The sequence below is a fragment of the Bos javanicus genome, chromosome 6, assembly GCF_032452875.1.
Source record: "Bos javanicus breed banteng chromosome 6, ARS-OSU_banteng_1.0, whole genome shotgun sequence".
NCBI classification, from domain to species: domain Eukaryota; kingdom Metazoa; phylum Chordata; class Mammalia; order Artiodactyla; family Bovidae; genus Bos; species Bos javanicus.
Window position 1 is genome coordinate 5519346 of NC_083873.1, and position 144179 is coordinate 5663524.

At 38.8% G+C, this 144179-nt stretch overlaps 2 protein-coding genes and 2 pseudogenes across 2 annotated transcripts in view; all 4 read left to right on the plus strand.

Moving 5' to 3' along the window:
* Positions 1–41868: 41868 nt before the first annotated feature.
* On the plus strand, positions 41869–70571 carry LOC133250029 (protein LTV1 homolog; annotated as a pseudogene).
* A 2383-nt stretch (positions 70572–72954) lies between these two features.
* LOC133250053 (protein LTV1 homolog) lies at positions 72955–73643 on the plus strand (annotated as a pseudogene).
* A 27084-nt stretch (positions 73644–100727) lies between these two features.
* MAD2L1 (mitotic arrest deficient 2 like 1) lies at positions 100728–107493 on the plus strand. The gene is given in 6 exon segments (XM_061419292.1): positions 100728–100946; positions 101712–101858; positions 104890–104992; positions 104994–105008; positions 106454–106557; positions 107251–107493. Coding segments are annotated over 6 exon segments (615 nt in total). The 5' UTR covers positions 100728–100873; the 3' UTR covers positions 107424–107493.
* Positions 107494–132723: 25230 nt separating this feature from the next.
* LOC133250030 (uncharacterized) overlaps positions 132724–144179 on the plus strand; it is a 123384-nt gene continuing 111928 nt past the window's right edge. The window contains exons 1-2 of the mRNA XM_061421203.1: positions 132724–132792; positions 142964–143030. The gene's annotated coding sequence lies outside the window, so the exon portion shown is untranslated. The remainder of the gene's footprint in view (positions 132793–142963; positions 143031–144179) is intronic.

Genomic DNA, 144179 nt, shown 5'->3' on the forward strand with positions numbered 1-144179 from the left:
TAACTATGAGCACATTGTCTCTTTGCTTAGTGAGTGAACGGATCATTGCCTAAATCTTAAATAAGGCAAGAACAAAAATACAAGTGCTCTTATTTTGTGTACAAAGAAATCAAGGCTATGATAGAAGGTGTACAGTTTAACAACTCAGTGATGAGATGCAATTTAATTTCTGGGCCCTTAGTCTAGTGAGCTACTACCATCCCCTACATCAGGGTATCTTCACAGCAAACTAGGAACAGTTACAGGATCGTAAAGGCAATTTCATGAAACTACCAGGAAATGACTATTCAGTTACAAGTGGTTTCCCAGGGTTAGAACCCATCCTGTGAGTGCATCTGGGCTCAGTTGCTTAGTCGTGTCTGACTCTTTGTGACCCCATGGATTGTAGCTCGCCAGGCTTCTCTGTCCATGGAATTCTCCAGGCAAGAGCACTGGAGTGGGTTGCCATTTTGTACTGCAGGGGATCTTTCCAACCCAGAGATCGAACCCGCATTTCCTATATCTCCTGCATTGGCAGGGAAATTCTTTATCACTAAGCCATCTTAGAAGCCCTAAAATCCATCCCATTCAAGTGTAACTTTTCTTTATCTAATTTTGATGATAATAATGATTATGTTTATTGAATCCTTGCCATATGCTAAGTAAGTTTTAAGCATTTACATGATTTAATTATCACAACATCTCATTTATTCTGTATTTTTTATCCCCATCTTATGGATGTGGAAAACAAAACATCTAAATTCTACAATCTACCCATACCAAAACTGGGGTAAGTGACAAAATAAATTATATTACACACTTTTAAATTAAGCCCAATGTTATGATTGATTGTTGTTAACAGACTATTTTCACCATAGGAGCTGCCGTGGCCAAGTGCTTGCCCCTCACATACACGGTACTCATTTGCACTTTCCGCCAGAGAACCCTACTGGATGACAGTGACAAGGACCTCTGCTCTCAGTTCCTTGCCTTGAGCACACCTAAGCCTCCGAGCCTCTCTGCGACTGAAATGGGAAAAATAGAGCATTGCCTCTCTTAATTAGTCCCATATTTATGAGAGAAAAAAAAAGAAAAAAGAGGAAGGATTTTGTGAACTATAAAAGGTCATACAAATGTAAATGGTACTATTAAACGCGATTTTCACCACACTGTCTGCAGTTAAGCAAGGACTTTATCGTGAACCTGGTACAGAGGAGAATAGCTTCCCTGAGGCCCAGGGTCACTTCAGGGGCCTCTGATTGCTCTAAGGGATGGATCTCGGCTGGACCCAAGATCTGCCTCCCTGCCAGCACCTGTTCCACCACGCCATACTGCCTTTCTGCATGTGGAGTTTTGCTGGTTTCACGTCCACATGATTCAAACCTTCACTTTTGAAACAGAAAAAGAGCCTGAAATGTTATGATCTAACTTATTGGCCTATGTTTTGGATGCATAACTAAATAAAAATGAGAAACTGCACCATCAACTTTTAAGTGTTGTTTATCCATTAAACAAAAGCCCCACCAACCACAGCTGTGCAAGTCTTCACATGTTACTGTGATGATCAATTTCAGACCTGTCTATGAAGTGGAAATAGATTTGAAGCTTCATGTTAATTTGAACATTTCCTTCTCTACCGAGACTATCAACAAGGCCACCAGTTGGCATCCTTTTGATTTAGCATTTAAAATAGCTCCTGATAATAGTAAAAGACCCTGCCATTTTCTTTACAGGGGTAGTTTCAATAGTTTCCATTCCAACTGCAGTCATTTACACATTGTGTACCTACCACAGAGCAGCGAATCACCTGCACAGCCTGATCTGATAGATGGACAAACAGATGTATGGGCCTTGGATATGTCCTTGGGACTCCTGAGTCTGGGTTTCCTTTCTGGAAAACAAAGACAAGCACAGTATGTACAATTAGATTAATCACATAAATATGTTCACATTTTTCATTCTCACACACACAGATATAACATTTAAACGTTTTTCACTTAATCAATAAGAAACAAAACAATATGTTTGTTAAATATGTTTTGTCACACTGAGAATCCTAGATTTCTATTCCCTTTTTAGCATATCATGTGATAACCATTTTTCTTTCTATAGTTAGAATCTTGCTCTAGTTGCACCGTTGCCTTTCTGTGGCATTTGGGTTCCATTCTAAAACATTATTAAAAAGGTAACAACCTAGGGGTGGTGGGATGGGGTGGGAGAGGAGAGGGGGCCCAGGAGAGAGGGGACATATGTATACCTGTGGCTGATTCATATTGATGTGTGTGTGTGGCAGAAGTCAACATGATATTGTAGAACAATTGCCCTCCAATAAAAAAAAAGAAGAATTTTAAGTTTTTTTTTTTTTTTTTTTTTTAAGAGGATTCCCTAGTGGCTCAGATTGTAAAGAATCTGCCCACAATGCAAGAGACCTAAGTTCGATCCTTAGGTCGGGAAGATCCCCTGTAGGAGGGCATGGCAACCCATTCCAGTATTCTTGCCTGGAGAATTCCATGGACAGAGGAGCCTGGTGGGCTACAGTCCATGGGATTCCAAAGAGTCAGACACGGTTGAGCAACTAATACTTTAAAGAATATACTGTTTGACCTGAATTGAAGGCAAATTCAGGCATTAATAAACTTCTCAATAAAATATTATTTCAGTTAACTTAATAGCTCTATGACCATATAAATGAATCTTGAAAATTCAGTGAGATGTACCATAGATACCTAAAAGATAATATCTATGGTGCAGCTTAATGACTTAAAATAATAAGATATAGTAACAGCAGAGAGGGTGACACATTCAATTTCCACATTCACCACTGAAGTGATGGAAACACTGTAGCTGAGAGGCTGGTGGCAGGTCCTGAATTCCAGACCCTGCTCTTCACTAACTGCAGAGCCACGTTTGCTGTCTTTGGACCCCTCTGGATCTGAGCAGTTCCACTTTAAAGTTGACATCGTGGCCTCCTCCTCTTGTAAACCTGTTGTGAGCCTATTAAACATCAGAGGATCTACTATGCAAATAAGATATGCCAGGGAATACGAAGGTATCTTTCCTATCCTCAGAGAGTTACTGCCAAACATAATGCAGAACAGATTTAAGCAGTTAAGCAGAGAGACCCTGGCAGTGAAAAAGCTTAGCTCTTGTATGAGTCAGCTACGGCTGCCAAAACAAACTACCACCCACTGGGTAGCTTAAACAGAGTTTTATTATCTGGGTCCTGGAGACTAGAAGTCCAAGACCAGGTGCCATCAGGGTGGTTTCTGGTGCGAGCTCTCTTGCTGGTTTGTAGACCGCCACCTTCCTGCTGCATCCACATGTGGGCTTTCCTCTGTGTGTACAAAGAGGGAGCACTCTGGTGTCCCTTCCTCTTCCTCTAAGAGCATAGTTATGAGAGATTAGGGCCCCATGCTTCCGACGTCATTTAACTTTTATTACCTCATGGAAGGCCCCAAGTCCAAATACCATCACACTGGGGACTAAGGCGTCAATATATGAATTGGGGGGAGTGGACACAATTCAGCCCATGACATCTCTCTTTTAGGTCCACCATGTAGAGCTCAATGATTCAGACCAAACTATTTAACTTCAGGTTCTTGTTTTCCTTACAGAGAAAATAATAACCATGCATTCTTCAAGAAGAGCTTATGAGGATTGAATAAAGATGACAACATACAATGTTAATTATAAAATGCTAAAGAAACACCATTCACTAATATTATAAAAGTGGGGGGGGCGGTCCCAAGATGGTGGAGGAATAGGACATGGAGACCACTTTCTCCCCCACAAATTCATCAAAAGATCATTTGAATGCTGAGCAACTTCCACAAAACAAATTCTGAACTCTGGCGGAGGACATAAGGCACCCACAGAGGCAGCCCATTCTCTTCGAAAGGAGGTAGGACAAAATATAAAAGACAAAAGGAGAGACACAAGAGTTAGGGAAGGAGACCCATCCTGGGGAGGGAGTCGTGAAGGAGGAGAAGTTTCCAAAGAGTAGGAAACCCTCTCATAGGCGGGTCTGTGGGGAGTTTTGGAATCTCAGAGGGCAACATAACCAGAAGAGGGCAGGGTGGGAACACAGAATATGTGCCTAACCTCAACTGCCAGCAGAGAAGTAGGCCAGATGCTTGCTCGAGTCCACCACCAGGGAGTTGGGGGCTGGGCAGGGAGGCATGGGCTGCATAATCAGTGCTTAGGGTAAGGACAGGGACTGAATGCCCAGAGGACAATCTGAGGGAGCTAACATGAGACAGCAACCCAAACTTGGATTGCCAAAGAGAGAAAAAAGAAAGAGAACTTTCTCGAGAAAGGCTCTAACGCGCAGCCTGGACTGCTCACAGAACAAAGGATTGAGCGAATACCAAAGGACAGCTAGCTGGCTGCATGTAGGCCCCTCCCCACCCCACCGCCAGAGGCAGAGAGGCAGGCGTGTGACAGCCAGGGCCAGAAGGCAAGGTGCTGCTGCACTCTCAGCCCCAGAGAGCGGCATCTTCCACCAAACTGCGAGCAGGCTCCCAGTTGCTAACCACGTCTTCCTGGGATCCTGGATGGTTGACATCTGCCAGAAGGGTCACAGCCTGAGATCAGCTCCCCAGAGGAGACACACAGCACACCACAGATGGTACTCTCATGGCGCACCCGGGGAACTGAGTGTCTGGGACCAGGGAGGTGATTAAGATGCACGGCTCACCTGGGACAGGGCACTCGCAAAGCACTGGTCGCCTGAGCTGCTCAGACCTGGGAAGGGCACAAAACGCATGCCCAACTGAGTCTGTGTGCTTGTGAAGTACCTGAGAACCTGAGCAGCTTAGAACTGGGAAGTGCATAAAACACACACCCAACCAGGCCTGTGCCCTTGCTGAGTACCCAAGAACCTGAGCAGCTTAGGCCTGGGAAGTGTACAAAATGCAGGGCCCACTTTGGACAGGGCCCAAAATGGCAACCCACTCCAGTGTTCTTGCCTGGAGAATCCCAGGAACGGGAAGCCTGGTGGGCTGCTGTCTATGGGTCGCACAGAGTCGGACATGACTGAAGCGACTTAGCAGCAGCAGCACCTACAAAGCACCCGGGAGTCTGAGCACTGTAGACCCGGGAAGCACACACCACCCTGAGCTGGGGAAAGCTCCGTGTGGTCCATACATTACGAGTAGTCCCCATGCACACCAGCAATATTTGTTTGCAGTGTCCCTCCCCACAACACAACTGAACAACTGAGCCTAAACAAGCCTGACACCTTTGCCTCCTTGTGTCAGGGCAGAAATTAGACACTGAAGAGACTTGCAAAAAGAGGCCAAAATAAACAAAGAGGGAACCGCTCTGGAAGTGACAGGTGCAACAGGTTAAAACCCTGTAGTTAACAATGACTAAGAATTGGAGGGGGCCTATAGACCTTGAGAACAAGTACAAGCTGAAAGAAGGAACTATCTGAAACTGAATTGACCCCACACTGCCCACAACAGCTCCAGAGAAATTCCTAGATACAGTTTTACCATTATCACTTTTTTTTTTTTAATTTAAATTCTTTATTACTCCTTTAATTTTCATGTTTATAACCTACTATTACTTTGCAAAAAAGACTCCATTTTTAAAGCAAACTTCAAATATATAAACTTTTATAATTTTTATGATTGATTTTGTTTTGTATTTTTAATATTTTTTGAGAGTCTGACCTCTATTCTAGATTTTTAATCTTTGCTTTTTGATACTTGTTATCAATTTTGTACCTTTAAGAATCTAACCTTCAGTATCACTTGCGATGTGAATACTGGCTTGACTGCTCTCTCTCCTTTTGACTGTCCTTTTTCTCCCCCAGGTCACCCTTATCTACTCCCTCCGGCTTCTCTTATCTATTTAATTCTGTGAATCTCTCTGGGTATTCCGGGCTGTGGAGAACACTTAGGGAACTGATTACTGGCTAGATTGCTGTCTATCCTTTTGACTCCCCCTCTTCTCCTCCTGGTCACCTCTATCTCCCTCCTCCCTCTTCTTGTCTCCATGTGACCCTGTGAACCTCTCTGCATGTCCCTCACTGTGGAGAATTGTATCACCATTAACCTAGATGTTTTATCATCTGTGCTGTATGGATGGAGAAGTCTTGAGGCTACTATAAGTAAAAGACTGAAAGCCAGAGACAGGAGGCTTAACTCCAAAACTTGAGAACATCAGAGAACTCCTGATAGACAAGAGCTCACCCAAAAGCCTCCATACCTACATTGAAACCAAACTACACCCAAGAGCCAACAAGTTCCAGAGCAAGACATAACATGCTAATTCTCCAGCAACATAGCCCTGAATATACATTAAAAGACAGGCTGCCCAAAGCCATGCCAAACCCATAGACACCCCAAAACTCAATACTGGACACACTTCATTGCACTTCAGAGAGAGAGATCCAGCTTCACCTGCCAGAACACAGATGCAAGCTCCCCTTACCAGGAAACCCTGACAAGCCACTAGTCCAAGCCCATCAACAGGGAGCAGGCTCCACAATAAAGAGAAACCACAAACTTCCAGCCTACAGAAAAGGCACTCCAAACACAGCAATCTAAACAAAATGAAAAGGCAGAGAAATATTCAGCAGGTAAAGGAACATGATAAATGCCCACCAAACCAAACAAAAGAAGAGGAGACGGGGAGTCTACCTGAAATATAATTCAGAATAATGATAGTCAAGATGATCCAAAATCGTGAAAACAAAATGGAGTTACAGATAGAGACAAAGATTGAGGAGATGCAAGAAAAGTTTAACAAGGACCTAGAAGAAATAAAGAAGAGTAAATCAATAGTGAATAATGCAATAAATGAGATCAAAAGCACTCTGGAGGGAACCAACAGTAGAATAACTGAGGCAGAAGATAGGGTAATTGAGGTGGAAGATAGAATGGTGCAAATAAATGAAGCAGAGAGGAAAAAAGAAAAAAGAATTAAAAGAAATGAGGACAACCTCAGGGACTTCTGGAACAATGTTAAATGCCCCAACATTCGAATCATAGAGTCCGAGAAGAAGAAGACAAAAACAAAGGGCATGAGAAAATATTTGAGGAAATAATAGTTGAACACTTCCCTAAAATGGGGAAGGAAATAGCCACCCAAGTCCAAGAAACCCAGAGAGTCCCAAACAGAATAAACACAAGGCAAAGCACTCCAAGACACATATTAATGAAACTAATGAAAATCAAACATAAAGAGCAAATATTGAAATCAGCAAGGGAAAAGAAACAACGCATAAGGGGATTCCCATAAGGATAACAGCCGATCTTTCAATAGAAACTCTTCAGGCTAGAAAGGAATGGCAGGACATACTTAAAGTGATGAAAGAGAAAAACCTACAACCCAGATTACTGTACCCAGCAAGGATCTCATTCAAATATGAAGGAGAAATCAAAAGCCGTACAGACAAGCAAAAGCTGAAAGAATTCAGCACCATCAAACCAGCTCTTCAACAAATGCTAAAGGATCTTCTCTAGACAGGAAACACAGAAAAGGTTTATAAACTCGAACCCAAAACAACAAAGTAAATGGCAATGGGATCACCCTTATCAATAATTACCTAAAATGGAAATGGGTTGAATGCCCCAACCAAAAGACAAAGACTGGCTGAATGGATGAAAAAACAAGACTCCTTTTTATGCTGTCTACAAGAGACCCACCTCAAAACAAGGGACACATACAGACTGAGACTGAAAGGCTGGAAAAAGATATTTCATGCAAATGGAGACCAAAAGAAAGCAGGAGTAGCAATTCATATCAGATAAAACAGACTTTGAAATAAAGGCCTTGGAAAGAGACAAAGAAGGACACTACATAATGATCAAAGGATCAATCCAAGAAGAAGATGTAACATTTATAAATATATATGTACCCAACATAGGAGCACTGCAATACATAAGGCAAACACTAACAAGTGTGAAAGGGGAAATTAACAGTAACACAATAATAATGAGAGACTTTGACACCTCACTTACACCTATGGATAGATCAACCAAACAGAAAATTAGCAAGGAAACACAAATTTCAAATGATACAATGGACCAGTTAGACCTAATTGATATCTATAGGATATTTCACCCCAAAACAATGAATTTCACCTTTTTCTCGAGTGCACACAGAAAATTCTCCAGGATAGACCACATCCTGGGCCATAAATCTAGCCTTGGTAAATTCAAAAAAATTGAAATAATTTCAAGCATCTTTTCTGATCACAATGCAGTAAGATTAGATGTCAACTACAGGGGAAAAAATACTATTAAAAATATAAACTTATGGAGGCTAAACAACACGCTTCTGAATAACCAACAAATCACAGAAGAAATAAAAAATAAATCAAAATATGAATAGAAACAAATGAAAATGAAAATACAACAACCCAAAACCTATGGGATTCAGTAAAAGTGCTAAGGGGACGGCTCATAGGCATACAAGCTTATCTCAAGAAACAAGAGAAAAATCAAATAAATAACCTAACTTTACACCTAAAGCAACTAGAAAAAGAAGAAATGAAGAACCCCTGGGTTAGTAGAAGGAAAGAAATCTTAAAAAATTAGAGCAGAAATAAATGAAGGGGGAAAAAAACAGACTATAGCAAAAATCAACAAAACTAAAAGCTGGTTCTTTGAGCAGCTTTAATAAAATAGACAAGCCATTTGCCAGACTCATCAAGAAAAAAAAAAGGGAGAAGAATCAAATTAACAAAATTAGAAATGAAAATGGAGAAATCACAACAGATAACACAGAAATACAAATGATCATAAGAAACTACTATCAGCAAATATATGCCAATAAAATGGACAACTTGGAAGAAATGGACAAATTCTTAGAAAAGTATAACCTTCCAAAACTGAATCAGGAAGAAATAGAAAATCTTAACAGACCCATCACAAGCATGGAAAGCTAAACTAATCAGAAATCTTCCAACAAACAAAAACCCAGGACCAGATGGCTTCATAGGTGAAATTCTGCCAAAAATTTACAGAAGAGCTAACTCCTATCCTATACAAACTCTTCCAGAAAATTTTGAGGAAGGTAAACTGCCAAACTCATTCTATGAGGCCACCATCACCATAACACCAAAACCAGATAAAGATGCCACAAAAAAAGAAAACTACAGGCCAATATCACTGATGAACATAGATGCAAAAATACTCAACAAAATTCTAACAAACAGAATCCAACAACATATTAAAAAGAAAATATCAAGTGCGCTTTATCCCAGGGATGCAAGGATTCTTCATTATTAACGAATCAATCAATGTGATACACCACAGTAACAAATTGAAAGATAAAAACCATATGATTATCTCAATAGATACAGAGAAAGACTTTGACAAATTCCAATACCCATTTATGATAAAATTCTCAGAAAACACGCATAGGAGGAATATACCTGAACATAATAAAAGCCATATATGATAAACCCACAGCAAACATTAACTTCAAGCAAAAAATTGAGAGCATTTCCCCTAAAATAAGGAACAAGACAAGGGTGCCCATCTCACCACTACTATTCAACATAGTTTTGGAAGTTTTAGCCACAGCAATCAGACAAGAAAAAGAGATAAAAGATTTCCAGATTGGAAAAGAAGTAAAACTCTCACTGTTTGCAGATGACATGATCCTCTATATAGAAAACCCTAAAGATACCACCAGAAAATTGCTAGAGCTAATCAATGAATATAGTAAAGTTTCAGGATATAAAATTAATACACATAAATCCCTTGCATTCCTGTACACTAACAATGAGAAAACAGAAAGAGAAATTAAGAAAACAATTCCATTCACCATTGAGGCAAAAAGAATAAAATACTTACGAATAAATCTAGCTAAAAAAACAAAAGACCTATATATAGAAAACTGTAAAACATGAAGAAAGAAATCAAAGATAACATAAATAAATGGAGAAATATACCATGTTCATGGATGAGAAGAATCAATATAGTGAAAATAAGTATATACTCAAACCATTCCATAAATTCAGTGCAGTCCCTATTAAGCTTTTTCGTATTCACCTAGAGCCAGACATCCTGGAATGCGAAGTCAAGTGGGCCTTGCTGCTGCTGCTGCTAAGTCGCTTCAGTCATGTCCGACTCTGTGCGGCCCCATAGACAGCACCCCACTAGGCTCCCCCGTCCCTGGGATTCTCCAGGCAAGAACACTGGAGTGGGTTGCCATTTCCTTCTTCAATGCATGAAAGTGAAAAGTGAAAGTGAAGTCGTGTCCAACTCTTAGCGATCCCATGGACTGCAGCCCACCAGGCTCCTCCGTCCATGGGATTTTCCAGGCAAGAGTACTGGAGTGGGGTGCCATTGCCTTCTCCTACACGTGGGCCTTAGGAAGCATCATTACAAACAAAGCTAGTGGAGGTGATGATACAAGTGGGGCTTAGGAAGCATCATTACAAACAAAGCTAGTGGAGGTGATGGAATTCCAGTTGAGGTATTTCAAATCCTAAAAGACGAAGCTGTGAAAGTGCTGCACTCAATATGCCAGCAAATTTGGAAAACTCAGCAGTGGCCACAGGACTGGAAAAGGTCAGTTTTCATTCCAATCCCAAAGAAAGGCAATGCCAAAGACTGCTCAAACTACTGCACAATTGCACTCATCTCACACGCTGGTAAAGTAATGCTCAAAATTCTCCAAGCCAGGCTTCAGCCATATGTGAACCGTGAACTTCCAGATGTTCAAGCTAGTTTTAGAAAAGACAGAGGAACCAGAGATCAAATTGCCAACATCCACTGGATCATTGAAAAAGCAAGAGAGTTCCAGAAAAATATCTATTTCTGCTTTATTGACTATGCCAAAGCCTTTGACTATGTGGATCACAATAAACTGTGGAAAATTCTTCAAGAGATGGGAATACCAGACCACCTGACCTGCCTCTTGAGAAATCTGTATGCAAGTCAGGAAGCAACAGTTAGAACTGGACATGGAACAACACATTGGTTCCAAATAGGAAAAGTACATCAAGGCTGTATATTGTCACCCTGCTTATTTAACTTCTATGTAGAGGGCATCATGAGAAACGCTGGGATGGATGAAGCGCAAGCTGGAATCCAGATTGCTGGGAGAAATATCAATAACCTCAGATATGCAGATGACACCACCCTTACAGCAGAAAGTGAAAAAGAACTAAAGAACCTCTTGATGAAAGTGAAAGAGGAGAATGAAAAAGTTGGCTTAAAGCTCAACATTCAGAAAACTAAGATCATGGCATCTGGTCCCATTACTTCATGGCAAATAGATGGGGAAACAATGGAAACAGTGGCTGACTTTATTTTGGGGGGCTCCAAAATCACTGCAGATGGTGACTTCAGCCATGAAATTAAAAGATGCTTACTCCTTGGAAGGAAAGTTATGACTAACCTAGACAGCATATTAAAAAGCAGAGATATTACTTTGTCAACAAAAGTCCATCTAGTCAAGGCTATGGTTTTTCCAGTAGTCATGTATGGATGTTTGAGTTGGAATATAAAGAAAGCTGAGCAGCAAAGAATTGATGCTTTTGAACTGTGGTGTTGGAGAAGACTCTTGAGAGTCCCTTGGACTACAAGGAGATCCAACCAGTCCATACTAAAGGAGATCAGTCCTGAGTGTTCATTGGAAGGTCTGATATTGAAGGTGAAACTCCAATACTTTAGCCACCTGTTGTGAAGAGCTGACTTATTTGAAAAGACCCTCATACCGGGAAAGATTGAGTGCAGGAGGAGAAGGGGATGACAGAGGATGAGATAGTTGGATGACATCACTGACTCAATGGACATGAGTTTCGGTGGACTCCGGGAGTTGGTGATGGACAGGGAGGCCTGGCGTGCTACAGTACATGGAGTCACAGAGTCAGACACAACTGAGTGACTGAACTGAACTGAACTGAACTGAACTATCAAGTTACCAATGGTATTTTTCACAGAAGTAGAACAAATAATTTCACAATTTGTATGGCAACACAAAAACCTTAAATAGCCAAAGCAATCTTGAGAAAAAAGAAGAGAACTGGAGGAATCAACCTGCCTGACTTCAAACTATACTTCAAAGCTACTGTCATCAAGATAGCATGGCACTGGCAGAAAGACAGAAATATGGAACAAAATAGAAAGCCCAGAGATAAATCCACGCACCAGTGGACACCTTATCTTTGACAAAAGAGGCAAAAATATTCAATGGAGAAAAGACAATCTGTTTAACAAGTGGTTTTGGGAAAACTGGTCAACCACCTGTAAAAGAATGAAACTAGAACACTTTATAACACAACACACAGAAATAAACTCAAAATGGATTAAAGATCTAAATGTAAGACCAGAAACTATAAAACTCCTAGAGGAAAACATAGGCAAAAACAGTCTCTGACATAAACTACAGCAAGATCCTCTATGACCCACCTCCTAGAGTAATGGAAATAAAAGCAAAAACAAACAAATGGGACCTAATTAAACTTAAAAGCTTTTGCACAATGAAAGAAACTATAAGCAAGGTGAAAAGACAACCTTCAGATTGGGAGAAAATAATAGCAAACAAAGCAACTGACAAAGAATCAATCTCCAAAGTATACAAGCAGATCATGTAGCTCAATACCAGAAAAATAAACAACCCAATCAAAAAGTGAGCCATATATTGGAAATAAAAGCAAAAATAAACAAATGGGACCTAATTAACCTTAAAAGCTTCTGCACATCAAAGGAAACTATTAGCAAGGTGAAAAGACAGCCTTCAGAATGGGAGAAAATAATTGCAAATGAAGCAACTGACAAACAACTAATCTCAAAAATATACAAGCAACTCCTACAGCTCAACTCCAGAAAAATAAATGACCCAATCAAAAAATGGGCCAAAGAACTAAATAGACATTTCTCCAAAGAAGACATACAGATGGCTGACAAACACATGAAAAGATGCTCAACATCACTCATTATCAGAGAAATGCAAATCAAAACCACTATGAGGTACCATTTCACACCAGTCAGAATGGCTGTGATCCAAAAGTCTACAAATAATAAATGCTGGAGAGGGTGTGGAGAAAAGGGAACCCTCTTACACTGTTGGTGGGAATGCAAACTAGTACAGCCACTATGGAGAACAGTGTGGAGATTCCTTAAAAAACTGGAACAGAACTGCCTTATGATCCCGCAATCCCACTGCTGGGCATACACACTGAGGAAACCAGAAGGGAAAGAGACACGTGTACCCCAATGTTCATCGCAGCACTGTTTATAATAGCCAGGACGTGGAAGCAACCTAGATGTCCATCAGCAGACGAATGGATAAGAAAGCAGTGGTACATATACACAATGGAGTATTACTCAGCCATTAAAAAGAATACATTTGAATCAGTTCTAATGAGGTGTATGAAACTGGAGCCTATTATACAGAGTGAAGTAAGCCAGAAGGAAAAACATAAATACAGTATACTAACGCATATATATGGAATTTAGAAAGATGGTAACAATAACCTGGTGTACGAGACAGCAAAAGAGACACTGATGTATAGAACAGTCTTAAGGACTCTGTGGGAGAGGGAGAGGGTGGGAAGATTTGGGAGAGTGACATTGAAACATGTAGAATATCATGTAAGAAACGAGTTGCCAGTCCAGGTTCGATGTGCGATACTGGATGCTTGGGGCTGGTGCACTGGGACGACCCAGAGGGATGGTGTGGGGAGGGAGGAGGGAGGAGGGTTCAGGATGGGGAACACATGTATGCCTGTGGCGGATTCATTTTGATATTTGGCAAAACTAATACAATTATGTAAAGTTTAAAAATAAAATAAAATAAAAAAAAAGTGAGCCAAAGAACTAAACAGAGATTTCTCCAAAGAAGACATACAGATGGCTAACAAACACATGAAAAGATGCTCAACATCACTCATTATCAGAGAAATGCAACTCAAAACCACAATGAGGTACCATCACACAGCATTCAGAATGGCTGCTATCAGAAAGTCTACAAACAATAAATGCTGGAGAGGGTGTGGAGAAAGGGGAAACCCTCTTACACTGTTGGTGGGAATGCAAACTAGTACAGCCACTATGGAGAACAGTGTGGAGATTCCTTAAAAAATGGAAAAAAACCTGCCAGATGACCCAGCAGTCCTAATGCTGGGCATACATACCAAGGAAACCTGCATTGAAAGAGACTCATATACCCCAATGTTCATCACAGCAGTGTTTACAATAGCCAGGACATGGAAGCAACCCAGATGTCCACTGGCAGACAAATGGATAAGAAAGTCGTAAGAGACACAGATTTGATTCCTGGGTTGGGAAGATCCCTGGAGGAGGGCATGGCAATGCACTCCAGTGTTCTTGTCTGGAGAATCCCATGGACAGAGGAGCCTGGTGGGCTATAGTCTATGGGGTCGCAAAGAGTCAGACAGGACTGAAGCAACTTAGCACAGCATGAATAGATAATTGGAGGTGAATCAGGAAAATTGTTCAGAGCTCTGGACAAAGCAATTGAAATACTGTTAGCAGCATTGTCTATATTCAAGACAATTTTATATGGTGTAAGTCATTCTTGAGATCGCTATAAAAGAATATTCAGGAGAAACATGTCTGGACCACACAGAAAAAGCAAACTAATGATAAAATCAAAAAGCAAAACAATATGTTTGGTAAAGTGAAGTGGGTTAAAAAAAAAAAAGTTTGAGAACACAATACAGTGTAGTTGTGTGGGAAATTTTATCCGTGAAGAAATCCTGCAAACCCTGACATTTCCAATCGTAGCACTCTCACAAAGTGTTTTTAAGTATGCAGTAGTGGGTAAAGGCAGTAATATGAAAACATGCATTTTTTTTAAATCTTTGTTTCTATAGAGTTTAACCAACTAAAGAAATCAACTGCATTCTAAAATATAAGGTAAAATTGACTAAAACTCCCATCAGGAAGACCAAAGTGTTGTCAGAAAAAGAAAAGAAAAAAACAATAATAATAATCTTTCTCCAAGTAAAACCTCAGCAAAACTGTGAACAGGCTCTGTGATCCCATTTAAAAAATAAGGACTGACAACAGACTTCTGTTTGCCAACCAGGTAGAAAATGACATCACCTTACAAAATAACCTCCGTACCCATGGCTGGATTTCCAAATACCTATTACATTCTTAGGTTGACGTCTTCGTGGCTAAAAGAATCCTTAATTTTATACTCTTTTCTGCAGGCAAAAGGGTTCTACATATTTTGTTTAAAGGTTTGGTTCCCTTTGGTTCTTTAAACAGTATACAGGCCCCAAACCCATGAAACTCACAAATCGAGCTTCAGCATTCACGTTCTAAAGAAGCTGCCTTTCTACAAAGTGGCCTTGTGATGTCCGTCTGTCTGGGTTCCGTGCAGGTTCAATTGCTTCATTGAAAGCATAATAAAACTATGGAGAATGGAACTTGGTGACCTTGTTTCACAGTTTTCCAAAGCACAAGAAAAGAATCGAGGGCATTGAAAAGTGAGTCCCAACTTTTATGGTTTTTCTTTGCCCCAGACCTCAGACAACAGCATTGTCACGAAGCAGTAGTCTTCCTAAAGGAGAGCCTGGGTATTGATATGCAAATACAGGCTACAAACATCCCATTTGGCTCCAGCATTCCTTGTCTAGCACTGTCACACAAACAGTTTTTGAATCTGAGCAGTTTATTCAGGACCATAAACATGTGTTTCACCCTGTGAGCAAATTCTGTTTGCTCACACAGCTCGGAAGCAGTGAAATACAAGGTAGGCTATAAACAGCCCCACTGGATAAGATGTGCCTTGAAGCAAAGACACTTTTAAAATGAATCCAGTTTTTACTTACTGCCCAAGATTTTTATGCAAATGTAGCATACCCTAGATAGTAAGTTTTTAAAATTATTTACATTATTTAAGATAGGTCCTCTGTATTGAAAAATCTTAGTTGCTTTTAAAAAAAGAGAGACATGTAAAACAATTTTAGTTCACGTGACTAAACATTGTTAAAGTCATAAACGCGTTACTATTGCTTAACAGATCAAGTAGTGAAATGAAGAAAAATAATTTTTAAGACATCTAAGAGGGAGATGGAATGGGGATGGAACTTACTCTGGGAAACAATGTGAATCAACTTCTACAATAGCTTGAAAAAACATTCCAACCACCAGAATTCTACTTACCTCACAAAATTTGTACCAGCTCTACCCACATTCCCCGGTGCTATTTCCAGCTCCTCCCAACCACCCTTCTTCTTTCTATAACTGCCCCTCCAAGGTAGCTGCTGACATGCAGCAGACACACGGGATTCGCCCCATTTCACACACACAGGGCAGTGTGAGGCACAGTACGGTAAAGTCCTCTTTCTTCATGAGCTCCGTCTTGATTCTTTAAAGCACTGAACCCATGATTATGTGTCTATTTTCATGACAAATCAAAGCTGAAAAAAGTTAGAAAAACTCAAGATTCCAAAGAAAAGCATAAAGCATACATGTCTGTATGGATGAGGCCAAAAGGGCACAGAACCATGCTGCACTGTTCCGAGTAAATTCTTTTTTGGGTGACTGCGAGACAATGAGCACATGTAGATCTGTAACTGCACACCGCGTAGATGACTGTATCGACTCGCAGTCTATGTGGCTTTAATTTTCAGTATCAGAGTATACGGTTCTTACACAGAGAACCTCATTCTTGGTTTCCCTTCCCTTGGTTCTCTCCATACTTAGGATGAGGACACCAGACATGGATGAGGAAATGGATGAGTACTGAGTCACAGTGGGTGAGGAGAAGGAGGGCTTTCTCAGAGATCCAGGGGAGTCACAACAGGCAACACTGTTCCTTTGTTTGAACTCCGTTATTAAATTATGCAATTTAAAAATTAAAACTCGGTCATTTTCACACATGCGCTTTAGATGTTAATCCTTAACAATTACATATTTCATCAAATGCATTCTAGAACCATAAAATTTCTCTAAACAAATAGCTTTTCAGAGTCTTTCTTAAATCTCTTAAGTAGGGTGATATATTGAAGATCTATTTAATGACAAATTAATGTTATGTGTTTCAAATCATTAATTTGATCAAATTAGCTAAAGTGAGAAAAGTTACTATAACATGTTAAAACAATATGTTATCATAACTCACAAAAATATTAAGAAATCCTACTTTTTAATATGACTTGTGAATTTTAATCAGTTAATAAAATCCATTAAGTTTGGATAAAGCATAAGCTTTCAAATAAAGGAAACGGTGAATCTAAATTAGTTAAGTTGTAAATAGTTAACATCTAAGATAGTCTAGTATCTTATATTAAAAAAGAAAGGCAGTAAGGGGTTTAAAAAAAAATCAAAGAAAAACAAAAGACATTTCAAGAACTTGTGAGTAAACATTTGTTCATTTTTAATTTTAAAAGGAAATAAAAATTGTTAATCAGTCCATTGGGAAAAAGAACATAACAAAATTCAGGAAGGAGGATGTTATGATTATGAATCGAAGCTTTCAATGCCAAGAAAGCTTTGAACAACCTTAACTTTAGTTGCAAACAGTCAGTGAGCTGCCAACTGCAATGGAGGCAGAGGACAGCTTAGGAAAAGGAGAAACGCAATCATCTTTATTCCTCTTTTGATTGTTTTTATAATCTTTTCAGGGAAAACACATCTAAAAAAGGCATCTTGGAACTCATCCTGACTTTAGAGGAAGCTTTTTTGCTGAAATAATCTCCCAGTTTGTGTTACTTTTTTCTATGTAGTCTTTACTTTCCTAGAATAACTGCAAAGAACTACAAACTGAAAATTTGAAGACATTTTTAGAAAGATAAACATGTCGTTTTATTTTGCATTTAACTGAAGATCTGAATAATTGTGTAATATTCTCTTGGAATTTAATGACATCTGCTTACTTTTAAATGTGGGCTCTTTCTAAATTTAGCCACATGAGTTTTATTTGAGGCACTGGTGGCATCTGCTGGACACAAATAAAATTACAGACTCATAACTGCTGTTCTGCATAAAGTCTTAACAACTATAGACTTTGTTCTTAAAAATGTAATCTTTGTAAAAACACTCATTATTCTTTTTAATGTACCCGAAAAATATTTATCTTCAGACCTATGTTTCAGTTTGTCATTCTGGGACAGATTATAATGAAAAGTCATCTTGGAATATTTGCCATCACAAATATTTGCCATTTGTTTTAAAGTTATAAAACATTCAACATTCAACAAAGCATGCATTGAGTTTTCTAGGAACACAAGATGTAAAGGACTCAGGGACTGGCCTTCAGGACACCTGTACTCTCATGGGTTGATAGGTTGAAATAAATAAATATAATACAATTAAAATGATGTCACAGAATAATTCCATCATTCTTGTGAAAACCAATGCAGATTACCTACTCAAAAACAGCATAGAGCATACTGGTTATGGGACTTTAGACAACTGACCAATTTTGCAAGTGGGAAATGTAAGACTAAAACTGTAATATCTTATTAAAATAATATTGCTGGTTGGTGCCAAACCTGAAACCAGAACCCAGATCATCTAGTGATGTTTTCATGGTTTCCTCTTTCTACACAATCATTTCTTACTGGTTATTTTACAGATAACAAAGGAAAGGTAAAAATACTAATAAAAGTGAACGCATGTAACAGGCAATGAAGACAATATCCAAAAGAAAACGTGATACACAAAATGGAAAATTATGCAACCATAACAAGCAGAAATCTTGCCATTTTTAACAACACTGATGGATCCTGAAGCCATTAACTAAGTCAGACCTAGAATGATAAATACTTACATGTAGAATCTTAAATAGAAAAACAAAGATACAAAGAACAGGCTGATGACTGCCAGAGGCAGGGACTGGGAGGAGAGCAGATGAATGAAAGTGGTTAAAAGGTGCGAACTTCTAGTTGTAAAATAAAGAAGTCCTGTGGATGTAATGTAGACCATGATGAATGTAGTTAATAATACTGTATTTTGAAACTTGTTAGGAGAGTAAACGGTAAAAATTCTTATCACAAGAAAACATGTACAACTATGTGTGGTGATGGATGCTAACTAGATTAATTGTGGTGATCATTTCATAATATACAGGTATACTGAATCATTAAGTTGTACACCTGAAGCTAATATAATGCTATATGCACATTATATCTCAATAAAGTAATGATAACATCCAAAGAATAAAAAGCAATGAGAAAAAGTATTTCAAAATCTTCTCACATTTTTCAGTCATGCATTTATGTTTGTTGCAACTGACTTAATAATGTATGCCCTTTCCACTAGATTATAAGCTTACATAGCAGAGTCTGGTATGAATGCCTGGCGAATGCACAGTAGGCCTGTGATGAATGCAGACTGGTGCATATAAAAAGAATGAATAAAAAATTGATAGGGTAATAAAGGTTGGAATTTGATCTTATTTTATTCACATATACACTGGAATCCCTAAAGAAAGAAAAAGGAATTAAAGTTGCTCAGTCGTGTCCGACTCTTAGCAACCCCATGGACTGTAGCCTACCAGGCTTCTCAGTCAATGGAATTTTCCAGGCAAGAATACTGGAGTGGGTGGCCATTTCCTGCTCGAGGGGATCTTCCCAACTCAGGGATGGAATCTGCATCTCCTGCATGGGCAGGTGGGTTCTTTACCACTGAGCCACCTAGGAAACCCACACTTGGGTATAGTGGATACATAACTGCACTGTCTGGGTGCTTTTTTCATATTCATACCAGCTAATATTTCTTGCAGTACAAACATATGTTGCAACAAAATTACAAATGACTAGATGCCATGGACCTTGGGAACATTTAATCACACTAAGTTAGATCATTTAAGGTTTTGAACACCATGATAAGTATGCTTCTCTGCATGTTGTATAAAGTCAATTAAGACTTTGAATATTAAAAAGTACAGATATCTGTTGAGATGCAGTCTAAGGAATAGTGTAGTGAATCACAGCTCAGAAGTAGTGGCCTGATTATGCCATCAGTTAACTAGCATCATCATCATAAAACAGACACATTCTGGGTGTTGTTTTTTTCATGCCTCATGTTTTTAATAAGGACTACTTTGTACATAAAGGCATATGGTGAGTATACAGTGCTGTTCAATAATAGATGCTTATGTTGAGGCTTGGGGCTGGTGCACTGGGACGACCCAGAGGGAGGGTAGGGGAGGGAGGAGGGTTCAGGATGGGGAACGCGGGTATACCTGTGGCGGATTCATTTCGATATTTGGCAAAACTAATACAATATTGTAAAGTTTAAAAATAAAATAAAATTTAAAAAAAATGTTAATTCACATAAAAAAAAATAAAGTGCTGTTCAATAATAGATGCTTATGTTGATGCTGACAATGGCAGTGACGACTCAAAAACCCAACAGTTACTATGATTTTATGAAGACATAGTATTTATTCTTCTTCTACTCATATATGTTATTCTAGAGTCTGAGAAAATAGTGGTAAGTAAATGGACAAGACCTCAAACTAACAGAATCATGTTTTTAATAAAAAATATTTTGGTTTACACTGGGAATCTATTTATTCCCAGATATATTTGCATTAAGAAATACAAGCCCATATAAGTTATATGGAGACCATATTAGATGATATTTTCTTGATTTTTTGGTGATTTTTGTAAAAAGTTTAACAAAAGAAGATAATTCCAAAATGGTAGAAGTTACAGAAGTTTGCAATTTGTTGATGGGTATGTTCCAAAAGATACAGTATATAGTCTGAATTTTATCTAGACAGAAATCACTAAAGAATTCATTAAAAATAAACAAAACCAAATAAAGTTGGTAATTTAATCAGGTTTTGTGGTTTATTTTCCTAAAATTGACTCAAATATGTTAAAAGATAATTCCCTTTAGAGGATTTCCTAGATTTGCATTCTATCCTATAATGAAAAGAGATAAGGATATTGTGTACACAAACATAAACAAAAATTCTGCTTATACATAAATACATATGCTGTATATACATGTCTTTGAATAGAGGGACTTCTTTAGGTGAAATATATCATAGACTTTTGAAAATGTCTTTAAAATTTTTCTTTCCCATAATGAAACACACTAGAAAAAGGGATCATTTTACAAGAGTGTTTTATTGTTGCCATATTTCATCGTATTTGAAGAGAAGCAAAAAGTTAATCTTACGGCGACGCCAGACTCTGATAAGCAATGCTACTTGGTTTTCCCAGCAGATGTAGCTATAGATAACGAGACTGCCACTATTCAACTGAATAAAGCAGGTCTATTGACAGTGAGATGGATAACAAAGATATTAAAGCCTTTTGCCAAGTATACATACTCACACACAGAGCTAGTTCACAAAGGCGTATAAACTTAAGTCATTTGAGAATGATTTAGTAACAATCAGCTACTTTGCAAAATACGAAGGAAAAGCTCACACATAGACTTCGGGAAAATTATCCAAGTCCTGTTTACATTTGAGCAAGTATCTTCAGCTATATTTATATGAAAAAAAATAAGCTGATTTAGAAAGACTCTATGAATTCCAAAGTTTCTCTTTGAAAACTCAGCATTTATTGAAACTATTTTCTTTCATGGTTTTCACCTCTTCAAATATAAGAAATTACATACAAGGAATTAACAGATCAAAATTAAATTCTTCAAGGTGAAAACTGACTTCATTGAAGATAGAAAATACATAGTTTGAAAGTAATATTTGAAAATTTCAAAAACTTAGTCATTTCTGACCTTCATTGGGAAAATGAAGTTAAATATACTGGATTGTCCATTTAATAGAGAATTTACCCCTTAACCACAGAGGAGAAACTGTCCAAAGCAGATGAAACAATCAGTCGTAATTGTGAACAGCTGCACACCTACAGAAACTAAGGAAAAATCCTTATAGAAAAAGGAGAAAGAAGCATTTGTTCTTTTTAAAGCCAAATGATTTCCCACGAGGAACAAAACTTACAATAATTGGTCAAAAACTCTATTGGCCAAGAGAAAACTCAAGAATAAGAAAAAATACATATGACGGGAAAAATTCAGTTAGGCAGAGCTTAAATCTAATCTGTCAGATGAGAAGGAGCTTCTTACACCCCAATGTTAAAAGAAGAGCATGTGCCAAAGGTCTGAGAGGACCATCAAGTCCTCTACTGGATTACCAGATCATCGGTAATCTGATAAAAAGAGCACTCAGTTGCAGTGACTGAGGGATCGAGTATCTAAGTGTATCCTCTGGGGATCAAATGTCGCTTCCATGGGATCAAATTCATAGAATGTTCCCTCCATCGATTTGTTGTACTTTTTCAATAATTTCACTACAAATGCCATATGCAATGTATCCTTGTGTGTCTAATTTGGCAGACTCACTCTGGAACAGAACGTAAAGATTTACTATGCCTTCTTTTGTTAATGCCATGGAGAAGGAAATGGTAACCCACTCCAGTATTCTCGCCTAGAGAATTCCAATGGACAAAGGAGCCTGGGAGGCTACAGACCATGGGGTCATAACGAGTTGGACACGACTGAAGCACGACTTAGCACTTTTGTTAATGCCATTGGATTACACATGTTCAAAAATGGAAGTCAGTACAAATGACACTGAAGACGAGTTTGGCCATTTATGCAACCTGATTCAGCTTCAGCCTTTCTTTCTCTCCTGCATCCTCTAGTCAGATGTTGAATATGAGTTGCAGGGGGCAGTTTGTGCAAGGGAAGTATGGACATTGCGAAGAATACTGATCATTAAGATCATTCTCCATCAGCAATGAGAAATGTCTATACCAAGCACTAAATATTTCCCACCCCACATCCTGAAAGCTGAATAATCCAGCCCCCAACTGGGCCAACTTCTGAAGATCCTATATCACAGCAAAATTATTTTTGTTTCTTTTATAAGGAAGTTGCTTTCTCTTGCCTTCATTGCTATTGAGTGAGTATTTGCTGTTGTTCAGTCACTCAGCCATGCCTGTTTGCAGCCTCGTGGACTGCATGCAGCACACCAGGCTTCCCTGTCCTTCACTATCTCTCAGAGTTTGCTCTGATGCATGCCCACTGAGTCACTGATGCCATCTAACCATTTCATCCTCTCCTTTTGCTTTCAATCTGTCCCAGCATTAGGGTGTAATACCATTGTTCAAATGGCAGCTTAACAGAATTACAACTCAGGTAATATTTTACAAATGTAGAATTTTTAAGCTTCAGTCTTAAGAGTAAATTGCTTCTGTTTCAAATTTCTTTTGCCTATCTTTTAAAATAATCTTGTAAATTTTTTGTTTCACTGATGTTAAGTGAATATGCAGTTGCTTCCATTGAAACTTGGTAGAATTATAATTCTTAAGATATTACTTTATAAATATAGATTATTTAAATGTGACTCATGCACAAACTGTTAACATTTTATTCTAGTTCTAGACAGCATACATATAGCATTTTGGTTTTCATTTTTAACAAGTCCCCTATAACCTGAACTATAGAACAATGGAATATGTGAGAATTAAGGGTTATGTCTGCATTCCAGGGACTGTATTTACTCTACTTATAAAACAAAATAAGGGAGCTTGATATCTGTATGACCAAATTTTAATTCATTTTAAAAAGTAACTATTAATTGTCCTCACTATCATATGTGGGCTTCCCAGTGGCTCAGTGGTAAAGAATCTGCCTGTCAATGCAGGAGACGTGGGTTCAATCCCAGGGTTGGGAAGATCTCCTGGAGAAAGAAATGGCAACCCACTCCAGTATTCTTGCCTGGGAAATCCTGTGGACAGAGAAGCCTGGCAGGCTTCAGTCTATGGGGTCACAAAGAGTCAGACAGGACTTAGCGACTAAAAAACAACAACAATTATATGTAATCCTCTGTTCTGCCCTGTAGAGTATGTATATATTATGGCCAGTCTATGCCCTTAGGGAGTTTACAACAAAAAGTAACCATTTAAAATTTTCTAGTTAAAATTAAAGTTTAAATTTTATATCCTTACCTCCAAGAGCACACATGCAGCTTCCACTCCTCCGTACGAAATGGCATCCATTTGTCCTTCTCAGCAGGGAGCAGCAGTGCAGATCAGCACCTGTGAATACAGTAGGCTACAAACATTGCACATTGATTGGTGATAGGGTATGAACCTATTACACATTCACACAGCACTTGTGTAAAATTTAGTCACAAGTACTTTATGATAACTAAGCATTCTCCGGAGGTAAATAATATTACTACCTCTTGTTTAAATATGGGTAAACTGAGTGACAGGGAGAATAAGTAACTTGTCCAAGGACACACAGCTCTCGGTGACACAGCTAGGGTTCGAATCCAGGTTACGTGAGATCGTGAGTCCACCTATCTAAACACCGTACCATTCTGCCTTGGATGAGCAGCAGCAGCATCCAATGATCGAAGCTAGTCCCAGCAAATACTGTTGTGAGTGCCACAGCCATTAAAATTTTACATTCTCCCAGTCTAAATTCTTTTTGATCTAGGTCATTTCTTTGACTCTCTGAGACTCTAACATTTCACCAATTGTTTATACATTGACACAGAGATTTGCCAACAATAGTAGTTTAATAATTGAAAAGTAGCTATATGAAATGTTTTATCTAATGTGGATGGAGTCATTTATACAATGTCCTTTTCCCTGGAAGAAACATCCATTTTCTGCCACATCTTTAGAGGTATGATCAAATGGTTTGCTTTTCTAATAAAATCATTCCTCAGAAGTAATTTCTGACTTTCCAAAAATGAGCTAAATACTCAAGGAAAATAAGGTCTCTGAGAAAGAATTTACCCTAAAAGAAAAATAATGTATAACAAACATTCTAGGACAACAGTAAGTAATAAATCTAAGAAAAATTTGCACTGTCCTCACCATAAAATGCTAAAGCTATCACTGGGAAATTATCAAAAGCTTTTACCCCTCAAAGGGATAATGCTGCCTACTTGGAACTGAGCAGAGGGCCCTGGACTGCTGTAAAAACTCTTTAATATTCATAATTTTAAGTAGTTCAACCCTGTCTGGGACAAATATTCAGATGACAAAGGGCTCCTGTCTTTCCCCTTGTTGCTGAGGTTCTCAATCTCTTTTTTATGACAAAGACTTGTTAGTCCATAAAATCAAATAATTTTGGCAACTGTTATATAATTCTGTCAGCACTTGAAGTTAGACTTGAAGGTGGTCAGGAAGGAAGGCTCTAGCCAGCCTCAAGATCGGAGGTATTGTTCTTGGGGGGAACTGGAAAGAGAACAGATGAAGTTCTCTCATCCACTGTTAAGTATCCTATGGGGCCAGAAGCTGAATCAGTCACCGGTTTCTTTTGGAAATGTAGTTGAATTAGCCCCTATTCTCAGAAAGAAAAAAAAAAGGTGCAATAAGATAGCCAGATTACATAGTGATGCACTAAAGATTAAAAATGGTGTCAATAATAACCACATGCGACAAAAGGTAACACCTTTGTTGATTTTGGTTTGAAAAGAAAGCCAATTAAAATAAAAATGTCAGAAGTCAATGAATACAAGTTTCACCACTAAAATATTTAATAATACAGCTATTCCAGAAGGTAGAATAAACGTATTTAGTTTAAAAAAAAATGAAAATAAAGTGTAGATTCCAAAGGTATTTTTCATTGAAATAATTTAGAAAGTAAAAAACAAAACTTATTTTTTTATTCCTGTTTACTAAGATATATATCTAACATCACAAAAAAAGCTGGCCATAACCTTGTAAAATCATCTACAAGCCTTTAGACTAAAGGCAGATCTTGAGAGATAAATAGATAGATAGATAGACAGGTAGATGATAGATAGGGATAGTCTACTCTAAGAGGAAAAGTGAAAGTGAAGTCGCTCAGTCATGTCTGACCCTCAGAGACCCCATGGACTGCAGCCCACCAGGCTCCTCTAGGGATAGTCTATTCTAAGAGGAAAAGTGAAAGTGAAAGTCGCTCAGTGTCTGACTCTTTGTGACCCCATGGACTATACAGTCCATGAAATTCTCCAGGCCAGAATACTAGAGTGGATATAGTTCTCTCTGCCTTTCCCTTCTCCAGGGGATCTTCCCAACCCAGGGATCGAACACAGGCCTCCTGCTGAGCTGTGAGGGAAGCCCATCCTAAGAGGAAAGTCGCTAATAAATAATGAAATTTATAACTTTACTGAAATACACTTGATTTACAACAAGTGTATACACTTGAAATACAACACAGTGTTGTGTTCATTCCTGGTGTACAACAAAGTGGTTCAGTGATGCACACACATATTCTTTTTTATGTTCTTTTAGGTTATGAATTATTACAGGATTTTGAATATACTTCTCTGTGCTATACAGTAGGACCTTGCTGTTTTTCTATTCTAAACTGAATAGTTTCCATCTGCTAATTCCAAACTTCCAATCCAATACTCCCTCACTGCCCCCTCCCCCTTGGCAACCATAAGTCTGTCTCTATAGCTGTGAGTTGATTTCTGTTTCATAGTTAAGTTCATTTGTGTCATATTTATATTCCACACATAAGTGATATCATATGGTATTTGTCTTTCTCTTTCTGACTTACTTTGCTTACGTATGCTAATCTCTAGGTCCATCCATATTGCTGCAAATGGCATTTTTTTTCTGTCTGAGTAATGTTCCATTGTATATATGCAGCAAAGTATTGTTACCCATTCATCTGCTGGTGGGCACTTCGGTTGTTTCCATTTCTTTGCTATTGCAAATAGCACTGCAGTGAACATTGGGGTGCATGTTTCTTTTTGAATTATAGTTTTGTCTGGATATATGCCCAGGGGTGGGATTGCTGGATTATATGGCAACTTCATTTTTAGTCTTCTGAGGAACCTCCATACCTTTCTCTATAGTGGCTGCACTAATTTACATGCCCACTAACACTTTGGGAGGGTTCCCTTTTCTCTACAACCTCTCCAGCATTTGAAATTCATAGCTTTTGTCTTATAAATACTTACTATAGATGTTCAATCAGAAAACTTATAGGTTATGAGATGGTCATTTCAATGCAATTAAAGATATATATATAAACACACACACACATCTGAAGTTGGAGGCAGCATAGAATAGAAGAAAGCACATAGGTTTAGAGATAGAAGGATCTTTGTCTAAATTGATTTTCTGCTACTTAATAACCCTATGATATACAGAATATATGTTAATGGGCAACATGCTAAGTGATCATCAAAAGTAATCTGTTTATAACTACTCTTCTAAGATCTTAAAAAACTAACCATAAGCATTGAATAAACAAATTTCTTAGATATAACTAAGAAAATAAATAATTGCCACTATTTACTGAGTTTCAATAAACACAAAAATAAACTCAAAATGGATTAAAGATCTAAACCAAATGTAAGACCAGAAACTATAAAACTCCTAGAGGAGAACATAGGCAAAACATTCTCTGACATAAATCACAGCAGGATCCTCTATGACCCACCTCCCAGAACACTGGAAATAAAAGCAAAAATAAACGAATGGGACCTAATTAAAATTAAAAGGTTCTGCACAACAAAGGAAACTATAAGCAAGATGAAAAGGCAGCCTTCAGAATGGGAGAAAATAATAGCAAATTAAGCAACTGACTAACAACTAATCTCAAAAATATACAAGCAACTCCTACAGCTCAATTCCAGAAAAATAAATGACCCAATCAAAAAATGGGCCAAAGAACCAAATAGACATTTCTCCAAAGAAGACATACAGATGGCTAACAAACACATGAAAAGATGCTCAACATCACTCATTATCAGAGACATGCAAATCAAAACCCCAATGAGGTACCATTTCATGCCAGTCAGAATGGCTGCGATCCAAAAGACTACAAGCAATAAATGCTGGAGTGGTTGTGGAGAAAAGGGAACCCTCTTACACTGTTGGTGGGAATGCAAACTAGTACAGCCACTATGGAGAACAGTGTGGAGATTCCTTAAAAAACTGGAAATAGAACTGCCTTATGACCCAGCAATCCCACTGCTGGGCATATACACCAAGGAAACCAGAAGGGAAAGAGACACGTGTACCCCAATGTTCATCGCAGCACTGTTTATAATAGCCAGGACATGGAAGCAACCTAGATGCCCAACAGCAGATGAATGGATAAGAAAGCTGTGGTACATATACACAATGGAGTATTATTCAGCCATTAAAAAGAACACATTTGAATCAGTTCTAATGAGGTGGATGAAACTGGAGCCTATCATACAGAGTGAAGTAAGCCAGAAAGAAAAACACCAATGCAGTATACTAACGCATATATATGGAATTTAGAAAGATGGTGACGATAACCCTGTATGTGAGACAGCAAAAGAGACATAGATGTATAGAACAGTCTTTTGGACTCTGTGGGAGAGGGAGAGGGTGGGATGATTTGGGAGAATGGCATTGAAACATGTATAACATCATATGTGAAATGAATCGCCAGTCCAGGTTTGATGCAGGATACAGGATGCTCGGGGCTGGTGCACTGGGATGACCCAGAGGGATGGTACGGGGAGGGAGGTGGGAGGGGCGTTCAGGATGGGGAACAGTGTACACCCATGGTGGATTCATGTTGATGTATGGCAAAACCATACAATATTGTAAAGTAATTAGCCTCCAATTAAAATAAATAAATTTAAATTAAAAAAAAGAAAAAAAAACAAATAAACCAAAAAAAAAAGTCAAAGCTATGGTTTTTCCACTAGTCATGCATGGATGTGAGAGTTGGACTATAAAGAAAGCTGAGCACAGAAGAATTGAGGCTTTTGAACTGTGGTGTTGGAGAAGACTCTTGAGAGTCCCTTGGACATCAAAGAGATCAAACCAATCAATCCTAATGGAAATCAGTCCTGAATATTCATTGGAAGGACTGATGCTGAAGCTAAAACTCCAATACTTTGGCCACCTGATGCGAAGAACTGACTTATTGGAAAAGACCCTGATGCTGGGAAAGACTGAAGGCAGGAGGAGAAGGGGACAACAAAGGATGAGATGGTTAAATGGCATCTCTTACTCAATGGACATGAGTTTGAGCAAGCTCTGGGAGTTGGTGATGGACAGGGAGGCCTGGCATGCTGCAGTCCATGGGGTTTCAAAGAGTCAGACATGACTGAGCGACTGAACTGAACTGAGTTTCAACCCATGTAATAGGCACATTAGGTGCTTTTATGTATAATACTTAATCTTTCCAGCAGAGCTGTCAGTTATACATTTTATTGTTCTTTTTCAGATGAGGCAATTGAGATTTAGAGAAAGCAAGAAAGCACCTGAGGCCAATGAGCTAGCAAATGATACAGCTGGTAATCAAACCCCATCTTTCAGTAGCCAAAGCTACTATAAACCCTTAAAATGTATCAGCCCATTTTGGGTGATTGTAGATACACTGAATCTCTGTAAAGTCCTCAGAAAATCTTTAGAACATTTTCTCAAAATGTCACTTCATATATGGCACCATTCATGGATAGCACATAACTGAGACCATAGTGGCCTCTGGAGCTTTGTGGCTAAGTTCACTGTGAGAAGATGCACCAATGGTAAGAAACAACCATATTTGAGAAGGCTCAACATAGTAAATCCAATTCCAGAAAATATATTTTTCTGCAAGAAAATAATAAAGTAGTTTCATGGGAAAATTTTGCAGTAGAAATTGAAAAGTCTCTGGAAAATTTTAGGTTTCTTCATTTTTGAATTAAGCATGTAGTATAACGTCCATACTTTATACTGACATGTCAAAGATAAGCAGAATTCTTTGCTATGATTTCACTCTACCAAAAACGTTTAACCTGCATACCAGATGAATCAAAGTTATGTAAGACTTCTAAAAATCTTTTTATGGGTTCATGCCCTACTGGTATTACATACTAATTTTCCAAATCTGTAATTCTGAAAAGACGTATTTCCAAGAAGACCCACAAATTCCCAGAAAATAATATCTTGAACTTTAGATTATAACAAAAGATAAGTGGTAATTCTTATTGGCATTAGCATCTTCAGTATTTAACCTCCAATTAGTTTGAATATGGTCAAATATTACAAAGATCTTCATCAAGGCAGAATAGTAAAAATTTCACTAAAGATTGCCTCTGAATATCGATGCCTTTTTATTGTGCCTGGAAATATAAATATGTGTGTGTGTGTGTATACATACATATTCCCTTTAAAACTAGATTTTTATGAGCATGGAAATATTTTCTTCTACGACTCTCTAACAACATGGCATTTGTTTTCCCAAATTTGTAAGTTTTTCCTAACAATTTCAAGCCGTCTTGAATATTTAAAATATATATACAGTATCATCTGTATGCTTATTACTATTATTATAAAACTATACATTAATAATAATGCTGTATTACATTAGAATCATAGTATCATTTTCCTGAATAAAACAAGCTTTATTATTTGAATGAAAGGTTTAATTTTTTAAAGATTCACATTATGAATTATATATTTGTTTTAGTATATATTATGTTTGATTGTATAATACAAGTGAAGGGTTAACCTTAAGCCAAATAAAAATTTTCAAGATTATCTGACAAGTATTTTAAAAGTTGCAACTTGGTTGATATCACAAAATACATGTTAGAAATATGAAGGAAAATAAAACTAAAAAGTGCTTGGATTTTTGAAACACAAAGCAAAATATTAAAATTATAAATGATTAGCTGTTATCTCTTTTCTTTGCTTATCCCAAGTAAATACACTGTTTATTACTCATTGACTTCCACTCTGTGTCTATCTCCCACATTTGTTTCTTCATATCTTTTTATTCTTGTATCTCTCCTGAGCAGTTAGTCAGAGATTTTAAAGGCAGCAAAGGAGACAGAAGCAATTTGAAGTTTCTAGGTGGACTTCATCAGTGACATTCTGTACCTCTTACTACAACTCAGTGAGAGCGCCTGGAGATGCTAAACGGCCTTAGACAGTCTGACATTTAACATCAACCAAAGCATGTAGGATAGCCATTCTGACCATAAGACTGTATTTTACCCTTAGAAACAATGTTCTGCATATAGGCTGTCAATATTCATTGCTAGTGAAGTCAAGGTATTTTCTTAGTCTTTGTATGTCTCTCTTTTAGATCTCAATAATCAGGATTTAAATTCCCACGTGACACTAGTGCTAAAGAACTGGCCTGCCAATGCAGGAGACATAGGAGACGCGGGTCTGATCTCTGTATTGGGAAGATCCCCCTGCAGGAAGGCATGGCAGTCCACTGGAGTATTCCTGCCTGGAGAATCCCATGGACAGAGGAGCCTGGCGCCCGCCTACAGCCCAAAAGTTCGCAGAGTCGGACAAGATAGAAGTAACTTAGCACACACACACAGGAGACATGGTTTAAATAAATATATAAATAAATATTTATATGATATACTATAATATAATTATATTAATTATGTTAGTAATTATAAGTAATTATATATAACTATATATAATGTTATATATAGTAATAATTATATATATTATATATAATATATATAATAAATATAATATATGAATATAATTATATATTTGGATATATAATTATACTATATTAGAATATTGTATAACATATATATAACATGTTTTATATATATACATATGCATAATATGTATTATATAATATACATAACATACGCAATAATATGATATATTATATATTTATATTAAGATATTATTATGTTAATGTGATATTATGTTATTTATTATATAATTATTCATATATTTGAATTGATATATAATAATTATATGATATTATTAACATTAATAATTAAGTATATTAGAATAATAATAATACTAATAAGTAATGCTGATAATTTTAATATAATATATTATAATTAATATACTATATTATGTATTTATAATTACATATTTATATTTTAAATATATATTTATATTTAAATATTGATATATATTTATATACATTATATAATTATAATTTATAATTATATTATATTATATCATATTATTATTATATTCATTATTATTATCATTATCATTCTTATTATATTATATAATGATATAATTATAATTTATATTATATATAGTATATATTTAATGTTAAAGTATGCATTTAACTAATATTAAGAATATATTCGAATTATATATATTTAATATATAAATAAATATTTATATTTATATATTTATATTTAAATATATATTTGTATTTATATTCATATTTAAATATGTCTATAGTCATTATATTTATAAAAATTATAAATATAAATATATTTATTTATAATCTAACCTAATATAAATAATATAATTAATAACAATATTGATAATATTAATTATTTATATGATATATAATGTATAATATAATATATGATATATAATACAATTATATGATATATATTATTTTTATATATTATATACTATGTATTATATATTGCATATTAAAAAGCAGAGACATCACTTTGCTGACAAATCTCCATATAGTCAAAGCTATGGTTTTTTCAGTAGTCATGTACAGATGTGAGAGTTGAACCACAGAGAAGGTTGAGTGCAGAATTGATGCTTTCAATCTGTGCTTCTGAAGAAGGCTCTTTAGAGTCCCTTACACAGGAGATCAAACCAGTCAATGCTAAAGGAAATCAACCCTGAATACTCACTGGAAGGACTGATGCTGAAGCTGAAGCTCCAATACTTTGGCCTCCTGATGCGAAGAGCCTACTCACTGGAAAAGAAGATCAGGGTCTTCTACTCATGAAAGACTGAGGGCATGAGTAGAAAGGGGTGACAGAGGATGAGATGGTTGGATGACATCATCGACTCATTGCCCATGAGTCTGAACAAACTCCAGGCGGGAGTGAAGTACAGGGAAGCCTGACCTGCTGCAGTCCACGGGGTTGCAAAGAGTCAGACACGACTAAGGGACTGAACAACATGAATTTTCTCCAGCACTATTGGCTACCACCTCTTCTTTCCCTTTTCCTTTGCCTTCCTTGACCACACCTGAACAGAACATTTGAAAACATGCCCTCCCTGGAGCTGAGCAGCACTTTTGGCCTGCTTAATTCCCAGAGAAAGGCTGCTTCATTCTCAGAGAAAGCTGGAGGTCCACATGTCAGTTTAAGATATAAAAAAAGCCACTCAACTGCTATATCAGGCTGGAGATACTCTGCATTAAAACTCGTCTCAATTTTTTTGTATCTTTTCTTTTCTTCTATTTATTTCATCTATTCTGCTCCATATATTAAAAGACATGTTCACTATTCTTTTACCAATCTGTTTCTCTCTAAACTGAAGCACACATATTGGCTTCAAGAGATCATTCCTTTGGTTTCTTTTTCCTGAACCATTTTTTCCAGTTGAAAGGATTTACTGAGGGACATCTTAATCCAGTCAAAAGTTTTTGTGCACATGCCAATAATTTGGGCTTTGTCCCTAAACTGAGTCTTAATCTGAGTCTTAATTAGCCTTTGTGACTCAAAGTGTTTCTATTTTAACCAGTTAGAGATGAGAAAGAGTTTGATTTTCTAACTCTGTGAATCCTGTAGCTTCTCATTTTAATTTCCTGTTCATCCTAAACAAGTCACTTATGCTTGAGATCGTTTTCCTTCTTGTGTTATCGTATCAAACACAGCTTCTAACAATCGAGTAATATTAGCAATATTTCAAATCTTCTTTACAGAAAGCCTTGAGAACATGATATTCATGTTTGCCTTCCAAGTTACCTCAGGTAACGTTTTACCAAATATTTATTTATTGAATAAAAAGTGTCACCGATTTTCCAGCCTCCATCAAGTTTCCTCATGGCTAGGTTTCCTGCTCCCAGAATCAGGGCCACATATTTTAAGTTTTCATATGGGAATACTCCTTGTCTAAATATCAGATTCTGTACTTTTCAACTTTTCTGCATAACAGCTGTAAAATCTCATGAGCTTACAAAAACAAGCATCTCGTTCTTCTTAATGATTCAAAGAGGCAGCGGCTGGATGGATGCAGCTGCAGTGGCTCTGCTTGGCTTGGCTCTGTGGGTCTTGTTGGAAGGTTTGGGCCTGAGATTGAAACCTTTATGTGGAGCATACCATTTTTCAAACTAACATTTTGAAAAGCAAAAGGCTTTTTCCTTAGAATTTCATTTAAAGCTTCTAACTGTATATAGTGTAGTCATATCTGTTCACATTCCAACGACCAGAGAAAATTGCATGGCTAAATTCAAAATGAGTGGAGAAGGAAGGAAAATATATATTCCCCACAATAGGAAGCATGCAAGCCCCATGGTAACAGGTTGGAAGACATAAACTGATATGAGGAAGGGGTACATTGTATAACTGTGCATAGAAATACAACCTACCAAATGCAGTTTCAGTTCAGTTCAGTCGCTCAGTTGTGTCCGACTCTTTGCAACCCCATGAATCGCAGCACGCCAGGCCTCCCTGTCCATCACCAACTCCCGGAGTTCATTCAAACTCATGTCCATTGAGACGGTGATGCCATCCAGCTATATCATCCTCTGTCATCCCCTTCTCCTCCTGCCCCAATCCCTACAGCATCAGGGTCTTTTCCAATGAGTCAACTCTTTGCATGAGGTGGCCAAAGTATTGGAGTTTCAGCTTCAACATCAGTCCTTCCAATGAACACCCAGGACTTATCTCCTTTAGATTTCCTTGCAGTCCAAGGGACTCTCAAGAGTCTTCTCCAACACCACAGTTCAAAAGCATCAATTCTTCAGCGCTCAGCTTTCTTCACAGTCCAACTCTCACATCCATACATGACCACTGGAAAAACCATAGCCTTGACTCGACGGACCTTTGTTGGCAAAGTAATGTCTCTGCTTTTGAATATGCTATCTAGGTTGGTCATAACTTTCCTTCCAAGGAGTAAGCGTCTTTTAATTTCATGGCTGCAGTCACCATCTGCAGTGATTTATAGTTTAGCAGTTTCTTAACATGGTCTATCAGAGAAGGCAATGGCAACCCACTCCAGTACTCTTGCCTGGAGAATCCCAGGGATGGGGGAGCCTGGTGGGCTGCCATCTCTGGGGTCGCATAGAGTCAGACACAACTGAAGCGACTTAGCAGCAGCAGCAGCAGCAGCAACATGGTCTATGATGTAAACACCCCCAGTAAAAATAAGACTCATTCCACTTTCCCAGAAAATCAAATCATTTATGGAGCTTCAAACATAACCTCTGCTTTAAAAAATGGTATTGAACCTCGTTTTAGATTTCTCTCATTGGTAGGAACTGTTTAGGAAGTTATTTCACTGCTCAAGAAAACCTCCCATTCTCCTACCTCAATTGGGCCAGATCAGAACAGCTGCAACTACAATTACCTTATTTACAATAATCTCTGGCACACTTCTGGAAGACGAGGGCCAACCAGCAGGAAAGAGAAAGGTGTTCAGGGGTCGTAACTTTGTCGTTCCTGTTCATTCAAATCTTTATGGCTATCACTGTCATTACCAATACGGGCACTGCAGTGAGACACGCCAGGACCTCGAGGCCAGCCAGTGGCCGGGGCATAACAGGCATTCTATCACCATTTCTTGAATGCTGTTAAATTATCTAACATTACCGGATAGAAATAGCACGTAAAACACTGACCAGCTTAAACTGGTTCTGCCTCTTTAAACAGGTGGATCTATTAATTAAACCTTCAGATATCTTACAGAGAAAGCACTGCACACGTGCAGGATAGGAACTGTATCTCCAGGATATCTTAAAGCCAAGAATTATCTATCAGTCTATGGAACTCAAAGAAAAGAAATATTGCCATCAGAGCTCTTTAAGAACATTTGGCTTACAGCAGCAAAATTAGCTTATATGAACTGATTTCAGACTAGCTAATCAGTTTCCAAATTTGAAACTCCTCTAACTACTAAAAATTTCCCCCAAATCCTGGACCCAGAAGACAGATTTGAGACCCTTGCCTCTGTCTCCCAATAAAGCTCTTTCTTTTCTCAAAAGCTGATGCCATGGTTTTAGCTTCTATGCAGGTCAGATAAGATTACTGGGATAGAATCTTTACATGGTCCCCACCATTAGGCCTATCTGCTGAGTCTGAGCATACAAGCAACATAATTCCACTGTGGCCTCACTACCTTCTCTCTGGAACAACTGCCTTGGAACCTAATTATATATTGATGCTGTTTACTTTCAAAAATAATTTGTGTGAAGATGGACTTGATTTCATCCTTTCAAAAGATATTTTATTTTCAAAGAGGAAACATTTTTATTCAAAAGTTTTTTCTGGTAAGGGAAAACATGTCAAGAGAAAGCTGCTTTTCCCTCTCGGTTTCAGAGTTTTGTCCTGACAGCTTGCTACCTGCTCAGGGTGTTCTTTTCTATCCCAGGGACACTGCACATGAGGTTCCTCCTAGAGCTTTTTCTTCCACACTCCACCCTTCCTTAAATAACTAATTCTTAATTATCTTATAAAGCTAAGCCGAGGAAAGATTTTCATGACCCTCTAGATTAGTCTTATCACCTTCTGATGTAGACTTTTCTAGAAACACATGCTTCTTGTTCCTAACACTGACCATATTTGAACATTTTAAATTATCCCTGTAATTGGTTAGTGATTGATTGTTTCTCCAGCTAGTTTTTATCTCCATAAGGGCAGAGACCACATCTGACTTCTTCACAACTGTATACCAGATGGTTATCCTATGTGGTTACCATCACATATCTGTCAAATATATGGCTGTGTGACTGAAAATATAAATGGGAATTTTATTATAAATTCTTGCTACACAATTCATTTTAGAAAGAGCAGCATCTTTCTACATAGCCTCCTGAAGGAGGAAAAATGGCAGAAAAGCTCCTAAGTGCTTTCTCACTTACCCTCTGAATTTATCTACCCACTCTTGGTGGCCTCTTCCTGTTGGCTTACCTTAAATATTCCTTAGTATTTCCTGAACCTGTAGTACTTCATGACCACCCACAACCAAACATGTCTCAGAAATTCCGCTAGTTGCACAATTTCAAGGGGCACTGTTTGCATGTGTGAGTGTGCGTGCACATGTGTGTGATTTAGGAACTATGTCTTGCTTAAGACATGATTATGTAAGAGACACAACTTTTTTTTTTAAAGCTATTGCATTTTTTTTTTAATTGCAAGCTGGGAGGTACTGAAAATGATGTCATTCCCTAATGACCTCATTCATGATAGAATTGTGAAGTGGGTTATGACAATGAAAGCCTTACTGGGAGAGCTTCCAAACCCATCTGGCAAGCACAGGACATATATTTTAAAAGTGATCACTCAGTTTCCAAACATAATGTGCCAGGATTCAATGTTAACTCAGTGGGAAACTAAACATAAAAGACAGCAAGCATAAATGATTAGTATAAGCCCAAAGCAAGAGGAAATTTTACATTTTGTAAGGTGGTTATCAAGGTTTTCATATAGGAATATCATGAACACACATTTACTGGGTATTTCTGAATTATGCTTCAGGAACTTACATTATTCTACTCTAATAACTTTCAACCAGTTTTTCCAGATAATACATTTTTAATCAGCTTTATTAAAATATAAATCATATATAGAAAAATTCACCCAATTTTAAATATGTAATTCAATTATTTATAATGCAATTTTGACATATTTTTCCTTCAAAATAGAATTGTAAATTTTATGGAAAAGAAAAATTATATGAACTGTAATTTCACATATCAAAAATTTCTATTTAAAGTGACTTTTGAAAAGCACATAGGTCTTTTGCCCATTAAGAGCTTTACCTTAGAGAAATAGAAGATAAGACACATGGGGGAATTAAAAAAGAATTAAGCTAAAAAATTAAAATTAAAAACATTAATAAAGTGAACTTTCTGTATTGCTAAGCAATGAATGTGATATCATTCATTATGAAATCATTAATTTTTAAATCACTTTAGAAAAAAAATTATTTACTAACTCCAAGTCATCCAGGACATACAATTTATTAAACTTAATTTCTCATCCACTGAATTTCTCAGGTAAAGGTCAGAACCCAGTTCACTATGCCCAGCATATATCCAGTACTGAAATGTCTTTTCAAGGGGCTGTTCTCTCTCTCAAATGGGTATAAAAGGAAAAATCTCCATTCTTCCTACCCGCCAAGTTGGAAGAGTTATTACAGCATTTGGATACTTCCCTCTCAAATATTCCTCTTAATCTTTAACTCTCCTAAATATTTAATATTTTTGATAGAGGTGAGAAAACATTAAAATGGTTGATGACACATCCTTTGAAAATTTGGCATCAAGATTCTTCTGACTTCACTTGGAGAACAGTGTGTTCTCCAGTGCCTAAGCCAAAAATTTCAATCTAACTTTAATTGTTTTTGTACACAGTTGCAGCAAAACAACTTACTAAAGACTTCACTAGTAGGTTTTCTCCTAAGGACTTGACTTAAACTTTGTTTTTCAAAGGTACACAAGAAATTTCCCCTGACTATTTCTGGGATACCTGTAGTAAATTACTAATTGTTAACTCAAGGAGGTAGGAATGCAGGGGATTGGAGATTTCTACTTCCTTCCTATCCATATGTCTACATTTTTGTATTTTTCATGTGCCTCCAGGAACATACATTACTTCTGTAATTTAAAACATGTTGAATATTTGAAATACCAGTAAAACATAGATATAAAAAGTCTAAAAATAATACAGCAGAAAGTAAAAATTTTCCTAATAAGCATGGAATAAGGAGACAATTAGTAGAAGGGATATCTTTCTTCAGTCAAAATGACTGCATCAAAATGAATTTTTTAAATGGTTACATAGGATTTTCCTGGCGGTCCAGTGGTTTAAACTCCATGCTTCCACTGTAGTGGACACAGGTTCAATCCCTGGTCAAGGAACTAAGATCCTGCATGCTGTGGCATGGCCAGTAAAAAAAAAAAAGGTTACAGTAGTTCCTCCTTATTCACAGTTTTTTTTTTATGATGTAGAGTTTCATCTTTATTCTTTTGCATTGAATATACAGTTATCCCACCACCATTTGTTACAAATTTTACAAAATGTTACAAAAATTACTTTTCACAATGGAACTATCTCCACGTCCTTGTTTAACAAGAATTGACCATATTTAGTTAAGCAGGATAAACAAGTCCTTCACAGTTTTGCTTTCTGAGGTTCCAGTACCCCACCCCCTGCCAATACACACACACACACACACACACACACACACACACACACTCCTGGAAATATTAACTGTAAAATTCCAGAAACAAACAATTCATTTTTAGCACCATTCGCATTGCAGGATCAACCATCCCACTCTGTTCTGCCCTGGATGCAAATCATTCCTTTGTCCAGTGTATCCCACGCATTAGTCACCCATTAGCTTCTCCGTTATCAGCTTGATCAATCAACAATTGTGGTATCACAGTGCTTGTGTTCAAGTGGCCTTTATTTTACTTAATAATTGCACCAAAGCACAAGAGTAATGAGGCTGGCCATTCAGATATACCAAAGAGCTTCCTTAAAATGAAATGTCAAAGTTCTCAACATAATCAGGAAAGAAAATAATGTTAGTAGTAGGCTGAAGTTACTAAGATCTATGTAGGCATGAATCTTCCCCTGTGCAGGAAACTGTAAAGGAGAAAGAAACCTGCGCTAGTTTTGATGTCTCAACTCAAACTGCAAAAGTTACAGCCACATTGCATGGTGAATGCTTAATGAGGACAGAAAAGACATTAAGGCTCTGGGTGAAGGACATAAACAGAAACATAGCCCAACTGACAGCAACATGTTGTTCCAGAAAGCACGGAAACTCTACAGAAACTTCAGCGAGGAATCCCCTGAAGTGAGTGACACCAAGCCATTAACTGCAAGTTACACAGATTCAGGAATAGGTTTAGACAAAGAAACACAAAAATTACTAGAGCGGCTACATCTGCAGATGAAGAAATCACCATGTCTGCAACAGAGTAGAAGAAGCTGATTGAGGAGAGAAAGGACTGTCACATAACTTTCATTATAGTACACAGTTATAATTTTTCTATTATATTACTGTGTATATGTGTGCTCAGTCATGTCCGACTCTTTGCAACCCCATGGGCTCTAGCCCTCCAGGCTCCTCTGTCTGTGGAATTTTCCAGGCAAGAATACTGGAGCAGATTGCCATTTCCTCCTCCAGAGGATCATCTTGACTCAGGGATCAAACCCACATCTCTTGCATTTCCTGCATTGGCAGGCAGATTCTTCACCATTGCCCCACCTGGGAAGCCCATGTTGTATTTTAGGTAGTTGTTAATCTCTTATATTGCCTAATTTATAAATTAAACTATATCAGTTCAGTTCAGTTCAGTCGCTCAGTCTTGTCCGACTCTTTGCAACCCCATGAATCACAGCACAGCAGGCCTCCCTGTCCATCACCAACTCCCGGAGTTCACCCAAACTCATGTCCATTGTGTCCGTAATGCCATCCAACCCTCTCACCCTCAGTCGTCCCCTTCTCCTCCTGCCCTCAATCTTTCCCAGCATCAGGGTCTTTTCAAATGAGTCAGCTCTTTGCATGAGGTGGCCAAAGAACTGGAGTTTCAGCTTCAACATCAGTCCCTCCAATGAGCACCCAGGACTGATCTCCTTTAGGATGGACTGGTTGGATCTCCTTGCAGTCCAAGGGACTCTCAAGAGTCTCCTCCAACACCACAGTTCAAAAGCATCAATTCTTCAGCGCTCAGCTTTCTTCACAGTCCAACTCTCACATCCATACATGACCACTTGAAAAACCATAGCCTTGACTAGACAGACCTTTGTTGGCAAGTAATGCCTCTGCTTTTTAATATGCTATCTAGGTTGGTCATAACTTTCCTTCCAAGGTGCAAGCATCTTTTAATTTCATGTCTTCAATTACCATCTGCAGTGATTTTGGAGCCCCAAAAAATAAAGTCAGCCACTATTTCCCCATCTATTTCCCATGAAGTGATGGGACCAGATGCCATGATATTTGTTTTCTGAATGTTGAGCTTTAACCTAACTTGTTCACTCTCCTCTTTCACTTTCAAGAGGCTCTTTAGTTCTTCTTCACTTTCTGCCATAAGGGTGGTATCATCTGCATATCTGAGGTTATTGATATTTCTCCTGGCAATCTTGATTCCAGCTTGTGCTTCCTCCAGCCCAGCATTTCTCATGATGTACTCTGCATATAAGTTAAAAAGCAGGGTGACAAGATACAGCCTTGACGTACTCCCTTTCCTATTTGGAACCAGTCTGTTGTTCCATGTTCAGTTCTAACTGTTGCTTCCTCACCTGCATACAGATTTCTCAAGAGGCAGGTCAGGTGGTCTGGTATTCCCATCTCTTTCAGAATTTTCCACAGTTTATTGTGATCCACACAGTCAAAGGCTTTGGCATAGCCAAGAAAACAGAAATAGATGTTTTTCTGGAACTCTCTTACTTTTTCGATGATCCAGCTGATGTTGGCAATTTGATCTCTGGTTCCTTTGCCTTTTCTAAAACCAGCTTGAACATCTGGAAGTTCACGGTTAAACTGTATTAAACTGTATAACAGGTATGAATACAGAGGAAAAAATAATATATGTCCATATATAAATATAATAATATGTGTCAGTACTATCCGAGGTTTCAGAATCTACTGCGGATCTTCAAAGCTCCCTGTGGATGAGGGGGAACTACTGTAATCAGTGTCCTGCTTCCCTCACCATGGAGACCACGCATCACTTCCCGACTGGGAAAGTAGCACACACTTTGACTAGATTCTCAGAGCCATCCTTAACTACATAGCCTGCATCTCATAGTACCCACTCTGTTCCTTGATACAGATTTCACTTACCTCGTTAGGATTTGGTCTTGTCTGGTACCTAGCTACTCTTTCTGGAAACATATTTAGCTTGACCCTGATGCCAAAAAATCTATAATGTTGCTTCTCTATGAAAGTACTTCATGCTGTTCATCAAACTATCTCCTGAATCTTGAAATGTGAGCTTCCTCACCTGCTCCTTCAACTGTAAATAAATGGTCCCAGTCTTTCTAAAATTGCATCAGTCACTTTTCCAATTTTCCTCTACCTAGGTCAGGGTACCTTAAACGCTGTGCAAATTCCAGTGTCTTTTTCACAAAGCTACTAGTGCCACTAACATAGCATGCATGGTATGGGCCCCAAGTGCTGAAATAGCATTGCCCAGCATTGCCGCTTTCTGGCAGTTTACTGCTGTTAACACAGAAAGCATCATGGTGCTGGCAACCAGTGAAGACATTTCAGGTTAGACTTCAAATGCAAAGTGACCCCCACCAAAGGGGACTTTAAGTATCTCTCCCCTCACCATGGCTCTGCCACATATGAATCCTGACAGAGATCCACAACCTTCAAAGGTAACAGGCCATAATTAGAAACACAGGTGAGAGATCAAGAGCTCTCCTAACTGAACCACCGCAGAATTTACACATAAAAAGAGAACAACCAGATTGACAAAGGGTACTGGAAAAAAACACCACTCTCCTAGAAACAATTGATGAAGTTCAGAACTTAAAGCGGGAGAAGTCTATTCATAAAAATAACTGATGGGGTTCTATAACTTGAGACTTTACCAAGAATGTATAAACTTTTGGTCTAATCTGAGAACTCCACTCAGTTAACTACACAAATGTGTATATACCACAAACTCTGCTGTAGTAGCCACTGTGCAGGGGAAAATATACCTTCTTATTGCATTTTGTTAGGAAGTAAGACTTTTATGAAGAACAATCAAGTGCACAGGAGAATAAGTTGTGTTTTCTGATGACAATCACAAGTTGCTTTTTTACACTGAGAAGTTGGACTTTGTGTTGTTGTTGTTCAGTTGCTAAGTCATGTCCAACTCTGTGACCCCATGGACTGCATCACGGCAGGCTCCCCTGTCCTTTACTATCTCCTGGGCTCCCCTGGTGGCTCAGATGGTAAAGAATCCATCTGCAATGCAGGAGACCCTGGTTTGATCCCTGGGTCAGGAAGATCCCCTGGAGAAGGGAATGGAAATCTACTCCAGTATTCTTGCCTGGAGAATCCCATGGACAGAGGGGCCTGGTGGGCTACAGTCAATGGGTTTGCAAAGAGTTGGACATGACTGAGCAGCTAACACTGATGGAGTCTGCTCAAACTCATGTCCAGTTGAGTCAGTGATGCCATCCAAACATCTCATCCTCTCCCACTCCCTTCTCCTCCTGCCCTCAATCTTTCCCAGCATCACGGTCTTTTCCAGTGAGTTAGCTCTTTGCATCAAGTGGTCAAAGTACTGGAGCTTCAGCTTCATCCTCAGTGAGTTGTCAGTTAAATGAGATTAGAATTTCCATCTCATCCACACTTATTTCAGTGTGTTTCCTACTGAAGCCAGTTAGTACAAATACAGGTACACACACCACCCATTAGACTGCTTGCTGAGTCTCCAGAGTATCGTATTTCTCCAGTAGAATTGAAAGGGAAAAAAATTAATCTTAATCCAAGTATAGGAGTGAGACTAATTAAAAAAAAAAAAAAGAGTCATTTACAAGGCTGAGTTAATTGAGTCCATTAAGCAGAATCCTAAACATACTCTTTATTTTCTCAAATATTTAAGATAAATCCAGAATGTTCAGCTTGGCATCTTAGGAAGCCTAACTGCCTCCATATTCTGCAAACCATAACAACCAAAATTCTCCTTCAGTTCCATCTTCGACAGTTCCATCCGTTTGCCATTCCAGAGGAACGTAGATGCATCACAGTATCACTTTAAGTCTACCAGGCTTTTTCAGCCAATAAAAATACCCAAGAATTTGGAAGCATCTGCTTTGGTGTCAATCCTGGACTCAATACCTATACCTCTCTCTCTCTTTCTCTCTAGGTATATATCTCACATAATCACCATAACCACCAGTGATATTTGGCCACTGTCGCTTTTAATTTTTAAATGTAAAATAAGATGAGAATAATAATGACTATGATGTAGATTTGTTGATCATCTGAGACATCATTTGATGCCAGTCAAGGTTTCATTTCCTACCTAGACAGCCTATTCTATTTGAAAGTGGAGTCTGGATTCATAATGAGGAGGGGGACATATATCTGGTGTGAGTCAGAGCATTTGATTTCCCCACTACTTCATGAGAAAGTAAATGTAAGTTAGCAGGGTCCCACCGGGGACTCTTCTGTTTGGTAAATATTTTCTGTTAGTGGCAAATGGCACTGTGTGTGTGATTTTTACTGCTTTGCTTTTATTTTATCTAGATATCCTTATTACTTGAGAACAATGTAACAAAACCTTTGTTTTCCTAAGAGCAGTTCGATCCTTCACTTTCAACAGCACTTAAGGGTCCTTCAAACATTTCAAAGGAAAATGTGCAGCCCAACAAATTATTCAGCTCACACATCCCACATAACACAGTGATCACAAAAGACAAATATTTCCTGGTATGATTAAATCCAGCAATTTATTTACAACAGCATGTCTAACAAGGCAAAACAGTCAATGTAAAGAAAGAAAAGTGGTTCAATATAAATTATTCCTCTTTACAATCCACTGATAACATGTAAGTAACATGGCATCCAGTCCCATCACTTCATGGAAATAGATGGGGAAAAGTGGAAACAGTGACATATTTTATTTTCTTGGTCTCCAAAATCTCTGCAGACGGTGATCACAGCCATGAAATTAAAAGACGCTTGCTCCTTGAAAGAAAATCTATGACAAATCTAGACAGCGTATTAAAAAGCAGAAACCTCACTTTGCCGACAAAGGTACATGTAATCAAGGCTGTGGTTTTTCCAGTAATCAGGTATGTGTGTGAGAGTTGGACCATAAAGAAGGCTGAGCGCCAAAGAATTGATGCTTTCAAACTGTGGTACTGGAGAAAACTCTTGAGAGTCCCTTGGACAGCAAAGAGATCAAACCAGTCAATCCTAAAGGAAATCAACTCTGAATATTCATTGGGAGGACTGGTGCTGAAGCTGAAGTTTCCATATTTTGGCCACCTGATGCAAAGAGGTGACTCATTGGAAAATACCCTGATGCTGGGAAACATTGAGGCAGAAGGAGAAGAGGGTGACAGAGGATGAGATGGTTGGATGGTGTCACTGACCTAATGGACATGAGTTTGAGCAAGCTCCAGGAGACAGTGAAGAACAGAAAAGACTGGTGTGCTGTAGTTCACGGGGTCACAGAGTCAGATACGACTTAGCAACTGAACAGTAACAACTCCTCTATCACAAAGTAAACAAAGCCGAAACATTACATTTCAGAAATTTCATAAAAATGAAAAGTCACAATATCATAACTTAACAAAGAATCAACCAAAAAGAGGAACTAAAAGGGATATTTCTGTATTCTTTTTTTTTTTTTTTAGTTAGCGAGGACTGAAAGTAGCACTTTTATAGATGAGTGGATATATGCCTTTAAAAAGGACCCTCTTTGAAATGATTATCAGTCAGTTCTCTCCTGATCTGAACTACTGGTTAAAATCCATAATGAAACATTGAAGCTGAAATAGCATGTATAATATACATGCCTAGTGGACATGAGTTTGAGCTGTAATATGCAGCTCATCTGTAATACACTACATAAGAAAAAAAGTAAGAAAAAAGAAGCAAAACTAAAGAAATAGTAATAAAAATGAGACAAAATATTTTACTATAGTTGGCTAAGCACTTGAGTTTGCAGTTTCAGGTTTTCTAAAGCTAATACTCAGTGTCAGTCTAAAACATCTGTGTATTGCCATTTTTCCAGCTCATAGGGAATCATGAATTAGTTGTCTTCAACAGCACATTTGCCATAACAAGATTCCATAGACTGGGTAACAAAGAAAAGAAACCTATTTTCTCACAGCTTTGGAAGCTGGGGAGTCCAAGATCAAGGTGTGGGCCAAATGAGTTCTTGGTAAGAGCTCCCTTCCTGGCTTGCAGATGGTCTCTTTCTCACTGTCTCATGGTAGAGAGAGGGGGAAAGCAGGCTCTCTGCTGCCCCTTCTTATAAGGGTGCTAATCCCATCATGAAGGCCCCACCCTCATGACTTCATCTAAACTTAAGAAACTTCCCAAAGGCCTTATCTCCAAATACTATCACATTGGGGAGGGAGTGGTTAGGACTGTAGCATATGAATTAGGATTCTTGGGGGGTGGGGGGTGAGGGGGGAATGTCACCATTTAGTCTATAGCAAGCAGCCCACTCCATCTCTCCTCCCATCACACACACAGACATGCAGAAGGGTACAGCCCCAAGAGAGAGGACTAGAGTCAATGTCCCCCACCGTCATCATCCAGCAAGGTATACAGGCCCTTACCTTCCTTCTCCTGTCTTTACAGTGTCCTAGCTTGCTCGAAGAGGGTGTGTTGGAATAGACTGTGGAAGATCTTCAGGTGCAGATGGGCAACACTCCATCTGGTCATCAAAAAAGGCCTAAAAATCATTAAGTGAAAAGTATATTCACTGGACATAGATTGAAAAAACAGTCCATCTACATAGTCCCTGGGCACAAGAAATGGACAGTATTTGGAGGCTGGAGAACAGCATAAGGAAATAATCAGAAATGCAGGCAAAGAATTATGTACCAGGATGTTCACAGAAGCATTACTTAAAATTGTAAAACAAGCCAAAAAAAGAAAAAAATATTGGACACAAACCAAATAGCACAAAATAGGGGATGGTTAAATAAGATTGACTGTTAAACAGACATTAAATAACATGTTTTCAGAATATACTTAATTAAATGGAAAAATACATATAATATATTGTAAAGTAAAAAAAAAATACACAGCTATACATACAATATGTTTTACATCAGTGTCAAAAGTGCTATGTTCAAAATGAACTGAGGATTGTGAAAAATACTTAGGACAATATAAAGTACTTTTCCATCATATTTTAGGCAATGAGGAAAGAAAAGGCAGGAAAAGAGAGCAATTTGCTAACATTCAATAGAATTTCATTTTCCTCCAGCAACAAAAATGATCTTCAAGTTCTAAAAACAGAATATACAATGGAAGTATGTAGATTTCAGCTCCAAATGGTGAAAAAAGCTAGTTTATAAGCTGCTGCTGCTAAGTCACTTCAGTCGTGTCCGACTCTGTGCGACCCCATAGATGGCAGCCCACCAGGCTCCCCCGTCCCTAGGATTCTCCAGGCAAGAACACTGGAGTGGGTTGCCATTTCCCTCTCTGACGCGTGAAAAGTGAAAATGAAGTCTCTCAGTCGTGTCTGACTCCTAGCGATCCCATGGACTACAGCCTCCCAGGCTCCTCCATCCATGGGATTTCCAGCAAGAGGACTGGAGTGGGGTGCCATTGCCTTCTCTGAGTTTATAAGCTAGGTAAGGATAAAACCCATATCCACTTCTGTGTACCACCATGTCTATAGCACCTGGCACGTCAGCACATCATGGTATCTCAGCTAAGGTAGTGACAAACATACGCATTTAGAAATGAATACACAATAATAAAGATAAGAGTGCTACCCGCGACTCGGTGAGACGGCCGGTGGGGGAATGGGGAGATACTGGTCAAAGCATACAAATGCCAGCTGTAAGATGAACTTAGAGGAGTTAAGGTACAGCACAGTGACTGTAACTAATTCTGTATGATACCCTGGAAAGTTTCTAAGAGCCTAGACCTTAAATGTTCTCACCACAAAAAAGAAATGGTAACTCTGTGACAGGATGGATGTGCTAGCCAAAGTTACGGTGGCAATCATTTTGCAATATATAAACATATTAAATCAACACACGCACCCCTTAAACTTACACCGTGTTATATGTCAATTATAGCTCAACGAAATTGGAAAAGAAATTAAAGCAGGATCAAGTACTTTAAAAGGACTCAGTGGCATCTCAAGCTGCTGACCAAATGTACAAGTATGTCCTTGAAGTATCTGTAGATAAGTTTAAAATAGTCAATGAGTGTTTTCAGAAGAGTGTGTAGAGATTTCCCAAGAATTGACTGGGGACACATCAAGATGATATACTGATACATTCAATCCTGATGCTCAAGGAGAGTTTAAAGTAGACTGTCATACAAACGACTGGTGGGAAAGGAAATGTGATTCTTAAAGTCAAAATAATTTGATATCCTTTCATCCATCTGTGACACAGAACTAAGCTTCTGTTGGCAATTGCATTTTAATAGTTGGCAAAAAAAAATTAATTAAAAAAATAGGGAACCACTGGAGATTTTTAAACAGGGAAACACTGTCAATTCTGTATCTAATACAATGGATATTGAAGAAACTGGAGGCCTAAAGATCAAGCATATGGCAAACTAAAATTTTCTAGGCTGAATGTGAAAGTGTTAGTTGCTCAGCTGTGTCTGACTTTTGCAACCCCATGGACTATAGCCCTCCAGGCTCCTCTGTCCATGGAATTCTCCAGGCAAGAATACTGCAGCGTGTTGCCATGCCCTCCTCCAAGGGATCTTCCTGACCCCAGTCTCCTGCATGGATCAAACACTGCTCTCCTGCACAGCAGGCAGATTTTTTACCGTCTGAGCCACCAGGGAAGCCCCAAGAATATTAGGGTGGGTAAAGAATCTTCCCAACCCAGGGTATCTAGCAAGGTGATGCATATTGAAATTCTGTCAAAAACAGTGCAGTGACTCTCAGGGAGAGATGGAAAAAATAAAGGTGGTTCTGGCTTTCAGTATGATGCTGGGAAAGACTGGAGAACCAAGAGCTTAGAATCCCAGCTCATCTAGCAACAGAAGTCCACTGTTATTATTGCCGTGTTGATTTATATTACACTAAATATCTGATACACACACACAATAGTGCATGAGATAATGAAACCACCTGTCTGGAAAAATCAAAATACATATCTGAGAGTCCCGTTTCTGGGGTCATAACAGACCCCTGGAGACCGAGGCCTCTGCGTTGGGCACACAGCCCAAGGGGCCAAAACACATCATCTGCTGTAACTGATATCCAGAATACCAAGTCTACAAAGAGCGAATGTTCATTCAGTGTTGAGTATAGTCCACTCTCAAGCTTCCCTTGTGGCTCAGCTGGTAAAGAATCCGCCCATTCCTCTTATCTCATTGTTCACTGTGTGCTAAAGACCCATCAACAAATAAGGTGGTTTCCCTCCTGTGATTGCCATGTGTGTGTGCTAGTCACTCAGTCATCTCCAACTCTTTGTGACCCCATGAACTATAGCTGCCAGGCTCTTATGTCCATGGAATTCTTCAGGCAAGAACACTGGAGTGGGTTGCCATTCCCTTCTCCAGGTGATCTTCCCAATCCAGGGGTCGAACCCCAGGTCTCCTGCATTGCAGGAAGATTCTTTACCATCTGAGCCACCAGGAAAGCCCAAGATTGCCATATAACACATATGTTTAAGGCTTCAATTTCCAGTACTCTTTGAAATAATACAAAGGTGTTTTGCAGAAATAGTTCTATCAGAAATAGTAAATTAAAATTTTAGGTTTGGCATTTACTTGTCTATGCCTCCACTATTTGAGAAGTTCACTGACATAAAATGATCTTTCTTGGACAATGCTAGGAAGATCAGGTGTCTCCTCATTGGTTTAGTGATATTAAATCATAGATTACATATAGATGGGCTTCCCAAGTGGTGCTAGTGACAAAGAAACCACCTGCCAATGCAGAACATGTAAGAGACACAGGGTTGTCCCTGGGTCAGGAAGATCCCCTGGAGAAGGAAATGGCAACCCATCCCAGTATTCTTGCCTGAAAAATCCCATGGACAGAGGAGCCTGGCGGGCTACAGTCCATGTCATCATAAAGAGTCAGATATGACTGAGCAACGTAGCATGCATGCACATACATAGACAGTGAAGTGACTGAAAGGTAATTTTGATTTCCTCTTCAGGAAAAGGGATCAGAGAGATTTTTAAAAAAAAATAATAATCATCAAGTACCACAATGGCAAACATTCTCAAAATACTGAGTGTTGCAAGCTATTTATGATGTCTATTTCCTTTTAGGAAAGATAGTCAGTTGATACTGCAACCTCAAATATAAACATGCAGAGTGCTAAATCCTCTTCCAAAACAAACTTCAAAACCCTCGAAGATGATTGTCCACAATAAACAAGCCAAAATAGTTTACTTAGGACTCAGAATTAGATTTTGAAGTTTGCCTTTAAAGAACATATTTGGAAGTAGTTCTCAAAAAGAATGTTACTTATGAGAATGAAAAGCTATATTAAATCCTTTAAAAAATTTATTTTTAATTATCTTTGAGAAATGCTTTAATGACTCTTTTGATATGATATGATTCATAACACCCCTTTTAAAACACAGCAACAACAAAAACTTCTTTAAAATCAGCAATTCACAAACAAAATTGAGTAATTCAAAAATTCTATAATCCCACAATTAATATACATCTCAGAAACATAATACCAAATTGATTGTAAGGATGCTCTTACTTTATGTACCACAGAGATAAGAAAACAAATACTGCTATATAAGTAACAATACAAAGTTTTTGGTAACTCAGAACTTTCACTGCATACTTATTGATAAGGCTTTTTAATATTTATTAAGGTGTAGGTTTTTAATCTTATGTCATTCTTAAGCCTACATAAAAATGAAAATGCAAGAAAAACTAGTTGGTTAAAGAATTTCTACTGGAATGGACCTAACAGAAACGGAAGATATTAAGAAGAGGTGGCAAGAATACACAGAAGAACTATACAAAAAATATCTTCATGACCCAGATAGTCATGATAGTATGATCACTCACCTGGAGCATTCCGATATCCTGGAATGCAAAGTCAAGTGGGCTTTAGGAAGTGTCACTACGAACAAAGCTAGTGGAGGTGATGGAATTCCAGTTGAGCTATTTCAAACCCTGAAAGATGATGCTGTGAAAGTGCTGCACTCAATATGCCAGCAAATTTGGAAAACTCAGCAGTGGCCACAGGACTAGAAAAAGTCAGTTTTCATTCCAATCCCAAAGAAAGGCAATGCCAAAGAATGCTCAAACTACCACACAATTGCACTCATCTCACCTGCTAGTAAAGTAATGCTCAAAATTCTCCAAGCCAGGCTTCAGCAATACGTGAACCGTGAACTTCCAGATGTTCAAGCTGGTTTTAGAAAAGGCAGAGGAACCAGAGATCAAATTGCCAATATATGTTGGATCATCGAAAAGCAAGAGAGTTCCAGAAAAACATCTATTTCTGCTTTATTGACTATGCCAAAACCTTTGACAGTGTGGATCACCACAAACTGTGGAAAATTCTTCACGAGATGGGAATACCAGACCACCTGACCTGCCTCTTGTGAAATCTGTATGCAGGTCAGGAAGCCACAGTTAGAACAGGACATGGAACAACAGACTGCTTCCAAATAGGGAAAGGAGTACATCAAGGCTGTATATTGTCACCCTGCTTATTTAACTTTTATGCAGAGTACATCATGAGAAATGCTTGGCTGGATGAAGCACAAGCTGGAATCCAGATTGCCAGGAGAAATACCAATAACCTCAGATATGCAGATGACACCACCCTTATGGCAGAAAGCGAAGAACTAAAGAGCCTCTTGATGAAAGTGAGAGGAGAGTAAAAGAGTTGGCTTAAAGCTCAACATTCAGAAAACTAAGATCATGGCATCTGGTCCCATCACTTCGTGGCAAATAGATGGGTAAACAGTGGCAGACTTTATTTTCTTGGGCTCCAAAATCACTACAGATGGTGGCTGCAGCCATGAAACTAAAAGATGCTTGCTCCTTGGAAGAAAAGGAATATGCTCCATAGACAGCATATTAAAAAGCAGAGACATCACTTTGCCAACAAAGGTCCACCTAGTCAAAGCTATGGTTTTTCCAGTGGCATGTATGGATGTGAGAGTTGGACTATAAAGAAAGCTGAGTGCCGAAGAATTGATGGTTTTGAACTGTGGTGTTGGAGAAGACTCTTGAGAGTCCCTTGGACTGCAAGGAGATCCAACCAGTCCATCCTAAAGGAGATCAGTCCTGGGTGTTCATTGGAAGGACTGATGCTGAAGCTGAAACTCCAATACTTTGGACACCTGATGGGAAGAGGTGACTCATTTGAAAAGACCCTGATGCTGGGAAAGATTAAGGCAGGAGGAAAAGGGGATGACAGAGGATGAGATGCTTGGATAGCATCACCAACTCAATGGACATGAATTTGAGTGAACTCCAGCAGTTGGTGATGGACAGGGAGGCCTGGCGTGCTGCAGTCCATTGGGTTGCAAAGCGTCGGACATGACTGAGTGACTGAACTGAAATGAAAGCTCACTCCCATTCGAAGTCCAGTCTTTCAAAATACATATAATTGAAAGTCACGGGGCACACGGGTGACCATGTTTTTCTGCACATACTGTCATCTATGCCATCAAATGTGCTGGTGATGCTGTACTGTCTCTAGAATTATATTGCAAGTTGCTGACACTCATTCTGCATGTTTTCGTGCACACAAACAAGCAAGGACAAATCCATCAGGACTACCACAAGATATACAACCTGTTTCCAGAGCTGTTAAAGCATGAGGAAAAAAATGTAAATGTTAGAATCTTAGAATTGTGGTGTATCTTAAGTGCCGAGATTTGTAAAGAAATTTGGTCTACAGCTCCAGGTTCTTACAGGCATCTTGGAATTTCTTCACTGTTCATCTGAGCATGTAAATCTGGAATTTGAAAAACTTATCTTCACCTTAAAAGGGTTAAGTTAGAGCTTAAAAAAAGTAAACAGCAGCCGTTCTACTGCTCCTGTTCCTGTAGTGATGATGTCAGCACTGGCACTTTTACCAGCTGAAGCAGAGCCATCGTTTTATCTGGGCTTCCATCTGAGGGGCTATGACGTCTACACAGAACTGAAATCATCCTATTCCCACACGCCCAAGATTCAAAAAAGTCCTTGCTTCTCAGTGGTTATAAGTAAATCTAAAAGAGATGGCTTTATTTTGAGAAAATATTGTCTTCTCATTTCAAATCAAGTTTATAGGCTGATTTCTGGAAATTAGGTTCAAATTTTCTGAAGCTATAAACACTGGGCCAAGCACATACTCCTGAAGTAAACATCCTAGGAGTCAGACTAGTATGATACATATGATTAAGGCACTGCTGTGTTCATTTTTGGAAGTTTATACTTAAACCAGAGAAAATCAGCTACAAGATGAATCTAAATAAATATTATGCCTGAATATATTACATACACTGAAGTTTTAATCTTTCAGCTTTCATAATAGCAGTAACAACACAGATCAACTTAGACATTTTTTTTAACTTACCAAAAATCCCATATAGCAGAAAACAGTGAAATAGTGAAATGTTTTCTAGAATTTACAGGTTAAAATGTGTTTAAAAGCTAAATTCTGATCTACGTACCACTGGGAAAATCACATATAACTGCATCTACATTTTGAGGTAAGGAGATTAGGAAAAAAGCAAACAGAAAATAATATGCTTTGCTAGACACTTTTCTTTATAAGTATATCATTTCTTTAAGATATCATCAATCTTTGATTAAAAGCATGAAAGGAAAGTAATCTGAAATGGGTCAACCAAAAAAAGAGAATCATAATAACTATAAAACATTAAAATAAAACTACATTAATGGTCTCCTTTATTTCGAATAGGAAAGCAGACATAGTTAGGAGTGATATTCAAAGTGTCTAATATCTACTGGGCACATACATGCATGCTCAGTCACTTCAGTCGTGTCCAACTCTATGCGACCCTATGGACTGCAGCCCACCAGGCTCCTCTGTGCATGGGATTCTCCAGGCAAATACTGGAGCGGGTAGCTATGCCCTCCTCCAGGGGGTCATCCTGATCAGGGACTGAGCCCACGTCTCTTACGTCTCCTGCACTGGCAGGCAGGTTTTCACCTCTAGCGCCACCTGGGAAGCCCACTACTCGGCACAGGCACCAGTTAATGACAGTGGCACTGCTGCCAAGAACCAAAACAAGCTTACCAGTGGCATCAACTGACACCAAGCCCACACCCACAGAGATGCTGCGCTGCGCTGAGTTGCTCAGTCGTGTCTGACTCTTTGTGACCCCAGCACTGTAGCCCGTGAGGCTCCTCTGTCCATGGGATTCTCCCGGCAAGAATACTGTAGTGGTTGCCATGCCCTCCTCCAGGGGGTCTTCCCAACCCAGGGATGCAACCCAGGTCTCCTGCACTGCAGGCAGATTCTTTACCATCTGAACCACCAAGGAAGCCCAAGAATACTGGAGAGGGTAGCCTGTGCCTTCTCCAGTGGATCTTCCCAACCCAGGAATTGAACCAGGTCTTCCACATTGCAGGTGGATTCTTTACCAGCTGAGCCACCAGGGAAGCCCTGACATGAGATATTCTCCACAAAATTAGTCAGTATCTTAATATACAAAATAAATAAATGAAACATTTAAGTTATTTATTGTTTGTTTACTTTACCAGAAGATATTTTTTTAAATTCCTTTGGACTGATCAGTTAATGTAGGGGGAAAATTCTGATTTTATTTGTTCACAAAAAAATTGTGAACCTTTTTCATTAATGGGCAAAGGATGATGCAGATATGGTGACCAGGTACTTGAATTACTAGGGAGGGCAGAAAAATCTGGTAGAGGGAGAGAAAAGGAACTCAGAAAAATGACAACAAAGACAAACGGCCAATGAAGAATTCCAGCCAGCATGAGCAGAGGACGTTTAGTTCTAATTTAACTTGCTTTTTTTGCTTTCTGTATCAACCATCAATCCTCCTGTATCAACCATATAATCTAACACACATGGCAGCCTTCTTGTTGTATAATTTGGGGAAATGCGGGAAAAAAAGCATGGCTGAGTTTATATCTAAGAAAGGAGCAGAGCAGGAAAATGACAGAAGCTAGAGAAAATGAAAAATAGGAGTTGAGAAATCTACAGAGGCCGGAGTTTAGACTAAAAATGACCCACCTTAAACCAAGAATCAGTAGAAGTAATGGGCAAAACAGTATGCCTCTCACAATATTTAAGATAGAAGTTAGTCTACTAAGATTGAATATATACCAAAAAAAAAAAAAAAGAGGTAATACCAGAAAGCTAGAATAATTGGGACATTTTTGCTTTACTATATAATATTTTACTCTATAAGAATTCTCATCATTAGTTTTTAAATTCTCAGGTCAAAGAATATGAAAGCTATTTTAAAATAGGCATAGAGTTATGTTTATCTGATATATATGTTACTTTTCTCATTTTTATTTTTTAGAAATATACACTTCTAAATTATTCAAACCTTTGACTCAGTATTTTCTAACACATTGCAACTTTTTAAAATATTAAATGTTTCCATCAAATAAACCAAAATCTTTGTCTCTTATCCTAAAAACTATAGTCATTTAGTGTTATTCTCACTCAAATGCACGGATAATCTGTCACATATTTTTTAACCATTTGGATGGAAATACAGAAAAAAGAATATTTTTGATGTCAGTTAAGCATAATCACCTGTGTGGACCATAACCGACACTGCAACCAATTTCTTCGTCAATGTTTATATAGGAGATGGCTTGGAAATGGGCCAACTCTTTAAGCCCCACCTGTGTCAAATCAAACCCTGGGAACCAGTGCAGTGGTAGGAATTATGTGATGTGGCTAAAATTGTTATTTACTTCTTGGAATTTTATTTTAGGTTTCAATATCTAACATAGAAATTCCTTGAATATGGCTATTTAGAACATTTGAGTAAAGTAAGCTAATTAGACAAAACAAAAGACTGAAAAATGAAGAACATCATGAATCTCTACATGAGATAACAATTCTTGATTTCTGTGGGGTCATATATTTGCCAATACAATAGCATGGAATGCAAGAATTAGGTAGGACAAATGAACAGAATTAAATAGAATAAAAAGTTGAAGAGTTTCAGAGTCCTAAGTGTAACTCCAATCCTTGCTGCTTCCGAGGACATACTTAATAGTCTGAAGGTAGAAAACGAAGCATTTTTCATCCTCTGAGGCTATCAACAACATGGTATCCATGAAAGAGTGACACACACTCATAGAGCAGTTATCAACAGGGTCTTTATCTTTCTTTTGTTAATCCTAATACGATTCAATTCAACAAAACTGCTGATAGAGGCCATTTCACAATTGATTTTTTTTTTTTGGTATATTGATTTTGTGTCTTGCAAACTTGCAAAATTCACTTAATACATTTTGAATTAGTGTAAATAAGTTTTATTTTTATTATTTCACTGGATTTTGTACAGAGACAATCCTGCCATCAGTCAATAAAGACAGTTTTACTTCTTCCTTAGTAATTTGTATGCCTTTGGGTTTTTTTCCTCCCTCCATGTCTAGAACCTATAATATTGAATGGAAGTGGTAAAAGCAGAAAACCTTCTCTTGTTCATGATCTTAGTGAGGAAAATACTCAACTCTTCATCATGGAGTATAATTTTAATTGTAGTTTTTTCTTATAACTCTTTATCAAGTTAAGAAAGTATCTCTTTACTTCTACTTTTCTGCAAGATTTTAATCAGGAATTGATACTAGATTTTGTCAAATGCTTTTGTCTCCATATATTGAGCTGATCATGGTGTATTAAATTGACAAATCTTCAAATGTTAAAACTATCCCTGCATTCCTGGGTTTATCTTGGTCATTATGTATTATCACTTCTACACATTGTTGTATTTGATTTTTGAAAATTTTGTTAAACTTTTTGCATTTACATTAAAGACAGATATCGGTCTGTGATTTTCTTTCCATGTAATGTCTTTGTCTGCTTTTGATATCAGGGAATTCCTGCCTTATAGAATCATCTGGCAAGCAGTATCTCCTCTTTAAATTTTCAAATAATTTATACAAATTTGGTATTATTTCTTTTTACATTAGAATTAACCACCTGGGCACATTTTTTTCTGTTTTGTTTTTTTTTGTGGGTTTTTTTGGAGCGGGGGAGGTTCCTAGCTAAAAATTCAATTACTTTAATATATAGAGCTGAATTTTTGAATGAGGGTTGATCGCTTTTAGGGACTTGGTCTGTGTAATTTATCTAAATTACTAGTGTGAAAATGTATATAATATTCCCCTACTATCTTTCTTTATTGAGATATAACTGACATATAGCATTGAATTAGTTTTAAGTGTACAACATAATGATTTTATATATATATATATACACACATACATTGCAAAACGATCACCACAATAATTTAGCCAACCACATGTAGGTATAGGCTTCCCAGGAGGCGCTAGTGATAAAAAACTTTTTCTACTGATGATGAATTTTATGATCTGCTATCTTAGCTTTCGGCCTTCCCTGGTGGCTTAGATGGTAAAGCTTCTTCCTCCAACATGGGAGAGCCGGGTTTGATCCCTGGGTCGGGAAGATCCCCTGGAGAAGGAAATGGCAACCCACTCCAGTACTCTTGCCTGGAAAATCCCATGGACGGAGGAGATTGGTTGGCTACTGTCCATGGGGTCGCAAAGAGTTGGACACGACTGAGCGAGCGACTTCACTTTCACTATCTTAGCTTTCACAGTATTGCTAACCATAGTCACAATATTGTACATTACATCCCCACGACTTATTATCTTATAACTGGAAGTTTGTACCTTTTGACCATCTTCTCTCATATCACCACTCTAATACCTCCCACTCCCTAATTCTGGTAACCACCAATCTGTATTCTCTATCAGTTCAGTTTTTTTTTTTTTTTTCTTTTTAGATTCCACATATAAGTGAAATCATTCAATACTTGTATTTCTCTATTTGACTATTTCACTTAGGTCTATCTATGTTGTCAAAAATGGTAAGATTTCATCCTTTTTATAGCTGAATGATAGTTCATTGTATGTGAAGAAGATATATCACATCTTTCTTCATCCGTCAATGGACTTAGATTGTTCCCATGTCTAAGCTGTTTAAAATAATGCTGCAATGAAAATGGAGGTGCAGCTATCTTTTCAAGTTAGGGTTTTTATTTCCTTTGGCTATATACCCAAAAGTGGAGCTGTTGAATCATATGATTGTTCTATTTTTAATTTTTGAGGAAATCTCCATACTGTTTTCCAAAAATGACTGCACCAATTTACACTCCCCACCCCCTGCCAGCAATACACAAGGGTTGCATTTTCTCCACATGCTTGCCCGCACACTTCTTATCATTCTGATAATAGCCATCTTACAGATGTGAGGTCATTGTGGTTTTGACTCACATTTCCCTGATGACTAAGGATGTTGAGTATCTCTCCATGTATCTGCTGGCCATGTGTATGTATTCTTCTCTCATCTCTTTAACATATTTGTATAACTTGCAGTGATGTCATCTATCTTATTCCTGATTTTTGCAATATGCATCTCGTCTTTTTTTTTTCCTGATCAAAATATTGAATTTTGTCAATATTATTGATATTCTCAAGAAATCAGCTTTGAGTTTCATTGATTTTTATGTTATTTTGTATTATAATTCATGGATTTTTGCTAGCATTTTCATTATTCTTTTTCTTCTGCTAACTCTGGGTTTCATCTTCTCCTTTTCTAACTTCTTAAGGTTAAAGCTTGGGTCATTGGTGATCTTTCTTCTTTCCTAAAATGTGAAATCAGTGTTACAAAATTTTTTCTATGTACTGTTTAGCTGCATTCCATAAATTTTAACTGCTATGTTTTTGTTTCATTCAAGCCAAAATACTTGTTAATTAACCTTTTCATTTCTTCTGTGAGAAATGATTTAACAGTGTGTTTAATTTTTGATGATTTATCTGATTTCTAATAAAATTCCTTTGTGGTCAGATAACATGTTTAATATGACTTTAACATTTTATTGTATTTAAATCTATTTTTTGACTCAGCATACAGTCTATCTTGATAAACACTTCCTGTGCACTAAAGAAGAATGTGTATTCTGCTATTATTAGTTGGAGGGTGCTATAAATGTCAATTAGATCAAGCTGGTTGATGATACTGTTCAAGTCTATAATTTCCCTAATATTCTGTCTTCTTCTTCTATTAATTATTGAAAATGAATGTTGAAATCTCCAACTGTGATTGTAAATTTATCTACTTCTCCTTACAGTTCTGTTTTTGTTGCATGTATTTGGAAGTTCAGTTATTAAGTACATAAACATTTGGAATTGTTATGTGCCAGTGGCACCAGAAAGTAGGATGATGCTTTAGTGAAAAGTGAAAGAGTTAGTTGCTAAGTTGTGTCCAACTCTTTGTGACCCCAAAGGACTATAGTCCACTAGGCTCCTCTCCCCATGGAATTCTCCAGGCAGTACTGGAGTAGGTTTCCATTCCCTTCTCCAGGGTACTTTCCCAACCTAGGGATTGAACTCCAGTCTCCTACATTGCAAGCAGATTCCTTACTGTCTGAGCCACTAGGGTTTAACAGCTACCTAAAAATGTGTAAGTGACTTTAGAACTGAGTAATGGGAAAAGGCTAGAGGAATTTTGAGGTACATGATACAAATATGGACATTAAGGGTGATTCTGATGAAAGCTCAGAAAGAAAAGACTCTTCTTGAAGAATACATAAATAATCATGACTAGAACCTTGGTAGAAACATGGATGGCCAAGGACATTCTGCCAAGATCTCAGACGGAAAGGAGGAACACATCGAAAACTGAAGGAAAGGCAATCCTTGCAATAAAGTGGCAAGGAACTTGTATAAATTGTATTCATGTTCTAGTGCTCTATAGAAGATAGAACTTGCAAGCAATGGAATTGGATATGTAGCAGAAGAGATTTCTAAGCAAAGTATTGAAGGAGTAGCTTGGTCACCTACAGTAAAATGCCAAAGGAAGAAATAAATTGAAGCATAATTGTTAAGTAAGAAGGAACCAGAACTTGGAGCTGTGGGAAAAAAAAATCACAGCCTATGCATATTGCAAAAGTGAGAAAGCTTGTTCTGAAGAGAACACCCAGTGTTTCTGAGCAATCATTTGATAAAGAGATCATGAGTATGGCTCATGAAATTATCAGCCATCTCAGCAGAGATCAGAGATATCGATACGATTAAATCAGCAAAGGCACTGTCAACTGAAGGAAAAGGGGACAAAGAAAGTGGGAAAGGATGAAGGAAGGCTGTCACACATCTTGAATTTTACACTGTGAATATTTTTCAAGAAAAGCTAAGGGAAGAAGGACCTCAAAGATGATTCAGAGATCGTCATGCCTGCCCACTCCCGCCACAGGCCCAGTGCACAGGCCCTGGGAAAAGGCAGGACAAAGGTGCCTCCATTGAGGTTTCAGAGGAGGGGACCACTGCCTCCACATACAGCCCCAGTGTGGTTAGGGTCTCTGCAGAAAGCCTTGGCCCTGCCTAACCCAAGGGGTGGGGTCAACCAGATGAACTGGAAAGGTGACTTTTGCACCCCAGTGGGCTTAGAGGTTAAAGCATTGAACCAAGAAGGATTATTCCTGCAGCATCATAGCTAATGGATTTTCTCTGATAGGTTTTAGAACCTTGGGACCTATCACCCCTCCCTCCTTTCCTCTTTCTCCCAGTTGGAATGGGAATGTCTATCCTTTAGTATGTCCTACTACTGTAGTTTGGAAAAGAATAACTCGTCTGATTTTACAGGTTCACAGTGAGAGGAGAATTTGGCCTCAGGATGAATTGTACCTTGAGTTTCATTTATATCTGATTTAGATGATACTTAGATGAAACTGGACTTTAGACTTTAGAGTTGATGCTAGAACAAGTTGAGAGTTCTAGGGATGCTGGGATGGAATACACTTTGCATGCAAGAAGGACACAAATTGTGGGAGGCCTGCGGTAGAATGTTATGGGCTGAATATTTGTGTCCCCCCCGCCCAAATCCATATATTGAATCCCCAAAGTGATGGTATGAGGGGTTGGTGGTCTTTGGGAGGTAATTAGGTTTAGGTGAAGTCATGAGGGTGAAGCTCCCATGATGGAATTAGTGCCCTTCTAAGAAGAGGAAGAGACATCTCGGTTTCCTCTCTCTACAGTGTGTGAGCACAGCAAAAGGACAGCCATCTGCAAGCCAGGACAAGGGCACCCTGATCTTGAACTTGCTGGTCTCTCCAACTCCAATAAATGAATTTCTCTTGTTTAAGCCTCCCCAGTCTATGATAAACTGAGCAGAGTAATATACCCAGTGATATATTTTGACAGAGATTAGGAATTCCAAAGGTTGGAACTTGTTACAAAGGCTACATAGTAGACTCTCAATAAATTGGCAATAATAAATATGGATTAAGAAGAATCAAGAATTAAGAATTCTCACAGGAATGAAGGATAAGCAAACATTTTATGGATAAGATTGATGTTGGGAGAGAAGTTATTTTGTGCTGAAATAAACAAAAGCTACACAAAAAGACTGTCTTGGATCTTACACAATTTTGTAGTAGAGAAAACCTTTAAAAAGGATGTTCCAGGAAGAAAGAACTGTAAAAAAAGAAGTGGAAATGAGAAGCATGACATACATGAAGATAGTGTGTAAATTAGGTTGCTTGCAATGGAAACTCAATGTAGGGAATGGTAAGAGATAACATAGGACAGAGGCATTTAATTTGTATTGGATGGGGACTTGAGTAACAGATCATTGCATCTGAACATTGTCATAAACCCCATTAAAGAGTTTTCCAGAGGGGACAGACATTAAATGAAACATCTGCTACACCCTGATTCATTTTCTCTGCTTCTTCCCCAAAGTTGATTCAATGACTGTAGGTTCATCCCCACAGCAGTTTACAACGTCAATACCACGGTTGGATTAGATATGATGATCCAGCGCTAACAGCTGGACTTCCTCAAGCTGATCGCCTCCATCACTAAGCAAAACTAAGGTCCAGGGAACTAGGTATAAGCCTGGGGAAATCATGTAGACAGATACGGTTGGCCTTATTCACAGACTGAGGGTCTGGCTCTATCTTCCTCTCTATCTTCTGCCAGATTAATTAGTCTAAAATCCCAGCTCCTATATTCCCCATATTCCATCCCACCACACACAAAGAAACTATAAAATTGAAATCCTGTTTTGAACCTGAGTGAGTAACAAGGATTCCCTAATTCTCTGCCTCAATTATGATAAACCCTTTTTTCACCTGATTACTGCACTCTGAACTTATCCCCCACTGGCAAGGGAGCTTCCAAACGGGAGGCTTTTGTGACATGCATGTCACCTCCCTGACTTCCAAAATTTCTGATTAGTGTTCTCTATTGCTATTTCCCAGTAAAAGGCATGATTCCTGTTACTGTGTGAAAGTGAAAGTGTGAGTTGCTTAGTCGTGTTTGACTCTTTGCAGCCCCCATGTACTGTAGCCCACAGGCTCCTCTGTCCATGGAATTTTCCAGGTAAGAACACTGGAATGGGTTTCCATCCCCTTCTCCAAGGGATTGTCCTGACCCTGTGATCAAACCCAGGACTCCTGCATTACAGGCAAATTCTCTACTGTCTGAGCCACAAGGGAAGTGCTCCTGTTACTAAAATTGCCCATTTACTGCTTGAGTTTGTGAGCTTGCCGTGGACAAGATCATATATGCAGGTCAGTTTGCCAAAACCCAGTTTCAACTATTATATTTTTCTCCTTTTCCTAATTAGTTGAGAATTACTTGTAGTCCCAGGATATCTCTTAACTATGCCCATCCAAATTTAATATGGCCATCATCCTGGAAGTAAAAAAAAAATACTTTAATAGCTTATCAATATGTACTTTATAAAGTCCAATATGTACCAAATTCATGCTCCAAATTGAAGTTTCTCAAAAATCTCTCTCAATTTTCCTTTTTAAAATATCTATTATTATCCAACAAAGCTGGTTACTGAGCTACCTCCAGAATGTTACTGACCTTCTCCCTGTATATGGGCTTCAGCTGACAATTCTTTCTAAATAAGTGAAAGTGTTAGTCGCTCAGTTGTGTCCAACTCTTTGTGACCCCATGGATTGTAGACCGCCAGGCTCCCATGGGATTCTCCAGACAAGAATACTGGAATGGGTTGTCATTCCCTTCTCTGGGGAATCTTCCTGACCCAGGGTCTGAACCTGGGTCTCCTACAAATAAAGCATAATCAACTAGCTTTTCTCCTAATACTATAATCATATTCCTATTTCAAGTCTCAGTTGAAATCCTACCTTTCTTCCAAAGATATTTGCTTAAGGGCACCCTCCCTGGGCTGAGGTCGCAGGACAGAATACTAAGTAGTAGAAATTACCCAGGAAGAAAGTCTCACAAAGGACGTGAGCTCAAACATTACGGACTATAAGGCTTCTTGAGAGTCAAGCCATGAAGAGTACATCCTTACCCTTTGCTCAAGAGACCTTGTATCCTTTTCTTCTTTACCAGACAAGAAAAATAGCTTTATTATAGCCAAAAAAAAAAAAAAAACATTGTTTATATTACCTTAAATTCCCCTTTAATTAGTTATGGCAAGATCAGAAGCAGTGCAAATGAAAATGGCATAAAAACACAGCCTATCACTTTTAGAAGTGTTAATGAATGCCCCGTGGATTTTTTTTTAATTGCATGAGAACAACAAGGAAATGTCTCCATAAAACTGGTGCTTCTCAGGGAAAAGTGTTAATGCTATGCAAATTAAAATTTGAAAGTCTACTTAACAGAAATCAGCAACACCAAGAGTTGTGCATGTGGAAAACACAATTGATCAGTCCTGAGAATAGAGCCGTCCAAGTTCTGATAGCTGCACATATCTCTAGCTTAGCCATTTTAGGGGATGCTCTCATTTTATGATGCAAAGTAAGCAAGGAGTTCTAACACATTTCAAAGAGATTTTCCCTGGTTGAGGTGAGGAGAGAAGGCTAACCTGATTTCTTTCTTTGAGAAAATTTTACAAAGGCTAAAGACTTGTTGAGAAGTTGACGCAACTGCACATGCCCTTAAGAAACTTCTCATCCAATGTGATCCTTAAGTTTCTCCATTAGACAACTGTTATTTCTAAAAAGATTTGAAATGAAAATTTGGGGGTTTGGCTATAGATATTAAAACATATATTAAGTAGTTTTCCTATTCTTCTCTTTATATACTTTGTTAGAAAAGCAGTTATATTCTCACTCTTTTTCTCATTCCTTATCGGCTTCAGGCAAAAAACTTTAATCATGTTACTCTCTGATAGCACAGTTAAGACAAATCCTTAGTCACAGTGTGCATAATTTTATAAATTTTAGCTTGGCATTAGCTAAGAGAAAGCCTAAGGCTTTACAACCTCAAAAAGATACACTTCTCTGTTAAGAACTAATAGATATACATTATGGATATCTAATGCTTTGGGTGATTAGCTAGAACACTGAAGAAAATTTAAGAAGTATAGAAGTATTTTACATAAAGAAATGCAAAATCAATACTTTAAGCTTAAAAAACGCTTTTTAATTTACCTGAAGTAACATTTGCTATATAGAGTGATCCACCGCTTTTCAAAAGTATATATCAGCTTCATTTATTCACGAAGTATTTACTGGGCACTGCCAGGTGCCCTCTGTGCAAGGAGCCACGCAACTTACGGAAGAAAGAGAGACACGTGCTTGACCCCTAAGGAGCACCGTACAATAAGGAAAATCATGGATCTAAGTATCAGTGGCAGTGCAAAACGGTGTATGCTGTAATAAGAACTATTACAAAATACTATGGGGACTGGAGAAAGCAAATATTTGGGAAGTTGCAGTGATAAATAAAATGGACACTTGAAGACAGTTTTATAGAGAATATGATCTTTGAGCTAGAGAGATCTTGAAAGATGAGAATGATTTCATTAAGCAGAGAAATAAGGCACGGTCGGTCTGGACAATGAGATCAGACTGATGGGAAGAGCCAAAGTTACAGGGATACCATATAACCTCTCAGGGACTTAAAGTACTCTAGGACCATGCTTCTCATAGTGTGGTCCAGAGACCAGAAGAAACACCATCCCCTGGAGGCTTGTTAGGAATGCAGAACCTCAAACCTTCTGATTTAGGGTCTGCATTTTAAGAAGATCCCTGGTGAGCTATAGGCACATTAAAATTGATTAAGTACCAGTCCGAAGTCTGTGGTAAATGGGAGAAGATTGATGTAAGAGGTGAAGATGCAATGACATGTGTGCGTCCTTGGTATACGACATTACATTTATACTGATTTGAAGGACTTAAAGGGTTCCTGAAACAAGTAAATTGTATAATCTGTAACTTAAAAGATAATTCTAGTGGCAATATGGAGATATATTTGTGGAAGAGAGAACTGGACACAGGAATATCGGTTATGAGACTACGATAACATAAGAATGATAATCACTATTTATTAAGGGACTATTACACGTCAGACATCATGGCATAAAGCTTATATTTTATATGTGTTACTTTAATATTCCCATAATCTCCACTCTGCAGATGAGAAGAAACGTAGGAAAGGTTTTAAAAACTTGTCCAAAATCATATGATAAGTAAGCCACAGGATAATTTTAATTTCAGATTTTGATACATTCCAAATCTATCGACTTATCTCCACCCTAGCATATAATACCACCATTTTATGAATTACAATAGTCTATCAGTTCATTCTTGCTTGCTCCAGTCTATTTTTTAATGCAGCAGTCCAAGTGATCTTTAAAAACAGAAATCCTCTCTTTAGTATCAAACAAATAATAAAATGTAATTTTTTAAACCATAGTCCACAAATCCCTAATAATTTGGATCCTGTCTTATATCGGAGATCTCATCTTGTGACATTCACTATTACTATATTCTGTCACATTATACATTGAATAACATTAAGCATTTTCCCTCTCAGATTTCACACTTATGGTGCTTTGCCTGTGACACTCTTGTCCCACGTCTCTGCATGATGACTGGCTCCAAATCAGAGATAATTTGTTGATCTCAGTCAGCAGGGTCACCTCTCATCTCATGTCCCCTCTATAACTGTTTCCATCCCAGCTGATGAGACTTCTTCCTTTTCTAAGGCCATTAGAGCATCTCGCTGGTTCCATTCAGTGGTTATTTTCACAACAGAGTAAAAATTATCAACATAATTTTCTATTTCCCATTTCAGAAACAAACTATCAACTGGCCAACTGATGGGAGAGTAAGTGGGGAACCAAGGGACAGTAATAACATATTAAAACATCTCCCCTTTCAACTACAATAATTCTCATTTGGGATTAAGCCTGAAGATCAAGAGTTACCTAGCAGCTTGTTTTTTCCAAGCTGGTGGAGAAGCTCTTGACTATCCAGTAATCTGCCTTGATGAAGAATGCAACGAAGAAAAGCTTAAGAAAAATGTGTACTAGATTCATGGTAAAACTCTCTTTGCATACCATTCTACAGTTTAAAATCAGTTTGTGTACCTTTTATCTTATTTGATAAAATAATCATATGAATTAAACATTGGGCAACCAGAATTTTCTACTGGGTTACTCTCATCAGCATATATTCTATTGTTCCTATTTATATTTAAATAATTAAAAAAAAAAAAAAACCTTCTTTGGAACGCACTTCTCTTCAGAAACTACCACATCCTGTGCACCAGAACTCCTCTAAAGACCTCTTAAATCCATTCCAGCCTGGCTTTTGCATGCACCATTCCACAGAAATTGCTCTTAGCAACTCTGTTGAAATTCATCAATTCCTTAAAAGACCCAAAGTATCACATTTCACTCAAAAGGAAAAAGGGAATCTTAACAGTCTTATATCTATCACAGGGATTGAATTTGTCCTTAAAACCTTCCAACAAAGACAACTCCAGCTCCAAATATTTTCACTGGGAAATTCTACTCAACATTTATTTAATAAAGAAAAATTATAAATTATGCACAGCTTGTTGCAGACACTAGAAGATTAGAAAACATTTCCCAACTCATTTTATGAAGGTCTCATTTATTTTGGTCTCAATTACCTGAGACCAAAAGCAGATGAAGACATTATGAGGAAATAAAAGTACAGACTGATATCCATCATGGACACAGATGTAAAATTCTTCAGCAAACTACTAGCAAACCCAATCCAGCCATAAAAAGATTGGTTCATCATGACCAAGTGGAGTTTATACCAGCATGTTAGGCTGGTGCAAGATTTAAAAAAATCAAGCAAGAGGACTTCTACTTCATTTAAGACTGAATAAGAGGGGTTAAATTTACATTCCCTCTTAAAACAACTGGGAAAAAAACAGACAAAATATATGAAAAAACAGTATTCAAAACATTGGATATCAGGAAATGAAAGACAGGGAAAAGTTAAAGTTCAAGTGAGCCCTTTGATTACTAGTTTACTGCCTGAAGAACATTTCTGGTGTATTGCACAGGGAAGGGAATGTCAGATGGAGCCCAGGTATCTCCTTAAGTTATGAGACAGAGCTAGGTGTCCAGGAAAATTAAGATACTAAACTTTTCATCACAGAGTACTGGAAGGGACAAAGAGAACTCTTGAGATGTGCAGACTGAGATCTGCAGAAGTCTTTGTTGTGTATTAGTGGAGTCCTGATCAGTACATACATAGTGAGGAAACTACCTGAGGTCAAGCAAAGAAAGATTAGTGGGACAAGTGTGAGCAGCCAAGCAGGGTCAGGAATGTCCGTCTCAGCCATCAGGGCTTCCCTGGTGGCTCAGGTGGTAAAGAATCTGCCTGCAGTGCAGGAGACCAAGGTTCAATCTCTGGGTTGGGAAGATCCCCTGGAGAAGGAAATGGCATCCCACACCAGTACTCTTGCCTGGAAATCCTATGGACAGAGGACCCTGGTGGGCTATAGTCCATGGGGTCACAAAAGTCAGACATGACTTAGCAACTAAACCACCACAGCCATCAAAGTGTAAAATTTCATTATACTCTTAGTTCAGAGTACTAAGAAGGATCCTGCCTCACCTGTGGGGGTGAGTTAGCTCTAGACTAAATACAATTCTAGTTTCACCTAACAAAGCTTGAAAGCAAGATAGGATCAAATATTTTCCAGCTAACTCTACCCTAAAACAAGCTCAAAAATACCTTAATAGAAAACAAAACATTAAACATTAAACACCCAGGGTAAAATTCATAATGTCTTCTATCAAACTGAAAAATTACTAGGCATACAAAGAGGTAGGAAAATATAATCTATAATGATAAAAAATCAATCGTAACCAACACAGATGATAAAATTAGTAGACAAGGACATTAAACCAGTTACAACTGTATTCCATATGTTCAAGCAGTAAGAGAAAAGTTTGAAAATAAGTAAAATATAGAAGATATAAATGTAACCCAAATGGAATGTCTAGAGATTAAGATTACAATGTCTAAGAGGAAAAATATATGAGATGAAATTAATAAATTACAAACTGAAAATAAAGTAAAAATAAACTTGAAGCTACCACAACAGAAACTACCTAAAATGAAACATATAGAGAAAAAAGGATGGAAAACAGTAGAGTATCCATTAACTGTGAGATGACTAAAGGCAGCCAAATATGCATGTAACTGGAGTCTCCAAAAGGGTGGGTGGGAGGTGGGAATATTTATAAAGCAGTAGCAGCTGAAAAGGGAGAAGGCAATGGCATCCCACTCCAGTACTCTTGCCTGGAGAATCCCATGGATGGAGTAGCCTGGTGGGCTGCAGTCCATGGGGTTGCTAAGAGACATGACTGAGCGACTTCACTTTCACTTTTCACTTTCCTGCACTGGAGAAGGAAATAGCAACCCACTCCAGTGTTCTTGCCTAGAGAATCCCAGGGGCAGGGGAGCCTGGTGGGCTGACGTCTATGGGGTCACACAGAGTCAGACACGACTGAAGTGACTTAGCAGCAGCAGCAGCAGCTGAAAATGTACTAAATTTGATTAAAATCATAAACTCACAGATCCAAGAAACTTAGAAAACCCCAAGAACAAGGAATATGGAAGAAAAAAAGAAAAAAATACATCAAGGCACACTATAACAAAATTATTTAAAACTAGTGCTAAAGAGAAAAATCTTAAAAGGAACCTGAGTATAAAGATAATATATAAACATAAAGATAGTGACAGATTTCTTGCAGAAAACAACGCAAGCTAGAAGATAAGTGCAGCAACATCTTCAAAGTACAAAAAGAAAAGCATGATAAACTCAAGGTTTATCTCAACATAAGAAAGAACAATATTGTGTGTGTGTGTGTGTGTGTGTGTGTGTGTGTGTATATATATATAAAACAAATCTTAGAATTTCATAATACTAACTTCTTGCTCTTAATACCCCAACTTGTATTTACAGCAATAAAATTTTCTATCTGCTTATACAATAATCATTTCACAATCAGTTATTTAAACATGTATAACAACACATTTTTATGGACTACATTATATTTTAAATTATAATATTTGTTTCCAAATCAAACCAAAGATTCTTCTTTTTTCATTATTCTCAAACATTCTCAAGCAATTCTCAGATTGTTATCTCTATAGAAAACTTTAAAAATTAAGAAATATATGTCAGTGCCTATAAAATGAAGTGAAAACATGTACTCTACAACTACCCTCACGTAATTTGGTTGGAACATGAAGAATGCTAACAAATGGTCATTCCCACTTCCTGTTCTATAATTCAAACTGGAGTGGAAAAATCACTCAGACTCCAACATCTTGGTACATGGACAGGGAACCTTGAGAAATAAATAAGAAATGGATGAAGGAGGGAACAAAATAGCAGGGGAAATCAGTGTTTGGGTCAAGGCTGGGGCTTTATGGGTTTTGTGGGCTGTGTGGACTTTCAAGCTTGAGTGGGGTACACAGTCAGTTAACATAGGACTCCTGATGGCTTTGGCTAACCCTGAAAGTGTGGGAGGTAGGGATTAGATGTTTTTAGACCTTCCTGTATGGAATATTTGTAGCTTTTATTGTGTTTCTGAGCCAATTCTTCAGGCCTACACTTTGAAGACCAAGAACAGATGTGTGATATGGCCTTGAAATGTGCTATCTGGGCTTTGTCCACTTCCAAGCTGTGTCACCTGCTCTGGGACCCTCAGGTCACTGTTCTTGATATTAGCCCCACACTGCAACAGAATGGGGGCAAAAAGTCCTTTACAGAGAGGAAAAGTATCTATTTTTCACATGGTCCATTCAAGTCAGAGTCTTTAGCAAACAGATGTAAAATCACCCCAGAGGGTTCTGTTGCCTCAAAAGAAAATAAATGATGAAGAATGTGAACAAAACAGAGGAAGTTATGAAGACTGCTTTGATGATGATTATGACCACCTACAGCATTTGAAAGAAGCATCTGGGCCCTACATGCTTAAATCCAAATTACCTTCAGTACACATAACAAGAGAGAGGAGAAAGAGGAGACTTGGATAATTCTAGGCCCTGGAATTAATTTGCCTTCATCAGAGTTTAAAACAGAATATAAGGAAGTTACTGACTGGTAACTAAACCAGCTCCTATTTTGGGCCCTCATCTGGATTTGGATCCTGACATTGTTGCAGCTCTTGGTGATGATTTCGACTCGGGTACCCAGAAAGTCTATGTGAAGGTGACTTTATCCTTCAGATTAATGAGGAACAAGAGAAGAAGAGGGAATGAATAGAAAGAAATATGAAGATGAAAATGTCAGCAAGCAGAAATATATGGATGGAAAGAAAAGTGATAGGGAGAAATGATGACTGATTTATAAATGCCAATCTCAAATGAAGATGATCTGGCTGCCAGGACAAACCTCGTGAAGTCAAAGGATGCTGGTTTTTTTCCTTTTTTTTTTTTTTTAAAGAAGACAAAATAAAAAGTCACCTTGTAGAGAATTCTATGACTTTCTCAGTCATGAGAAGAAATAGGCAGCATGAGCAGTTTGAGTATTATGAGCAGTTACGATGGTAAGACTGGAGCTCTCAGATCAGTTCACTCAGTACTGTCCAACTCTTTGCCACCCCATGGACTGCAGCACGCCCGGCCTCCCTGTCCATCACCAACTCCCAGAGTTTACTCAAACCCATGTCCATCGAGTCAGTGATGCCATCCAGCCATCTCATCCTCTGTCATCCCCTTCTCCTCCTGCCCCCAATCCCTCCCAGCATCAGGGTCTTTACAAATGAGTTAATTCTTCATATCAGGTGGCCAAAGTATTGGAATTTCTGCTTCAACATCAGTCCTTTCAATGAATATTCAGGACTGATTTCCTTTGGGATGGACTGGTTGGATCTCCTTGCAGTCCAAGGGACTCTCAAGAGTCTTCTCCAACACCACAGTTCAAAACCATCAATTCTTCGGTGCTCAGCTTTCTTTATAGTCCAACTCTCACATCCATACATGACTACTGGAAAAACCATAGCTTTGAATAGACAGACAAAGTAATGTCTCCACTTTTTAATATGCTGTCTAGGTTGGTCATGGGAGAAGGCAATGGCACCCCACTCCAGTACTCTTGCCTGGAAAATCCCATGGATGGAGCCTGGTGGGCTGCAGTCCATGGAGTCGCACAGAGTCGGACACGACTGAACAACTTCACTTTCACTTTTCATTTTTCACTTTCATGCATTGGAGAAGGAAATGGCAACTCACTCCAGTGTTCTTGCCTGGAGAATCCCAGGGACGGTGGAGCCTGGTGGGCTGCTGTCCATGGGGTCACACAGAGTCGGACATGACTAGCAACTTAGCAGCAGCAGCAGATTGGTCATAACTTTTCTTTCAAGGAGCAAGCATCTTTTAATTCCATGGCTGCAATCACCATCTGCAGTGATTTTGGAGCCCCCAGAAACAAAGTCTTTCACTGTTTCCACTATTTCCCTACCTATTTGCCATGAGGTGATGGGGCCAGATGCCATGATCTTAGTTTTCTGAATGTTGAGCTTTAAGCCAACATTTCATTTTCACTCTCCTCTTTCACTTTCATAAAGAGGCTCTTTCATTCTTCTTTGCTTTCTGTCAAAAGGGTGGTGTCATCCACATATCTGAGGTTATTGATATTTTTCCTGGAAATCTTGATTTCAGCTTGTGATTCATCCAGCCTGGCATTTCTCATGATGTACTCTGCATATCATTTATAAATGCATGGTGTAATATACAGCCTTGGTGTACTCCTTTCCCTATTTGGAACCAGTCTTGTTCCATATCCAGTTCTAACTATTGCTCCCTGACCTGCATACAGATTTCTCAAGAGGCAGGTCAGGTGGTCTGGTATTCCCACCTCTTTAAGAATTTTCCACAGTTTGTGGTAATTCACACTGTCCAAAGTTTTGGCATAGTCAATAAAGCAGAAATAGATGTTTTTCTGGAACTCTCTAGCTTTTTCGATGATCCAGCGGATGCTGGCAATTTGATCTCCGTTCCTCTGCCTTTTCTAAAACCAGTTTGAACATCTGGAAGTTCATGGTTCACACACTGCTGAAGCCTGGCTTGGAGAATTTTGAGCATTACTTTATTAGTGTGTGAGATGAGTGCAACTGTGCTTTAGTTTGAGCATTCTCTGGCATTACCTTTCTTTGGGATCAGAATGAAAACTGAACTTTTCCAGTCCTGTGGCCACTGCTGAGTTTTCCAAATTTGCTGACATATTGAATGCAACACTTTCACAGCATCATCTTTTAGGATTTGAAATAGCTCAACTGGAATTCCATCACCTCCACTAGCTTTATTCGTAGTGATGCTTCCTAAGCCCACTTGACTTCACATTCCAGAATGTCTGGCTCTAGGTGAGTGATCACACCATTGTGATTTTCTGGGTCGTGAAGATCTTTTTTGTATAGTTTTTCTGTGTATTCTTGCTATCTCTTCTTAATATCTTCTGCTTCTGTTAGGTCCATACCATTTCTGTCCTTTATTGTGCCCACCTTTGCATGAAATGTTCCCTTGGTATCTCGAATTTTCTTGAAGAGATCTCTAGTAGTTCCCATTCTATTGTTTTCCTCTATTTCTTTGCATTGATTGCTGAGGAAGGCTTTCTTTTCTCTTCTTGCTATTCTTTGGAACTCTAAATTCAAATGGGTATATCTTTCCTTTTCTCTTTTGCCTTTCACTTCTCTTCTTTTCACAGCTATTTGTAAGGCCTCCACAGACAACCATTTTGTCTTTTTGCATTTCTTTTTCTTGGGGATGGTCTTGACCCCTGCCTCGTGTACAGTGTCACAAACCTCCATCCATGGTTCCTCAGGCACTCCCTCTATCAGATCTCATCCCTTGAATCTATTTCTCACTTCTACTGAATAATCGTAAGGGACTTTATTTAGGTCATACCTGAATGGTTCAGTGATTTTCCCCACTTTCTTCAATTTAAGTCTGAATTTGGCAATAAGGATTTCATAATCTGAGCCACAGTCAGCTCCTGGTCTTGTTTTTGCTGACTATATAGAGATTCTCCATCTTTGGCTACAAAGAATGTAATCAGTCTGATTTCAGTATCGACCATCTGGTGATGTCCATGTGTAGAATATTCTCTTGTGTTGTTGGAAGAGGGTCTTTGCTATGACCAGTGCGTTCTCTTGGCAAAACTCTATTAGCCTTTGCCCTGCTTCATTCTGTACTCCAAGAACGGTTGGAGCTCTGGATCATGCCAGTTTGGAGGGTTCCATTCGTGTAGAAAGCAAATGGTTACATGAAAGAGAAGGTAGAGAATTGTGTAAAGCTGAATACACCTAAGACTCTGAGGATGAAGGTCTGCCAGTAAATGAGATTGATGAGTCTGAGAAGGAAGAAATGTTTTCTGTAGTTTACCAGCATAAAGAGAAGCAGGACTGTGAATTCATTTGTAGCATATGCTCACATTTAACCATTCTTAGTTTGTCAAATAACCAAAGCCCAAACAAATTCAAATATTTAATAAAATAGAAATACCTCTCGATGCTTTATCAAAGAAAAGACTCAGAGCAAAGCAAGTTAATAAGTGCAGACGATTAATGGCAGTTATCTGCCTGAGGTACCAACCCACCCACATTCTGAAAATGAAAGCAAAGCAAATAAAAGAACAAGAAATCAAGTTATGAAAGAACAGAGATTGGAGAAACTAGCTAACAAATCATCCTGCAAACTGGAGAAGGCAGGAAAAGGAGCTGGTGCAGTTAAACAGTAAGGGCCCAAAGTTATGAAAATGGGACTTTTAGGAAAAAGCACATCCCTCATTAGGGACACCTCATTATGTTCAATGATGAACTGCAACGTTCAAATGACGATACTCTGCCATTTTTATTGACAGGTACTGATAAAACAAGTATAGTATTTGAACTAATTTTATAGCTCAATTATAAAACTGTTGAACAAGTTTCCCCTGCAGACCATCACATACATAGTGTCAAATTTTTAATGTTTATTTAATGTTTATTCTTATTGTTTTTAATGTTTAATTAAATTTAATGTTGTGCTATAAATTTACATCAGTGCTACAATGACTTCATGAATGTGAAATGTGTTGATAAATTATCGGAAAATATCATCATGGCTTGCCAAAAAACCCAAAGGCCACAAAGTTCGATAGAGGCTCAATAGTAACGCATGGAGTTCTAGTTTTAGATTCCTAGTTCAGGCCCTTGATGGGCAGCTTAGATCAGCTGCCCTGAATACGTTTCATTCTTATTCTGCTTTAAACTATGTTCAGGGCCAAGGAGAAATTTCTGAAAGAAATCTGTGAAAGGGTTCACTTCAGGAGCCATACAGCTTTGCCTATGGCCTCAAGCATTGCCCTCTCACCACTATAACACAGCCTGTTTTGGTGCATAGAATCTGATCATAGGTTTAGACACCAGTGACCCAAACTATTATTTCACCAAGGGAAGAGTGATATATTTTATTAATGAACAACTAAAACTGGAGGAAGCTGTCATAAAAGAACATTTCACCTTCTTAAGGTGAAGAAACAATTCTGAATATAAACAACAAAATCTGAGAAAAATAACTTAACAGGGCTGCCTGTGGAACAATCTAATTCTAGAAATTGGATATACTTTAGAAATCTTCAGAATGGGAGAAAATAATAGCAAATGAAGCAACTGACAAACAACTAATCTCAAAAATATACAAGCAACTCCTACAGCTCAACTCCAGAAAAATAAATGACCCAATCAAAAAATGGGCCAAAGAACCAAATAGACATTTCTCCAAAGAAGACATACAGATGGCTAACAAACACATGAAGAGATGCTCAACATGACTCATTATCAGAGAAATGCAAATCAAAACCACTATGAGGTACTATTTCATGCCAGTCAGAATGGCTGCGATCCAAAAGTCTACAAGCAATAATTGCTGGAGAGGGTGTGGAGAAAAGGGAACCCTCTTACACTGTTGGTGGGAATGTAAACTAGTACACCCACTATGGAGAACAGTATGGAGATTCCTTAAAAGCTGGAAATAGAACTGCCTATGATCCAGCAATCCCACTGCTGGGCATATACACCGAGGAAACCAGAACTGAAAGAGACACGTGTACCCCAATGTTCATCGCAGCACTGTTTATAATAGCCAGGACATGGAAGCAACCTAGATGCCCATCAGCAGATGAATGGATAAGAAAGCTATGGTAGATATACACAATGGAGTATTACTCAGCCATTAAAAAGAATGCATTTGAGTCAGTTTAATGAGGTGGATGAAACTGGAGCCTATTATACAGAGTGAAGTAAGCCAGAAAGAAAAACACCAATGCAGTATACTAACGCATATATATGGAATTTAAAAAGATGGTAACAATAACCCTGTATATGAGACAGCAAAAGAGACACAGATGTATAGAACAGTCTTTTGGACTCTGTGGGAGAGGGAGAGGGTGGGATGATTTGGGAGAATGGCATTGAAACATGTATAATATCATATATGAAACGAGTCGCCAGTCCAGGTTCAATGCACGATACTGGATGCTTGGGGCTGGTGCACTGGGACGACCCAGAGGGATGGTATGGGGAGGGAGGTGGGAGGAGGGTTCAGGATGGGGAACACATGTATACCTGTGGTGGATTCATTTTGATATATGGCAAAACTAATACAATATTGTAGGGTTAAAAAATTAAATTAAATTTAAAAAGTATATAATATAGACTTAAAATAAAATTTGACTTAGTTGTATATGTTCTAAAGCCAAGATGAAACAATCTATTAAACTTTTCAAAATGCAAAGTAATACATAGCTTACACTGTAAATTAATTATAAATCTGGAAATATAAAAGGTACTGTATTCCTTCAGTAAATAGATGTGTTTATGTATTGAACTTTTTGTGTTTATTTCAAGGAATAATTAAATAAGATATAAAAATAAAAATATCATTTGACTGTTAAAAAAAAAAGAAATTAGGAATAAACGGGAGTGGCTTAAAAAATATATTTGAGTCTTATTTGCAGAATTAGAGACAAAGAAAAAAGAACAATAGCATTAAAATAGAACTTGAAGAAAGCCTACGATCTTAAAAAGGCAGGTGAGACACAGTGACAAGGGAAATAAGATGATTTCTCTTCAGACACCAGGCCAGAAAGGCATAAAAAAGAGGCGCACTAAAGGCAGTCTTTGAAAACTCCCCAAATAGCTCCAAATTACAAACTACCTCTGCTCTTCAAAGATGCCCTCAATAATTCCAGCCTCATGACATTCACCCCCTATATAGTTTCCTCCTACTTTTTACCTGGGTTCATCAATGTATGACCAATAAAATATAGAAGAAGTGGTATGTTACTTTCAAGGTTAAGTCATGATAAGATGCTGTGGCTCTCTTAGATCACTTCCCCTGCTGGAACCAGATGCCATCTCCTATGAACACTCAGGATACACTGTAAGACCGATATGTAAGGAACTAAAACCTTCTGCCCAAGTCACTAAGGAGCCAGGGGTCCTGCCAAGAACCATGTGGATGAGCCATCTTGGAAGTGATCTTCAAGCCCCAGTAAAGAGGTCAGATGTTTACAGATACACACACAAAAAAAAGACTAAAGGAAATGTTCATTTCTGGGGTGTTGTAATCATGGACTTTTTTTTTTCTCTGAAATGTTTTTATGTTCAAAGTTTTCTAAATTTGGCACTGTTTTAAAATTTAAGCCCGAAAACGACAATGATGGGGTGTTGTAAACATGGATTTTTTTTTTCTCTGTAATGTTTTTATGTTCAAAGTTTTCTAAAATTGGCACTGTTTAAAATTTAATACTGAAAACAACAATAATGTAAGTAACAGTTGGGAAGTGGGGGGACATGCATGGCCAAGATACAGGCTTGAACAGAACCAGAAAAGGCACAGAACCGGAAAAGGATGAGTTTACGGCTCAAGAAGTTTGGCAACCCTCAGAAGAAGTGCCTGAAATTAGGACTTGATGCAACTTGTTCCCAAAAGCTCTAGTACAAAAGTGGACTGATGAGACCAAGAAGGAAAGGAAAGCAATACTGATGTGCTCAAGTCAGATACCAATGTGGGTAACTGGAGCTCAAGTCCATTGGAGGCTTCTGGGAGACCCAAGCAAAAGAGAAAAAGCTGGGGAATTTAATCACCAAACCTCTGTCATTTGTTGGGGGCTTTACAGCGATGACAGATCTTGCAAACTACCTTATACCTAAAGGCAAACCTGCAGTCAAGATGCTCCTGATAAGAAATGCACAGGAATGCAGAAAACTGGGGAAAGATGGTCACATGCACACACTGAGGAGTCTGCTGAGCTGCTATGTCAGCAAAGGATACACGTAGGAAACACGGGCCGATGACACTGGGAAGACAGGCTGAGACTGACCTGTGGCTTTTAATTCTTAAAGAGCTTGGACTTCATTTTATGAGCACTTAAGGAACTAAACAGTTGACTTAATTTTTATTATGCAGAACTTCAAACATTCATAAGATTATAAAGAACAGTTAGCATCAACTCTGGCCTATCTGTCTATGCTGCCATTCATGCTTTCTCACTCGATATGACTTGAATCAAATCCCAGGCATCATATCAATTATTCATAAACATTTTAGTATGTGTGTATTAAATATAAAAGATAAGGACCTCTTCTCCTTTTTAATACAACCTCAATACCACTATCAAATCTAAAAATAATTAATAATTCCTTCATACCATCAAATGCCCAGGCAACATTCAAATTATCGAGTGAGAATTTTAAGAGCAAACTTATGTGGGAAAAGTTACCCTCGTACCAGCAAACATGATATTTTACTGCCATGAGAACTGGAACAGAGGAGGGAGACTGTGAATGCCATGACCACAGGATGGTAACTGAGATGGAAACATGGACCCTTCGTGAGAGGGAGACCTGACGGGGCTCAGTGAAAGCAAAGATGAGGCAGCACAGAAGTCACCAGGTCACAGAGAAGCCACAAGGAATAACGACATAGGTGGGAGGCGATGGATTTAGCCCTGGATCTATTGGTTTTAAAGACTAATCTCTGGTTGGAAACGTAGAGAGAATACCTGGACGATACGGAACCGTGGTGTAAGGGAGAGACTGGAATTAGAGACTTAGATCTGAGAATCACAGAGGTTATGCGTAATTGAGAGAAAGTGTACAAAAGAGAAAAAGCAAAGGGCAAGGCAGAACTTCATTCTTGCCTTAAGGAACTAGAAATTAAAACAAAGGCCATGAAAGCAGACAAAAATGGAACAGTCAAGAAGGCGAGAAAGAAAGAAGAACTGAGATTTATCACAAAAGCAACTTTCAAGAAGGATGAAGAATCCCCAAGTACAAAAGATACAGGAAAATATTCTGAGGACACCCAAGTACATTAAATGCTCCGTGGTATTCTATCATATGTGTGGTTGGTGGTCTAATCGCTAAGTCGTGTCTGACTCTGCAACTCCATGGACTGTAGCCTGCCAGACTCCTCTGTCCATGCGATTTTCCAGGCAAGAATACTGGAGTGGGTTGCATTTTCTTCTCCAATCTATCATATACTACCCTGCAAATCTTAAAGAGTTCCCATTGTGTGCCAAGGACCGTGCTGAAGGTCCTGGGCACGAGATGGAAAATTCAGTTCAGACCTTTCCGTCTAGGAGCTAACCCTGTAGTGAGAGAAGTTATTCAGCTGACTGTGCAGAGAGATAATTACCAGCTGCGATGACTGCGATGTGGGGAAGCCCAAGGTTGCAGGACTTCAGGACTTGCAGAGAGTGCACATTAGGAGAATCAGGTCTGTTCTGGGAGAGTAGGGAGGATAACAGATGGTTTCCTTGGAATCTGGACTAGATTGGACAGCCATATCCACAGGAATTCTCTGGCATTCCTCCTGGACTTGTTAGTAAAGAATGACAACATTGTTTTTGTCATTCAAAAAAAGAACATGAAAACATGTCATCCACATTTCCAAGTCAACTAGACCTTTATTTTGAAATAAAGAAGGATTTTAGGAAATTTTGATAATGGATTCCTTGTTGAGATATTTTGTACAAATGTTTACAAAGAAAAGAGATAGCATCAAAAGCATGGTGTGGGAACTTCTCAATTATTTTTAGTAGGATCTGACATATGAGTGTCATAGAAGAAAATGCATATTTTGGCTTCAGTTTCTGCCATAAAAACTCATGACTGAAACAGTATTTTCTTCTGGAAATCAATATTTGGGTCTCAGGGCTAAGCAGTCATTTTGTTTGATCTTTTCATGCTTACAGCGAGGACAGAACTCTGCAAAAGTGCCACACCATGCCAACAAGCACCGATCAAGTTTTTACTGTATTCCCACACTGCTCACATTTGGTAAATTCATATATATAAAACTACCTCCAAAGAGGTGATGAGTAAAGGCTTTAAGACATTATCCATGCAACAAATAGTAAACTCTAAAGTTGATCCATCTAAGAATTAAGAAATTTAGCTCAAAAAAAAAAAAAATGAAATTTAGCTCAGAGATTTGAGTGGTGCTCAAATGTTTTAGACAGCAATTTGGATGCAAATTAACCCTTAAAATATCCTCAGAATATTCTTGGGATTGTTTTTTTATTATTGTAATATTATACTTTATTATTTTTAAAATAAAAATTCAGATTCCATTTAGAAACCTTCCTTGAGAAATAGGTCAAGTTCAAAAGTATTAAAAGTTTACTGACATGGTTTCAGATTTCACATGACAACTTGTCTTAAACTATTACTTGTTGAGATTTGATGTAATATTAAAAAGAATATCCAGAACTATCTGGAAAAGTTATTAAAATTGTCCTCCCTTTCCAACTACATATTTGCATGAAGTCAACTTTTCTTCATATATGTCAACTTAAATACTATAATGCAACAAACTGAGTGCAGAAGCAGATTGTAAGAGTCCAGCGGTCTATTAAGATATATATTCAAGACATTTCCTGAATGTAAAACAGTGTCACTCTTCTCACTACTTCTTGTTGTTCTGAAAAATCTATATTATGTATTTTAACATGTGAAGTGGTTGTTTAGTCGCTGTCATGCCTCTTTTGCCACTTCATGGAGCCCATCAGGCTCCTCTGTCCACGGGATTTCTCCAGGCAAGAATACTGGAGTGGGTTGCCGTTTCCTTCTCCAGAGGATTTTATTGACCAGGGATGGAACCCACATCTCCCACGTTGGCAGGTGGATTCTTTACCACTGAGCCACCAGGGAAGCCCCAACATGTAATGATTATTCATTATTATCTTAAAGTATAATAATAAAATTTTTCAAAGATTTCTCAGCTTTAAAATCTAATGTGATAAATACTCAGATATAACCTATGTCAATAAAGCTCTTTAATGATTTTTCATAGTGTAAAAGTGTTGAGAAATCCTCAATAGATAAAATTTCTGCTTACCATGTTTACTCTTTGTTATTTTGGATCATTCCTGGGTTGCTTTCATCTATTCCAAGTGCACCTTCCATTGAAAGTTTGATTTCAACAGTACGGCCAAATCAGCACTGCCAAGGAAAGAACAGGGTATTTGCCCCAACAGGCTTTACAAGGTTCAAGAGGAAAGTAAAAAGTTATTGTCAAACTATATTATAAAATTATTGTCCAATTATATATCATCTATGCTGGAACTGTATGTTTTTTGAAACTAAAAATATTTATATCTTTCCTAATTATAAAAGAATCAAAAGACTATGTAATACAGTACATAAGATTTAAGAAATCACCCCCAAATCACCCAAAGATAGCCATTTTACTATATTTTCTTTCAGACTTCTTTTTTCATACTATAGTTAATGTGTGTGTGTTAATGTGTGTGCCTGGCAAGGATGAAATAATCCATACATAAATTTAGCTATAAGAGTTCTAGGATAATAAAGGATTTCAGATTGGAAAAATTAAGCACGTTTGAAACAATTTTTAAGAGGGGAGAAAAATTGATAGAACTGACCATTGTATAAAAGTTGAAAGGTAACATACAAAATATGTTCGAGAATGCTTTTTTATTAACGACCTTGCAAATGTTTCAACGCCATATTTTCAAGCATGCTTAAACTATGCTTTCCTAAAACAGGCAGTTTGTGGCTTCCTGAGTTACTTTTGTATCACTTTCAAGCATCACTGATAAGTTCCAGCAATCACATATTGAACAATAATTATCTAAAATAACTTATTAAAACCCTATAATTTTTGTTATACTATGTTGAAAAGTACTTCACTACATTTTAGTATCTTGGGTGAAATGAGCTGAGTTGTGAACAAAATTAAGTCTATAATTTTAACTTCATACACATTGTTTATAAACTTTAATTTTTATTTTTAAATTAATATTTATTGGAGTATAGTTGCTTTGAACTGTATTAGTTTCTGCTGTACAACAAAGCGTATGCACATATCCCCTCGGGTACATGTATGGGAGGACTTCCTGCCCATTTAGGTCACCACACAGCACTGAGTGGAGCACACAGCATCAACAGTGTACATACGTCTAGCCCAGTCTCCCAATTCATCCTGCCACCACTTTCCTCTTTATAAACTTCAATTTTTAATTATTTCCTCTTGGTTTCAAAGTTGTCTCACACGACCTATTTGCACGTAGCATGAATATGGACTGAAAGGCATCAGATATAAAAATAAAGGCTAACTCACAAACTAATATAAATGTGGTCCAAACAACAAATATAAGAATCACGTTAATCTGTCATTGTATTTTCAGTCTGTTGTGGTTTAATGTAATAATTATGTTACTGTCACTAATGAACATAATAAATATGAAGAGCATCTACTGAAAACGTATACACTGCTGTTAGATATTATCAAAATCACAGTGTAATTCAAATGGGTATTAAAAATCTGGCCTTAAAATAATTTCATTTCTATGCATGTAGACATTCTCACAGGCTGTTGAAAGCCCCCACCATATTCGTTTTAAGATGGATATATACAGCATTTACTTCAGTTCACAAAGTGTGGGCATAAAACAATCTACAGAAGCTTTTTACAGGGTTTAAAAGAGTTCTAATCACCCATGCCAACTGCACTTCTTTCTCAACACAAAACTGCTTTTGAAACCAAGCATTCATTTGCTGAAACAAGGAATCTGCTGTTAAAGAGATTGATTATCCTAGGGCCTGACCTAATTGGGAGATTAGATATGGTTCTCTATTCTGGGTGGCATGGTTTATAGAGGGAAAAAAACAACAGAAAAAGAGCAAACTTCTTTTGAACTCTAATGCACTTTTACTTACTTCTAATTTTCTTTAAATAGAAACAGTATTGCAATTGTCAGATTGGTGAAACTGGTGTGTTATAAATTAAGAATTCATTGAGTTTATCACATCATTTTGTTAGTAACAGGTACTTTCATCACATAATCCCACTTTCATCACATAACCCAAACATTATCCAAAAAATGACTCTTTTTGGTCATATCCCACTGAGTTAAAATCACTATATAATGCACACAAACACACACACACACAAATCAGGACTTTTACCAATGTATCATTTCAGTGTTTTCTATAGCCAGCTAGATACCAGGTTTTTCCCCCAAACACAGACATCACCTCATTGCTGTGGCTAATTGCATTTTTCTTCCTAGCCTTTGATAATCAGACCTTTGTTAATGCTATTCACCAATATATCAGACTCAGGTCATCCATCCAAAACACGACAAAAGACCCAGATGCTCATGTAAATTGCACTCCCCCAAAGCACTGCCCTCTTCCTGCATAAAGATACAGATCCAGGACCCCCTCCCATTTCTGTTCACTCTCTGTATTCATTTAATCTGTCATGGTTGGAAAAAAGTATTCAGAGGCTGTAAGAAACATTATGCTTTGTTTACTCTATAAATCAAATAATCAGATAATTATGAAGTGAGATACAATTTTCTATACAAAATTTTACAATTTCTTATTTCAATTGAACTTCAAAATTATGTGCGTTTTTCAGAATAGACTCTTTTTGACTCGTTTTTCACCCCTTCTTGAACTCTCAAGATAAAACCAAATTTGACTGCCCTCTTTCACTGAAGAAAAAAGGTTTCAAGAAGGTGGACTGAATCATTCATAAACTATCTCAGAATTAAATAGCTAATTTAACTACATGATGTATTCCTGTTGTCTTCAGTTAAAATCTGTATTAAGTATTAATTACTCAGAATCTCTACTTTCTAAAGCCTTCAGTAGCTTCAAATTGAATAATTTCAAGAGACTTAAAAACTACTATAATGATGCTTTTAAATGGAAATTATTATAGACTCAAATCGCATCAGGATCATAATATGTGTGTAGATGAATCCATATTCCAGGATTAAAACTTCTTTCTGCTCATTTCACACTTTACGTTCGTCCCATATATTCTAATATCCACTATGATGTGGATACTAAAGTAGAAACAGATAGTTGTTATTTTAGAAACCCTTGAGTGCTCATTGATTTATTTTTTGGCTGTGCTGGGTCTTCATTGCTGCGCTTGGGCTTTCCCTAGCGGCAGCAAGTGGGGGTCCTCTTCCTTGGTGAGCGGGCTTCTCACTGTAGTGGCTTCTCCTTTCAGAGCATGGGCTCTAGGCATACAGGCTTCAGTGTGTGCAGCATGCGGGCTCCAGAGCATTGGGCTTGAATAGTTGTGGCACGTGGGGTTTAACAGCCCTGTGGCATGTAGGATGTTTCCAGAGCAGGAATCAAACCCACGTCCCCTGCATTGGCAGGTGGGTTCTTAACCACTGGACCACCAGGGAAGCCGGTTTTAAATAGAAAACAATTAATCCAAATAGAAACCAACAACAACATTTTGGTATTTCAAAGAGAGCATAAAGACCAAATTAATGTATATGAATTTCGGATCTCAATTCTAGAGGCTTTCGAATTTAATTAAAATTGAGTGAAAACTCAGTAAAATGGTAAGAAACTTCTAGGGTTCCCAGGGCTACTATCCAGTCACAAATACAACCACACTAAATTTAATACACTCAACAGTTGATCACAGTACCAAAAAATCAGAAATATTTTATTGCACTTTCATAATAATATGATATCAAACATTAGTAGCCATGAAGTTCAATAAATATTACAGAATATACCATTGATCTTAGAAATTGAATGGAAGAGGCCATCAGTTTATTAGGACTCTCTGTGATTGAGGCTGAATAAAGTCAGGACAGAGAGAGAGCAGCACAACTCATACAAAAAGAACAGTCAAGGCAGAGCAAACAAGGTCAAGAGGAAAGGACAGACTTCTAAGTGACTGGAAATTTAGGGGAGTTAAAGAACCATAACCAGAATACACCAAAGATACCTTTAGAAAGGGGAAAGGGGGAAATTGATGAATCTGTGATAATGAGGCAAATCCTGGGGTTCTCCTGGTAATTACAGCACTCACCAGACTTTACACACTGAAGAAGTACTCAAGTACTCTTGCTTTGCTTGTTTCTATAACTCTGCAGTCTGTCCTGTAGGCCACGCTCCTCCGTCCATAGGATTTCCCAGGCAAGAACACTGGAATGGGTTGCCATTCCCTTCTCCGGGGATGTTCCGGACCCAGGGATCGAACCTGGGCTTCGCATTGCAGGCAGTTGCTTCACCGTCTGAGCCACCCAGGAAGCCCACAACTCTATAATCTGTACATCAGCTATGCTAATGCTACTAAATATCACTCTGTATTCCCAAGTCCAAAATCTTCAATGGCTCTCTAAAATCTCAGAAGAGGACAAGTTTTCCAGCCTGTTACAAAAGCAAAAAAGAAAGAAGACCCAGATGTGACCTGATTACATGAGAACTGTGTCCCAGGTAAAAGCAAGCTAGTTTGGTGTTTAAACCTTGGGTCTGTTGATTTTCAGTTCTGTGCCTGTAATATCCTACTTATATGTTTCAGTTCAGTTCAGTCGCTCAGTCGTGTCCGACTCTTTGCAGCCCCATGGACTGCAGCACTCCAGGCCTCCCTGTCCATCACCAACTCTCAGAGCTTACTCAAACTCATCCAGTGAGTCAGTGATGCCATCCAGCCATCTCATCCTCTGTCGTTCCCTTCTCCTCCCACCTTCAATCTTTCCCAGCATCAGGGTCTTTTCAAATGAGTCAGTTCTTCGCATCAAGTGACCAAACTATTGGAGTTTCAGGTTCAACATTGGTCCTTCCAATGAATATTCAGGACTGATTTCCTTTGGGATAGACTGGTGGGATCTCCTTGCAGTGCAAGGGACTCTCAAGAGTCTTCTCCAACACAGTTCAAAAGCATCAATTCTTCAGCACTCAGCTTTCTTTGCAGTTCAACTCTCACATCCATACATGACTACTGGAAAAACCATAGCCTTGACTAGATGGACCTTTGTTGGCAAAGTAATGTCTCTGCTTTTGAATATGCTGTCTAGGTTGGTCATAACTTTGCTTCCAAGAAGTAAGCGTCTTTTAATTTCATGGCTGCAATTACCATCTGCAGTGATTTTGGAACCCCCCCAAAATAAATCGTGTCACGTTTCCACTGTTTCCCCATCTATTTGCCATGAAGTGATGGGACCAGATGTCATGATCTTAGTTTTCTGAATGTTGAGCTTTAAGCCAACTTTTCACTCTCCTCATTCACTTTCATCAAGGCTCTTTAGTTCTTTGCTTTCTGCCAAAAGGGTGGTGTCATCTGCATATCTGAGGTTATTGATATTTCTCCTGGCAATCTTGATTCCAGCTTGTGCTTCATCCAGCCCAGCGTTTCTCATGATGTACTCTGCATAGAAGTTAAATAAGCAGGGTGACAATATACAGCCTTGATGTACTCCTTTCCCTATTTGGAGCCAGTTTGTTGTTCCAAGTCCAATTCTGTTACTTCCTGACCTGCATACAGATTTCTCAGGAGGCAGGTCAGGTGGTCTGGTATTCTCATCTCTTTCAGAATTTTCAAGTTTGTGGTGATCCACACAGCCAAAGGCTTTGGCATAGTCAATAAAGCAGAAGTAGATGTTTTTCTGGAACTCTCTCGCTTTTTCGATAATCCAACGGATGTTGGCAATTTGATCTCTCGTTCCTCTGCCTTTTCTAAAACCAGCTTGAACATCTGGAAGTTCACATCTAAAAAAGGTTATTTCCCTACTTTATGACTCAAATTGAACTTAGTATTCGCCATTAAACCTTCCCTAACCACCACCCATCTTGCCAACCAGTTCAAAGCACTCTTAAACTTGTCTTCCAATAAACACTCCCATAGTTATCTTGGAAATCATTGTGCATTTGCTGCATATATTCACTTGGTTCTCATCTGATACCTCCTTATTTGCAGGTATTTTTGTGTATTGGCTTCCCAATTAGATTTCCCTGGCAAAGCAAGGTTATTTTTTCTCTCTTGCAGCTACACAGTATCACATCACAAGATAAATATTACTCAATAAATATCTACAGAGAAAAAAAATCTCTTGAGAAAAAATGTTCTGTATTGTTACTCATATTTTGGCCACCTGATGCGAAGAGCTGACTCATTTGAAAAGACCCTGATGTTGGGAAAGATTGAAGGCAGGAAGAGAAGGGGACGACAGAGGATGAGATGGTTGGATGGCATCACCGACTCAATGGACATGAGTTTGAGTGAACTCTGAGAGTTGGTGATGGACAGGGAGGCCTGGCGTGCTGTGGTTCATGTGGTCACAAATAGGCATATAGGACTGAGTGACTGAACTGATTGTTACTTCTCTTTGGTTGACTTTTCTTCCCATTCGCCACAATGGCTGCGCCAAAAACCTTGTCTGCCTATCTCTGCCTACTTCCCTACCTGCCACTCCCTCTGCTGAGAACTGAAAGTTACTGCAATACTGTGATTCATAGGAAATTTATATATTTGTTCATGACCAAGTATATGTGAGAAACACACACACACACACGTGAAGGTGTTTGTGTGTGTACGTTAGGTAGCAAGTGAGGCGTACACCCCCCAGTGTGGCCCAGGAGAGCTCACAGATACGCTGCAAAATCACCAGAGACTTTTCCACCTCCTGCCATCGCACCCCAGGCACACAGCAGATGCAAACTGAACACAAGGGCTTCTCCAGCCCTGGCACCTGCCCCTTGATGCACAGCTGTGTCCTCAAGAGACTGCAGGAGCCCATAAAAGGTTCATAAATATTCTACACATACAGACATCTGATTATAACGGACTCAATTATGGGAAAGACATGCACAGGAGAGCCTGCTGTTATGTAGCTTGCAACTGTAAATCAAAACCGTTAGCTCATGTCCACCTAAGTATGTAAGAGTCCAGTCTTAAAAAACCCCATATCTCGTGTCTTGGGCACCAGTGCCTCTCCTGGCTTGGCCCACCTCTCCCTTGAGGTGTTCTGTTCTTTCCTTAATAAACTTGTTTTTGCCATGGGTAAGACCTCGGATTCTTCTCCTCGTCCTTAGCGAGAACTGAGGCCCACGAGAGAGGGTCCTCTTCTACCCTCCCTTACCAGCAACACATATAACATACATACAGAGTGGCCAAATACATAACGATAGACATTTGGTCTCCATTCACGGTTTCTGGCTCACAACTTCCAAAACCCTTGAAATGTCCTGATTGATAAGGGCAAAAAGGTAACATTTGGTCCCTTAACCTTCAGTTGCAGATAGAGCTCCAGGGAAGGTGACTTTTGGCTCCCATCCAAGGGCGGGGGTTGGCTGCCAGGAAAACCAACCCTGTGATTAGACAGAACTTTCAGTCCCATCCCTGGAGACTGAAAGTGGAACCCATCAATCAATCAAGACTATGTAATGAAGCCTCTTTAAAAACCCAAAAGGACCACGCTTGCCCTTTTTCAGAAAGTTTCTGTGTAGGGAAACCAGAATACCTCGCATGCCACACAGAGCTTCTTTGTCCAGGACCTCACGCTACGCATCTCTTCATCTGGCGATTTATTCATATCCTTTAATAGTCTTTTATAATAAGTGGGTAATTAGTGAGTAAACATGCTTTCCTGAGTTCTATTAGTTGTTCCAGCAAATTAATCAAAACCAAGAAGGAGGCTGTGAGAACCTCTGGTTTGCAGCCAGTAAGTCAGCAGCACAGGGAAACAACTTGGGCTTGAAACTGGTGTTGGAAATGAAGGGTGGCCTTATATGAGAGACTGAGCCTTCACCTATGGAATCTGACGTTATTTCTGGGAAGGTATTGTCAGAATTGAGTTGAATTCTAGGATACTGTTGGCATCACAAAATTGCTTGTTGCTGTACTGAAGCCCACACACATACACACACACACACACACACACATGCACACACGCTGATACTTGGTCCAGGAACCCTTTGCAGCTATCCTCACTTAATGTTTCATTAAAAAAATAAGAATTCTATACTCTCACTTCTCCTGTCTTGCATATTTTTATTTCCCAAGAAGAAATGGTCTCTTTTAAGGCTTTTTCAATCTAGGTCCTTGACCCTGCTATTTTCTGTGGTCTTGGACTCTTGTTAGTTACACGTTTCCAACTTCCAACCACAGTTTATATATTTCTTCTGGCTCTCTTTCCTCTATATTCCTAAAAATAAAATGTCCAAGTTCCAGCAATTGCTCATGTTATCACCCCACTCTCCATTTCTCTTACAAAATGTTCTGTCTCCCTTCCCCTCACTTCCAAACTCTTTGGAAAAGACGTCCATCACCTCTGCATGACCCAAATTGCTTCCACTTAGTCCACCAAAGATCTTTTAAGTGCAAAATCTCATGATGTTTTCCCATTCTTATTTGTACTGAATTGTAAACTGAACTACTAAAATATTCTACCACTCAAATTCATTAAGTAGGTTTTTAGGACATTCATCTCATGATTTGCCTCCTACTTCTTCATTTCTTCTAAGTTTCCATCATTGTGTCTTCTTCAACCATGTGTCATTTTTATTAGTTATTACCCCCAGATCCTTCCAAGTCTTTTCCTGACCCAAACTCACTTGAAGGAAAATTAATCCAATTCCACAAATTTAGTTATTATGATCTCCATGTATACAATTCCATGATGACCTCTAAGATACCAGACTTAATTCTTCAGAGTTCAAACACTTGAACACATTTTCAAAATGTCTCAGAGATTTGTCATCCCTTTATATTCTCATTTCCTTTTGTTGGAACTATCCGGAGTTGGCAAGCTGAGAAGGCTGGATTTCAATCACCAACCTGTTTCTTAGCCAAAGCATTTATACAGTGCATAAAATAAAACCACTTCTGTTGTTCCAGTCCCACTCAGGTACCCTTTCTGGTTGCCCACTCTCAACCTAAGAGTCACTACTTCAACCGAGACAACCCCTAAGCCCAGGCTCTGCTCTCTATGCTGAGTCTCCACTAGGTTTCCAGCCATTCCGCTTTGTTGTATTCCACTGCTGGATGGGTTCCAGGAGTTTCACATCAAGAATAGAGGGAAGGACAGAGCATAAAGGGTCCCTCAAGCTAGATTATTAAAAATAGAGTTAGACCTTCCACACTTTCAGGATTCATATCCTGCTATCATCTAGATTTTCCTGAACTTGATCTCTGTTCTTTTAGCTGGGTGCCCTTGGGTAAATTAATCCAGCCTCCTTCTTCAACTTAGTTTCCTCCATTGTAAAAAATGCAGGTAATAACAGTACATAACTCATGGGTTTGTGAAGGGATTAAATACATTGATTCACATAAAGCACTTAGAAGTGTGCCTGGCAGAAGATAAGTGCTTAATTAAGTGGTAGTTAGTAGTATTATTGGGAGAAGGCAATGGCACCCCACTCCAGTACTCTTGCCTGGCAAATCCCATGGACTGAGGAGCCTGGTAGGCTGCAGTCCATGGGGTTGCTAAGAGTCAGACACCACTGAGCGACTTCACTTTCACTTTCCACTTTCATGCACTGGAGAAGGAAATGGCAACCCACTCCAGTGTTCTTGCCTGGAGAATCCCATGGATGGAGAAGCCTGGTAGGCTGCAGTCCATGGGGTCGCACAGAGTCAGACACGACTGAAGTGACTTAGCAGCAGTAGCAGCAGCAGTAGTAGTATTATTTCATCTTTGTCATAATATTAAGAGAGTGTGTTCCCATCTTCGCTTTAAGTTGCTTTACCTAAGGACTCCTTTAGTTATCCTCTACTAAACATGTACCTGACCCAGGAAAGTTGCATGGGAAAATGGAGGAAAAGCTACTTAAACAATAATAACAACAAGAGTAATACAATACATTAATAGTAAATCAAAGCTTCACTTGCAGTATCTAATGGAATCCTCACCAAAATTTTATGTGGCAAATACTATTACCACTTCCATTTTACATATGAGGGGAAAAGGTCCTTAGATAATTTTTCTTAAATTGTTCAGATAGTCTGCCTCTAAAAAGTTTTTGGAACATGCTATTTTGGCAACCCTTTCTTGCACATTTGCCTATGATGTCTGCTTCTGATAGACTGCTTGGAGATTCCTGCTTCTTCAGACAATGCCATGACACTGTACCCCTATGCTACCAGCAGTAAAGCTTTTTCTTGTGATCCAAGTGGGTTTTTACCACATAAGAATTTGTCAAAACTCCTAAGAGGGTATTTATTCTATGCCTTCAGCACATTTAAGTGGAAAAGTCTGGGGCACTCTTTCCCAATAAAGATCATGTATTTTCCTCACAGGATTGCCCTGGCAGAAGCCAGCAAGGAGAACAGTAACTCAGATTTCTACACAAAAATGCAAGTTGACCATCCTAGCTACATCCATTCCATGTCTGCCTTGGAGAGGGGGACAAGCAAGGACCACAACCATCCCCAATTCCAGGTGATATGTCCTGTAACCAGTTGGGTTTCTGCATATACTATCTAAACCAACTATTTCCAGAGTGGGATGTGCACAAACGGATTCACTGGGGTACAGGAAGAAATGTGGAATTCCCATTTAAGCTGATTCTTTTATCCAAGAACATAAACTAAACTGTATTAAAATGTAACAAATGGATCAACACCGACATCCTCACAATCTGCACGTCAGAAAGTCACTGATCATGACTGGTGTCCTAAATGAAAGGCAACAGTTGTAAATCTACTGGTGCTTCCTCTGTGAAGCTAACAATAGATACTGTGCGGTCTAACAAGAATTTCAGAAAAATTAACATGTATGTTCTTTCGAAGAAAAATGACTTAAAATGAGGAATTTTTTTTTCCAAAAGACACTTGTGTTGCTGAAAGAGCATGTCTGTGTCAATTATTTTTAAAAAAAACTTCATCTGTGCATTAAAAAACTTGGAAACAAGTTTTTCTAATATACTTATAATACTTCTAAATTACAATTTAGTTCCAAAGGCAATTAAGATGAAAGCAATTACTTCCAAACTGATAGGCATTATGTTCTTATAATTTAAATAAATGGGCCAAAAATACTTAAACTTTTGTTTTTAGACCCATTCATTAAAACTATAAAGATGCAATATTTTTAAATTAGTTTGCAAGAATATTTGATTGGTACCAAGAAAATGGGGAATTCAGTAGTTTTTCAAGACTCTGTATAATTGCTGCTGCTAAGTCGCTTCAGTCATGTCCCATTCTGTGCAACCCCATAGACGGCAGTACACCAGGCTCCCATCCCTGGGATTCTCCAGGCAAGAACACTGGAGTAGGTTGCCATTTCACTGCTAAATACTGATAAATAAAAATAAGAAGTCAACAATGTACTTTCACTTGCATCTTCATATCTCTGTGATGTATCTTTTTTGGCTATGATGGCCAAAAAAATAAAACAAAACTCAAATAACAAATTTAAAAAACCCAAGTATTAAATTAAGCTGAAGTATCTGACTTTTAAATCACTCTTTGTAAGTATTTAAACCAAGATTTTTAAGAATAGGGAAGCATGCTAACCACATAAGTCTTAATATAGTTAATATATTTAGTGATAGTAAAAATATTCTAGTGATATAAGAATCATCTTTAAATACTTCCTTACATCTTTCTTAATTTCCTACATACATATACACACATGCACACACTGTACCTAATACTGTGGAAAATGTCTATCATTAGAGAGAAATAAATCTATATTGTGGAGAAGGAAATGGCAGCCCACTCCAGTATTCTCGCTTGGGATATCCCATGGACAGAGGAGCCTGGCAGGCTACACAAAAGTCAGACACAACTTAGTGACTAAATCACCAAACCTATATTGGGGTGTATTCATTATTTTCTCTGTTATTGATGAGATACATTATTTTAAACAAGATCTTTGAGAAAGAGAAGAGGAAGGAATGTTTACATTTCCAGAGTCCTTTGAATAACCTTCCTTCAAGTTCCAGTCTCCCTGGAGGCACAAGCAAGCTCACCTGGGGTACTAAAGGCCTGCTCTTCCCACCCTGCCCATCTTTTTCCTAAGGCAGGCAGCCATCCTAGGAATAGCAACACATACCTTCTTAAGACCCTAAAATGTTCATCTTCTATGTCAACAGTGGTATTTTGGACTGCTCTTGGAAAGTAAATGTTACAATTTCTTATTAATTTAATAGAGATTAGTGATAACTCAAAATTAACAAGAATCTTGACTCAGATCAGGAAGATCCCCTGGAGAAGGGAATGGTTACCCACTCTTAGTATTTTTGCCAGAAAAAATGCCATGAACAGAGGAGCCTGGCAGGCTATAGTTCATGGGTTACAAAGAGTCAGATATGACTGAGCAACTGTCTCAATAAGAATCTTAATGTAAAATTCCAAAAACAAAATGCTGTGCTGTGCTTACTTATTTGCTCAGTCAGTCCGACTTTTTGTGACCCCATGGACTGTAGCTCACCAGGTTCCTCCATCCATGGGATTTGCCAGGCAAGAATACTGGAATGGGCTGCCATTCCCTTCTCCAACGGATCTTCCCTACCCAGGCATCCAACCGAGGTCTCCCTCATTGCAGGTGGATTCTTGACCAGCTGAGCTACTAGGGAAGCCCTGAAATCTATCTTATTAATACCTTTTTAGTTATACAAAAAAACCCACACATTTCTTTTAATAATAAAATTCTGTGAATAAATTTAAAACCATATATATGCTGCATTCTGTTGTTTCTTACACTAGAGTCTGCAAGAATATTCTTGGAGATACACTAATTAAATGAAATTTGATTTCAAGTTTTCTTTTGATAATAGCATAACACAGGTTTAAAGAGGTATATTCTAGATCACCCAAACAACTGCAATCTATTGAGAAGTAAAATGTTTCCATCTATATTTACAACCATACTGGGACTTAGCAATCATAAAAAGACACTATTTAATATTTAATCCACTTGATATTCAACATTAAACCAAAATCTTTGGGATTCAGTAAGTCTTTGTGCTGTTGATGTTTACAGGTTATATACATCATTCAAGAATTTAAAATGCTGTCATATTCAATTAATAAGTAGAAAAGCTCAGCAAATAGAATTAATGTGCATGACTGATCTGTAACTTGATAAATATGGCTTGACTACTATATTGTTTGACTGAGGTATAAACACAAGGCAAGTTGTAAGAAAACTGTTCCAGTTGAAAAAACCAAGCTTATATAAATAGAAAAATATAAACAAATTTAAAATGAAGTGACTTTTCATATTTTCAAAAGCTTTTTCTTCCCATAAATGTTTTATAAAATGATACTTACAAATATTTGAGAAACACTCAACTTATGGCTTATTTATTTTGTCTATGGAATGTCTCAAAAAATATTTTCCACTCACTCAACTAACATCTTAATTTTATTATTAGTTGGTAGATTTAACAAAACTAATTCATTTATATTTACATATTAAGAATAATAAAAATGATTTTATCTACAAAAATTCAGAAGCAACATGCTTAAAAGGTACTACAGGCATAAAATAACTAAATTTAATATGTAAGTATAATGTCATTTAACACTTTAAATCTGTTTTTATTAATTTAATTGCAACCATGGCTTTTAATTTTTCATAGTGTCTTTGTGTTTTTAGTTTCCATATCAGACCCTGTTCTGACTTGTTTGAAATGTCCCTTGTATTTTAAAATATACTCTGCTGTCAGAGGCAACTGATTGCAGGACCCATTTTTCATATATATATCACATGCCCTATTTGTTGATATATGTAAATATATAAATGCTCCATCAAACAATCTCTGAAAATCAAATATGAATAAGATTTTCATTTTACTTTCCAGCTATACCTTTTGGTGCCTAATTATGGTTGAGCTACGGAAGACTCTAAGTCTCCATATGTATCCTATAACAGAATTATAATAAACAATACAACATGGTAATAATTTCTGGTAAGAACAGCCCATATTTTTCATTGCAAGAACTTATGGAATTATTATGATGTTTTCAATAATTTTTGTACCTAGTTTTTACTAAGGTAAAATTTTAATATCCGATGTATGCAACTGGATCATTAAAAATTATGAATTATGCAAGTACAGAAATACATTTGTTAAGTTTATTAAGCCACTGTTTATTAATAAAATTCCATGATTTAAAATTGTTCTATTATTTTGAACATGTGGAACAACAATCAAACAGTCCTCAGGAGGAAAGTATTTGGGGAAAATGGATCTTTAGGAGATTTACATTATGTAACTTAATCTTTAAGCTTATGAATAAATGTAAACATTCATTCTACCTACAGAGTAACCTGAGTAGAAAATTTCTGATTTTAATTCTTGCTCTTCAAATCATATGAGAAAAGATCTATATAAGAAATAGAGTAACAAAGATTCATGATAGCATCCTTGATGTTCAAGAAGGCAAATTTCTCATATTGACAAAATATAAATGCCTATGTGCACAGAATTTTTACCTAAATTTAGTAAATAAATGTCTTATTAAATTTATTATAAAGATAAATATTCTTGCCTTACCCATTTTCGAACAAAATGCTCCATTTAAAGATACTGGACTCAAGAATAAAATAACATCTGGAAATTTGATGGAAAACTGTCCTAAGTCTATCAGAATAGTGATTCAACTATCCAAAATGTTTTCTCTGTCCATGTGAAAACAAATATGCAACTTAAATGTAAATAAATATGCTTTAGGGCCTGAGTGTGTGCATACACACCACATAGTTAAAAGAAGGATACCAGGTCTGTATTATCTTATGATCCAACATTTCATTCTGATGTGTTCCGCATATACAAATACCTTAGAAATCACTCAATTCTTTTTCCTTCATTTCACTTTGAACTAAAGCACACAAACGGACTGAATTTTTTAAAGGTATTATTTCACATATAAACACTGACATCTTGTGGCAGCTGCAGCTATTTGCATTCTGCCATAAAACTGATTGTCGATTTTAACTGCCATGATTCCTGGATTGGGAAGATCCCCTGGAGAAGGGATAGGCTACCCACTCCAGTATTTTTGGGCTTCTCTTGTGGCTCAGCTGGTAAAGAATCTGCCTGCAAGGCAGGAGACCTAGGTTCCATCCCTGGGCTGGGAAGATTCCCTGGAGAAGGGAAAGGCTACCCACCCCAGTATTCTGGCCTGGGGAATTCCATGGACTGTGTAGTCTATGGGGTCGCAAAGAGTCGGACAGGACTGAGCGACTTCACTAACACACTGACAGCTGTGAGGCTACTGAAAGTTCACAGGATTTCCTCAGTGGCTCAGTGCTAAAGAACCCACCTGCCAATGCCGGAGACGTGGGTTCGATCCCTGGGTGGGGAAGATCCGCTGGTGAAGGAAATGGCAACCCACTCTAGTATTCTTGCTTGGGAAATCTCATGGACAGAGGAGCCTGGAGGCCTACAGCCCATGGGGCTGCAAGACTTGGACACAACTTAGCAACAACTCAACAACCTAAGGTTACTCAACATGCTTAGTCTAAAAGCAGTTAATATTTTAAAAACAAGCATCTTCCAGAGTATCTTCAAACAGAAATACTTTTAAAAGAAACGAAATCAGGAACCCTAGATTCTATTACTAAATTTTCTACTAAACAGATACGGGGTTAATAGACAGGAAGCCTAGCATGATGCAGTCCATGGGGTTGCAAAGAGTCAGACACAACTGAGAGACTGAACCACAAAAACCAGATACTGAACAGACTATATAACTACTCTGGACCTCATTTTCTTCATCTCTAAGATTGTCCAGCTAAGCTATTGTCACTTTCTCTCTAAAATTCCATTTGACTCTAGCTTTAGAAATTTGCATAAGTATTTCTTATTTTAGCATCCTAATATGGAATACAGGCCTGTTTATGATATACGTTTTCATATATATCTCTTTTATTAATTCTAATTGCTTGGTTATGCAGTCTGCTTGAATTTTCTTCAGAAATAAATCTTAATTTATACTTCTCCCTGTCCAAAAAACCTTCAAAACACATTAGAAAGATGTCACCAAATTGTGAATAAAAGTCAACTCAAGTAACTGAAAACAAGTTTTTAAAAAACTTTTTGTAAGGATAAGAGTGTATGCTTTAGATAAGATGGAGTCAACATCAAACAAAGCACCCAAAAGTTAATGGGAAAGGAGTTCCACCAAAGCTTCTAGAATCACGTGTTATCATGATAAACAAGAAACAGAACAGGCCCAGAGTTAAGCAGCCTTGACCAACACCAGAATATACTACATGCTTGCCACCTTGGATTCTGTACTACCATTTCATTCTTCCTCCACATCAGTCATCAAAACTCAATTCTTTTTTCAAAACATCTTGCTCTGATGTACATCTTCTTATTTAAGCTCTGGCATCCACTTTGTCCAAGAATTCAAGCTCCTAGGCCGGCATTACTAAAATCACCATCACAGTTTACTGCTTTTCAAAGAGTGATTTAAGAACTTGCATCAGAATCATTTGGGATTCTGGTTAAAACAAGTTATCTCTTAGATTCCATAAAAAAGACCAGCACTATCCAGTATACATAGAATACAAGTTACATACGTTACTGTAAAATGTTCTAGTAGATTAAAAACCTAAAAAAAAAAAAAGTGAAATTATTTAAATGTTTTATTTAACCCAATGCACATATAGTATCACTGCAATAAGTAATCAATTAAAGACATATCAATATACTTTACAGGGCTTCCCTGGTGGCTCAGAAGGTAAATAGCCAGCCTGCAATGTGCGAGACCCAGATAGGATCCCTGGGTCGGCAAGATTGTCTGGAGAAAGAAATGGTAACACACTCTAGTATTCTTGCCTGGAAAATCCCATGGACTGAGGAGTCTGGTGGGCTATAGTCCATGGGCCCCAAAGAGTTGGACACGACTGAACACCTAACTAACTAACTAAATATATATATATACACACACACACACACACACACACATATACATTTGTTACATATATATATATATATATATATATATTTGTTTCTCATACTAATACTTCAAAATCTGGTACTTCATTCTTGTAGCATATCTCAGTTCAAACCCGCATATTTCAAGTTCTTAAGTCACATGAACTTAAGTTCTTAAGAACACAAAGAAAGTACTAACAAATACTTCCTCTATAGATGGAAACCTCATATATTTCACCAGCCTTCTAGAATTCCCAAATTATACTGATACTAATGATTACTTGTATCATTTTCTTCAAAAAATTTACAACCTATAGTATTGTGAAACTGAAGGATGTCTTTCCTGAAGTGGTAAGCAGTAAGCTCCTTAGAAAGAGAGACAGTTTCTACACGGAGAAAGGTGGGCATCACGCTCTACCAGCGTGGCTCTAACCCAAAATTCTGGTGGCAGAAATGAAAAGGAGGTGATTTAAAAAACACACTTGTACCACAGAGACTAAAAGATGTAAGGAAAGTATTACTGGATCAAGTCAGCTTATTACCTATATACCTGTTTCACTCTTCAAACTGATTAAATTCTGATATATAACACTGTGTATAGGCAGAGTTCTAAGATGGCCCCCCAAATTTGTGGTATCTAGGGAACATATCCTATATAATCCCTCCCCTTGAGTGTGGCCAGACATGTATTTATGAGGCAAAATCATTCTGAAGATTCAGTTCAGTTCAGTCACTCAGTCATGTCCAACTCTTTGCGACCCCATGAATCGCAGCACACCAGGCCTCCCTGTCCATCACCAACTCCTGGAGTTCACTCAAACTCACGTCCATTGAGTCGGTGATGCCATCCAGCCATCTCATCCTCTGTCATCCCCTTCTCCTCCTACCCCCAATCCCTCCCAGCATCAGACTCTTTTCCAATGAGTCAACTCTTCGCATGAGGTGGCCAAAGTACTGGAGTTTCAGCTTTAGCATCATTCCTTCCAAAGAAATCCCAGGGCTGATCTCCTTCAAAATGGACTGGTTGGATCTCCTTGCAGTCCAAGGGACTCTCAAGAGTCTTCTCCAACACCACAGTTCAAAAGGATCAATTCTTCAGCACTCAGCTTTCTTCACAGTCCAACTCTCACATCCATACATGACTACTGGAAAAACCATAACCTTGACTAGACGGACCTTTGTTAGCAAAGTAATGTCTCTGCTTTTCAATATGCTATCTAGGTTGGTCATAACTTTCCTTCCAAGGAGTAAACGTCTTTTAATTTCACGGCTGCAATCACCATCTTTGGTGAGTTTGGAGCCCCCAAAATAAAGTCTGACACTGTTTCCACTGTTTCCCTATTTTCCATGAAGTGATGGGACCAGATGCCATGATCTTCATTTTCTGAATGTTGAGCTTTAAGCCAACTTTCACTCTCCTCTTTCACTTTCATCAAGAGGCTTTTTAGATCCTCTTCACTTTCTGCCTTAAGGGTGGTGTCATTTGCATATCTGAGGTTATTCATATTTTTCCCGGCAATCTTGATTCTAGCTTGTGCTTCTTCCAGCCCAGCGTTTCTCATGATGTACTCTGCATGTAAGTTAAATAAGCAGGGTGACAATATACAGCCTTGATGTACTCCTTTTCCTATTTGGAACCAGTCAGTTGTTCCATGTCCAGTTCTAACTGTTGCTTCCTGACCTGCATACAGGTTTCTCAAGAGGCAGGTCAGGTGGTCTGGTATTCCCACGTCTTTCAGGTTTTTCCACAGTTTATTGTGATCCACACAGTCAAAGGCTTTGGCATAGTCAATAAAGCAAAAACAGATGTTTTTCTGAAACTCTCTTGCTTTTTCCATGATCCAGCGGATGTTGGCAATTTGATCTCTGGTTCCTCTGCCTTTTCTAAAACCAGCTTGAGCATCTGGAAGTTCATGGTTCATGTATTGCTGAAGCCTGGCTTGGAGAATTTTGAGCATTACTTTATTAGCATGTGAGATGAGTGCAACTGTGTGGTAGTTTGAAGATTAGGTTTAACAAAGAGGAAATCACCTGCCTGCGTCTGACTTAACCACATGAGCTGTTAAAAAGGACCTCCTTGGAAAGAGAGAGAGGGTGGAAGTGTGACAAGGGCTCAAGACTGGCCTCTGGCCAACAGCTAGCAACCCAATGAGGACCTCAATTTAAGAACAAAGATATTAATTCTGCCAGGAACCAAGGACCTCAAACCCGGAGTTTAGGTGAGATCTCTCGTGCAGCCAGGTGCCTTTACTTCAAACTTACCAGGCTACATAGAGCACCCAGCCATGCCATGCCCAGACTCTCGATCTAAGGACTGAGATAATAAATGGGTGTTGTTTTTTTTTTAAACCACTAATGTGTCACACACTAATTTGTTCCACATCAATAGAAAACTAATACACTCAGGCACTTTCTTATATAATTAAATAACTACATCTGGGCAGGTTTCTCAGACTTCATTTCACAAATAATTTCCCCACCTGCTGTAGGAATACAATTGCTTCACAATTGACATGACATTAGTAGTGCACTATCTGCTTAATTGGGTTTCCCTGGTGGCTCAGTGGTAAAGAATCCGCCTGCCAATGCAGGAGAAGCCGGTTTGATTCTTGGGTGGGGGAAGACCCCCTGGAGGAGGAGGAAATGGAAACCTAATCCAGTATTATTGCCGGGAGAACCCCATGGACACAAGAGCCTGGCAGGCTACAAGTCCATGAGGTCGGAAAAGAGGCAGACACCACTTAGCGACTAAACAACATCTGCTTAATACTTCTCATAGAAACATTAAAAGCCACTGGATTTGAGTCAAAATTCACGGAGAAGCTCTTCAGTGTTGACGAGCCTTTTTGGTAAGAGGACTTTTATTCCCTGACCATCTGTCTAGGGGTGGTGGGGAACACAGAGTAGAGCCTGGACTATCAGACGCAGATTTTTGCTGCCCCCAGGCTCCGCCTAGCAGCGGGGTTGGGGGTAGACGCGAGCTGAGCCAGGACGAGGGAAAGAAAAAGGGATTCCGTTCGTCCCTTTCATCCCTAGCCCAATTTCTCAGGAAAACACCACGCCGGCACAGTAATATCTCTAAAACCTTGTCTGCGGCACGCAGCTGCTTTGAAAGAAACTGAAAGTGTTAGGCACTCAGTCGCGTCCGACTCTTTGCCAGGCTCCTCTGCCCATGAAATTCCCCGGGGAAGAATCCTGAAGTGCTTTGCCATTCCCTTCTCCCGGGAATCCTCCCAACCTAGGGATCGTGCATTGCAGGTCTCCGGCGTTGCAGAGTCCTCGCCGTCTGAGCCACTGGGGAAGCAAACTCCCAGAGCACCTAGCAAGTTCCGACCGCTGACTAAGGATCACTGGGGCCACTCAGGGTGGCGGACAGTTCATAAAACTTTCAAAGAATCTCTCAAACTCGGGAATTGTGCTCCTAGGTCGCTCTGTCCGCAGACCCAGAGAGCGGCCACTAAAACCTGGACCTACCGTCTCCCCCTCTAGCCGCCAGCCCGCCAGCCAGCCCACAACTACAGCAGGAACCCGGCCAGGTGTCACCACCCGGGAACGGCGCCGCCACGCCTCCCCACTGCGCCTGCGCGAACCGTCGCTCCCGCAGGGGACGAGAGAACCCGCCGGACACCACCGCGCAGGGCGGGGTCTAGAGGCACTTCGCGCCTGCGCAAGGGGTGCGACAGGCGGGGTCTAGAGGCGCTTTGCGCCTGCGCAAAGGGCACGAAGGAAGGGTCTAGACGCGCTCTGCGCCTGCGCAGAGGGCGCGACGGCGTCCTGCGTCGTTCCTTTTGAAACGAGTGGCGGGGAACTGCTCCGGAAGCCCCTGGCGTCGCTGTCTGCTGGGTGGAAGCGTGTACCGTCCTCCGTGGGCCTGGCCATGGCGCTGCAACTCTCCCGGGAGCAAGGCATCACCTTGCGCGGGAGCGCCGAGATAGTGGCCGAGTTCTTCTGTAAGTTCTCCTCGCGCGAGGCGGAGGGCGGGGAGAGCCGAGCGCAGGCCGCCCGCAGGCCCGCGGCTCGGCCGGAGCGGCCCCGAATCCCGGCCCTTGTACCGCGGCCTCCGGTGCCGGCAGGAGGGATCAGGAAGTGGGGCGGCGGGCGCCGCCTCCGCTCGTGTTGCTCCCGGCGGAGGAGGAGGCCCGGGCGCTGCAGGGGCCCGCCTTGCGGGGGGCCCCTTTGCGGGAGCGTTTCTTTCCAATGCAGAGCTCCTCCCACACCCCCCGCCCCCAACGGCGAGGGGCCTCGCGGGTGGACCGTGACGGGCTAGACTTCGGGAAGAGCTGTTCTGAGCTCGGCCAGGTGTACTTGCTGACAGAACCTGGCAAGACTGGTGAGGATAAGAGGAGGAAAGAGAGACGGGGAGAGGCCTGCCTGGGCTTGGTACCCATCTGTCAGTTGCCTGTTTTGACACCCTCTAATCATAAAATAGGCATTTGGACTTGTTTTACAATGAAATGGAATTTGGCATTGGTAGATTAGTGCAGTTTGGCATTTTCCTTCTGTTGCCACATAAATGCAGCTATCACTTAGACGCAAGATTTTAAGGATTTTTTTTAATGCCACTTTGTACCTACTCGGCTTTCAGCAAAACACAAACACGTGTTTAGACATTTATAACTTTACACTATTAATGAAACCATAGCCCCATCTACATATGCTTTATTTCCCCTGAAGTTACAACGTGACGATGACTTTAATATTTCTTACGTTTTCAGCATTTGGCATCAACAGTATTTTATATCAGCGTGGCATATATCCATCGGAAACCTTTACTCGGGTGCAGAAATATGGACTCACCTTGCTTGTAACTACTGATCCTGAGCTCATAAAATACCTAAATAATGTGGTGGATCAACTAAAAGGTATTTTATTGTTGGACACAGTTTTGAGTTTTGCAGGCCTTAATGTTAATAGGATCCTCGGGGCTTCCCAGGTGACTCAGTGGTAAAGAATCCATCTGCCAATGTAGGAGACACAGAAGACCCAGGTTCCATCCTGAGTCTGGAAGATCCCCTTGAAGAGGAAATGCCAACTCACTCCAGTATTCTTGTCAGGATAATCCCCTGGACAGAGGAGCCGGGCAGGTTACAGTCCATTGGGTTGTAAAGAGTTGGATACGAGCACACCTACGATCCACATTTTCTAGCTTCTTGGTGGTCATTTTTCAGCTCTGTATAGGGTAGTGTAAACCGCACTACCATCTCCATCTCCGATACAGTGAACCAGTTGGGAGGGAAGCAAATAACATACAAATTGAAAGAATTCCCACCCTTCCTCCACTTTTGAGTAGGCTGAATATTTTAAGGTTCGGAATCTGATATGGCTTAACAAAACAATCTCCATCAACTCCTTCAGGGATGATAGAACACATTGGAATTTTATGTAATTATGATGGCGTTCGTTATCTGAGAAAAATCCACTGCATATATTTTTTGTAGTTGCTTGGAATCTAAAGCCATCATTAAGATGAAGAAACTAAAATCAGATTCAACTTAGGGAACTAAACTTTAAAAAGAAGGAACTACTAAATAACAGCACTCATTGGAATTTTCTTATTTTTCACCTGTTTCCATTTGTCTTTTTTTTTTTTTTTTAATCATGCCTGTGAGTCAGTAAGCCTTTTCTGTCTGCACACTCATTTTCTTCTTTTAGCTCAAGAAGTTGCAGTATTGTTAGATTAGTATGCTCTATCTATTCCTTTTATCTCTAGAATTTCTACTAGTTTCTTTTTCATATTTCTCTCCACTTAGGATTCTCATTTCTAATTTCTCTGTGTTGTAAGATGTTTCTCCCTTTCTGCTCATTAGATCTTCCAAAATACTAGTTCTAAAAATACTACAGCCGCATTTTTTTTTTTTTTTTACTTTAAAATTCCTGAATCACTTTTGTTGTTTCAACTAGCTTCATTTTCAGATTACATCATTGCGTTTTCATTAACTTCAGAGCTAAGCCACCCATAGTCATTCCTACGGCTGCACTCAGATTGTTTGCTATGGAACCTCTAGGCGACTATGGATGTATATCTTCATCTTAATCTGAAGAAGTAGCAAGCCAGCCTTGCCTAAGTTACTGGTTTTTGGTTTGTGTCCTTTGAGACCAATAACATTTCTTGTCAGATGTATCTACACTTTCCTATTAATTTCTCCCTTTTAGTTAAAATGGAGGAAATGCTTTACAGGCAAATTATTCATTCAGTCTTTTAAATTCCACTTCTCTAGCCTTAGGAACTTTACCCTATTTCCTCTCTTATGTTGTCAATTTCTTTGTTTCCATTTGGATTTTTCCCATTGGTTTCATTTCCATTTTTAAGAGAAAAAAAAATCACCAACTTCCCCATATCTTCAAATTACCACTCAATCTCTTTTTCACCGGTAAGCTGATAAAAGTTGTTCACATATGCCAGGAGTGAGCAAGGCCAACAGGCCAGATCCAGCAAGTGGCTTATTTTGTACTGCTTGCAAGCTAAGAATATTGCATTTTAAAGAAGACTATGCTACGTAGGTGACCCAAAGCCTTCAATATTTCTAAAATATTTTCTATCTCTTTAAAAAAAAAAAAACCTGCTGATTCCTGAATAAAATATTCTCAGTTTCTAAGATTGAGGGCTCAGTCTGAGGCCCTCTTAACAGTAATCTCTCTCTAGTTGACCTCTTACATGTACATACATAATTCTAGTAACAACTTTTGTATCTGACTCATGAACCAATATGTAACCAAAGCCTCTCCTAACTCTTGGCTCATATATTGAGTGACTCCCTTAATGTCTTTATGCAGCTATATAATATACCGCTTCACACTCGGTGTATTAAAAACTGAATTTAGGATCATCTCCATTTCAGTTCTCTTTCCTCTTGGTGACTGGATCAACCATCTGATTACTGATATAATCAGAAACTTGGGAGCTATCCCTGATTCATTCCTCTTCCTTACCCTGAAGTAATCCCATAAATCTTAGCAGTTTTAACCATGAAATCTCTTGAATCTATCTACTGCTCCATCTCTACCAGTATATCTTTCTCTAAGTCTTTATTCGCTCTTGCTTGAGTTATTCATGAATTAGTGCCCTAGATCCCCTGTTTACTTCCAGTTTACTTTCTACATCACATCCAGAAGGATAGTTTTCAAATACAACTTGAGTCACATCATACTCTGCTTCAAACACAGTAATGACCTCCTTAGTTCTTATAGTGTAACATCTTTAATTTGGCACTCATGACCTTGTGTGGTCCGGCCCATTATTCTTGTCAGACCAGCCTTGTTCATCCTCCCTTTCTTAAATTGCAGTTGTATTGGCCTCCTTTCAGTCCTCTGATCCAGTGCTCTGTTTTGAGTCCAAGACCTATAGCTTTAGCAGGGAGATCCCACGTGCCACAACTAAAACCTCACACCGCCAACATAAATCCATCATTTCATATTTTAAAACCTATACCCTCTTCCCTGTTTTGCATATGTATATTGTTGTCTCTTAGAACAAAACTCAAACCCCACTCAGTCAGAATTTCCTATTCTCTGCTTTAATTGTAGTATATGTTGCACCATCATAGGTAACCACTATTATGTCATAGAAAACTGCAGCATCATAGCAGTTACAGCAGTTATAATTTCACATTTATTGTTGTAATTAGCTTAATGACATCTCCTTCACCCTTCCTTTGGATTAGGATGGAAGTACCTCGTGTTCACTGTCTTAGCACCCAGTGCTATACCTGGCACAAATACTGAGAAATTGAAATTGGGAGCTAGGCCATTGATGGGGCAAATTTTCTGCACAATTTGGAGGAGAACCAAAATAGCAGTGGGAGAAATTTGCTGAGGATAGGAAGTTCATTGTGAGAGGAGAGTTGCTTTGTAATGCAGTAAACTAAAAGAGATGCCTTGTTTTGTGTATTGCAGAATAGTTATACAAGTGTTCAGTTCAGAAACTGGTGGTAGTCATCTCAAACATTGAAAGTGGAGAGGTCCTTGAAAGATGGCAGTTTGATATTGAGTTCATAAGATGTAAAAGATGATAGGTAAGTAGGAACTACTTCCATTTTCATATGTTTTAAAATTTATTTTCTTTACCAAATGAGTTCTAATTATATTGAACAAGTTTCATATAGAGTACAATTTTTTTCTAGGATGTTTATTTTTTTAAATATAAATTAATTTATTTTAACTGGAGGCTAATTACTTTACTATTGTATACAATACAATAGTAAAGTAATTACTGTATTGTATTGGTTTTGCCATACATCAACATGAATCCTCCATGGGTGCACACATGTTCCCCATCCTGAACCCCCTCCCACCGCCCTCCACCATCCCTCTGGGTCATCCCAGTGCACCAGCCCCGAGCATCCTGTATCCTGCATCGAACCTGGACTGGTGATTTGTTTCTTATATGATATTATACATGTTTCAATGCCATTCTCCCAAATCATCCCACCCTCTCCCTCTCCCGCAGAGTCCAAAAGACTGTTCTATACACCTGTGTCTCTTTTGCTGTCTCGCATACAGGGTTATCGTTACCATCTTCCTAATTCCATATATATGCGTTAGTATACGGTATTGGTGTTTTTCTGGCTTACTTCACTCTGTATAATAGGCTCCAGTTTCATCCACCTCGTTAGAACTGATTCAAATGTATTCTTTTTAATGGCTAGGATGTTTCATTTGATCCTTAGTCTCCTGTGGCAAAGAACAGTTCACTGTCTTATATAAGACAATGAACTTTTAACATAATTGCCTATAGAGTAAATTGGTGAATTTCACCCTTCAGTGTTTATGGTAGTATGTACCTGGTGGCCCGTTTAGTGAATTGTTTAAAGGAACTTTTAACCATCAGGGGTTATCCTAGATTCCCCAAGCCTAAGATTCAGCTCTATTGTATTTCATTGAATGCCCTAAATTTTCTAAGACACTTCATAAAAAAGTTTCCAGACCACGTGAATGGGAAATGCTTATATGATCATGTCTAGCATTGTCCTAGGCTTGCTTACTGGTAAATTCAGAATCATTTTTCATAATGAAATGTAGTTTGCTTCTGAAGCCTTTGGTTTATTTTAGGAAATTTTTAACTTATAAAAATAATTTGATATTTAATGTAATTTCTTATTTGAGGCAGTAGGGAATTAAGCATTACGAAAAATGTACCAACAGAATATTTTAGATATTATTTTCATTTTTTGAAAGGTGCTGTAGTTTTCCTAACTTGAAGCACTTGGCCAGTTTTCTGATTACCTGATACCAAATAACCTGATTTTAAGACCACCCCTAGAAAATGACTGGAATGATAAATGAAATAATAAAAATGCATATGCCTCTTGTGGTATATAGACCCTAATGATATACTTATAACTTACAAAAAAAAATCCATTTTAATGTATTAATTATTTGATCTTGGAAACATTTGATCAGTCTTACCAGTGTTTTAAATAATTTGTTAACACTTAAATTGATTTGGTTTCTTCAATAGTGCACCCAGAGAAAAGTTTCAGAAAGCTATCCAAGATGAAATCTGTTCAGTGGTCAGACAGATCACAGCTACAGTAACATTTCTGCCACTGTTGGAAGTTTCTTGTAAGTATTATACAACTTCACATTGACTTAAAATTTGTCAGGGAAAAGACTAAGCTACTATTTTAAGAATAAGCCCTTTATTAATTTTTTCTTAATTATTAATATTACATAGTAAAAATGAAAAACCCATTATAAAGCAGAAGTAGTGTTATATGCATTCTAGAAATTTGGAAATTCTGAAAAGGAAAGGAATCAAAGTATTCCACAGTATTCATTCTTGAATGTCTTAATGTAATCCCATTCGTTATCTTAATTTTTTATGTATATTTTTAAGGCTAGCCATAACTGTCTTGCTTTTCTACCTTATCAGATATTTCCCGAATGCCTACTATATGCGAGACACTGCTCTAGGCCCCAGGCTACATCAGTCATAGAGCCCAGATGTTAGCTTTCCTTCAGGTTGCCTTTATGCTGTCCTGTGTGATTGACTCCATACTTTCTGCAGATAATGGTTTTCTCTTTAAAAAAAAAAAAAAGCAAACTTGAAGTTTTCATAAGATAAAGCAAAAGGAGTACAATATTTTCTGTAATACAGTAACTTTCTGTGGAGAAAAAGCAATTGACTAGTCATTACAGACCAGGCTAAACTATCTTTTCTAATACCGTGGGTGGTTCAAAATGTGAGAGAGACAAGGACGGTTCTTCTACTTTGGAAAAAAATAATGTACTTTAATGATTTTATCTCCAATTTAGGTTCATTTGATCTCCTTATTTGTACAGACAAAGATCTGGTTGTACCTGAAAAATGGGAAGAGTCGGGACCACAGTTCATTACCAATTCTGAGGAAGTTCGTCTTCGTTCATTTACTACTACAATTCACAAAGTAAATAGCGTGGTAGCCTACACAATTCCTGTCAATGACTGAGGATGAGATATGGACAATAACGTACTTGTAACTCTCAAATGTGGTTTTCCTACCAGATCAACTGTAGTTGGTATGTTTTATTTCATTGGTTAATTTTTAGATGAGGAAAACTTAACATGATACTTAACTGAATCTGTGCAAAATTGTTCCATTTTTGGTACCTATCTGACTTTCCAGAGGGTTGACATAAGTTACTGCACAGATTGCATCAGTACTGCAGTGTTACTTCCTTTGGAGGTAGTAACCATAGGTGGAAAAACTTTTGCTAAATGCCTTTCTAAATCAGACTTTTGGTCAAGTAGCTTGACTCAGAATGTAGAGAAATATTTAAATATGAAATAGAACAAAAGAAATATGAATATTCAGAATCTTCATTTACATCCTGAAAGTAACTAATGATAGTCCATAAGTAGTGACATATTTCTCCTATTGCATTCTCTTGTCATTTATTTCATTTGTATAGTTTCTGTATTGAAAAAATGTCCAATTATTTGAGTTTAATTTATGTAACTTGAGTCTATAAAGCTGTGGATATTCCCACTTTTCAAATTGTTGTGATACAGAACTCTTAAGAATGTCTTTTATGTTTTATAAAATCAAGCTTTAAATGGCAATGATGAAATAAAGTTAAATGTGTATGTTTTAAATTTGTATTAAATCTTTTATATTGGTGTATTGATACAGTTACGTAGTTATTATGGATTCAGTACGGCATATTATTTCTTGTGCCTACTATATTGTAGGGAGGGCCTAAGGATACAAAGTAGAGTAAGTCTTGAGGTACTTACAATTTATTGGACAAACTTTTATGAAACCTCCTTCACCCTATAACAGTAGATTTAAAATCAACATTGTTCTTTATGTAAAATGATAAATGTCACTTGGAATTAATTGAGTTTAGCAAATGTTAGATTGTATACAACCTTTCTGTGCTCTTAGGTTTATTATCAGTGACCCTTGAACAACATGGGGGTTGGAACACTGACCCTCTAAGCAATTGAAAATCCCAGTAAAACTTATAGCCAGCCCTTCATATCTGTGGTCACCCCAAACCCATGGATTCAACCAACCATGGGTCATGTGGTACTATAGTATTTACTATTGAAAAATAGCCAAATATAAGTGGACCTGCACAATTCAAAGTGTTGTTCAAAGGTCAGCTGTATACTTAAACATTATGTTTATTCCTCTGCCTGTGCCTTCATTAATACTCTCATCAGGTATGTTCTTTCAGTTCCCACCTATTTTTCCAGAGTCAGTTTAAGGCAAACTTACAAAAATTGCTTTCTAATCTCTATACTAAATCTTAGCTCATTTTGTAATAATTCATTTTTTTAAGTATGTAGTAGCAGACACTGTTTTAAGATCTTTATATGTATTCATTCAACCTCCACTGTTAAGTAAATATACATAATCTGTATCCATTCATTCAAAAATTACATAATGAGCATCTATTACTGTGCAGAAAAAGAATACTGCATGCCAAGTATTACGAAGAATGAAACAAAGTCCTGGCCTTTCTAAAGCTTGAGATCTTATGAAGGAGAGGAAAGTATATGACAAAGGACCATAAAGTAACCAAAGAGGTTTATTTCATTGTGTGTTTGTGTTATTTCACTTGGAATAATCTTTCTCTGATCCAGCTGGGTGCTTGTTGAGAATAAAGGGCGATGTCTTGCATTCTTTCATCTCTTGGTGCTGCTGGACAAATAGGTACCAGTCTTTGATGATGGGTATCATGTATACTGCTGTAAAAGCCATCCCCAGAGAGGAGCTGAAAGTATCTAACTTAGGTCCACCCATGTCTTTTTTTCCTGAATAAGAAAAGCAGTTATGTAGAAGTGGAAATTGTGTTGATTTAGGGATGGTCAAAACTCAATATTCAGAAAACAAAGATCATGGCATCTGGTCCATCACTTTACAGCAAATAGGGAAAAGGTGGAAGCAGTGACAGATTTTATCGGGCTCCAAAATTGCTGTGGATGATGACTGCAACCATGAAATTAAATGACACTTGCTCCTTGGAAGAAAAGATGTGACTCTTGATGAAAGTGAAAAAGGAGAGTGAAAAAGTTGGCTTTAAAGCTCAACATTCAGAAATTAAGATGATGGCATCCAGTCCCATCACTTCATGGCAAATAGATGTGGACACAGTGGCTGACTTTATTTTTGGGGGCTCCAAAATCACTGCAGATGGTGATTGCAGCCATGAAATTAAAAGATGCTTACTCCTTGGAAGAAAAGTTATGACCAACCTAGACAGCATATTCAAAAGCAGAGACATTACTTTGACAACAAAGGTCCGTCTAGTTGAGGCTATGGTTTTTCCAGTAGTCATGTATGGATATGAGAGTTGGACTGTGAAGAAGGCTGAGCACGGAAGAATTGATGTTTTGAACTGTGGTGCTAGAGAAGACCTGAGAGTCCCTTGGACTGGAAGCAGGTCAAGCCAGTCAATCCTAAAGGAAATCAACCCTGAATATTCATTAGAAGGTCTGACGCTGAAGCTGAAGCTCCAGTACTTTGGCCACCTGATGCGAAGAGCTGACACATTGGAAAAGACCCTGATGCTGGGAAATACTGAAGGCAGAAAGAGAAGAGGGCAGCAGAGGACGAGATGGTTAGGTAACATCACTGAATCAATGGACATGAATATGGGCAAACTCCAGGACACAGTGGAGGATAGGACCCCAGGGTTCTGCAAAGAGTCAGACAACTTAGCAACAGAACAACAGAGTCTCTGTTTCCAAACAATGTGCAGTGCGTTATAGCGGTCACTATTAAAAGACAGTCGAATTCTTGGGCTGTTGATGTTTGAGAGATTGAGAAGGAAAGCAGAAGTAGAACTTGAGTAAAAATATGAAGAGAGTTGAAAATTATGGTCCTGTTTTTAGGAAATATGTTTGAAAATCTTTATAGAAAGCAATGACTGCTTCTGGAAACACTGCCTCTTTGCTAATAGGAATAATAAATGTGGTTCTTTCCCCTAAAAGCACACCAGTAGCAACATTATGGATTACCGCTAACACTTAAATGTCTGTCATTTATGCATTTAATATTAGTGATCTTAATACTGATTTATTATGATGATGATTTATTATGATTCATACTCTCTTTTCAAGAGTTACGTCCAGAAATTCATGCTCTGGATTTGAATGTTAGTCTCAGTAGGAGCTTCTGCCAAACAGTCTATTGCCTAGAAGTTACTCTGTAGTACCAAGTCTGCAGTAGCTAGGCTCTTAAAAAAACAGGAAAAATTGGCTTTAAAAAATTAATGAAAGAACATTAACTACATAAAGAATCAAAGGGAAGGCTGAAAACTAGAGAACTAGGGCAGCCCCAAGGACTCTCAAGTCACAAATTTGTGAACTCTAATAAATGAGTCACTGGTGTTACCCAATGACATCTCCAAAGGAGTCAAACTGATGGTTTCAAAAAGAGTAATATGGATAGTTTAAAAAAAAAAAAAAAAGGGACAATGAGGAGGCTTAGCATTCTAACAAGCTGAGATGTAAGACTAAGAATTCTGGGAAATTGCATTTTTAAATATTTTGATCACTTTGATGCAGCCAGCATTGTTAAGATGGTTAAATTAGATTGCATATTACTATTGTGAGTTTTCTGAGGAGCTAGTCATGATCTTTTTTACCTCTTACAGATTATATATCAATTCAGAAATATACTTACTGGAGTTGAGTAGGAAGAAGCCAAGCTGTGAGCTTTATTGAGAAAGCTTGACTGGAAAAACTTTGGCCTACGATTCCCATTGAACTTGTCCCACTCTTTCTATACCTTGAGGCTCACCTTGGAAGGGAAATATTTAATCTAACAGAGGAAAAGAATTGTGACTGACATCCCCACCATGTTAAAGAAGTTGATTCCAAGAGAGTCTGGTAAGCCTCCAGACTCTGCACTCTGACTCAGTTCTGCTTACTATAGGTAGAGGAATGAAAACATGTTCCAGTTGAGCCCATCAAAGTCTGAGCTAGAGCCCCAGAAGGGACTGAACCCCTCCTAGTCTTCAGGGTCCTTCTCCCCATATCGTTAGCTGGACAGAGAAGTCAGTCCTCTGGTACTTTTACGCAGAAGTAGAACAATCTCCGGAGAAGGGCAATGGCACCCCACTCCAGTACTCCTGCCTGGAAAATCCCATGGATGGAGGAGCCTGGTAGGCTGCAGTCCATGGGGTCGCTGAGGGTCAAACACGACTGAGCGACTTCACTTTCACTTTTCCCTTTCATGCATTGGAGAAGGCAATGGCAACCCACTCCAGTGTTCTTGCCTAGAGAATCCTAGGGACAGGGGAGCCTGGTGGGCTTCCGTCTATGGGGTCACACAGTGTCGGACACAACTGAAGTGACTTAGCAGCAGCAGAGCAAACTCACGTATTGGCTGAAATGGCAACCCCCTCCAGGGTTCTTGCCTGGAGGATCCCATGGACAGAGGGGCCTGGTGGGCTACAGTCTATGGAGTTGCAAAGAGTCAGACACGACTAAGGAACTAACACGCAGATAAGCACAACAGTGACAACAATCATTTGTTTCTCCTTCAAGCCTGCAGGTCAGCAGATTGCGTCATTCTCGCTTTACTGCTGAAGAGGCACAGAACTCTGAGGCTTCGCTTCAAACTTGTACACTGATGCTTTTCCACATTCCACTGACCAAGGCAAGTCTTATGGTTAAGCCAAACTTCAGCGGGAAAGGGAAATACACTCCTCCCCAGGAGATGGTGGGGAGAGGTGTGAAAATCGAATGAAAGGCTCTAATAGACCAGGGATTGGCAAACTTTTTCTGTAAAGGGTCAGTTTAGGCTCTGCAGCCAATATGGTCTCTTGCACCTACTCAAGTGAGTCAGTTGTTATGAAAGCTCCTCAGACAGTAAGTAAACGAATGAGCATGGCTGTGTTCCAGTAACAAAAAGCTGATGTGCTGTATTTGGTCCATGGGTTACAGTTTGCTGACCCTGTAAGAGATACTTTTGCTCTTTTGTTCGCAAATGTTCAAACCTGTCCCTGGCTCAAAGCAACTGATTCTCTGATACTTAAGGCTCACATTTAAAACATCATTATTTATTGAATCTATCCACAGTACCTCAAATGGGATGGCCCTCTATTTCATCTCAATCCCATATTGAAACAACTGGCTATTTCTTTGAGGTACTCCTCAGGACACCCTACAATAAATTTTTATCTGAAAACTTGGGAAGGGAGCCCCTTTGGCATATGACGCCTATGAAGAGGTTGAGAACAGCGAAGATGCTACATGCTTCTATTTTAATCACTGTATAAACATGGATGCTGAATACATTTTTATTACCAGTATGCATTCAGGTTCTTAGTTTCCTAACCTCCTATATGTTTTGTAATTATGAACTGAAAAATTACTAGCATAATAAAGTAGGTATCCACACACATATTTAATTTTTTCTTTACCTTCTGTTTCATGTAATTGTAAGATTCATCTTAATGTTATTAAATGTGAAAATTCAGGATAGCTGAAATAATGCTACATTGTAATACCTAAGTTTTCCACCAGGTGTCACTAATACTGTGAATTTCTTTTGACTCGAAAGACTAATATTCAGCTTTTCTTACTGAAAGTTAACATTGGGACTTCTGGCTACAAAAAGACGTCGGGAGAGAAAACACAGCATCTGTCCTTTGCTAGGCATTTTACATGAACTGTTTCATTTAACTCCTATGCTTTAGTGCACAAAAAGCACTGCAGGGCCAGTGGGCATGCAGACAGCACTATGTTTTAACGTTTAGATGGTCTCCTTTGTCCATGGCCACAGAAGTTCATTTGACTCCATACCAAGCACATCGAAAGGAGTGTTTCCTCACCATTTTCTTAGTGGCTCTTACCGTCTACATCCTGTTAGCAACTGAGTGTCCAGAATAAGTCGGTTTTCCTTTACTGGGCTTTAAGTTTCATTGGTGAGTTTGTATTTCCACCTCAGATGACTCTGACCAATGATGGGCAGCCACCAAAACACAGAGGACATTTTCCTATACCTTATCTATAGTGGCTATGGAAAAAAATCAAGTATGAATTTTCAAGCATTTGTAAACCAGTTTTCCAACTTACCAGGAGAATTGTTTATTACTCCTTGGGGCATTAATTTTTGGCTTAACTTGTAAATAATTTCTCATTTTTAAAAATTCCGTGTATGAAACTGTATTTCAGTTATTTATTCATTGTAACCATGATCAAAGTTTGTGTTGGAATAACAATGGAATAAAACCTATTAAACTTCAAATTTTATTAGTTATATTTTCTAAAAACAGATCTTTAGTAATCTTTCCATTCTTCATGATTGTGGCTTTGAAAGTCAGCAGAATTAACCTATGCTTATTAAAAAAAAAAAAAAAAATCTAGCTGGGGAAGCTACTTAATCTCCATTAGAGCGGACAATCCTGTTCCAATCTGGCAAAAACATTGTAGCCCTAGCAACAAAACTATTAGAAAAGGCCTAGAGAGAAAATGTCAGAGCTGACCCTGTGATTACACAAGTCAGTTTATGTTACCACTTCACCTATTTTTGTCCTCCTACCACTTAATCTATGTTTATACTAGAGAAACATAATACAGTTTCATTTATTTGTCTAGGTCCACTTTCATCTACATTTATCTGCATCATTTTGCTATGCAAGCTTGTTTGCACAAAGGAGCTTAACATCAGATCAGAATCTTCATTGTCTTGGAATTTCATCTGTGCTGGAAAAGGCCTCTGAGTATAAGCAGGCTAACCACACTCTGCTTCCATGCAAGGGAAAGATCTCAATCAAACATCTTTAAAAACTAGTTAGATACAGATATATCAGGTAGATGCCTAGACATGGATATGATTTCTGTCTGAAGGGCAGTCTCCTTGTCTATGTGCAGAAGTTAGTGGTTTTAAAGATTGAGTCAGTAATACCAAAATAGTTCATGTCTAAAATACCATTCTTGGATTGCTGTACTCAACCATAATAATCAATACAGCTCTGTGGAAACCAACTCAAAGTTTCCAGATCTAAGAAAGGAAATTTGTAGGCAATGATTGTCTACCATGTGCCAAGCACCAATGAATGCTTTACATCTGTTCAGTCTCATTCCTTCAAGGAGACTGGAGGGTGGGGCTCGTGAAGAAGTGAGAGACTTGAACTGCAGCCTCTGGCCTTGGGAACTGGTGAGGGGACACGGGGAGGGCCATGGAGCAAAGAAAAGGGTGAGGTCTGAGTCTCAGTGACAAGTCCTCCGCAGTAAGGAACAGCTCCAAAGCCTCACTTCAGGACCATGAGGAGAAAGAGTGTGGAAAGAGAAGGACTGGATCCAAAAGGAAGGTTTCATAACTGCTGATGCCTGGAGGGTAACCGTGAAGGAACACTGAGTAGGTAGGAAGAGTCCTTCATAGAGTATCTTTAGCTCAACTTGTCGACAGGAATGGGCTCTGGCATCAAGTTCGTACATTATATGCATTATCTCTAGAGTAGGAAATGGCAACCTACTCCAGTAGTCTTGCCTGGAAAATCCCATGGACAGAGGAGCCTGGCAGGCTAAGGTATATGGGGTCGCAAAGAATCAGACACGACTGCGTACACACATGCATTATCTCAATCCTTAGAACAAACTATCTTCATTTTACACCTGTAAAAAGTGAGATTCAGGTAGGTTAAGTAATTTGCCCAACTCCAAACATCCTGAATACATTCCCAGACCTGCCTCCAAAACCAATATTCTTTCTACTGTACCCCACTGCCTCTCAGAGACTAGGGAACAAGGAAGAGCTCCGCTGTTCCAGTGCCCATCTCAGCCAAGGAGACTTACCACTGAATCTAACCCCAGGCTGGAGAAGAGAAAACTCACAGCCCCAATATTTGACTGTCAAGGTGTAACTTTTTTAAAAGACTCTTTTTCATAATAAGCTATCACTAAGTGTTTATAAACACAGAGCGTTTTGCTGTGTAACAGGAGCATTTTCTTCTATCAACATTTTCTTCTCGCATTCTTTCACTTGTTTTTGTATCAAGTGCTGTGTTGGAATTTGGGTTTCTACTTTATGGGCTTTAAGAAACAGACACAGAAAATAGGAAGAGATTGAAATGTACTTATTACTACCTAAACTATGGGGTTCCTATTAATGCTGGGTAGGAGGATGAGGCTTAGACCTAAAGCAGAAACAGGCTTGCTCCTCCTCCTCCATGAATGAACTGTGAACACTCAGAACACGTCCACCCTGCTCACTCAAGCCCAGCGCCAGCGTGGGAGTAGAAGACCTGCATCCTGAATTCCAAGGGTAGATAGAGCTAGAAAGCACCTGACCTGAGCTCCTGTCAGTCTCAGAAAGTGTTCCTCTTCGTTGCTGGGATGGTGTGAGAGAAAGTGGAGAGAGGAGCCGCAAACACTTCTCCAGTGCCAGCTCCCATCAGCAGGATCAGAGCAGCAACCTGGAGGCAGGAGTAACATGCACCCCCAGTGTTTGCCGGGTCTTTGACCTTCTGTCGTGCCCCACCGTGTTCCGCTCGCACCATGCCAGTTACTTTGGTGCCCAATACTTCCAGGCATCTGTGTGAAAGAAATATTCATGGTGATGGCGATAAGCATTTTTTTTTTTTACTTTGCTAATTATGTATTTTAATATGTATTCAGAAAAATACATAACACATTTTAACATACGAGCTAAAGATTTTTAAGTACACATAACATTTTTTTTGAAGTATTAGTGTGGGTGCTAGGCAAACAAAAATCACAAAGGCAGCGTGGATATGAAGGGAGGCTGGCGGCCTCATGAGGTCAGACATAAGCCAGGGTGGCCGTCCCTAAGCGGGGCAGGCTGCGTGCTCACAGTGCTGTGTGTTCTCGCCATCCGGCACTCTGCTCCTTGCTGCACAGACCACCCCGTTGGAACCACTGACGGGCATTACACTGTGCCCACAAAAGACTCTAGCAGCATTATGAGTCAGACAGGATTCCATGCAGCACCATAAACTCAAAATTCACTCCCTATTCTATTCTTATCACTAATTATGTCCTAGCATGCTGTCCAAAATACATTGCCAGACTTTATGAAATGAACACAAAGACTGGATCAACAACGTAAAAACGCTCCAAATTCAAACAAGAGGCAGCTCTTATTATTTGACTTCCTCAAAACTAACTCCCCCTGCAAATAAAAGACCATAGAAATTAAAGCCCAAATGCCTTCACTCCCAATGTTATGGGCTCAGTCGCAGCCAGCGGGTCTTACATAGTTGTCTGGCTTCCTATATCTGCAGCTGCGTCCTGGGCTGTCTTTCATAAGAATGTAGCTTCTTTAAATCCTAATCTCTAATTGTGTAATGTGGGTCAACGCTGCTATTCTCAGCCAAAGAACATGACAGACGACTCGGCGGGACCTGTGTTGGAGAGAGTGAGGCCTTGAGAAGAGCGGGTCTCAGTCCCATGGCAGGCCAGCCAGCTGCGCGCGAGTCAAGTCCACGGTCTCGGAATCTGCACTCACTGACCAGAAACTGCCCAACAGCTGTGCTTGTCAATGTTTAATATATGTGTGTATTTCTTCTTTGTGCTTTCTCTTGTTTTGTTTGGGTGGTACTCATGCGATCTCCCCATATATGCTGCCTACTTTGTCTCAGAGTGACATGTGAGACATTATTGCCTTCTTAGAAAATTTAGATATTCTAGGTTCTTGTCTCATGGAAGATTGTGGCCTACAGAAAACCTCTACTCCCAAATTCTTCCAACCACATTCTTTCTAGGAGTGAAGTACACTTTTCTCCATGAAAATATAAGGAATGGGGTAGAGACCATCACCCTACTTCCTTAGCACTATGTTTTTTAACTTAATAATATACACCGCTTTACTTATTCTGATGATTGTGATTGTCATCACTCTTCCATAACCTTTTCCTTCCTACCTAGGTAGGTTGAGTTGGACCCAGATAGGCAGTAGGTGACTAGAGTCAAAATTAAAACACCAGGACCTCAGTAAGACCAGAGGGTCAGGATTACTCTTGTAGTGTTGGTGGGAATGTAAACTGCTTCCACCACTGTGAAAAACATTTTGAAGTTTTCTTTAAAAATTGAGGACAGAATTTCTAACTGATGCAGCAATTCTATTGGGTTAGCCAAAAAGTTCATTCAGGGTTTTCCATAGCATCTTATAGAAAAAAAGCTGAATGACATTTTTGGCCAACCCAAAACTTTCAGGTATTTGTCTGAAGAAAAGAAAAACATGAATCTGAAAAGGTATATGCACCCCTGTGTTCACTGCAGCATTATTACAACAGCCAAAATATGGAAATGATCGACATGTCCAAGATGGATAAAGATGCAACACACACATACACACACACACACACACACACACACACACGCGCACGCAACAGAAGAGTGAAAGTGAAGTAGCTCAGTTGTGTCCGACTCTTTGCAACCCCGTGGACTGTGCCTACCAGGCTCCTCCCTCCATGGGATTCTCCAGGCAAGAATATTGCAGTGGGGTGCTACTTCCTTCTCCAGGGGATCTTCCCAACCCAGGGATCGAACCCTGGTCTCCCGCATTGCAGGCAGACGCTTTAACCTCTGAGCCACCAGGCAACAGAAGAGTAGGCAGCCATAAATGAAGGAAATCTTGCCATCTGTGACAACATGGATGGAGCTTGAAGGCATTCTGCTAAGTGAAATAAGACAGATGAAGAAAGACAAATACCATATAATTTCTCTTACATGGAATATAAAAAACAAAACAAAAACAAACTCATAGATTCAGAGAACAGACTGCTGGTTACCAGAAGGGAAGGGGATCAAGTGTATGGTGATGGCTGGTTACTAGTCTTACTGATTACTTTGTACTGTACACCAATATTGATTTATAATATTGTCTACCTGAAGTCTGTATGAATATGATATACTAATTTTACCCCATTTTTTTTAATTAAGAAAAAGGAACAGAAGGATACAAAAGTTTAGTAAGACTTTAAGGAGATTCTAGATATCACAGATTAAATTCAAAAGTTAGTATTCCAAAAGGTGGGCCATTGAAAAGATAAAACACAAGCATAAGCCAAAAAAGAAAAACCTAAACCTAAACTTCAGGGCAGAAACTTTGGTTTTTCCCTCCTTCCTGTCTCGGCAGGATCTGACCGATCGTTAGTGTAAGGAGAAAGACTGCAGCTGCGGAGGGAAGTGGTGCCAAGAGTTGCAGCTGCAGAAATGTCTTGCTTTTTTCACTTTTAATGTGTAAAATTAATACATATGCAAGTTTTTTTTTTAAAAAACCAAACAGGACAGAGTTGTGCTGAATGAAAAGTTCTCCACCTGACCTCATTCTCCTACTCCCCGTATCTAATTCAGCTCCCCACTTTTAAACGTTTTTTTAATTCTGCTGCTAGTTATTACCATACCTCTGAAACTTAGTGGTTAGTTCTTCCACCTCTTGTTCATCAACTTTAGACAGTATCTACTGAGAGGTGATAAATTTAGTTCATATTTCTTTATCTATCCATTGCTAAGTTTTTCCAGTTACAGTATTTTGGTTCTTCTGGTGGTTATCTATAATTTTAAAGAATATGCTTAGTCTCCATATTTTGTTACATCAATTTTAGATAGCGTATCTTGAGAAGGTGAGAAAAATTTGTGTCTGACATAACCTTCCACATGTGTCTGCTGCCTTTAACATTCAAACTTCCTTTTGTTTTTACAAGATCAATGTGAATATTACATTCTCTTTTATAGTTATTATTGTCTTCCAAGTTTTATTTATATGCTGATTCTATAAACTGAAATAGCATTTACATTACTGCATTATGAATTACTACTTACTGAAACATTGAATAGCTTTATTTATTGAGAAAAGGTAATCTATATCATAAGATGGAAAGATGAATGTTCCAAGTGTCAAGGTCAAATCGGATTCCTTAAATTCAATCTTCAAGACTTTCAAAGAAATTACTCATTTAGGCAATGATACTATGACCAACCTAGACAGCATATTAAAAAGCAGAGACATTACTCTGCCAACAAAGGTCTGTCTAGTCAAAGCTATAGTTTTTCCAGTAGTCATGTATGGATGTGAGAGTTGGACTATAAAGAAAGCTGAGCATTGAAGAATGATGCTTTTGAACTGTGGTGTTGGAGAAGATTCTTGAGAGTCCCTTGGGCTGCAGTGAGATCCAACCAGTCCATCCTCAAGGAAATCAGTCCTGAATATTCATTGGAAGGACTGATGCTGAAGCTGAAACTCCAATACTTTGGCCACCTGATGCGGAGAACTGACTCATTGGAAAAGAACCTGATGCTGGGAAAGATTGAAGGCAGGAGGGAAGGGGACAACAGAGGATGAGATGATTGGATGGCATCACTCACTTGATGGACATGAGTCTGAGCAAGCTCTGGGAGTTGGTAATGGACAGGGAAGCCTGGCATGCTGCAGTCCATGGGGTTGCAAATAGTTGGACATGACTGAGCAACTGAACTGAACTGACCTTTAATTCCTAAGAAATTTTTCTTTGATTATTCTTGTTTCCTAACCACTTATTATTTGGGTTCTTGACCTGCAGATGTCAAGTTTTGGAGGGCAGGGAGTTTAATCAAAATTTTTTTTCAGTTCTCTTAAGTAAAGAGACTCCTGTTTTCTTCAAGGGTCAATTTAAATCTGCTCTCCTTGGACCTTCTTATTTTTTGCTGTTGGTATCTTCTAAATGTTATGGTTTTTCCATGCACATGCATGATGACAAAGATTAATACTGGTTGCATAACTTTCATCTGTGCTATCAGACCTCTCCCGTGAATGAAAAGGTGGACGGCAGGGTTTATGTACATAGAAGCTAGTACTGTAGGCCCTATGTGCCCACAGACTTCACATCCACAGATTCAACCAACCTAAGATAAAAAAGTGTTCCCCTCAAAATTCCAGAAAATTCCAAAAAGCAATATTTAAATTTGCTGTGCACTGGCAACTATGTAAATATTTACTATGTAGTATTTACATTATATTTACCTTGCATCTATAGATTATAAGATTATCATCTATAGATGATATAAAGCATACAGAAGGATGTGCACAGGTTATATGTAAATACTACACCACTTTACACAAGGCACTTGAGTAGCCATGTATTGCAGTATCCACAGGGCATACTGGGTAGAATTAACCCCTCATAGATACTGAGGTATGACTGTATTTTTTAAAGGTAAGTTTAAATATTTAGTTCACTGTGTATTTTATTTTTTGAAATTTGAAATACATTTTAATGTATATTTTTTGAATTATACTTTTAAAAATGATGCATGATATATCAGTTATTTTATTTATTTCATTTTTTGTATGCCAGGATTCACTCACTGTTTAGAAATCTGCCTTCAACCAAGGGCTTGAAGGTTAAACATAATTTCCAGGTATGGTCAGCAGAGGGCAGCAAAGGGTAGTGGAACAAATGCTCACTGCCAAGGATTAGTTTCCCTCTTTGTGAAGGTAGCAATCAATTAGCAGGCAGCAGGAGAGAAGTTACTCACAGGGACAGTGACCCAGAATGGGGATGGGTTGGAGAGGCAGTGGAAAGGTTCAACCACAATTCATTCTGGTATCTGTCATTAGAGACGTGAACAACTGGACATCAGGAGGGGAATCATCAGTTAGAGCACTTTCAAGTCCTGCCTGCTCCGCCCAGTCTGTCTAAAGCCCAAGTAAGGGTCCTTAAAGTAACAGGAGTGTACTATCCACCTTGGGAGATGATACAAACTTCCTGTCTGAGCACTGGCCCACGCTTGCAGCTTTGGCTAAGGGTACCACGACCTGCCACTTTGAGGAGAAGGGTGTGTGTGTGTGTGCATCTGTGTGTGAGTCACTCAGTCACATCCGACTCTTTGTAACCCCATGGACTTGGGGTTGCAAGCCATGGAGCTTGCTGGGCTCCTCTGTCCATGAAATTCTCCAGGCAAGAATACTGGAGAGGGTTGCCATTTCCTTTTCCAGGGGATCTTCCCAACCCAGGGATCGAACCAGGGTCTCCTGCATTGCAGGTGAATTCTTTACTGCCTGAGTACAATGCTGACAGTTAATGAAAACAGATACATTCCAATTAAATAATCTGGGAACAAACCTAAACGTGAGGTGGCTTAGATATACTTCCTTCCTCCAGAGAGCAAACATTGGTTAGTTGTGGAAACACCATAGGACTTTTAAATTAGACAAACGCACCTCTATGAATTGTTAGATCTATGACTCTCAGTTACCTAACTTTACTGAGCCTCAGTTTCTCTGTTTGTAAAACTATAAATAATGATTCTTACCGCACAAATCTGCTACCAAGAAATCAGATGACACACGTACACTCCTGAGAGGGAGCACGCAGCTCACCGCGCGTCAGTCAGCACTGGCGCCTGTTCCCTCTCCCTGCCTCGTCATGGGGGGATAGCCATGAGACTGTGTTCTGTTCTGCAATAGCAAGTCTCACAGTCTCCTAAGGGTATGACTAACATTAACTGAGGGACTACTGTGCTAGGAAGCACAGTGAGTTTTCCGAAGTATTATCTAATTTTAATACCAAGCCTATTCGGTAGGTACTTTTACTATCATCTCTCTTTTACAAATGAGGACACTGTAAACGGGTTTTCCTTGTCTTCTCGTGTATGTAGTGAAGAGCAAGGAGGGAGTCAAAGCTGGGTAACTGGGATCCAAACTCACGTTCTTGACAATACACCATCCATTTTCCAATACAGATATTTAATCAAAAATTTAAAAATCTAAGGGAAAAAGCAGAATTAAGAAAATAGTCTTGTCTTTGCAATGTGTTTAAATGTTGGTCTTACTGGCACAGGATCAAGTCTTCTATTTGATATTTAGGGCAAAAGTTCAATGGTCAATGAAATAAAACACTCTGTCACTGTTATTCCATTTAGTTCTTTCAAAAATTAAAACAACTAGTAATGGCATTTTGGTAAAAATTAAGCTTTAGAGTTAACTACTATATAACTAAGGAAAGCTCCCTTGATCTTTCTGAGAAAAAAGTTTTATCTCTTTCGCTTCACTCCAAGGGAAAGATGATAAAAATGCTTCTTTCTCAATGGATACCTAAAACACAATCATGATCCTGGTCACACGAAGGTCACATGAAACACTTTCCACAAATACAGGTTCTTTGGATCTGATGGCTCAGAACCTCTGGAGGAGGATAGCCTAAAAAGTCTGAAACAGATCAAAACTGATTACCAGTGAATAGATTCCAGAAGGGGAGTTTTCCTGGCTCTGAGTGCTCCAAAGGAGAAAGACAGAGAATGGAGATAATCTGGGAATTGGGGAAAGTGCAGAGATGTGTCTGTCTGCATTTCTGGCCTTAAATAGATTCTGCCAGACCCTTGATAAGAGGCCAGAAAGTGTTGCCCGATGAGCCTCTATGGTTCTAAATGCAGTCCAGCATGTCCAGTAGCGCCATCCCTTTAAAAGCAGTAAGCAGTCTCTGGAGGCCACTATTTGCTGCTTCCATGCTCGGGTTTCCCGGGTGGTGCTAGTGGTAAAGAACCCGCCTGCCACGCTCGTTTGGTTTTAAGATGATAGCCCTTTAACAAGGCCATAAACACTACAAAGACCTTTACTTCTGGCCTCCACCTACCTTTTCAGACTTACTTCACCTTCTTATACCTCTTGTTTGTGTCTCCACTCAGTAAACTCTTTCCTGTCTCTGAAACATCATAGATTCGAGTTCTATCCCTTTGGCATGAAATTTGAAACACCCTCTCACCAAACACTTTTTTCTTCCTCTTCTCTCTTTTTCCCTTTCTCATTCTCCCTCTCTGTCTCTCCTCCTGTCTCCATCCCTCTTTCTCCCTCCCACGCCTCACCAATTCTCTAATTAATTCCAAATTAACTTAAAAGCTCATTTCGAATGAGTCCTTCAGAGAAGCCTTTCTCGCCTGCCCTCTCCACAAAGTCAGGTGTCTAGTCTCAGTGGTAATTGCTCATCTCACTCTCTAATTTTTCTTTGTAGTACCTATCAGAGTCTGGCATTAAGATTTACTGGTGAGACTGTTTAATTTCTGTCTCCTCCACCTAAATCTAGAGTTGAGCTAGAATCCCTTTTGCTCCCTCTGCCCAGACCTAACCAAATGCCTTTCCTTTAGTGCAGGTTCAAAGACTGTTGAACAAATGAAGTGAAAGAGAGACTACTTTAGATGATCCTTTGTCCCCTACAACCATGGCAGAAAGCTATCTCACTGATTTATTCAATAAAATGTTCTGAATTCTTCCCATGTGCCAATGCCTGTGAGAATTGAATGATATATCAAAAATAGACTCATTCCTTGAAGTCCTTAAGAGTCTGCATGCATCCTCAATCGATTCAGTCATGTCTGACTCTTTGCAATCCCATAGACTGTAGCCCGCCAGGCTCCTATTGTCCATGGGATTCTCCAGACAAGAATACTGGAGTGGGTTGCCATGCCCTCCTCCAGGGAATCTTCCCCACCCAGGAACTGAACCCACATCTCCTGTGTCTTCTGCACTGCAGGTGGATTCTTTACCCACTTTGCCACCTTGGAAGCCCCTGAAAGAGTCTAGTGGGGAATATAAAATATGTATTCAGATTACTATTATAAGAGCCGACAAGAAAAACCACAAACTGCCATATGGTCAAATTTCAATTCTCTGCCATTGTCAAAGGAAAGAGACCGTCCTTAGGAGAAGAGGTTAGGGACCTCGCTGCCCAGAAGCCGCGTGACCCCTGGGTTGGCTGGAGCTGATCCTTCATTACTATTATACTGGGCTTCTTGCCCTCACAGGTACCCAGACTAACTGAGTGGCAGCCTCCTCAACTGTACAATGGTCAATTTTCTAGTGGAAGGAGAATACTGTCTTTATTTTCTTTAAAAACAAGATACCATTGCTGTTGTTATTTGCTAAGTCGGGTCCAGCTCTTTGTGACCCCATAGACTGTAGACCACCAGGCTCCTCTGTCCTTGGGATTCTCCAGGGAAGAATCGTGGAGTGGGTTGCCTTGTCCTTCTCCAGAGGATCTTGTTCCCAAGAATCAACCCCTCGTCTCCTGCATTTGCAGACAGATTCTTTACCCCTAAGTCACCAGGGAAGACCTATAACTACCATACAGTCGGGCATTTACACTCCTAGGCCTTTAACCTAGAGAAATGGATACTTACATCGACACCAAAAAAAGTGTACACAAATGTTTGCTGCAGCTTTATTTGTAACGGCCCCAAACTGAAGACAGCACAGGCGTTCCCCAACATGGTTAAACAAACCCTGATACATCATTCTCATGGACTGCTACTGAGAGGTACAAGGAAATGAACTATTAATCCCTGCAACAGTCTAGATGAATCTCCAATTATGCTGAGCAGGGAGCAAAACGGGAGCAAATCCCTAAATGTTACATCCTGTATGATCCCGTTGATATAACATTCTTGAAAGGGCAAAAATAAAGGAGAAAACTTAGTGGCTGCAGGGATTAAAGAGGTGGCAGAAGTGGAGGGGAGTCTGTGTGGCTGTAAAGGATCACTGAGGTGATGGAAACATGCTGTATCTTGACAGTTTCAATGTTAATATCCTAGTTATATTGTACTATAGAGAGATACTACCATCGTGGAAAACTGGTAAAAGGTCATAGACTGTGTTATTTCTTGTAACTGCGTGTGAATCTAGAGTTATTTCAAAATAAAAATATTAATTTAAAAAAATCAAAGCGTCAGTCATTCAGCCATGTCCAGCTCTTTGCGACTGCATGGACTGTAGCCCAGCAGGCTCCTCTGTCCATGGGATTCTCCAGGCAAGAATACTGGAGTGGGTTGCCATTCCCTTCTCCAAAAACATTGAAAGATGGACGTAAAGTCAGGGAAACAAACATTGAAGCTGGTCTGCTATGGCACGAGCCTCACAATGTTGACAGCATAATGGCCAGTGACCTGGACTACTACAGAATCCTCAGGCTTCATGGGTTTGTTCACAGTACTCTGCCAAGTGCTGTAGACACACTCAGCTTTCAGTGCCGAGATTTGGAGAAAAAGGATTTTCACGGCAATCAAAAAGCTCTTTGAGTGTTTTGATTGTCATTCAAGGTTTTACCACATCAGGTAATCATTTAATATACTATTTTTTTATCATCAAAACAAACTGGTATTCACAGTGAATTTTATTTTGTTTCTTCTAAGACATGAACTAATTTTTAACCTCAGCATAGGTTTCTTGAAAAGCTACTGGTGTTCCTAAGATTCATACTGCGGAACACAAGTGAGCAGCTTTACATCTTCAGGGTGGGCCAGGGTGTAGGGGGACATTTTCTTGGCTTCAAGGCTAGAATTTTCTGTAGATCTATGAAAATATGTGCTCTATTTATCAAAGAGTCTTTATGTTCAGTGTAACATTTGTTTTGATGAGGCAGTTCTCTGAGACCTTAGCTCAATCAATGAATAACTAGGCACTGCCTAGTATCTAGAAAGTTTTTTGATGTTTCCAGGATTATTTCGCTGATCTTAGAGAATTTTCCCCAAAATTTGAATACTGATTTAGATATGATTGAAATCAGTTTTCCAGAATCCTCGGTTATCTAAAATTTTAGGCTATCATGAAACCAAGTTGAAATTACTTCTTGGCAAATCTCCATATCTTTTTATCTCTAATAGGCCACACATTATCCTATTTTGTGTGGTTATTGGGTTCTTACTATTGTCTGTTTTTGCCTTCCTGCCATCCTCTCTACCTTTGGCCTCTTGGTTCTCCTCTTCCTAACAGTTCATGACCAGCTCCCCTCCTTTCTCTGTTCCCTGCCTCTAAGAGTCCGCATGCCCAAGGGCTTTGTCCTTGAACTTGTCGCCTGTCCACATCAACTGCCCGAGTGACCTCATTTCTCTCAGTAACTTTCTATAGCTTGCTGATTCCTGGATTTGAGCTGTGAAGCCCTGTTTGGGAGACTGAGGCTTCTTTTTAAAGTTGTGTCAATCTTGACATTTAACATAAACCGCATCGTATATCTGACCAGTGACTCGTTGTTCTGTGGTGTTTGATGTTTTTCAGAAGCCCTTCTGTTGAGGTGGACACCAAGAGTGAGAATACTTCATCATCCGAGGGAGCCAACGGTACCCTGCTGATCCACAGCCCCGCAGAACTCAAAAGCGGCTGGAGGAAGCAGAAGGGGTACCTCTCCTCATTTAGTGATTCGTTGCTTGCGTCTAATACCACGTGCGTACATATTACATGCTTTCCTAATTACTATAAAATGGCACCTCTGGTAACCTTGAGGAAAATATGACAGGCAGGGTCTCTCTTCTCTGTGGCTTATAGACAGATGACAAAAAAAGAAGAGGGGGAAAGGAGAGATTGCGTCGTGCTTGTGATACAAGGTAGATACCACGAGCATCATGAAGGGGACCATGAAGACGATGGGACCATATTCAAAAAGGGTTGTCCAGCAGGACCTCTCAAGAAGGCAGCCTCTAAGCTAGACCTGTGGATTGAGAAGCAGCCTCCATTCCCAGCCAAGGCGGCTGAGCCTTCGAGGCTGAGGGAGCAGCAGGCTTGACTGGGTGCCGCTGGGCACCGTGGATGGGGTAGTTCTGGGAAGGCCAATGTGACTGGAGCCTAAAGTGAGGGGCATGACATTAGATATAACACTGTAGTCAGGGTCCAGCCACACAGGGTCCCCACAGGCCACAGTAAGGGGTTAAAATACATGCTGAAAGGTGTTTAACTAGGATAGTAACCATATCTGACATATACTTTTTAGCAAAGCTTTCTGGCTATCGGTAGACGAGAGATTTTGGAGTAAGCAAGGGTGGAAGCAGGGAGACTAGTTAGGGAGGCAACAGTCCTGTGAACAGTATCAAGGACTCCATCCTGGGGTTGGCAGTAAAAACAAAAGATTCAGCCACACAGATGCGGAATATATGTTGGAGACAGAACCAGAGGGCTGCACTTTCCTCTCAACCCTCAACATAGATGCAACTAACACCATAGGCTTGGTGGCTTAACAAAAGAAATGTGTTCCCTTATAGTTTCTGGAGGCTGGACATCCAAGATCAGGTACCAGTATGGTGAGGCTCTAGTGAGAGCTCTCGTCCTGCCTTGCACATGGCTGTCTTCTCATTGTGTGCTCACAAGGCATTTCCTTGGTGCCAATAAGCCCACCATCCTACTGGATTTGAATCTTACCCTTTATGCCCTCATTAGCCTCCATGACATCCCCCAAAGCTCTATCTCCAAATATAGTCTCATTTGCAGGGAGGGCGTCACTGTATTAAGGACTTTAGCAGCCAGGAGGGGCGGGGGACACAAGTCCCCCACTGCAGTAACCACAGCACTGAGTACTTGTACTTCACACAAGTTTTAGAAAAAGACCTAGAAGATCATTCCCACAGTAACATTTAGGTGTATTCATGATCATTATTAATATAAAAAAATTTTTTTCAGAAGGAAATAACTAAAAAGAAATCACTTCCTGTGATAACAAACATATCTCTTCCCTGTCTTGCCTCATTCTTAGATGGGATATCGTATCCTGCCTTGAACCAATCTGTTCAAATTAATAATCTGAGTGTAGCACCTAGTTTTGCCACTTAGCCCTAAGAAGAGGTGGGGGCACTGAGGTTCCCTATTGCCTCACCTCACCTTCAGACTTCAGTGGAAAACTCACTCATCTTGAGGCTGATGCTATAGAAATGAACACAAATGGAATAAATAGTTTACTAACTTCTCACTATGCATTTGATGAGAATAAGTACATTTTAGTTTCTAGGTAATAATAAGGGGGATTTACATATTTATTTCTTCACAGAGAAATTATATTTCTCCAATTGTGGGATGTTAATATTCACTGAAAATTATTTTGAGATTTTTTTTTGTCATTTTTTCCCCATATTACAAGCATTAGAAATGTCTGTTCTCAAGAATTAATCTCATGAATTCTTCAACATCATTTTGATATTCATTAGAATGCTAATAAGCTCTCTTTAAATAAAATTATTACTTTTAATTTTTATAACATGATCTACTTTATAAATATTAAGATATTAATACTAGCATAGGCCTATGAAGAATTACAGAGAAGGCAATGGCAAGCCATCCAGTACTCTTGCCTAGAAAATCCCATGGATGGAGGAGCCTGGTAGGCTGCAGTCCATGGGGTCGCTACGAGTCCGACGTGACTAAGCGACTTCACTTTCACTTTTCACTTTCATGCAATGGAGAAGGAAATGGCAACCCACTCCAGTGTTCTTGCCTGGAGAATCCCAGGGACGGCAGAGCCGGGTGGGCTGCCGTCTCTGGGGTCGCCCAGAGTCGGACACGACTGAAGCGACTTAGGAGCAGCATACATAGCCAAGCGGAGGAGGCAGTGGCAACCCACTCGGTACTCTTGCCTGAAAATCCCATGGATGGAGGAGCCTGGTAGGCTGCAGTCCATGGGGTTGCTAGGAGTCAGACACAATTGAGAGACTTCACTTTCACTTTTCACTTTCATGCATTGGAGGAGGAAATGGCAACCCACTCCAGTATTCTTGTTGGAGAATCCCAGGTTGGGAGAGCCGGGTGGGCTACTGTCTTATGGGGTCGCACAGAGTCGGACACAACCGAAGCGACTCAGCAGCAGCATACATAGCCAACTGGAGAAGGCAATGGCAACCCACTCCAGTACTCTTGACTAGAAAATCCCATGGATGGAGGAGCCTGGTAGGCTGCAGTCCATGGGGTCACTAGGAGTTGGACATGACTGAGGGACTTCACTTTCACTTTTCACTTTCATGCTTTGGAGAAGGAAATGGCAACCCACTCCAGTGTTGTTGCCTGGAGAATCCCAGGGATGGTGGAGCCTTGTGGGCTGCCATCTATGGGGTCGGACAGAGTCACAAACAATGGAAGTGACTTAGCAGCAGCATCATTGCCAACACCATTTTTAGACATCACTATCCTCACATTTAGTTGTTACGAAATACAGAAACAATAAAAAATGAATGTTATTTAGATCAAAAGATAATTAGTATTATCAGTGAGACAGCAGACACTTACACATGACCACAATCTCTATTTCCAAGCATCTAAGGGAACAGTCCAGAGAAAGGCGATGGCACCCCACTCCAGTACTCTTGCCTGGAAAATCACATGGATGCAGGAGCCTGGTGGGCTGCAGTCCATTGGGTCACGAAGAGTCGGACATGACTGAGTGACTTCACTTTCACTTTGATGCATTGGAGAAGGAAATGGCAACCCACTCCAGTTTTCTTGCCTGGAGAATCTCAGGGACCGGGGAGCCTGGTGGGCTGCCGTCTATTGGGTTGCACAGAGTCGGACAGGACTGAAGCGACTTAGCAGCAAGGGAACAGTCTTGTGTTGGAATAGGGGAAGTCTGCCTAGAATCCCAGAAACTCCACAAACCATTGGGGCTTACCCTCCAGTATGAGGAGAAGGGCAGAGTTAGAGATGGTTATGTAGCCTCACTGTCTCAATGGACTTGAATCTGGGCAAACTCGCGGGATAGTGAAGGTCAGGGGAACCTGGCATTCTTCAGTCCAGGGGGTTGCAAACAGTCTGACATGACTTAGCAACTGAAGAACAACAACAAAAAGGAAAGGAGCGGGATGTGGGAATCCGTAGTAAGGGATACACAATAAAAATTTTAAATGTAGTCCTCCTCTTCCTTCTCATCCTTCAGTCATTTTATATTAGATTCGTTCTAACTTGTGAGAAAATCTCATTAAATCGTGACTAAGGCTGAAGAAATACAATGAGACCCTAGGAGAATCCACTGCAGTATAAAGTTTTGTTGTCTTAAACATTTCCAAGCTGACATCTAGCTTTGTTGGTATAGTGTCATGAGATTTATCATGTCAGTCTGCAAATTAAAGAACAATCCCATCAGAAAGCCTGGTAGCTCCTGGAGAAGTGTGGAGGCTGAGGATAGGAAAGAGGAGAAGGGTACCTCAGGGAAGCTGAGGTCCACACCAATGGAGGCCAAGTGGGTAGGAGCACAGGCTGGTGATTTAGGCTGTCTGAGTTCAAACCCTGTATCTGTTGCTTTGGGAAATTGACTTAACCTCACCTGTAAAATGGAGCTGCTGCTGCTAAGTCGCTTCAGTCGTGTCCGACTCTGTGCAACCCCATAGACGGAAGCCCACCAGGCTCCCCCATCCCTGGGATTCTCCAGGCAAGAATACTGGAGTGGGTTGCCATTTCCTTCTCCAATGCATGAAAGTCAAAAGTGAAAGTGAAGTCACTCAGTCATGTCCGACTCTTACTGACCCCATGGACTGCAGCCTACCAGGCTACTCCACCCATGGGATTTTCCAGGCAAGAGTACTGGAGTGGGGTGCCATTGCTTTCTCCGAAAATGGAGCTACTAAAGACTACTTGGTGTAGTTGACATCAAATGAAACAAATGTTTATAAAAGTCTTAGAACAGTGGTCACTATATGGTAAATACTCAGTGTTACTGGAGAATGCAAACCATGCTCTGGGCCTTTGGATAACTCCTTGATTTGGTTTCAAGGGAGTGAATGATCTTGGCACTTCCCTTCACTAAGAAGAGAATCATTGAAATGCCTTTTCCCAGGTCAGTATATTTGGACGTTTCCACACAGTACCTTGGGTGTCAACACACTTAGACATCTACATGAGAAAAAAAAAATCTATAAAACCCAGCAGATAGGCATCTATCTTTCCCATTAACTGAAAGTCGCTCAGTCGTGTCCTACTCTTTGCAACCCCATGGAGTATACAGTCCATGGAATTCTCCAGGCCAGATACTGGAGTGAGTAGCCTTTCCCTTCTCCAGAGGATCTTCCCAACCCAGGAATTGAACGGGTGTGTCCTGCATTGCAGGTGGATTCTTTACCACCTATCAGGGAAGTCCTCTTTCCCATTGGGCAAACATTTTTAATTTGAAAATGCTTTTAGAGTTACTATATAGAAAAATAATGTTATTTGATAATTGTGTTTCATAAAATCTTCAAATACACAGGCACAGGGTAAAAATGTTGAAATCAAATGTAGAAAAAACCCACCTTGTATCACAAAGCAGATTTCCATCATATTTATATTCATAGTGCCCACTGAATCAAGATTATCCTTCAAGTGGGCTTCCTGCAAAATTATTTTCATTTCATAAGTCCCATTGAAGAGTTGGAGCTTTAACTGTTCCCTGAACCAGAAGAATCAAAGGCATTTCTGCACACGAGGTATCTCTGATCTCATTCTACATTTAGTGTGTCTACATGTGGTTCTGAATTGTAGAAAGTTCCAGAGCTGTGTGCCCCAGTTACCTCGGCATCTTTCATAGGGCTTGTAGCTATCTAAATCTCAGGCCTGCCAAGAGTTAAATTTGTGAATTAACCAAGAGATATGGTGGTTTCCATGTTAGAAGTCAAAAGAGAATCAGCAGAAGCTGTCAGAGAGCAGATTCATTGGTGACCTTCTGACTCCCCAGAGGTAAATGGGAAAGATGTCTATCATCTATGCAGAAGACATCCTGGCCACTGATCTGAGGTTGACTGACTGACTGAGTTTTAAGTTGGGGTTCAATTTGTATGCCAACAATTTTTCAGTTTTTACCTATAAGAGAAAATGTTATGAACAAAATTTTAAGAAAGGAAATTTAAAATAACCTATGCTAGAAAATAAAATATCTTGTTTAAAAAATTAAAGTTGAAAATGTATTTTAAATCTCTCTAGTCTAGCCTTTATTTTTTTTTTTGGTCTCTGTTAAGGAAAAAGTTGTGTAACTATTTTTATAAACCATATATCATGCATGTATTTTGGTTCAGCCTCTCAATATTTTTTGACATATGCAAGACATGAATGAATAATAAACTAATTATAATTACAAAAATATTTATATATTTTCTACATTTATATTATTATAATTATAAAATGCTAAATATTTACATTTATATAAGATTTATTTTTAATATAATATATAATAATAAATATGAGACTGATAAATGAGTTAATGGTTCTCTAAAAAAGCTCTAAGATATAAAGGATGGTCTATACTCATTGCTTAACATTCAGAAAATGTCTATTCCTACCATTAAGGAAGTGTTTTCAGGGACTTCCTGGACCAGCCTCCACTGAACACGCATTTTTGAAAAGGTCTATCAAATGCCTAGCCACGCCATCCACAGTGAGAAATAGAGATGAAGGAGGCACGCTTGGCCGTCCAGCAATAAGAAACACCATCTTAGCATGAACACAGCTGCTCTCATTACGTTTCAGAAACAAACTAACAGAGGCATTATTTGGTTCTTTCCAGGTATCAAAAGAACTTTAAGATAAAAGATAAAACACCACTGAGAACCATGTGAACTGCCAACCATATACACAAGGCTGGTGAAGCCGGCGTCGTTGCCAGAAAGTCCTTTGTCCTGGGCTGACCCCCGGTGAGCTTTGTGGCCCCCTTCAGGTGAGACCTACAGCTTGGTGTCCTGGATCTACGTGGGTTCAAAACGAGGACATTTTCATCTGCTTGCATATTAAGCCAGTGACTCACTTCTTGACTGACCATAATGACACACATGGGCTTCCCTGGTGGCTCAGTGGTCAAGAATCTGCCTGTAATGTAGGAGACTTGCGGAAGATGCCCACTCAACCCCTGGGTCAGGAAGATCCCCTGGAGGTGGAAATGGCAACCCACTCCAGTATTCTGCCTAGGAAATCCCATGGACAGAGGAGCCTGGCGGGCTACAGTCCATGCGGTTACAGAAAGAGTCGGACACGACTGCGTGGCATAAACAACAGCAAATGACACACATGCCTTGTGCTTTTCCCTCCTAAAAAGGTTCTCATGTGCAAATGCATGCATGTGGATAGTAACAGTGGAAATGACCGCAGTGATTTCCTTTGGTTTTGATCAGTGGTTTTTCAGATGGGCTATGTGAGCTACTTGGGAAGCCAGATCCTCTTGTGTTCATGGTATCCTTGTATGAGGAAGGAGGATCATGAGAGCAAGACTCTAGGACCCCTCACCAATATCCTGCCCTCAATCCCGATTATCTTTCTTGAAAAAGTACAATTATATTTGAAAAACTGACTTTATACTCCCAAATTAATTCCCTTTAAAATGGGATTTAATTATACACATAACATTAATTGTGTCATCAAATACTAGGTTGCCTGAATTGCTGTGTACAAATAATCTTATTTGGTGTGTGTAGAAGGGTGACAGTAAAACACAGCTACGATTCCATGGAGCACAGGTCAGTTTTCCAATTACATTCTTAGACTGGAGTGAGGACGGGGAATGTGAATATCCCAAGTTGACAGTCCCGGGTTCACCAGCGTCATGAAACATTCACCGCTGCCACTTGGAACAACCACACCCCGTATCTCAGTCTTGTGCACACACCAGGCCCTCATCACACGCACGTGACACACTTTCTTGTCCTCCTCACCTGACACCAAAATCTCTTGTCTCATCACAGAGCTAAGACAACTAAAATACTGCCGAGTGGTAAATTGACTAAATGCTAGAATTCAGCTGTTGACTTAATGAAAACTTTGAAAGCTTTTGGGGAAGAAATATGTATTTGTATCATTCTCTGTATGTCTCCTTTCCATGACTTATTTCTCTAAAGATCCAGTTCCTATTGCTTAAACATCTTTTCCATGTTTTAAGTGAATGGAAGCAGTTTCATTTGGGAATGTGCAGTTTCTGATAAGGGAGTGTCCAAGAAACTTTTTTCCTAGTGAGGCTAGAAAGGAGGAAGCCAGGTTTACACCTGTTATTTAGGTTTAAAAGCTGTGTGAGAACATACATGGCATTCATAACAATGCCTGACACCTAGTGCTTTGGCCATTTGCTCTTTTACTCTTCTGCAGGTTGCCATGAGTAATTAGAAGCTGTGTTCGGGTATATATGCAGGTTGGGAGCTCAGAGGGCACTCTACTTCCTGGTGAAACAGTTCTTGAAAAGGGGATGAGGGGTAGGAGCAGTGTTTTGGTAGGAATATAAAATGTGACAGCCATAGGAGAACATACATATTCTGGGTATATATCCAAGAGAAATGAAAACTTACATCCACACAAAAAACGTATACACAAATGCTCGTAGCTGCTTTATCCACCACAGCCAAAAAAAAAAAAAAAGGAAATAGCCTAAGTGTTTATCAATTAATGAATGTATAAGCCAAACCTGGTATGGGGCCTGAGGATGGAGGAGACTGGGATGTGACTCCTTAATGCACACAGGGTTTGCCGTTGGGTAGTGAAAATATTCCAGAACTAGATAATGGTGATGGTTGCACAATATTGTTAATCTACAGATGATCACTAATTGTCAGTTGTATGTTATGCATAATTTACCACAATAAATAAAATTTAATAAGTGATAAGTCTGTGTATGAATGAGCCTAAAACATTTTCAGCTCTGGATAATTAAATGCTACACAAACTTTAGCAGAGAAAATGCTAATCTTTAATAATTTAGAAGTAGATTGATCTGCATCAGAGGATCATAGTAATGAAGAATAAGTTTTCTAGAAACTAATTTCATATATTACAATTTACTATATGGTACACACATAAAGTGGGCTGGAAGAAGCACAAGCTGGAATCAAGATTGTGGGAGAAATATCAATAACCTCAGATATACAGATGACACCACCCTTATGGCAGAAAGTGAAGAGGAACTAAAAAAGCCTCTTAATGAAAGTGAAAGAGGAGAGTGAAAAAGTTGGCTTAAACCTCAACATTCAGAAAACGAAGATCATGGCATCTGGTCCCATCACTTCATGGCAAATAGATGGGGAAACAGTGGAAACAGTGTCAGACTTTATTTTTGGGGGCTCCAAAATCACTGCAGATGGTGATTGAAGCCATGAAATTAAAAGACGCTTGCTCCTTGGAAGAAAAGTTATGACCAACCTAGATAGCACATTCAAAAGCAGAGACATTACTTTGCCAACAAAGGTCCATCTAGTCAAGGCTATAGTTTTTCCAGTGGTCATGTATGGATGTGAGAGTGTGAAGAAAGCTGAGTGCCGAAGAATTGATGCTTTTGAGCTGTGGTGTTGGAGAAGACTCTTGAGAGTCCCTTGGACTGCAAGGAGATCCAACCAGTCCATTCTGAAGGAGATCAGCCCTGGGATTTCTTTGGAGGGAATGATGCTGAGGCTGAAACTCCAGTACTTTGGCCACCTCACGAAAAGAGTTGACTCATTGGAAAAGACTCTGATGCTGGGAGGGATTGGGGGCAGGAGGAGAAGGGGACGACAGAGGATGAGATGGCTGGATGGCATCACCGACTCGATGGACATGAGTCTGAGTGAACTCCGGGAGTTGGTGATGGACAGGGAGGCCTGGTGTGCTGCGATTCATGGGGTCACAAAGAGCTGGACACGACTGAGCGACTGAACTGAACAGAACTGAACACACGTAAAGGAATAAAATATGGTAGGGTTTTTTCCTAATAGGATACTCCTGTTTCTGAGATAACATAGTTCCATCCAAATGCCAATTCCTAAGTATGATTTAATCTGAATAATAATGTTCTTTATATCTGAATAGCACTTCTACCTATAAGAACACTCAGGTATAATTAATCCTTTTCCTGTTCTGGAAACTGAGGCACAGAGTGGTTCAGTGACTTGCCCATGATTACACAGCTTGCATTACACCTGCAGTTAAGTGTTTAGATTTCAAACCAACTTTTTGTCAAGTGGAACATCTACTTCTCATCACTGTAATATGGTTTAAAAAAGAGAGACTCCATATCAAGAGCCTAATTACGAAGAAGGTACAACTTACACATGCATACACATTAGTTAACAACTGGCTGCTGATATTTTTTTTAATCTGGAATAGCACTTAATATGTTAATACAAGTCTTAATATGTTAGTGTGGAGAAGGCAACGGCACCCCACTCCAGTACTTTTGCCTAGAAAATCCCATGGACGGAGGAGCCTGGTGGGCTGCAGTGCATGGGGTCGCTAAGAGTCAGACACGACTGAGTGACTTCCCTTTCACTTTTCACTTTCATGAATTGGAGAAGGAAATGGCAACCCACTCCAGTGTTCTTGCCTGGAGAATCCCAGGGACGGGAAGCCTGGTTGGCTGCCGTCTGTGGGGTCGCACAGAGTCAGACATGACTGAAGCGACGCAGCAGCAGCAGCAGCAATATGTTAGTGTAAGTATTTTATGTAATTTTTCTTCCATTTTTTAATATTGCAGTTTTCCTGAACAAAAGGAAAAATGGCAGTCCTTCCTTCAAAGGTATTTTGACAACAGTATACATATGTTAAATTTTTAATCCATGATAGAAGAATGCAAATCTCTTCAAGGCAGTGCCCCCAAACTGTGTCCTTCTCCCTGGTAGGAATTGTTAGACTCCCCTCAAGTAACTTCTTGTGTAGGTTGATCCTGACTGCTACTGCAAAGAATGTTCTCTCATTTACATGTATGCTCTGCTTAGCTTTAAGGAAGTTCTGTGTGTCACTGTCATCTTTCCTTTCTCTCCATCCTAATGGTTGGAACTAACATTATTCTCAAAACATATGTTAAATTTCCGTAAGTGTAGATTACTTACTCTAATGAAAGATTCTCAAAGCAAATGCTACTTCCTGTCCTTGAACCCAGGAAGGCCCTGGGCCCGCCAATCTAGGCAGGAAAACTTTGAGGATTGGATCTGCTGCCCAAATCTCACATAACAAAGGCGACCTGTTGCTTTCTGGGTCATATCTTATTTTCCTGAAAATATTTTTGCATATCTTCTTCCAATCCCTAATTTGATTTTACTCAGTTTATCTCTCCATGCTTTTAAGAATAATAACAAGGGCTTCCCTGATGGCTCAGTGGTAAAGAATCTGCCTGCCAATACAGGAGATACAGGTTTGATCCCTGATAGAGGAAGATCCCCCATGCCGCGGAGCAGCTAAGCCTGTGCACCACAATTGACTGAGCCTATGCTCCAGAGCCCAGGAACCGAACTGCAGCCACTGAAGCCCGCGTGCTCACAACAAGAGGAGCCACTGCAAGGAGAAGCTCGTGAACTGCAGCTGGAGCATGGCCCCCACGGGCTACAACTGGAGATGGGCCTCCACAGCAACACAGACCCAGCACAGCCGAAAATTTAAAAATTAAAATAAGGCGAAATAAGAACATAGACATTAAAAGAAGAAGAATAACAAATAAGGGACTTCCCTGGTGGTCCAGTGCAGGCGCCTGGGTTCAGTACCTGCTCAGGGAACTAGACAGATCCCAGGCGCCACAACTAAGTCTGCATGCCGCCAGTAAAGATCCTATGTACCACAGGGAGACCCGGTGCAGCCACACTAATTCAGTAAATGAGTTTTTTAAAGAAAATAATAACAGTATTTAAAAGATTAGCAACATTGATTGATTTGAAAATAAGCTAATAGCTAAAGCTAATTCGTCTACCCTATTCTGGGTTATTACTGAATTTTATTAGGTACGTCAATCTAGCCGAAGAGAAGGATCAATCAGAAAGCATTCCCCTCAAAATCTTCACTGAAGACATCAAAAACAGTGCCTGTGTAAGTATTTTTAAGATCAAAAATTAAATTCCAAGTTCTCAACTTAGCAAAATGAAACTGATAGAGATATACAGAAGAGATAGAGAGATGGGGTGGGTAGGAGGGAGAACAAAAAAGAAGAGAAAGAGAGAGGGGAGTAATTTAGCAAGCACTGTGTGGGAACACATATTTTCCCGTGAAAAGATGAGTGTCTTTACATTGTGGTTTGGATTGTTTCCACTGGTTTTTTTTTTTTCCCCTCTGATGTTTTTATTTGGAATAATTGTAACTTACAGAAAAGTTAAAAAAATAGTACAAAGAACACACCATATGCCAGTTACCTAGATTCACCTATTTATGAACCTTTTGTTCCATTTGTTTGATCCATTTATTTGTCTCTTCTCTCTCTCTCTCTATATATATATATATATAAATATAAATATATATATATATTTGTGTGTGTGTATCTAACTATTTTTGAGGGTCATACGTACACCATGCCCTTTCTCCTTAAATAATTAGGTATGTCCTAAGAATAAGGATAGTCTCTCATATAACCATCACACAGCTATGACCTTTAGTAAATTACCATATGTGTAATACTTTAATCAACCATTTACTTTCCCATTTTGTTAGCTGATCTCAATAATGCCCCTTTCTAGCACAGGATTAAGAGGAAGGTAATGCTAAATGCAGAAGACTTTTGAAAGGTCTTTCATTCTGCGGAATGTCTGGATAGAACTGAGCCAAAAGGGATGATACTTTGAAAGGATCAGCAAATCTCTACCTCATTTTGTTTATGCTACTGGGGGGAAAAAATCATACCATTAGCCCCAGTTATTTGCATGTAATTTGATTTCTGAAAGTGTAGTGCTGTAGCCTAGACATTTGTGATGAAAAGATATTCTGGATGTTTTTTTATGATACTTTGTTCTACTGTAGTTTACAGTAACTCTAGATGACACAAAACAGTATTTGAAGGTAGAAAAAGGAAGTCATTTAAGACAGTTATTTCCTGGCCAAGAGCAAAGCCAGGCAAAATCCAATTTGTTCCTGACCACCAGATAAACGCAATGCTGGCAAGAGATGCATCTAGAGGGCTCTCATGCAGCAAAGCACACTTTCGTCTCCACCTACTTTGATTTGTGACAATGGGTTACATTCAGAATTTTTCACCTAGAAATTTTAAAAAATCAACTTTATTTATGTGTAACTTACACAAAATAAACATTTCTGGTGTTCTTCATTCCTGAAGATTCAAGTTTCCTTCTAGTACTTCATTTTATCCTGGAGAACTTTCCTTTTCTTATACATATCTGGTACCAACAGATTTTCTTAGTTTCTTTCACCTGAAATGTCTTTATTTCACCTTCTTGAAGGGTATTTTTGCTGGATATAGAATTCTGTTTGTAAATGTTTTCAGCACTGTAAAGATGTTTCACTTTTAGTCTCTGTGTTTTCTGATGAGTACTCTCTGCTCACTCAAATCAACCCTCTGTATGTGACTTGTCATTTTTCTTCAGCTGCTCTCAAGATATTCTCTTTAGTTTTGGTTTTTAGCTGTGTAGCTATGAAGTGTCAAAGCATGGTTTTCTTTTAATCTACCTGTTTGGTACTTTCTGAACTTCTTGATTTTATAAATTTATGTCTTTCACCAAGTTTGAGAAATTGTAGTCATCATTCTCTTGTATTAATTTTCTATAAGTTGCCTTCCTATTTTTATGGAGCATTTTTTAATGTGTTGTGTGGTCAAGAGCTATTATAAACACCCTGTTCACTGGCAGTTTAGAATGGAACTTACATTTTTAAAATTTTCAATCTCATTTCCTAGATTAATTGGTTTTATTTAATTGATTCATTAGATTTCAATCATGAAAATCTTAGTAATCATGACACCTGACAAAAAGAAAGTAATCACTGAATAGTAGTTAAAAAAAAAACTTTAATAACCAGTTCTCATTCTAATTTTACTAAAACTGACTATGTAATGACAAAGAAATAAATCCATATTATAAAAGCACGACTCAGGAAGACCAAGATGGTACTTTTTTTTAAACTATCTTTCCTCCATTATGGAAACAGCCTTAAGGTGCTGAGGGTAGCCTATGTGCCCTTGTGGAATTCTCAGTCTTTCTAGTTCTTGCTTAAGCTATTATATTTTGTGTGCCTCAAATCCTTTAACAGAAATATTTGTTTTACTGAAATGCTTTCTACTAGCTTCATGTTATATAAAGGAATGGAAGTAGATTATAATAAGGGGATTATATTCTATATACAAGCATTTTACCTTGTCATTACCTGAATTATAAGCTTTGCCTTTAGAGTATAGATAACAATTTAACAATAATGATTTACTCACTTGTTTAAAAATGTTTAATTTATAGCAGCTTTCCTCACTTCTTTTTTGCAGTCTGTTACTGTAACAGTGACAAATTCAGACACAGTGAATGATGTTATCAATATGTCACTTTCAAAGCTAGGAATAACTGTAAGTTACCTGCAAGTTATTTTTAGTTAAAAGACCAACTTTGATTTTTGAGATTTGTGTGTGTATGTGTGTGTCTGTTTGTGTATAATGTATTTATTATCATAAGACAGCTGATTATTTCAGATAACTCCATCATATTTGGTAGAATTTGAAGGCAGCCAAACTATATTAATAACCTATGTGTGTGTTAGTCACTTAGTCATGTCCGACTCTTTGAGAGCCCATGGATTATAGCCCACCAGGCTGCTCTGTCTATGGAATTCTCCAGGCAACAATACTGAAGTGGGTTGCCATTCCCTTCTTTGAGGATCTTCCCAACCCAAGGATCAAACCTGGGTCTACCATATTGTAGGCAGATTCTTTACTGTCTGAGCCACCAAGGAAGCCCCTTAATAATCTATACAGATGTGTTATTTGTGTATTCCCATTATAAATTTTGTGTGAACCGAAGTCATAGCACAATGAAATCAGGCTATAATTTTACAGTTTTAAGGAAAAAATGTATATTATATATATATATATATATATATATATATATATATATATACACACACACACACATAGACAATAAAATATTTATGATTCTAAATATTTCCTCCTCTATTGGATTATTCTTTTTGTATCTTCTTTCCTGATTCCTCCTGTCCCATCTCCATTTACCCTGATTGCACCTGAGGACTCAATCTCAGTATGAGAAAATCCTAAATGATATGTTTTGTTGTAAATCTGATGTAAAGACCACCTGGCAAGAAGCTACATCCCCTTGATGCAGGTCCTATAATGCAAAGGCTAATGCCTCTTGTGAACTGCTGAAGAAGACAAGTTCTGAATAAGACCATGGGTCTGGAGACGTTTGTGTACACATCTCTTTCATCTCATTTTGTTTTCAAGTGTCTGCTCTTTTATATTTTGATAGGACTGTTATGCTTGTTAAAAATTTTTTAGTGAAAGAGATGGCTATGTTTGAGGATGAGGGTTCAGAAGCAGAAAGAGGAGTGGAACATTCAGATGGACAGAACAGAACAAAGCACTTGTAAAGCATAGATCCTTATATAAAATTATATGTATTTATATATATACATATCAATGTGTAAAATGTACATATACATATAATTATGAATACATATTTATACATAAATGTGAAAATACCTTGCTATTGTGATATGACATAATTACAATATTTGTATTTGTGTTTCTCAATGGTATAATAAAGCCCCTTAAAACCTCAAGGCAGCCAGAATTTGGTATAAGACATCAAGATTTCTGTAAAAATATAATTTAATAATACATTTTAAATAAAATTGAATTCATATGCATTGAGTACAGCACCCCTCTGCGCTGATTTCTAATCTATATGATATATATGCCCTGAATGAGAGTTAAATCTTAGAAGAAAGTGGCTTTAGGGATAAGGTTGGGGAGACTGATTAATGTTAGAACTCATTTTATTTCATTTTTCTAACTTTCCTTTGCTTAACGTGATCAATCTCACTAGACAAAAAATTTCTATTTCAGTGAACAACTAGGGTTATTTGCCTATATACATATGCCTGATTTATGGGATTCCATCATAGTTTTTCCAGTTTTTACCTTAAAAGAAAAGATTTTTATCAGCTCTCTCATTTCTATTTGCCATGCCATTTTGAGCCTATTTAGTTACATGTGTGTGTTTGTGTGTGTGATTGCGTCCATACCTGGGAGCTTACTTCCTTCATGGCAAGGCCATGATTTTTAATCAGGAGTCAAAGGTAAGTGTAGTACCTAGTACCTATCACCAACAACTCTATTTCAAACATTTTTTGCTTTATCTTCTCCTGGAGGGCTCTTTAATTTAGCAGTCTTTGTAATTTATACTTGTTTCAAATGGGATATTCAAAATTCCTAGGCAGTGATTCTGCTGGAAGAAACTGTTTTCTACATCTGACTCCTTCTTCAGGTTAGAGTCCTTGTCCCTTCTCTCCCTTGAGTGGTGTTGCCTACATCACAGCCAGTAGGCTGCCATCTACTCAAGGCCTCTTGGGCACCTGTCTCATTTTGTTAACAGTTGCTGAGCTAATGCTGCCTTTCAAGTTTTACTTTGTTCAGGAATAGTCATGGCAGAGTATGTGGCTTTCTGGACAACATGCTTGACTGGGCAGGGACATTTTAAGGCAAAAGCCAGAATTCTCCAAGGAGTCTCAAAACAGCAGAAAGCAGGATTCTTGAGATTAGACTTCTCTTCCATAGTGAAGAGAAGTTTTTTTTAAATTATTTTATTTTTTATTTATAATTTATATATTTATTTATAATTTTATTAAAAATTACTATGTTTTTTTTTAATTCATGGACCACCCACAAAGTGAGAGGCTGACTGTGACTGCACTATGGTTGCACAGATCCTCACCCTTTATCAAAAAGGACAAGAATCTCAGTCGATCCATTGGAGGCTATGAGAGAGGGACAGGGGCTACTGGAATCAGCATTGTTCACTCAAAAATTGTTGCCACTTCCATGGACCAAATAGCATTTATACTGGCCCAAATTCTCCTTTTGAAAGTATAGAAATGCTAAGGAAATGAGTTCTTCAAGTATCTACTAGGAATATTTGCTGTGACACATAGTTCTTTTTCTTTCCAAGGGCTCTGAGAAAGATTACCAGTTGTGGATCAGTTCTGCTGAGAAAAAGACTTCATATCCACTTACTGGTAAGTGTCAGGGAAAACCTAAGATGGAGCTGGTTGGGATCCAAATTGTAACTTTAAAGTCTCAAAGTAATGGTTGATCAGTCTTAAGCTTAAATGCCCTTAAACTGAAAATCTCTTGCAGTATTCATTTATACACGTCTTAAATAATTCGAAGCACCTGCTCTATCCCAAGCACAGATAGCATCTCTTCATGCAGCAGCTTATGGTCTATTTGGGAACAGCAGTGTGGATTTTTCTTCTTTACTTTTTCCACTTGACAAACAGAGTTGTCTTGAAAACACTTACTTACTTACTCTCTATTTACTCACTTAGGTATGAAAGCAACACAAGCAGGAATTTCTTTTGCTCATACATTATTTTTCATATTCCAGTCTTGACGTTCTCAGTTCCATTTTCTAACTACTAAGTTGTCTCTATTTCGTGATCATCTTCTAAAATCCAGCCATACCTCTGACCTCAAGTACATTTATTCAATACCTATTCTGTGCCCAAAGCTTTTCTCAGCATCATAAAGAAAATGAAATAATCACAATCAGACACTTAGATTCTTCACTGACTAAACCACCTGCATGTACTTTGCTGTTTCTCAAGCTGAGTTCACTAGCACTGCTCTTGAAATTTTTGATAAATAGACTATATCTTTCCTAAAATAGTTATCATAGCAAGTTAACTAAAAATAATAATGCACATTCTTGGATGAGCAAATCTGTCAGGGGTGGTCAGTGAAAAAAGGAGGAATTAAAACAAGGGAAAAGACAAAATCTGTAGTGGAACTTGCAATATAGTCATGGTGACAATGACTTCTGCTAGAAATCTTAGAGCACTTCCTCTTGTAACTTTTTTCATCTGTTCAACAATCCTGAGTCTATTACTCTTTCAAGTGATCTGAGGAACATTTTCATGTGGTCTGAAGAATCTAAACAGCTAAGTTTTTTCTGTGATATGTATATTCCCAGTCTTAGAATACATAGAGTCACCGAGTATAAAGCTGAAGACAAAATCACCTCACCCATTTCACGTGTTTTTCTTGTCTTGTTGACATCCTTGTAAAAGTCAGTCAGCAGTAAAGTGGAAAAAAATTGAATATTGAAACATATTTAGTTTAATAAAATGCATTAATTTAAATAAGACCATGTAGATGACAACTTC